At 38.2% G+C, this 144,179-nt stretch overlaps 5 protein-coding genes, 2 non-coding genes and 1 pseudogene across 21 annotated transcripts in view; 2 read left to right on the top strand and 6 right to left on the bottom strand.

The window, feature by feature from the left end:
- Exd1 (exonuclease 3'-5' domain containing 1) overlaps window positions 1-4,243 on the bottom strand; it is a 42,393-nt gene extending 38,150 nt beyond the window's left edge. The window contains exon 1 of the mRNA XM_047540978.1: window positions 4,099-4,243. The gene's annotated coding sequence lies outside the window, so the exon portion shown is untranslated. The remainder of the gene's footprint in view (window positions 1-4,098) is intronic.
- Window positions 4,244-4,425: 182 nt separating this feature from the next.
- Chp1 (calcineurin like EF-hand protein 1) lies at window positions 4,426-47,116 on the top strand. Of its 2 annotated transcripts, XM_047540849.1 has the most exons (8): window positions 4,426-4,565; window positions 4,927-5,028; window positions 15,580-15,652; window positions 25,198-25,278; window positions 29,810-29,937; window positions 39,544-39,605; window positions 44,898-45,020; window positions 45,154-47,116. In XM_047540849.1, the coding sequence occupies exons 2-8, from the start codon at window positions 4,962-4,964 to the stop codon at window positions 45,205-45,207; spliced, it is 588 nt and encodes a 195-aa protein (XP_047396805.1). In that variant the 5' UTR covers window positions 4,426-4,565; window positions 4,927-4,961; the 3' UTR covers window positions 45,208-47,116. The 2 variants fall into 2 exon arrangements, with proteins under 2 accessions (XP_047396805.1, XP_047396804.1); XM_047540848.1 differs by lacking the exon at window positions 4,426-4,565 and having other exon boundaries at window positions 4,742-5,028.
- Window positions 19,763-19,861, bottom strand: LOC124978452 (uncharacterized; annotated as a pseudogene).
- Window positions 47,117-49,787: 2,671 nt separating the features above from the next.
- Window positions 49,788-49,894, bottom strand: LOC124978378 (U6 spliceosomal RNA). Its single transcript, XR_007107411.1, has one exon. It is a non-coding gene; the product is annotated as a U6 spliceosomal RNA (small nuclear RNA).
- A 12,844-nt stretch (window positions 49,895-62,738) lies between these two features.
- Nusap1 (nucleolar and spindle associated protein 1) lies at window positions 62,739-116,772 on the top strand. Of its 8 annotated transcripts, none has more exons than XM_047538654.1 (13): window positions 62,739-62,878; window positions 64,320-64,403; window positions 87,022-87,844; window positions 95,864-95,932; window positions 97,366-97,506; window positions 98,683-98,797; window positions 101,834-101,932; window positions 103,097-103,206; window positions 107,748-107,935; window positions 109,219-109,376; window positions 111,507-111,623; window positions 114,021-114,129; window positions 115,964-116,772. In XM_047538654.1, exons 3-13 carry the CDS (start codon window positions 87,752-87,754, stop codon window positions 116,058-116,060), a joined length of 1,296 nt encoding a protein of 431 aa, XP_047394610.1. In that variant the 5' UTR covers window positions 62,739-62,878; window positions 64,320-64,403; window positions 87,022-87,751; the 3' UTR covers window positions 116,061-116,772. The 8 variants fall into 8 exon arrangements, with proteins under 8 accessions (XP_047394610.1, XP_047394609.1, XP_047394611.1 ...); XM_047538653.1 differs by having other exon boundaries at window positions 98,641-98,797; XM_047538655.1 differs by having other exon boundaries at window positions 98,638-98,797; window positions 107,748-107,890.
- On the bottom strand, window positions 75,264-87,585 carry Oip5 (Opa interacting protein 5). Of its 4 annotated transcripts, none has more exons than XM_047538665.1 (6): window positions 87,055-87,585; window positions 86,724-86,790; window positions 84,238-84,336; window positions 83,918-83,971; window positions 81,810-81,891; window positions 75,264-76,752 (listed from the first exon to the last, which is right to left on the bottom strand). In XM_047538665.1, exons 1-6 carry the CDS (start codon window positions 87,374-87,376, stop codon window positions 76,657-76,659), a joined length of 720 nt encoding a protein of 239 aa, XP_047394621.1. In that variant the 5' UTR covers window positions 87,377-87,585; the 3' UTR covers window positions 75,264-76,656. The 4 variants fall into 4 exon arrangements, with proteins under 4 accessions (XP_047394621.1, XP_047394619.1, XP_047394623.1 ...); XM_047538663.1 differs by having other exon boundaries at window positions 84,238-84,360; window positions 87,055-87,571; XM_047538667.1 differs by lacking the exon at window positions 83,918-83,971 and having other exon boundaries at window positions 87,055-87,574.
- Window positions 116,773-117,157: 385 nt separating the features above from the next.
- Window positions 117,158-132,318, bottom strand: Ndufaf1 (NADH:ubiquinone oxidoreductase complex assembly factor 1). 4 transcript variants are annotated; one of them, XM_047538661.1, is made up of 5 exons: window positions 132,258-132,318; window positions 128,423-129,074; window positions 122,673-122,858; window positions 119,240-119,314; window positions 117,158-118,693 (listed from the first exon to the last, which is right to left on the bottom strand). In XM_047538661.1, the coding sequence occupies exons 2-5, from the start codon at window positions 128,996-128,998 to the stop codon at window positions 118,544-118,546; spliced, it is 987 nt and encodes a 328-aa protein (XP_047394617.1). In that variant the 5' UTR covers window positions 128,999-129,074; window positions 132,258-132,318; the 3' UTR covers window positions 117,158-118,543. The 4 variants fall into 4 exon arrangements, with proteins under 4 accessions (XP_047394617.1, XP_047394616.1, XP_047394615.1 ...); XM_047538660.1 differs by having other exon boundaries at window positions 132,198-132,305; XM_047538659.1 differs by having other exon boundaries at window positions 132,194-132,290.
- Window positions 132,319-138,467: 6,149 nt separating this feature from the next.
- Window positions 138,468-138,571, bottom strand: LOC124978379 (U6 spliceosomal RNA). Its single transcript, XR_007107412.1, has one exon. It is a non-coding gene; the product is annotated as a U6 spliceosomal RNA (small nuclear RNA).
- Between the last annotated feature and the right edge of the window lie 5,608 nt (window positions 138,572-144,179).

Below are 144,179 nucleotides of genomic sequence, written 5' to 3'. Positions count from 1 at the left end.
GAGATTAATGAGACCACTAGAGAACAGAAAGTCAATCAGTGCACCTGCTGCAAAGAGGAGGGTCATTGGAGAAGGGAGACATCCCTGATGCTTCCACGGGAAGCCACTTCATCAAGGAGACCCTACCTAGCTGATGGCACTAAAAGAGCTAAGAAGTTGCTCTCAAGTTCCCCAAGAGTGACCCCTATGGGAACTCAGCTGACTTTAACAGCATATAAGAACAAGGTCAATTTGACCAGCTTAATCTTAAACACCTAGCAAATAGTTATAACCAAAATAGTCATACCTGGACATTTAAAAAGAAAAACAATAATTCTTTTAATAGATCTTAGATGCACACTTGTGTCAATCCCACAGCCCTGATGCCCCCCAAATTCTGAAGTTTTTTCCTTTGCAAGACTCATAATTATCCCTGTCTACCAAAATTAGACTGACCTCTGACCTTATCTCCCTTACTCCTAAAACTGACAATTTACCTCACAACCAAAGCCTACCCATACCAATAACAGCACCCAGCAGATGTAGGAGAGCCCCCGAATTATTCCTTTACTCATAGGGCTAAAAACATCCATCAGGATTGGCACAGGAGCAGCCAGATTAGGAACCTGTGTTCACTATAAAATTGTCAGCACAGGTTATTGCAGGTATCCAATAGATCACTGATTTAATACTGACTTTTAAAAAATCAATTGAACTCCCTGGCATCTGTCATCCTGCAAAATCAAGGAAGAGTGCTCTTTCCATGTCAACCAACTGGGAGTGGTAATAGTCAAAGGTTAAACTCCAGGACCACCCAGAATATGGAAAATAGATCCGACTCAGGAGACTTTTTGGATCTGAAATGGTGATTTTCAATATAAAGTTTAAAAATGTTACCCATCTTAATATTTCCTTTCATATGGAATTCTATCTCACAGCATATGTATTAAATCCCTGTTTTATTGTCTGAACCTATTCAAGTACAATATGTCTCAAGAAATATTTGTTATGTTAAATGAGAACTGTGCTACAAAAATGTGTCAATCAAACTACATGGCAAAATTCAGGACAAACGTAGGATTCTCAAAAGACCAGTAATCACCTGACTCTTTGTAAAAGTGCTAAATGTTTTATCTGAGGGCTAATAACTGGCTTTGTTATCTCAGCTGGGATAATTTCTTCTGCATCTACATTCAGCAATTTCAAAGAATTTTACTGAGACCTGGAAAACTCAAGTACATATTGATCAGGAAAATTTAAGCAAAATTTAACTAAAAGATTCTGTTATATGGCTAGGAGAACAAGTACAAGATTTTTGATGGGATCAGAGACCTCAATGTTCTTATAACATTACCCGATTTTGTATTACTACAGTACTGCATAATGATGAGATTCAATGGCAAAGTGTATATAATCACCTAATGGGACTTAATCCTTTTCATAATGTTTCTATGGATGTATTGAAATTATAATCTCAGGTTCTGGCCATGGTTGATTCATGGGCACCTGCTTTTAACAATGAAGAGATTTGGAGCAAATTGGCTGAAAGACTCTCTTCCCTTAAACCTTTTAAATACTTTCCTATACATGTAGCTGGATTAGTACTATAACCATAGTGTTATCTCTGTTCTTGTTTTGCATAATCTGTCAAGCAGGACAGAACGATTAAAACATCAGGAAAATATGGTTCCAAGAAAAGGTTTCTTAGGGAGGTGACCTGCCAAACACAAGCTACCTCCCAGGACACATCTCCTCCCACACCCATCCCCTGACTTTTTGAAAAGGAGGACTTCACTCACGGTATTCTGGAGGACTCCTCCCACATATACCCTTCTTCAGCCTCAACCAGCAGTGTCTCCATGTTCTCTTCCCAAATTCTGAAAGGAGGAGGTCCCCCTACTTTGTCCCTTCTTAGCAGGAAGCAGCCAGATTTAATATTGACCCTGCAATTCACCCAAATCATTATCCCCTTTCAGAGTCTGGAATGAAGGATATACAGAATAACTTCAAGGACATTTTCCCTATCTGCAGCTCTTCCCCAATTGGCCTTGTTGGGGTAAAATTTAAAGCTTTTGTCATTTAAAATCCCAGGCCTCAGCCAGAGTGACCCCCCCCACCCTAATGGGTCAGTTGACCCCAATACAATAAGCCCCAGGAAATTCCCTATTCTCATTCTTGTCCCACTCTAATGGGATCAGTGGACCCCACTACAATGACCACCGGGCAATTATTATCCTCCAGTCCCACACTAACTGAAGCCTATAACCCAGACCCTTGCTTTAGCCTGCCACCATTTTTCTGCCCTGAAAATGAGCCATGCCAGGTGTTTGACCAATTGACTCCACTAATGACTACTGAATAAGCAAAAGCTTGCTGATCCGAGGTTGCTTCCCATCTCCTGCCTTCATCATGTGTTGTGCTAACAGTACCAAAAATAAATAAGTAATAATTCCAATAACAAAAACAAATAATAATAAAAGTTGCTTGTCTTTGCCACACTGGGAAAATGCAGAGAATTTTGCAATTTACTCTATAAAACAGTAATGAAATAACTAGAGCCTAGAAAGATGAATATTTACATAGCATTTGTAGTCACATAAATAATGATTTTTAGATTTTAGGGTCAAGTGCTTTCATAAGCATTATTTGATACTTGTAATAACCACAATCTAAATTACAGATGAGAAGAAAGAGGCTTAGAGATTTTAAGAAATCTGCCCAAAGTCACAAAGCTAGAAGATAACACAACCTAAAACTAAAACCAGTCCCCTACTGGAAGATATTTGTGGTCAAAAGTAAGACGAAGATCTGGGGTTGTAGCTCAGTGGCAGAGTGCTCGGCAGTACCTAGCATGTGTGAGGTACTGGGTTCAATCCTCAGCATCACATTAAAAAAAAGAAAGAAAGAAAGAAAATAAAGGTATTGTGTCCATCTACAACTAAAAAAAAAAAAAAAATTTTTTTTAAGTAAGACCAAGTGTTATGTATCCAGAAAGAGCATAAAACAAGTCATTAGAGAGCCTGAGAAAAATCATTCCTTGTTCAAGTTAACCAACAGCAAAAGAGGACTTTTTGCAAAAACAAAGGAGAAAGAGAAAACCTTGACAAGCTTTTATGGAGGCAACATTTATAGATGCAAAAGTAAATTTGTATTTTAAAAGATACCCAAGAAAGAAGTTTGTGAAATGCTTGGAAAACAAATGCTCGAGTGGGGTGTGGTGGTGCATGCCTGTGATTCCAGCTGAAGCAGGATGATTAAAAGTTCCAGGCTAATCTCAGAAAGTTAGCCAGACCCTGTGTCCCCCCCACCCCCCCCAAAAAAAAGGTCGGGATGTAGTTTAATGGCAAAATGCTCTAGGTTCAATTCCTGTACCTTCCTAACCCGAAAAGAAAGTTGAAGAAAAAAATAAAGTGTTAACACCAAGCAAAGTATGGTTTGTTTAAAGACAGCTGCAAACGGTAAGGTTCAAAAGTAGGAAGGAAAATGGTCAGGATTCAAAGGTAGGCTTCAAGGCAGAATGAGAAATGGGCATTCATGTGGCTGACATCAGTATTTTCCTAACAAACCGATATTTACAAGATAAAAAGCAGCTCCCCCCTGCCCCACCCCCGTTTTCTTTAGGTAGGTAACTAAAATATTACTGCTTGCATAATGAGAGTCAACTTCACCAGGTTCGACAAGAGCAAATCAATCATGAAAAACAACAGGGTGAGACTAGAACCTAAGCCTGTAAGGAACTTTTGGGGCCTCAGCCTAAGCCTTAGGTGAAGTTTAACCTAAGTTGATCTGGGAAAGTTTGTTAAGGTACTCATTAGGTACTAAGTGAGAGTGATCAGAATTTGATTCTTCCATATCTCAAACAGAAGTGAGGTTTTGAATAGAAGTGAGGGGGCAAGGAAGTGGAAGCCACAGGAAAATTACTCGTTCTCTTGAGGATGTATACTAAATTAATAAGTAGCTTTCAACTTTATCAAACAAGAATATGCTTTAAGAATAAAATGCAAAATTTCTCATTTTCAAGACAAAGTAAGAACTTCAAATAAACGGTGGTTTAAGCTAGGAATCCACTCCTCCATCTGTAGGTTCCCCCCTCACCGAAGAAATTTGGGAAATTCGGACCTTAATTTCAGCCAAGTGGTGAGTTCCTTGAACTTCAGTCTAGAAATAAAAGAAGGATCTCTATTAAAGAAGAAATTTCGGGGCACTTCAAGTCCCTGAGTGGCGGTTACCAAAGCACAGTCCCGAAGTAAACTATAGAAAATCTCTCAATGTCGGGCACCCAAACCGCACGGCCGACGCCCACGGGGCAGAACACCGAGGCGCGGTTTCCCGAAGAGCCAATTGACGCGCCGCCCGAGGCCGGCTCCCCAGCGCCCTCATGCGGCTGGGCGGAGAGAGAGCCTCCCGGGAAAGACGAAGTATGACTCCCAGCATGCAGTTTCCACGGGACACACCCTAGGGCTCCTCTACGTAAAATTTGTCTATTTTTATCACTTTTTTCTGCAATCTCAACACCCTGTAAGGTGAGATTCCTGGTGTTAAGAGTCTGTGAAAAACCGTTTGGCTGCACTGCCTGCCTGCCTCAGGTTAGTTTGTTGAAAAACGGTGGGTTGATGGAGTTGCCCCTTTAATTGAGGCTGCCAGCGCCTCAGTGGCATCGCCCCTTTAAGCCCGGTGGCAGCCGCGGTTCCGGGGGCGGGGTCTGTCTCTAGCCCAGCAGGAGCTGGCGCTGGGCTGATTCATTCGGGGGCTGGAACTCCGAGCGCCGACGTCGTCTCGGGTGCTGGGCGCGGCCTCGCTCTTCATTGGCTGGTCTTCCGGGCCGCCCTTCTCCGCGCACTACCCCTGGGTTCCCTCCCGGGTCCGCAGTAGAAACACTGCCCTCTCCCTTCTTGACCCCTAGCCCTTTCTTCCCTCCCACCCTCCCTTCTATTGCCTTTGCTTCAGGCGCCGCCGCTCCCGGAGGAGCTCCCGGCACAGCGATGGGGTCTCGGGCCTCCACGTTACTGCGGGACGAAGAGCTCGAGGAGATCAAGAAGGAGACCGGCTGTGAGTTCAGATTGGGGGTGGGAAGCCGGCCCCGCGCCTCCGGCCGGCCTCAAGACCGAGGGCGGTTGTCACTGAGGTCTGGATCTGGGGTGCTGTGAGTTTGGGGAGGGGGTCCTGGGCAGATTCAAGCATTGGCGCTTCGGGGGAACGAGGGCTGGAGGACCTGTTTGGCCGGCTGTAGCTTCCCGGAGTGTGGCTGTAGCTTTTGTGGGGTTGTCCTTTCCCTCAAAAGCGGGAGTCTCTATCACCCCTAGAGCGCGGACACCCCTCTTTCCTCCCTCCTTGACCATGAAAGTCCCCGAATTCCCTTCCTTTATCTTCCCTTGAATCAACCTTCCCTATAAAAAGGCATTTTGAACAGTAGCTTAGGCAAATTCAGGAACTTTGAATGGATCCTCTAGAAAACGTAATCTGTTCCTGTGACGTTTCTGAGCAAGGACCTATAGCCGCTGACATCTGTGCGGAAATCAAACAAATTCACACACCACAAATTGGAAACATAAGCTCAAAAAGCAGCACCGCATAAGGCTTTGGAAGATGTTACTTGTTGACTGTAGACTTAAAAATTGTCAGGGGTCTGAGAGCGTGAGGTGTCTTTCAATCTGAACTTTCGGAAGAAAAACATGGATGACCACCGGTTTTGTTTTGTTTTTTTTTAAACTTAAACTGAGGTTGTTTGCTGTCCTAATTTCATGTATATATTGATTCGTTTCACAGTGGCTATTGAAATTGGAAACATTCCAAATATCTCTGTGAGTTTGTACTAGGAACCGGTTTTTAAATAGTCCAGTCTCTTCTCGATTAACCTAAACAAAGGAGCAACAGGGTATAAGGAATTTAGAAGCTCTGTAAAACATCATAGTGTATTTGAATAGCTCTTGATAATGCAATTATGGTACAGTTGTATTGCTGCATATGATATTTTCTCAGTCATTCTTTATAACTCTTGTTGAGTTATAAGTTATGTAAGTTGTCTTTTTGGGATACTTGTCTTTGACGATGACTAATAAGTGATTTTGTGACCTACAGGCAGATAGTACTGAATGGTACTTGGGGAACTACAGTTACTGAGGCCTAGTAGTCTGGGGGAAATTAAAAACTGTCCTATGCTTTCTGACAAGTTCAACTTTTTAGAATCTTCAAGTTGGAAGAGGTGTTATCTAGCCTCATATCTTATCAAGTTGGTTTACTTCCTTCATCATCCTCTAACATATGGCCATTAAGCCTCTCCATAAAGATTTTTTTCTAACCATGATGACCTTACTACCTACCAAGGCAATCCTTTTCACAATTTTGAATGAATGACAGAAGTGGTTAACTATTTACAATTTGCAGTAGTTTGGCCATTTGACTTTATAGTCATTTTATGACTTATTCTCACTTCAGGAGTAGAAATGTTGGCATTTTGGATTCAGCAAGCATTTTATTACATTTTGTGGCCATGACCTCTGGCCATACTTGTAACTATAATGACTACTTTAGGTCTAGGATGACACCCAAATTAAAGCATTCGTACTTAAAAATTTTAAGTGTCACATAATAAGGAAGTGTTAACCATACTCAGTATGGGAAAAGCTATTTTTGCTGCAGAATGAAGGGAGCACTAATCCCATTCTCGTTTATTTACATTTGACCAAATGAAAAGGGCCTGGATTGCTAAAGATCTCTGGGTTATTTTACCATGTGACTTGGGGACAAACATTTAACTACCTTGGAAGAACTGTTTTCCAGTTGCTGAAGAGTGACTCAAGCATGAGGGAGATTGTCTTTTTTTTTTAACCAGGGATCGAACCCAGGGGTTCTTAACACTTAGTCACATCCTCAGCCCCCTTTTTAAAATATATCTTCAGTTGTAGATGGACACAATACCTTTTATTTCATTTTATTTATTTTTTTATGTGATGCTGAGTCTTGAACCCAGTACCTCACACCTGCTAGGCAAGTTGTTCTACCACTGAACCACAACCCTAGCCCATCCCCAGCCCTTTTTATTTCTTATTTTGAGACAGGGTCTATCTAAGTTGCTGAGTCTGGCTTTGAACTTGTGATCCTCCTGACTCAGCCTCCGAAGTTGCTGGGATTACAGGTATGCATCACCGTACCTAGCCCTAGGAGAGAGATTCTCAACCAAAATCAGTGTAATGTTGTACTAAACCAATAAACCTAGTGAAAAAATTGCTTGCTGAATTTTTGCAGTATCTGTGTTCAGTGTTATGCTAGATATTCAGAGAAAGTGGTAACAAAGACACCCACAATCTGGTAGAGGATATAAACCCCAAAAAAGATTAGCATTGTGACATAAGGAATTTGAAATTATGTGACACCCACCTTCAGAACTCAGGGAAAAGACAGTCTTTGTGAGCAGACCTTGTGGAGAATAGAAATTGGGCCTTGATGCATGCCTGAATGGATTAGATATGGATAAATTAACCTAGGGCATTTTGGGTGGCGTCCAGGAGCGATATCCACCAGCCTGTTACAAAGTAATTTCTCTACCCTATGAGGTAAGTCATCAGTTATTCTAGTTACTGCTCATCAGCAGAGTTGTTTTTTAAAACAGTAATTTTCGCATGATGCAAAGGTGTAGAATTAAAAACAACAGATACCTGGAGGGTTCAGAGGTAAAAATTTGTCCTATTTTCATCTGCCTCTTTTTTTTTTTTTTTTTTTTTTTTTTAATCAAGAATTGAACCTAGGAACTCTTAACTACTGAGCCACATCCCTAGCCCTTTTTATTTTTTATTTAGAGACAGGGTCTTGATGAGTTGCTTAGAGTCTCGCTAAATTGCTGAGACTGGCTTTGAACTCTCAATCCTTCTGCCCTAGCCTCCCAAACTGCTGGGATTACAGGCGTGCAACACTGGGCCCATCTCATCTGCCTCTTGTTGAGAGAGAATTTGGGAAACTATTAATCAGAAAAATTTATAAAGTATAAGACATTTTACTACTCCCTTTGCCAATAAGAAAATATATCATAATTTAAAAAACTGACTTTATATCTAATATGAAATCTTTGCATTGGAATTGGTTAGATTTAAACTTTTTTTTGGCAAATTTACATTGATTAGAATTCACATGACTAGTTTAGCTGGTATTTGAAATTTAGCAAGTAAATATTTGGAAAATCAATTCTAGGTAAGAATTAACCAGTGAGCAGAGAGTGGTGGCACATGCTTGTAATCCCAAGGAGGCTGAGGCAGGAAGATCTCAAGTTCAAGGCCAGTTTGGGCAATTTAGCAAGAACCCTGTCTCAAAATTTTAAAAGGGCTGGGATCATAGGTCAGGAATAAAGCTCTTATCTAACATGCATGAAGCCCCTGGGTTCAACTCCTAGTACAGATAAATAAATAAATAAATAAATAAATAAATAAATAAATAAAAAGAATTACCTATGAGCCTCATCTGCAAGATGAGAATAATAATAGTACCTGTTTTATAGGATCCATATGCTGGTAAGTGAAATAAATTAGGTAAATTATTTATAGAGTAGTCTGATGTAATAAGTGCCATTACTATAAGTGTTAGCTTTCATTATTTTGAACCCTAGATAAATTTATCTTTGGGGGAAAATATTATTTGCATATCCTATCCTCCTTGGGAGGCTAAGACAGGATTACTTGAGCCCAGGAGTTCAAGGCCAGCTTGGGCAATATAGCAAGACCCTGTCTCAAACACACATGTGCAAAAATATGTCTAGGGCTATGTAATTTTATATAATTTATAAAATATAAAAGTAACTTTATCTTTTTTGCTTATTTTAAGGGGTCATTGGATTATGGATTAAGTACAGATTTTTGCCAATTCTAAACAAGTAAAACTCAAAGAATAAAAATCTTGCTGTTTCTAACAGTTTAAGAAAAAACAAAAAATATTTTGTGTTGATAGCAAACATTTCCTAGATCATCTTTGTCCTACTACCTTCTTTCACATGTCTGTATTTTTATAAATTAAAGCTCAGTTGAGGTCTGGTATTGTGGGTCAGTGGAAGAGTGCTTACCTAGTATGTGTGAGGCACTGGGTTTGATCCTCAGCACCACATATAAATAAAAGGTCCATTGATAACAAAAAAAAAAATTTAAAGCTTAATTGAATAAAAGAAGTAATTGGAGCACAGTCTTCAGAGTTTGTATAGTCTCCACCCTTAGTTCTCTAAACTAGGAATAACCTGGTTGTGAATTACTTAAAACCTCAACTATGAGAAACAGTTTATGCCAACTTAATAGTGATGGAAGCAGATTGATTTATTTTTAGTCTGTACCTTCTGGTGTGTGTCATGTGATAATAGGGAGGGTATTGAACAGGTTTAGGAAGTAAGTTGTACAGGCTGGTGAGGTTTTGTTTGTTTGAAAGGGTGTAGTGATGATATGAAGGGTGTGGGTTTCTCTGTAGTTCAACAAAGAACACAAGTCTGGCAAAGGCAATTGCTTGAGAACAATTTCCTGAAGTTCAACTTTTGGCTGCTACTGCCTCCAAATGGAAGATCCCTCTATGGTCCTCTCCTGTCACACCATAGTGTTTAAAGGTCTTATTACTACAGAAGACCCTGATGTCTTCTGTTTTCTACTGAAATCTAAATGCATGGATAAGAAGCACCTTTTAGCTGATTTTGAATTAAGTAATTTGTAAAGCTTGTACTTTACTAGGTCTAGTTCAAAGTTTTATTCTCATTTGTTACCAGAAAGGGGTAAGAATAAACCACGTGTCGTGTTGGAAAACAGGGTTCTAATGGAGCCTCTAAACATTTTGTGGTAGGGGAAGGTGGTGCAGAACATAGAGTACTTAGAGATTTACTCATTTAGAAGACCATTGATCCCATCTGGGCACCACTTGTAATCCCAGAGATTCAGGAGACTGAGGCAGGAGGATGGCAAGTTTGAGACCAGCCTCAACCTTGTCTCACAATATAAAAAGCAATGGGGATGTAGCTTGGTGGTAAAGTGCTCCTGAATTCAGTTCCCAGTACAAAAAAAAAAAAATTTGATCCCAGCAGCTGCTACAAAGATATAAGCTGAGTTCTCTGTTTAGGAGAAGAGAAAAAAAAAAAAATCCAAAATATTATACTACAAAACAGTGATAAATACATTACATGCAGTAAACACTATTATGGAAAAGAGGGAATAGATAATTTAGGTTGTAGTGAGAAAGGAAATTTACTGTGAACTGAATTTGTAAGTTACAAGAGTTTAGTTTTCTTCCCCCAACTTTTTGTGATGAAAACTTTCACATATACAGAAAAGTTAAAAGAATACTATGCTGAACACCCATGTGCATTCCATTTGAATCAGCAGTTATTAACATTTTACTATATTTGCTTTATTTTCTTCCTTTCTTTTTTTTTTTTCTTTTTTTCCTGGGTTTGAACCTAGGGTCTCACTCATGCATACATGCGGAAACACATGCTCTACTGCTAAGCTATACTCCCAACTCCAATTTATGTTTTTAAAATATTTTTTAAGTCATCAATGAACCTTTATTTTATTTATTTATTTATATGCAGTACTGAGGATCAAACCCAGGTTATCACATAATGCCAGGCAAGCACTCTACCACTGAAACACAACCCCAACCAACCAATTTATGTTTTTTGATGAATAGTTTGAAAGTTGCAGCTATTGGAACTCTTTATCCCTTAATACTTCTGCATATCCTGAGAAAAGAGATTTTTCCAACATAACTGCAATATAATTATCACACCGAAGAAAGTTGACAACAAATTCTATAATATTATCTACCACTGAGTCCATATTCAAATATCCCCAATTATAAGAAGGTAGATTTTGTTTGTTTTATAAAATGTCTTTTAAGCCAGGCACTGTGGCACATGCCTATAATCCCAGCACCTCAGGAGGCTGAGGCAGGAGAATGGTGAGTTCAAAGCCAGCCTCAGCAAAAGCGAGGTGCTAAGCAACTCAGTGAGACTCTGACTCTAAATAAAATACAGAATAGGGCTGGGGATGTGGCTCAGTGGTTGAGTGTCCCTGAATTCAATCCCAGGTACCTGCTCCCCACCCCCACCAAAAAAAAAAAAAAAAAAAAAAAGATTTAGGATAAATGGTAAAATAATGTTTCTTATTCCCTTTTCGCTTTAATTCTTCCCTCTCCTTTCCACCTTGGTGCTTTGTACCTCTGCAAAATACTTTTCTATTCTGAGCACAAAACAGTGACAATAGAATGGTCTGTAGTCAGGAAAGTTAGCACTTTAAATAGTGATTTATACAATTTTAAATTTGGAAAGAATGTTATGATCTAGTCTAACCCTTTCAACTAACAAATAAGCCATTATACTTCTTTTATATTTAAATAATCTTTAAAATATAAAAGAATTATTTGCCTGTTGATAAAGAATACAGCTTCACTCAAAACATGCCGGTATGTAGAGACTTATATGAGAGTAACTGTCAACTCCTGAGAGGACCTTTGGGTTATCAAGAGTGGTACAGGTTTGGGGCATCTGTCTGGCTAGCTTAGCATCTGCCTTCATTTGTATAGCTACATGTGAATTGTATAGCTCCTTTAAAGTAGAATGAGGTTGTTCTGAGTTTTGCATATTGGAAGTTTTACTCTTTGTCATCAATTTAGCACCTAGATGAAAATTTTTTCTTTTTGTTAACAAGGCTCTCCCTACCCCACCAGCCCATAGTGCTGGGGATTGAGCCTAGAGTCTCAAGCATGCTAGGCAAGCACTTTACCCCAATCAACATAGCTTTCCCTTAACAATATCATGACATTAGTTCAGAAATTTAGAAGTTACTGGGGCACGATGGCACACGCCTATAATCCCAGCAGCTCAGGAGGCTGAGGCACGAGGATGGCAAGTTCAAAGCCAGCCTCAGCAAGGCACTAAGCAATTCAATGAGACCCTGCCTCTAAATAAATACAGAATAGGGCTGGGAATGTGGCTTCGTGATTGAGTGCCCCTGAGTTCAATCCACAGTACCCTCCTCCCCAAAAAAAAAAAAAAAAAAAAAAGAGAGAGAGAGAAATTGAGAAGACAGGTCCAGATATGACCATACAAGTAATGTTAGAAGTTGACTTTTGATTGTGTGTTTCTCCATTGACTTATATCCATATAACCAATTTGTCCTGGAAATAACAGCTTCATGATGCTACTTATATACATATTTATTGTGAACATGTTGGTAAATTATTATGTATTCAAGCAGCCATAAATTGATTTTTCCCCCTAAAACATGGGGTGTAATGCCACACCAGTACTTAGTAAGTAAGTTTTAAAAATTATAAGAGGCTTCTGGATCCCGTTCTATTAGATGATCTGGATTAGAAAGAAGTGTAATGGTTCCTTTGTTAGTTGAAGGGGTTGGACTAGATCATAAAATTCTTTCCAAATTTAAAATTGTATGAATCACTATATATATCTATATATCTATATAGATATATATATGGAGTTTCTAGAAGGATTCAAAAGAAGCTGGTAATCATGTTTTTCTATGGCGTAGGAGAATGGAAAACTGAGGTGTTAGGGAGATTTTCCAATGTGTATTTTTGTTCCATTTGCATTTTTTTATCATGTACATGGATTAAAGCTAGTATGAAAATTAAAATACATCTGGCACATGCCTGTGATCCCACTGACTTGAGAGGCTAATATAGGATGATTGCAAGTTTGAGACTGGCCTTATCAATTTAGTGAGGCTTTAAGCAACTTCACAGAGACCCTGTTTTAAAAAAGGCGGGGAATGAGGGTTGGAAGTGTAGGTCAGTGGTAGAATCCTCCTGGGTTCAATCCCTAGTACCAAAGAAAGGAAAGAAAAAAAAAAAAAAATTCCTTAAAGAAATCTGAGCTGGACTCTGTAATCCCATGGCTTCTGAAGCTGAGGCAGAGATGGTGAGTTCAAAGCCAGCCTCAGCAATTTAGCAAGACCCTAAGCAACTCAGTGAGACCCTATCTCTAAATAAAAGTTAAAAAAAAAAAAAAAAAAAGGGCTGGGGATGTACCTCAGTAGTTAAATGCCCCTGGGTTCAATCCCAAGTCCCCCCCCCCAAAAAAAAAAGCAATCTGAAATACATAATACTTAACACTAAAAACTGATCCAGTGGACTAAATTTTTTTTTTTTTTTTTTTTTTGTGGTACTGGGGATCAAACTCAGGGCCTTGTGCTTGCAAGGCAAGCACTCTACCAGCTGAGCTATCTCCCCAGCCCCAGTGGACTAAATATTATGCATTATTGAAAAGTACTGCATTAGTGCATGCCTGTAATCCCAGTGAGTCTGGAGGATCTAAAGTTCAAAGCCATCCTCAATAACTTAGCAAGACCCTGTCTCAAAATAAGAAATAAAAAGGGGTGGGGATGTGGCTTAGTGGTTAAGCGCCCTTGGGTTCAATCTCCAGTGTCCAAAAAAAAAAAAAAAAAAAAAAAAAAAACTCCAAAGCAATATAGAAACATTATGAATTAACTATGAAAAGTAAGCTATTACAACAAGATGAAGTATATAAAGGATAATAGAAATGAAAATAGCAATGTTGTATCTGTGAAGAAATTTTGTTTTTTCAAAAAATCTTTTGGGGAACTTAGTAATTCTTTAACTGACTTCTTTGCTAAACTAAAGGGAATTTTAGTACAAGAGCAGCCTTTGACGCCTGAGCCCAGATCAGAGTAAACAGGTCAGGTTCCTAAAGAAAAAGGTTGTGACTGGCAGAATCAGGAGGAAAGTTGAGAGTAACTAGTGCAACAATAAAAGTGTACCTTCAGGCTGGCTATGTCAGGATGGTAATGATAATAGCTAACCAGGAATGCTTACCAAGTACCAGGCACTTTGCCAAGCACTTTCTTTTCACCAGCTCACCACAGCCCCATTCACTTACCCCTTGCTGGTAAGCAGTGGTGCTATGAATGGAATCAGAATCTGTCTATCTGACCCTTAGCACTCTTCACATCTGCCTGACTGGCACAACAGTCTGCCTCTGCTTCCTAAGTGGCTGGACCCCTGCTGGCTCTACCCTGGATGGGAGTGATTCTTTCTGCTTCTCTGCTCTATTCTCCCATCATGTTAGAGTGCTAACCACGGAGCAGTGTCCCTCTTTGAGGGTGCCACCTAATTTTGAAGAAGTCACAGAGGCCCTAGTATGTCCTTTCCTCCCAGCTCTAGACCACTCACTTCCTGCTTCTCCTGTCTACCCTGTTTACTTTGTTCCATTATTCCTAATACTGCAAATCAAGTTTTGTTGCAGGAGTTGGGGGAGGAAGACAACTACCAGAACTACTTCATCCATCCCTTTAAGCCCCTGAAGGTGCAGCCTAGGACAAAGTCCGAACTCGGCACACCCTTTTTGGCTGTGATCTTTTTTCCTGTGATCACTCCATTCCCCGCTCCCTGCTGGTGCCTCTAATTTGCCAGGAGACTAATAAACTATTTCCCAGAAATGCTTGTTTACATTTTCAGAGTTTTGTGTACTTGCAGTAATTACCTAATTTTAATTGTCAACTTGTACTTGAGTTTACAGAGGTAATTCAGAATAAGGGACAAAATAACTTTCTTGCAGATGTCATCTGATGATAGCATGACCACTTTATAAATTGCCTAGTTTGTTTCTAGGAAAAAGTTCCTTTCCTGGGAACTCAGTGAAGTTCATGTAGTCACAGAAGAGGCTGACCCCAAGGTGTGATGTTCTTTTACCCATAGGTTACTCCTGAAGGAAGAGATTAGGCCTCTAATGCTTAGTGTAGTAGTAAACCAGATTTTCAAAATACAATCTGTTTGATATGCCTCCATCTTTAATTCAGCGCAGGTTTAATTCAGCAGTGCCAACCTGACACTTCAAACTGATTAGTAGATTTGAGTTTTTAATCAAAGCAAAGCGTGCATTTTCATAGCTTCTAACTCAGGGTGTTGAAATGTGAAAAATCTCAATTTCCTTTTCAATTAAATGTGGCTTTATTATGTTAAATCTTAACCATCAAATGTGTGACACATTGTATGTGAGTGTGATGCTGAGGTTCAAAACCAGGACCTTACTCATGCTAACCACACACTCTACAACTAAACTGCATTCCTAAACCCTACTTTTTTTTTTTTTTTTTTGTGGTGCTGGGGATTGAACCCAGGGCCTTGTGCATGCAAGGCAAGCACTCTACCAACTAAGCTATATCTCTAGCCCATAACATGTTTTTAATTAAACATGTTTTTAATCATTCTTGAGAGTCAATTTTGATTGTTCTTGATTTAGTTTATTTTTGAACTCCTTCCACTTTTTAGCTTTTAAACTTTCTTTGGTGGTGGTGGGGTACTGGGCATTCCTCTACCATTGAGCTACATCCCAGCCCTTTTTTACTTTTACTGAGACAGGGTCTCTTTAAGTTGCCTAGACGGGCCTAGAATTTGGGATTCTCCTACCTCAACCTCTTGAGTCCTTGGGATTACAGGCCTGTACTACTGGGCCTGACTAGATTTTGTGCTTTGACATTCTAGAGATGGCTTAGCGTTGCAACATCTCCCCATCCTACACACACAACAGAGCATTTGATGGTGGGCTATGGGTACAGTGTGAATGGGTGTCTACTTCCCGTATGGGACTAATTTTGTTCTCTTTAGTTTCCCACAGTCAGATCACTCGTCTCTACAGCCGGTTTACCAGCCTGGACAAAGGAGAGAATGGAACTCTCAGGTAGGCAGCTAGTATCTTTCTTTATTTTTTTCACAGAAAACAGAAACTCTCCTGCAGTGTCTAGATAGCCTTTATCCCAAGGGCAGACATGATAGGTGTCCAGCATGTTCAGGCAAAGAGGCATTTCATCACAGGTCTTTGAGCATCAGTCATCCGTGAGGGAATTAAATAAGCAGAACAGTGACAGTAAATTTACCACTAGGTGTTTCTTTATTCCAATTCCCCTTAGTTCAGGTGGCCATTATTTGGTCCTAGGAATATACTTTCAAGATTTCAGCCCTTATGCCTGTAATCCCAGTATTTCCAGAGGCTGAGACAGGAAGTTCACAAGTTCAAGGTCAGCTCAGTAATTAACGAGGCCCTCAGCAACTTAGTGAGACCCTGTCTCAAAATAAAAATAAAAGTACTTGGAATGTAACTCAGTGATAAAGTACTCTTGGGTTAAATTCTCAGTACCAAAAAGAAAAGAGAGAGATTTGGGTTCTTTGCTAGCATATCCCTTTTATTATTATTTTTTTGTCAATTGAGGCATTTTATTTGAATATATGTATTTCATTCTTAGAAAGAGAATTGCAGGCTCTCTGCTTTCTGGTGCAACATCTGGAGCTGCTTTCCTTCATGATATCCTTCCACCATGTTGTTTTTCCTCACCTTGAGCCAGATAATAGATTGGGCCATCTATGAACTGAGACCTCTGAAACTCTGAGCCCCAGATAAACTTTTCCTCCTCTAAAAAGAAGAGAACTGCAGAATTTTCTCTCCTTTGTGTTTTCTTCTTGCTTCTTCGTGGTCCATGATGCTATCTTAGGCTCTCAGTACAGTGAAACCAAACTAATGGGATAGGAGCAAATCATTCTCTCATTTTTCTGGGTCTTTAAGTTGTACATCAAATCTGGGGCTGAGCCAGGTGCAGTGGTACATGCCTGTAATCCCAGTGGCTCAGGAGACTGAGGCAGGAGGATTGCAAATTCAAGGTTAGCCTCAGCAATTTAGTGAGACCCTAACCAACTTGGTGAGATTCTATCTCTAAATAAAATACAAAAAAGGACTGGGGATGTGACTCAGTGGTTAAGTGCTCCTGGGTTCAATCCTCAGTACATAAATAAATCAATAAATCTGGGGCTGATCACTCCACGCTTATTTAACTTGCCTATAAGTTTCACATTTTCCCAGCCTTGTGATCATTAATAATTTAAAGTTTGACAGTGTATCCAATGCTTCATCATCACAGTTAGAAAGAAACTAGATGATGACTTTGGAGCATGACCTAATAAGAAACTGGTGCTTACCCTTTAGCATTCTTGATGCTTTTGAGGACACCAGCCAGGACATTCATGTATACAATTATGGTAGTATGGAAAGTTGTTGGAGTAAAACAGCTTTAATACTTTAATAATTCCTTTGAGTTTGGATTTATATCTTCTTCGTAAATTCAGTTTGAACTACTAAGTAAAGATAGAGAATGTACGTTAATTCCAAAACTTTTTCTTCTTTGTAGAAAATAGACAATTTGTAAATGTATGTTTTCATTATTTCCGCTGTTTTTGGGAAAACAATGGAAAAACTTTTGTAAAATGAGAAAGGGTGAAAACATTCCAGATGTTAGCTAGTGTCATGTATGCCTTGAAGTCTAGGTAAGATTTGCTGGCTGGGGATATAACCCAGTTGGTAGAGTGCTTGCCTTGCAAGCACAAGACAGTGGGTTCAATCCCCAAAACTGCAAGAAAAAAAAAAAAATTGCTGCAGCCTCCCCGGGTAGCACATGCCTGTAGTCCCACCTACTCAGAAAGCGGAAGCAGGAGGATTACCAATTCAAAGCCAGCCTCCAAGCTGCCAGGCTTGGTGGCGAGTGCCTGGAATCTGGAATCTCTGCAACTCAGGAGGCTGAGGCAGGAGGAGGATCAAAAGTTCAAGGCCAGCATGGGCAATTTAGTGAGGCCCTAAGCAACTTAGTGAGACCTTAGTCTAAAAATAAAAAACACAAAGGGTTGGGGATGTTGTTCAGTGGAAAAGTACCCCTGGGTTCAATCCCCAGTACCAAAAAAAAAAAAAAAAATTTCTTCAACCCCTGAAACACCATTTTGTACTCTGTGGGAAACTGGTGGACTCACTTTCTCATTTGTTAGGTATTTTTTAAGTACCTATAAAGGTGCTAAGCACAATTCTCAGTGCTAATTTACACAAATTCTCTGTGAGAGAATAAGTGGTAGAAAGTGTTGGGGTAATTTTTTATTTCATAGTCATCAGAATTTGATTTTTTTGTACTTAGCTTCACCAAGCTCTAGGTCTTAAACCTTTTCTTTGATCATTATTACGGTGTGGATTTAAATATGGAAGACACGCTAAACCTCCTTGAATACAAAAAGGAAATTATCCCATTATACCACATAATATGTCAAATAGTAAGTAACTAGCACATTTTACGTTAGTCATTTTGTTGAACCCACTTACTCTCAGAGACTTCATACCGTCTGAGCATCTCAACCTCTAACCATTTGGTCAGATTCTAGCCAATTCCTCTCCTACTCCCTCTAACCATCGAAATTAGCTGGTGAACCCTAAATTCTTTGGTCGTACAGAGCAAATCAGCTCTTTCCAGCCTTTACTGCCAGTTTGAACTTGATCAACTTTTTTAACTTTTCTCTTCCACCTCCATGGCATGGGCTGAGGATGAAGCTCCAGTGGTAGAGTGCTTGACTTAAATGTGTGAGGCACTGGGTTCCATCCTCAGCACCATATAGAAATAAATAAAATAAAGGTATCGTGTTCACATATGTGGCCTGAAACCAAATTCTACAGAGTGAGAAGCTATAGTGTAGATTCTTGGTATTTCACATTCCTTTGTAGTGATTATTCCCAACAGAACATAAAGTAGGATCTATAAAAGACTTTGGTTACAATAGAGCTTCTTCAAAGTGTTTTTAGATTCATTCTAAAATATGTTCTTTTATATACATATATATACACACATATATATACACACATACACACACATATATATAGATATATCTTTTTTTCATGGTTGTTAATGGACCTTTATTTTTGTTTATTCATATGTGGTGCTGAGAATTGAACCCGCCTTACACATGCTAGGCAAGAAGTCTACCACTAAGTTACCACCCCACCCCTAAAGTATGTTTTATAGAAAAATAAATTCCTTGTCTGTCAATAGGTAGTGTATTAAAAAATATGTGAGGTTTGGTAAACAAGGTTTAAAAGGCTTCTTTATGGCAATATTTCACCACACCTTTAAATATATTCACACATAATTGGAAATTTCCAAGGGGGAATATTGTAAACAGTATTTACCAGATTGATTTGCTCTTTTTTTATACAAACCATATTTTTAGGTTGGTATAATCTTACAAATCTTACTTAGATGCCATTATTTGAGTGAAATACTTCTATGATTGCTTTGGTTTTATATGCCTGGAATGGGCACTGGCAATTGTTGGCAACCAACTCATTTTTATTTTTAGGTACATAAGCAATTTTTTTACGCAAATTTTTTAGATGGGAATAGGATTTATTAGTGTACGTAAGTAAGGAGTAGGGAGCACAATGAAGCCCTCCTGAGTACAGAGCCCCCTGCCACTTGTCTGGGGAATCAAGATTGGGGATATATATATTGGTCATCTGGGATAAGCCTCTTCTTACCCACTGCATCTTCAGATTCATCCACATTAAACATGGTAAAATTTCACTTCATTGAGATGTGGATCTTCTGGTGGCCAGGGAATTTGAACTTGACTCTATGTAGGTTCTCAATCCTTGTTCTGCAGCTTGGGGCAGATGAACATTTTGGGGCTTATGTGAATACTGATCACCATCTGGGGCTTTTGTTTTCTTACCTTCTCCTTTTTCCTTCCTTCCTTCCTTCCTCCCTCCCTTCCTCCCTTCCTCCCTTCCTCCCTTCCTCCCTGTGGTTCTGGGGATAGGATCCAGGGTCTTGTCTTATGCCTTCTAGGCAAGCATTCTACCACTGAGCCCACCAATTCTTGGGTTTTTTAGAGGCATTCCACATAATTGTCTTAAACTGGGGACAGCAAAAAAAAAAAAAAAAAAACTGGGGACAGCAAAAGATCAGAGACATGAATATCCATTGGAAAGTACTGCCTCCAGGGTCCCCTGGGCAACCTGTACAAGCAGCAGGCTTCATGTACCATTTGGGAGGCTGCTGTTTGCAGCCATTGAGCCCCCTGGGCCCATTCATTAAAAGATCCTTTAATTAAATACTTTCAATACTACTTCCCTTACTTGATAACTGAGTGTGATGCCTTAGTGAGATTCTGCAGGGCAGAATTGTTCTCAACTCTGCTGTACCCTTTCTACTGAAACTTCCTTGCTATTACATCCACACATCTGCCTTCTGAATTACAGAATTTGTTAGAATTCCTTGGCTACTTAGTACATTTTTCCTACTCTGATTGTTCATACTGTGGATATATTCCCATCTATACCTTTTTACCGGCATTTCAGGAATTTCTAAAGAATGAGAGATGGTGAATGTGTATGTGTCCACCACTCTCAACCAAAAGTCAGAATGCAGCCTTGCAGATAAGCCAGTCTGACCATGAAACACTAAAATAAATTAGTAAACACTGGATAATTTAGCAAAGATTGGCTTCAATATTTATTGGCACTGTGTAGGAAAAAAATCTGCTATAACAAAATGATCTTGTCAGTTTAATTTAAAATATTGATTAAATACTTTAGAAAGTATTGTCATTTCAGTGTTAATATGTTGTACCACATAATTAATCTGTTATACTACTTGTTTTTTTCTCCTTTTCATTGGTATGATGTAATTATTCATAATAGGTAGGATTCATTATGCCATACTTTTTAAAACAACATTTTTCAGTTGTAGATGGATACAATATCTTTATTTTATTTACTTATGTTTATGTGGTACTGAGGATTGAACCCAGTGCTTCCTCACATGTGCTAGGTGAGTGCTCTACCACTGAACCACAACCAGCCCTCATTATGCCATACCTGTATAAGCATATAACATAATTTGATCAATCTCATTCCGTAATACCTTCCTTTTCCCTTCCTTTCTCCCTCCTCCTTAATTTTGTAGTGCTGGTGATTGAACCCAGGGCCTCGTGCATGTTAGGCATATGCTCCATCACTAAGCTACATCGTCAACCCTTTTTATTTTATTTTGAGGCAGGGTCTTACTAAATTCCTCAGGCTGGCCTTGAACCTGAGATCTTCCTGCCTCAGCCTCCTGAGTAGCTGTGATTATAGGTGTGTGCCACCATGCCCAACTGTTTTCTTAAATGAATGTGTGTTTAATTAAGTATCAAATTAACAGATTTTAATCTCCTTAATGTAAAATTCATGTAAATCACCAACCTCTGGGTACTTGAAATATAAATAGGTTTCTGTGAGATCAAATATGTGTGTGAAGAGAAGGGATTTTGCTAGGACTAGGGATGTAGCTTAGTTGTAGAGCACTTGCCTAATGTGTGCTAGGCCGTGGTTTGATTCCAGCACAGAAGAAAGAAACAAACAGCAACCACAAAAAGAAAAAAAGGAGAGAAAAAATAGGAGAAGGGAGAAGGAACTTACACAGTGAAAGAAATTGGTGCAAAGGCATAGCACTTCTGTTTACTCACAGTCTCTCTCAAATTGACCTTTCAGAGCATCTCTGTGCCTTTGAATGTCTGGAAAACCATTGCTCCTTAGGAAGTTGTTGACCACAAAGAATGCCATAATATGTGGTTTCATTTGTAGACTTGCCTACTAACATTTACAATGTCTTTTTCTCAAAAAAATCTTTGTTTTCCAAGATATGCTATAAGGCTAAATATAGTGTTTTTTAATGAGTTCACATTCATTGCAAATGAATTTTACACATGCATGTAGACCACTTTGGAGTATTTATTTTTTCTCTATTGGGTTTGTATTCCTTGGCCAATTCAAGAAATTAACTTTTAAAAAAAACTGCCCAATCTCTATTTTAGATGTTCTATACAATTGTGTATTGTTTAACAGTTGAAAAACTTTTTTATACACTCCTATTTTAATTTTGATGTCTTATTTATTTTTTAAATATATATTTTAGTTGTGGGTGGACACAATACCTTTATTTTTTTTAATGTGGTACTAAGGATCAAACCCAGTGCTTCACACATGCTAGGCAAGTGCTCTGCCCCTAAGCCACAACCCCAGCCTAATTTTGATGTTTTAAATAAAATTCCCTTCAATCTGGTGACTGGAACCACATTGTATATAAAAACAAAATACTAAGACAAGAACTAGATAGTATCAAAGGACATTAGGTCCTTGTTACTATTGGAAAGCCCAAATCTAGATCCCACCATTGAGACTGGGGGTTTCAGGTTAGGTTGTACACCTGCAAATTGATACCAGACCTGGTGTTTACACTGTGTCTTTTCTCAGCTAAAACTACTTATGCTTATTAGACATTAAATTTAAGTATGTGACAATTTAATTCAAATCAGCCTTAGTCAAAAGGAATTTTTGGGGGGAGGGGTACCGGAGATTGAACTCAGGGGCACTTGACCACTGAGCCACATCCCCAGCCCTATTTTGTATTTGGAGATAGGGTCTCACTGAGTTGCTAGGGCCTCGCTAAGTTGCTGAGGCTGGCTTTGAACTCGATCTTCTTCCTACCTAACCTCACAAGCCACTGGGATTACAGGTGTGCACCACTGCACCTGTCAGGGAATATTGTTTTTTAACCTCAAATAAGAGCTACATTTTAGTGATAATGTAGACTTTGTATTTCATGAGAAATTATGTAATAAAAGCTAGGTATATATTTGTTGGGTTAAATAATCAGGACTTCCGTAATTATCTTTTTTTTTTTTTTTTTTTCCAGTAATGGTTATCAAACCCATTGCCTTACACATGCTATCTTTTATCATCTTAAGAAATTCAGTTATGAATGACTTTTTTGTTACATTCATTGGTACAAAAGTTATTGCTGTACATGATCATGGAAGATTAAAGTCCAGAGTTATTGTTCTAGGGCTTTGTGCTTAGTCCAGTAGGTCAGTTTCTACTTGTCACCAGAGGTAGTAAAGATGAGCTAGTTGTTAAGAATCATGTAAATGTTAAGCCATAAAAGGAACAGAGTGTGAAGACTTCTAGATGAAACAGGAGGATTTCATGCTGTTCTGTCTTCATTAGCATTTAGTTTGAAGAAGACAGAGCAATATATTTGTCTTCTATTAGTAAATTTCTAAGAGGTAGGAATCAGATTTATTGAAGTTAATATTTTTATAACTTTTTATCTGGAAATTGTTTCAAACTTAGAGAATATTGGTATTCATTTGTACAAGAACAGTACAAAGAACTTTTGTATAACAAGGACATTCTCAGATCAAAATCAAGAAAGTCAGCATTTTGATACAGTATTAGTATGTAATATTCTATATTCAGTATGTCCATATTCTTATGATTCATGTGTCATTTTTGTCTATCTTCTAATAATGTCTGTTACAGAAATTTTTTTCTCAACTCATGTGTTGAGTTTAGTTTCTTTAGTTTCCTTTGATCTGGAACAATCTCCTGTCTTTCTCTTTTTGTTTGTTTCTGTGGTGCTGGGACTTGAACCTGGGGCCTTATGCATGTGAAGTATATGCTCTACCTCTGAGCATGTACCTCAGCCCCTCTGCCTTTCTTTGTCCTTCATGACATTGATATTCTTGTAGAGTGCAGCACAAATATATTTTGCACAACTTTGAGTTCTTGGCACAGGATATCATCTACAGAAGGTTTTTAAAAGTAACTATTGAAAACTGGAGCTGGTTGTGGTGGCATACATCTGTAATCATGGCTGTTTGGAGACTGAGACAAGATCATTGCTTGAGCCCAGGTTTGAAGGCAACCTGGGTAACATAGTAAGACTCCATCTCACAAAAAAAAAAAAAAAAAAAAAAAAAAAGTTATATAGTCTTTTTTTTTTTTTTTTTTTTTTTTGGTGGTGCTGGGGATTGAACCCAGGGCTTTGTGCTTGCAAGGCAACCACTCTACCAACTGAGCCATAGCCCCAGCCCCTATATAGTTTTAAAAAATGGTTGAACATTTTTTGAGAGAGCAACTTTCTTTTAAAAAGTTCAACATGGGAGCCAGGCATGGTAGCTCATGACTAATCTCAGCAACTCGGGAGACTGAGGCAGGAGAATCATAAGTTCAAAGGCTAACCTCAGCAACTTAATGAGACCCTGTCTCAAAACAAAAACTAAAAAGGACTGGGGGTGTGGCTCAGTGGTTAAGCACCCTGTTACTTAACCACACAAAAAAGTTTAACATGGGAAAGGAATGGACATTTTTTTTTTTTAAGTACATACTTTGACTTACAGAGTTGGATTCAAATCACATTTGTGCCACTTAATCAGTTGTGTGAAGGGAAAATTACTTTATCTCAACCGATTCAGCTTTAAAAGGGTATAAATAAAGCATTGTCATAAAGAAATAAGATATTGTATGTAAACAAAGTTAGAGCAGTACAGGATGTATGTGTGGTGAATGATAACTACGAATATTCACTGAACACAACTTTCCAGTTACATGAGGATGACTGCTCTTGTCATGTTCAGTGTTTACTTCTTTAGCTCTAGTTTATAAAAGGAAATGGAGGAAAATCTAGAAATAATGGAAATCATTTGGTTGTCACATTCTTTTCTTTGTACCGGGGATTGAACTCAGGGCACTCAACCACTGAGCCACATCCCCAACCCTATTTTTATTTTATTTAGAGACAGTGTCTCACTGAGTTGCTTAGCACCTTGCTTTTGCTGAGGCTGACTTGGAACTCGGAGATCCTCCTGCCTCAGCCTCCTAAGCTGCTGGGATTACAGGTGTGCACCACTGTGCCTGGCATTCTTTTCTTGAATGTAAATATCACCTAAGAATTCCTTGTATTTAGTAGGTGCTTGAGATTTTCTTTTAAATATTTTTCATTATAAATGGACACAATAGGGCTGGGGATATAGCTCAGTTGGTAGAGTGCTTGCCTTGCAAGCACAAGGCCCTGGGTTCAATCCCCAGCACCGCAAAAAAAAAAGAATAAATGGACACAATACCCTTATTTGTTTATTTTTTAATGTGGTGCTGAGGATCAAACCCAGTGCTTCACATGTGCTAGGCAAGCTTTCCACCACTGAGCCACAACCCCAGCCCAATGCTTGAGATCTTAACCAGGATATGGAAGCTCCTCAAAAGTTTTGCCCCCACATTTAAGTTCTAAGTACAAAATGGCAGTGTTCAAGGAATCATTTACTAAGGAACAGCTTAGTGTTTCCTTGTCAGATGGTTTGTTGACGTAACCTGAGTACTGAATTCACTGGAATGTGGCATAGTCAAATCTGGCTTCTTTCACCCCTAGTTGATGCAAGAAATACTTGGCAGCTATTAAAATGCTATTCTTTGCAGTTATTTGGTATAATTTGCCACAAAAGTAAATTCCAAGAGGTAATATTCTTATTAGGTTGCTCCCTGTTTCGGAAGAAAGGAGTTCATTCTAAGGACCAGTAATCTCTAACCCAAGGTGATTCTTTTGGCAGCCGGGAAGATTTCCAGAGGATTCCAGAACTTGCCATCAACCCACTGGGGGACCGGATCATTAATGCCTTCTTTCCAGAGGGGTGAGTTGGGGCAACTGTTGTGGCTGTCTCAAACTAAATTAATTACTAAGTTGGAATAATGATATTACTTGGGTTATATCAGACATAATCCCCTGATTATGTTGGGTATTCCTAATTTTTATCATGTCAAAATTATCTATTCTGTTCTATCCTACTTGCTCTTTTTTTTTTTGGTAATTTGGTGATGCTGAGAATTTAACTCAGGGCCACACAAATGCCATGCAAATACTCTTTTACTGAGACACATACCCAGTCCTGTCTCCTCCCTCTTTTAAACTTAAATATGTGTATGAGACTATTTTTTCAAAATTCTTAGATTACAAACTGGGAACGTGACTCAGGAGTAGAGTAGAGTACTTACCTGTCATACATTAGGTCTTGGGTTCAATCCCTAGCACCAGAAAACAATCAATCAAATTCTTATATTAATCTCTGTTTATTACTGTTATAAAACTAGACTTTAAAAATATTTTATTTGGAAATAATTTCAAATTTACAGAAAAGTTGCAAAAAATTAAAGTACTACAAACAATCAATTCCTGCATATCTTTGACCCACATGCATATATAAACTTACTATTAACATTTGGCCTCATTTGTGTGCTCTTTCTCTCAAAACTAATCTACAAAAGTACAATTTAAGGCTCATATGTAATTACATTTTTCCTTATAGCCACATTTAAAGAGGAAGAATAAATAACTTTGACAATATGTATTCGATTTAGCTTAATGAGCATACCCAAAATATTGTTATATTCAGTATGTAACCAGTATTAAAAATTACTGAAATATTATACATTTTTAATATTAAAAATTGAAATCCAGGAGCTCGTGTTATGGCTCAGTGGTAGAGCACTTAGCACATGCGGGGCCTTGGGTTTAATCCTCAGCACCACAAAAAATTAAAAATAAAGGCCTTGTGTCCACCTACAGCTAAATCCAATGTGTTATTTACATATGACATATAACAAGTCAAATTAAACATGATTTAAGTGCTCAGAGCCATATGTGACTAGTGGCTATACTTTTGGATAGTGTGACTCTTGCATTTGTTCTCTTGCCTTCCTCTGCTTCTTTCTGTTTCTTTCTTCAACTTTTACCAGGATCTTTTCCCACACACACACTTTTTCCCTCTCTCCTTCTCCCTCTTTTTCCCTTTCTCTCTGTGCACATACATACACACACACATGCACATACACATGTTTACACATATTTATACACATAAGTTCTTATATAATTTGTGTGTTCGTGTAATTGTATTTCTACATCATTTGATGTAAGTTGCGTAGTCATGACCTTTTACCTCTAAATGTTTCAGTATATGTTTGTTAATGGAGATATTCTTTTACATATTCATAGTAGTTATCCATTTCTATAAACTTAACATTGATACAGTACTTTATTACTCAGTTCATTTATTTGTTGTCTATTTTATTCTTACCTATTATTCATACTTCAATTTTGTCAATGCATCCAGTAATCTTTCTATAACTTTCCTCCCTCCATTTCAGTATCTAGTCCAGATCACTTGTGGTGTCTCTTTACCCCCCTTTAATCTGGAATATTTCCACAGCCTTTATTTTTCTCTTGTGGTATTTGTTAAGGATACAGTTCCCCCCCATCACACACACTTTTTCAAGTAGATTGCTCCTTAATTTAGGTTTGTCTAACGTAGAACCAGACTTTTGATGTTCTTTGCTACTTAATACACTGCCTTCGGGGTGCTGAGTAAATATTTATTGATTTAGTTAAGAACTTTTCATGACTAAAGTGTATCATAAAACTTGTTTTAAGTTATCTCCTAAACAGATGAGTTTTCTTGGTTCCATGTGAATTGTCCATATGACCCAAAGGTCTTCAAAATGCTGTACAGTGCCAGTTCTTAATAATGAGACTGTCAGTGGGAAAACTATCAGATAAAATGCTGGAGAGGAAATTTTAGAGCTCTCAATTGAGACTAAAAGAATTTGCTAAATGAGAGTGTGTGTTGGTCACTTAGAAAATTGGTGTGACAGAGTGGGATTGCTGGCTCTGTTGTAGTCAGAAATTGAATCGACTGAAATCTGCTCTCTTACTCATATTAAACTTGAACAATCTCATACCCTCCCTCAGTTTTTTTTTCTTTCTCCCTGAATTTCCCTGTTTACTTCAGGTGGTTTTTATGCTAAATTCTTCCATTTATCTACTTCCTCTTTTAATGCTGATAGAGCATTGAATCCTGTTCAAAGGTAATGTTCACAGATATGCCTTGTACCCCACCCTTTTCAATGTGTGTGTGTGTGTGTGTGTGTGTGTGTGTGCACATAGTGGGGATTGAACCCAGGGCCTCGCGTAGGTTAGACAAGCACTATATTGCTGAACTACATTCCCAGCCCTATACCCAAACCTTTTGCAATGAAAACCAAAACCAGTAGAGTCACTTTTGCCAGCGTTTCCCTAGAAAACCCTTTTTCCTTTAGTCAACATTGATTACTTGAAGAAACAACTTATGGGAAGCTGTTTTGTAAGGCTAAACCACATTTTCTCAGACTGTGGTTATTACCTATTGTGTTCTTTACCAGTGTACTGCTAAGGAATCTAGTCAGGGTGCAGATGAGCAAGCAATTTACTCTATGCCTACATGTCATGGTTGAGGCTCTTGGCAGGCTGCACCTTCTTCTTGCCTTTTTTTTTTTTTTTTTTTTTTTTTTAACCAAAGATTGAACTCAGAGGCACTTAACCACTGAGCCATATCCCCACCCCTTTTTTATATTTTATTTAGAGACAGGATCTCACTAGGGTCTTACTAAATTGTTGAGGGTAGCTTTGAATTGTGATCCTCCTATCTTAGCCCCCTGAGCCTCTGGGATTATAGGCATGCACTACCATGCCCTGTTGCTTCTTACTTTATTAGAAGTAGATATTTGGCTTCTGGGCTTTTATTTCTTCTGTAGTCTTATGAAGATAGAGTTTTCCTTTTTTTTATTATGATTTTTAAGATTGAGATTTGATAGTAGACCATTGGTACTTAGTTTCCTGTTAGAGACAATGCTAGGAATATATGTACTCATTAACCAGTTTGTTCTGGCATGACTCAAATCCTGTTTCATATTGCTTTATTCCTCAGAATTTGCTCACATTTTTGACCAGTTACTATTACATTAGCAATATAGCTACCATTAAGAACTAAAGGTCATTCTTTCAAGTACAGTGGGCTCTGGAGCTAGCCTTTGAACTCTATGTTAGAAGGTCTCTGAGCTGGCCTGGCACATTGGCGCTTGCTCCTACTCAGGAGGCTTGGGCAGGAGAATCATGGGTTCAGAGCCAGCCTCAGCATCTTAGTGAGACCCTGTCTTTAAATAAAATACAAAAAAGGGGACGGGGGTTGTGGCTCAATGGTTAAGCACCCCTGGATTCAACCTTTGGTACTAAAAAAATAAAAATAAGATCTTCAAACTGTCTCTATCTGACACATAAGAGACTTTATGTACTTCATCTATTCAGAGGGGTACACCAAGACTGAGATTTTTTTCAAGGTAGCTTCAGGAAATGGACCACCTGCGGTTTAAAGTACACACAATTATTATTCAGGCATTTAAAAATGTTTCAAAGTATTTATATTGATTGGAGAAATGCTTAAAATATTTTTAAAAAATACACAAAAATTACATATATGGTAGGCTCACAGTTATGCAGAAAATATAGAAAAGTTAAAAGAAAATATATTCATATCTAGACTAGGAATGTAGCTCAGTGATAGAGCATGTGCTTGGCATGTGAGGTCCTGGGTTCCATTGCAGGCACTGAGGAAGAAAAGAAGGAAGGGAGGGATGGAGGGAAGATTAGGGAAGGAGAAAAAGGGGTGGGGGGAGAGAGAAAGAAAATAGAACCATCAATTGTTAGACCCACAAGTGACATTTCTTTCTACTTTTCATTTTCCAAAATTTAAAAAAATACATTTAATTGCTTTTATAGCTAAATCAACTTTATTTTGAAAGTACTTTTCCATAATGTGCTTTAACTTTAAAATGTCCCTGGGGAGACATGAAAGCTGTTGAGTCATTGAACTGGGATACTAATTTACTGCTTGCTCCAGAGTTGAAAGCAGTGAGTTCAAGTTCTCGTTTTCCTAATTATATAGCCCTGGAACTACTCTTAATCTTTTTTCTTTCTGGGAAACTGATACAAGTAAATTCAAATGCTCATTCTGACTAGCTATGTCCCGTTACCTCTCTTAAGTCGAGTTAGGTCATTTATAAGTGGGAATAACATCTTCCTCTTAAGGTTGGTGTGAGGCTTAAATGGAGATTTTTTTAAGCCATAAAACGTAAAGTACAATATGTATGGAAAGATTTCTTGGTAAATTAACTTTCAGTGTACTGTAACTAAAGGTGTTGCCCATATATTGAGTTCATAAGAAATGATCACCCTGGGGCCAGGAATGCAGCCCAGTGGTAGAGCGCTTATGTAACACGTGTGAAGCCCTCAAAAAAACAAAAGCAAAACCCGACCTTGATTGACATGATGTTCTATTTTTTTTATTTCCCAATCAGAGAAGACCAGGTAAACTTCCGTGGATTCATGAGAACTTTGGCTCATTTCCGACCCATTGAGGACAATGAAAAGAGCAAAGATGTGAATGGACCAGAACCACTCAATAGCCGAAGCAACAAACTACACTGTAAGGAACTAGAGTCATCTGACTTAAAATATTTGCTTTGCATTTCTTCCAAATCATGTATTTACTTGTTCAGTCATTGAATAACATTTACAAGAGCAAAGCGTTTTAAATGCTTGGTCTGTGGAACTAAACTGGCTAAGTTTGAGTGCCAGCTATACCTCTTTTTGGCCTTGGAGATCTTGGGCATATATTACTTAGGATCTTTGGGCCTGTTTCCTCTTCTGTAAAGTGTGATATCATGGGATTCTATATGGATTTGTTGTAAAGATTAAGTGAGTTAATATATGTCAAGTACAAATAGTGCTTTATGTATACTAAGTAGTCCATAAGTGTTACCTTCTGTTGTTGCTGTTATTATTTGTGTTTGTGTGTGGTACTGGGATCAATCCCAGGGTTTCCCACATGCTGAGCAGGCAACCTACCACTGAGGTGTATCCCCAGTCCATCTGCTGCTGTTATTATTATTATAATTCACTGAGTGTCTACTGTGTGCCAGGCACTGGAGTAAATCCTAGACTGACAGTTGTGAGCCATGTTCTACCTGTGGGGAATAATGACAGTCCTCCACGCATCTGAGAATTTGATAAATACTGGATGTGACTTAAGGAGTAGACAGCTGGGTTAGTGCAAGATTTAATTTTTGTCCCCTTGCCTCTTGCCTCCTTTCTTTGGATACTTAACAGATTTCCCTTCTGCCCTTATTGGTTCATGTTATATTGCTCAATCCCTTGCAACACTTCTCCAAGAAGTTGAAGTTGAATTTCTCATTTCTTTCAACAGAAGTTAAAATTGAAATTGTTTGAAACTGATTGAGCTCAAGCTTCTCTTACAAAGACAACAAATATATGTAAATTATAACTATAATGTCAAATTTATATGCATTTGAAAATGGCACATGAGACTTAAAATTTAGTTTAAATTTGCAATCCTCCTGCCTTAGCCTCCTGAGCTGTTGGAATTACAGACCTGTGCCATCACACCCAACAGATATTTTCTTATAATGTTACAGACCAGGAGTTGATGAATAATTGAAAAAGTCACCTATAGAATAAATAGAAGGAAATACCAATTTTAATAGAAGCTGTAAGGAAAAGGTAGGCTATTTTTCCTTGCATATTCACATACTACTTTTCTGTGGATCCTGGGTTAAACAATATTCTCAGGCTGGGAATGCAGCTCAGTGGTGGAACACTTGCCTGTGATACAGCACCATACACACACACACACACACACACACAAGCAAGAAGAAATGATCTACAAGAACCCTTCTGTTCTTAAATAGGGAATTACTCCTTTTCCTATAGAAACTCTAACCATACATAAGCATCCCTTTTTAAAAATTCTTCCTTGGGTGCCAGGATCTATGGTGCATGCCTGTAATCCCAGTGGCATGGGAGACTGAGATAGAAGGATTCCAAGTTCAAAGCCAGTCTCAGCAATTTAGCAATGACCTAAGCAACTTGGGGGCGACCCTGTTTCCAAATAAAAAATTTAAAAAAAAAAAAAAAAAGGGCTGGGGATGCGGCTCAGTAGTTAAGCACTCCTAGTTTCAATCTCTGGTACCAAAAAATGAAAAAATTCTTCCTTTGACTAGCACAATGGTGCATGCATATAATCCCAGTGATTCAGCAGACCAAGGCAGGAGGATGGCAAATTCCAGGCCAGACTCAGCAATTTTGCAAGGCCCTAAGCAACTTTGCAAGACCCTGTCTCAAAATTAAGAAATAAAAAGGACTAGGGATGTAGTTCAGTGAGTGGTAAAACGCCCTTGGGGGGCTGGGGTTGTGGCTCAGTGTTAGAGCACTTGCCTGGCATGTGTGAGGCACTGGGTTCAATTCTCAGCACCACATATAAATAAATGAATAAAATAAAGGTCTATCAACATCTAAAAAAACATTTAAAAAAAACGCCCTTGGGTTCAATCTCCAGTACCAAAAAATAATAACAAAAATTCTGACTTTCAGTAAGGCATAGGTGCCTATAGTCACAGCTGCCACGGAGGCTATGGTAGGAGTATCGCTTGAGCCCTGCAGTTTGAGCTCTACCATTTTAGACTAGATCAGGCAACATAGCAAGCCTGATCTCAAACAAAACAAAACAATTTCCTTTTTTTGAACTGAAATGTCTCTTTGATCCTCATTGCATAAATTTTCTACATGATAAACATGTAATTGAAAATAAATCTCTAAACCCAGTATTTCTTCAGGCTTTCTGCCAGTTCTTTTAATATCTTCCTTATGGGGTAAAGGGTAGTTTTTTGGATAAAGAGTTTCAAATTTGCAAGTTGAAAAAGTTCTGAAAATTGGTTTCACAATAATGTGAATATTCTTTTTTTTTTTTTTTTTTTTTTGGGTGCTGGGGATCAAACCCAGGGCTTTGTGCTTACAAGGCAAGCACTCTACTGACTGAGCTATCTCCCCAGCCCCCGTGAATATTCTTAATATTACTGACCTATAAACTTAAAAGTGGTTGAGATGACAAATTTTATATTTATGACCACAGCAAAATAATTGTGCCTTGAAACTTCTAGTTGCTTTCTTATAAATATGCTCTAGCATTATCTCTGGGATCCAAAATAAAATATTCCCAAAATGTGTTCTCATTGGCGTACAGTTGGATTACAACTATTCTTATTCTAAGTGTTGTGTAACTGTTGCCATAACCTGATACTTTGTTGCTTTGGGGTGAGGGTAGGGGTTGTACAAGGCAGACAGGCACCATGTGTGGTGGCATCATTTTAGATTTGCCTCTAAATCTTGTTTTTATGTGTTGCTGGACCCAAGTGCAGTACTTTAAACCTCATTCATTTTGTTAGGTTTAGTCCAAACATTTCTGACTTGTCAAAATCCTTTTTGGTTCTGAGTATACGTATCTGTTTATGTATGTATATATTCATTCATTTATTTATTCCTTCATTTATTTATTCATTCATTCATTCATTCATTCATTCATTCATTTTCTTCTGGTGTTGAAGGTTGACTCCAGGGCCTCACACACCTAGGGAAGTGCTCTACCGCTAAGCCAAACCTCCAGCTCCCTGAGTATGATACTCACTATACCTGTGAGTTTCCACTCAACCAGAAACATCAACTATTTGATTATTACAACTTCAGTGAAAAGTTACAATGAAAAGAACAAGAAGAAGCAGCTGAAAGAGCCCTATATCATAATACTGGCTACTTCTTTCTTTTGTGACACAAATTCTTGTCTTTGGATTTTCCAGCCTATTGTGCCATTATATACAACAGAATAACAAGGTGGACCTTATTAAATACCTTCTCGAAATAGATTTTATTTTATTTTTATGTTTTTGGTACTGCAGATTGATCCAGAAGGGTACTTTGCCACTAAACTACATCCCCAGGCCTTTTTATTTTTTATTTTGAGATAGGATCTCTATAAGTTGTTTAGGGCCTCACTTGCTGAGGCTTACGTCAAACTTGGTGACCTTCTGCTTGAGCCTCCATGTTGCTGGGATTACAAGCATGTGCCACTGTACCTGGCCTGAAATCTATTTTATACCAACAAACCCCATAGAAGGAATATGCAAAGAGAAGCATATGAACAGATTTCTCTTTTGTTTTTCCTTTCTTTGGAGAGGGGCATAGGTCTTGTACTACCCATGCTTGTACCTCCCAACTCCTGAGCTCAAGTGATCTTCCTGCCTCAGTTTCCTTAGTAACTAGAACTACAGGCTTTCACCACCATACCTGGTAGGTTTTTAATTTTTATTTTGGAATCATTATATTCACAGGAAGTTGAAAAATATGTGTAGGAAGATTCCATATATTGTTCACCCAGGTTACCTTAGAGGTAACATCTTAACTATCATGTAACAGGAAAACTTGGACATTAACATTGATACAATCCTCAGAGCTTATTCACATTAGACCAAGGAAGTATGTGTGTATGAATGAGAGAAAGGGAGAAGTTGTATGCTGTTTTATCACCCTTATAGCTTCATATAACCACCTCTACATTTAAGACATTGCACCACAAGACTCACTTGAACTCCCTTATAGCCATACCTCCACTCTCCCTCTTCTATCCTCAATTCTTAATCCCTGGCAACCATTAATTTACCCCAACTATATAGTGTTGGGGTTTTTGGGTGACAGGGGACTAGGGATTTAAGGCAGGGGGCTCAGACCCCTGAGAGCTACATCCCTAACCCTTTTTATTTCTTTATTTTGAGATTGGGTCTCACTAAGTTGCTTAAGGCCTTGCTAAGTTGCTGAGACTGGCTTTGAACTTGCAATCCTTTTGCCTCAGCCTCTGAGTCACTGGGACTACAGGTGTGTGCCACTATACCTGGCTTCTTGCATTTTTTCAGTAATTCATTCCATTTTATTGCATTCATTTATTTCGTGGTATGGTTGCACCACAATTTGTTTAGTCACTTACATATCGAAGGGCATTTTGGTTGTTTCCAGTTTGGGATTATTACAAAAAAAGCTATTTTGAACGTTCCTGGTACAATCACTTTGAGAAAGATGGCAGTTTCTTAAAAAACTAAATATGCAACTCCTGCTACCAGAAGGTACATTCCTATGCATTTAATCCAGAGAATGAAGACTTATTATGATCATGCAAAAATCTATACATGAAAATTTATAGCAGCTTTACATATTATGCAGCCCTAAAAAGGAATGAATTGTTGATACATATAAGTATTGATACACACAATGATGACTCTCCAGAGAATTATGCTAAATTAAAAAAAAAAATCCCAAAAGGTTATATTTGTTTGTTTGATTGTATGTATTTAACATTCTCGAAATGCCAGAATTTAAAAGTAGAAGATTAGTGGTTTGCTAATTGTGATTTTTTTAAGAAAATTTCAGCCATTCTAATAGGTATGCCATGGTAGCTCATTGTGGTTTTATTTTGGATTTTCCTAATGACTATTGATGTTGAACATCCTTTTATATGTTTGTCACATGTCTAATCATGTCTTTTGCCCATGTTTTTTTTTTTTTTTTTTTTTTTTTTTTTTTTTTTTTTGCGGTACTGGGGATCGAACTCAGGGCCTTGTGCTTGTGAGGCAAGCACTCTACCAGCTGAGCTATCTCCCCAGCCCCCCATGTTGTTATTGAATTGTTTTCTATTTTAGTGTTAAGTTGAAAGTTCTTTATTCTAAATATATGTCCCTGTTGGATTTGTGGTTTGCAAATATTTTCTCTTTCCCTGTGTATAGCTTGTTTTCATTTTTTTAACATGGACTTTAGCTGAACAAGTGTTTTTTAATTTTGATGAGACCCAGTTGATTTTATTTTTTCTTTTATTGATTAATGGCACATATAAAATGAGAATTTTTTTTTCCTAAGTGCTCTATCATCCCCAACCCAAGGATGATATTTTATGAGGGCCCCATGCATGCAAGGGCAAGTGCTCTAACACTGAACTGTATGTATCCCAACCTATTTAAAACTCTTTTTTTGAATTTTGAAGCAGGGTCTTGTTTAGTTGCCCAGGCCGTCCTGGAACTTCTGATTCTCTTCTTTGACCTTTCAAGATCTGAGATTATAGGCATGTGCCACCATACCCAGTGAGGACAATATTTTTTGTGTGTGATTCTCCCCCCCCACCCCACCCCAGTGCAGGGAATAGAACCCAGGGCCTTTTGTACAGTAGGCAAGCACTCTACCACTGAGTTACAAACCCAGCTCTTACATATTTTGCCTTAAGACATTCCTATATGAATAGGAAGGCTTCGGGTGTAAAATAGCAACAATAATAAGAGTTTACATCAAATCTTTATTTCTTAGAGTTTGCTTCTTTGTAACCCTAGCCCCTGGAATTTTTTTTTTTTTTTAAGTTTCTTATAATGCTTTGAACTTGGGAAACATAATCATTGTTTTAATATCTTTTTGGGAAACTGCAATGCATGATAAAACATTAAACACTTAAAAATTGTGCAGTGAATAGCTGGACGCTGTGGTGCTTGTTTGTTATCCCAACAACTCAGGAGGCTGAGGCAGGATCACATAAACCTGAACAATATCAATTAACTTTTTTTTTTTTTTTGTATTGGGAATTGAACTCAAGGGTACTCTACCACTGAGCTACTCACTCAACCTTTCTCATCCTTTTTCCTATCTAGCTTCTACCTATAAGAAAACAAAAGACCCTTAATCTTCTGAGTTTGGCTTATTTTGCTCTCAAGTTCCATTCATTTCCTGCAAATGACATAATTTTATTTTTCTTTATGGCTGAATAAAACTCCATTTTGTGTGTGTGTGTGTGTGTGTGTGTGTGTGTGTGTATCACATTTTATTTATCCATTGATGGACACTAAGCTGGTTCCACAGTTTGGCTATTTTGAACTGTGCTGGTAGAAACATGGGTATGCTTGTATTGCTGTGCTTGCTGACTCTAATTCTTTAAGATAAATATCCAGGAGTGGTATAGCTGGGTCATATGGTAGTTCCATTCCTAGTCTTTTAAGGAACCTCCATACTGATTTCTGTAGTGGTTATACTAATTTATGATCCTACCAACAGTGTGAAAGTATTTCTTTTTTTTTCTACGTTCTCTCCAGCATTTAATATTGTTTGTATTCTTGATGACTGTCATTCTGACCAGAGTAAGATGAAATATAAGTGTAGTTTTGGTTTGCATTTCGCTAATTGTTAATGATGAACGTTTTTTCAAGTTTGTTGGTCATTTGTATTTCTTCTTCTGTTTTTTCTTTTCTTTCTTTTTTTTTTTTTTTTTGGGTGCTGGGGATTGAACCCAGGGCCTTGTGCTTACAAGGCAAGCACTCTACCGACTGAGTTATCTCCCCAGCCCCTGTATTTCTTCTTTTAAGAAGTATTTGTTTAATTCATTTGCCCACTTTTTTTTTTTTTAAACACCAGTGTTTAAACTTTTATTTCACACCATGCAAGGGTCAATTATAACACATTAAAAAGTGACAACAGGGGGCTGGGGAGATAACTCAGTTGGTAGAGTGCTTGCCTTGTAAGCACAAGGCCCTGGGTTCAATCCCCAGCACCCAAAAAAAAAAAAAAAGAAAGAAAAAGCGACAATAGCTATAAGTTGCAATTTTACATTTATACATTGGAAATGTTCATTTTCAAAAACTGAACATAATTACCATATTATCTAACAGCTAAGCTTCAATTCAACTGCTTATACAGATAACATTTACTATGAAAAACAATGATTTTGTATCTAGCCACATTCTATGATGCTAATTATTTGACTAACAGATCTTTGGGAGAACCAAATGATTCAATCTTTTTCACAGTATCTATGCCGTCCCTAACAAATCCAAATCCTTCATGCTTAAAGTCCAAATGTTCTGCTTTGTTCATTGTTATAAAAAATTGAGAATTATTAGTATTTGGGCCTTGATTGGCCATAGAGAGTAAGCCAGGACCAGTATGTTTCACATCAAAGTTCTCATCTTCAAATTTATCTCCATAAATGGACTGTCCTCCTGTTCCATCACATTTCGTGATATCTCCCCCTTGGCAAACAAAATCAGGAATTACTCTGAAAAATGGAATTCTTAAAACCAAAGCCCTTCTCTCCAGTGCACAGTGCTCTGAAGTTCTCAGCAGTTCAAGGAACAAGGTTTGAAAATAATTCAAACATTCACCATCCGCACAAACATCAAAAAATACCACAGGATTTGTCTCCTTTGATAACTCTGCTGCCAGAGATACCTCTCCTTTCTGGAGTTTCAATAAATTTTGTTGACATTCTTCAAATTTTTTCATAAAAGACTCAGCCATTTCTTTTGTTTTAAACCTCACTGCAAGTTGTTCCACTTTTGCTTCTCCATCAGCATAATCTGAAGCAGTCCAAACTAAAGCATTATTTGAAACATTTAGGGGTTTTATTCCCATTGTTTTGGTGATAACATGGTTTGCACATACTTTAAACACCTGGTCTTTTCTCATTAGGATCCAATAGTAATTCTTCATTGTTTGCTAAAGAATCTTTATATCTCCAACAGCTCGCTCCTTCCACTAACTGACGTCTCTATCTCACCTATAAAGTTTGGCTCTCTCTTTAAACAAAATTTCTTCATCTTCTTCTCTAGATTTTACTTCTACCGTTAGGACCAAAGGCAAAATCCCCAGAATTACTGGAAGCCAAATCTGCAAATGATAGTCCTCTACCACTTCCAAATCCAAATGAAACTGTTTTACTTTCCACTTGGCTTGTAGATTCTGTATAAGTCTCCTTTCTAGTAGACAAATCTACAGGTTTGTCCACAGTTCCAGAGGAAACAGCTGATGAACTAATACGTTTGGTAATAGAATCAGGTTCTTCAGATTTACAGAAAAATGTTGCAGTCACTTCAGTCCCACCTGTATACACACTGTCACTTGTGCTAGTAATTTCCTCACTTTGGGATTTCTGAGCTTCCTGAACTTCTTGAAGCTCTGACTGAAAGTCTTCCCCATTTCCATTGTCCTCATCAGTATCACTGCGGACTCCACAAAAAAATGTAGGTGGGAGCTTTATTGAATCTGGTTTTGCTTTCTCTTCAACTGTTGGCTTCTTTTCCCAAACAATAACACAATCTTTCTCATTATCTGCTAGATTTTCTTCTAATGGTCTATGTTTTTCTGAGTCATCTAGAAAGAGTTTTCCATTAAGTTTCTTGACAGCCATTTCAAAATCTTCATCTTGCGCCAGCAACCAGAACTGATGACAGCTGGAGTTCTAGCAGCGCCCACCATCCCTGATCGCCTGGGCCGAACTTTGCAGCCTGCCGCCTCGTGCTGGGCCCCAGGGGGTAGACGCCTGGGTCGCCGCAGCATTCCCTTGTAGCTGCCCGGTACCACTGAACAAGAAAAGCCAAATGCCGCGGGCGCCCCATTGGGCTTGCTCGCTTATTAATTGGGTTATTTGATTTTTTGATGTAAAGTTTTTTGTTTTTATATAGTCTAGATATTAATCCTCTTTCAGTAACTAGCAGATTTTCTCCCATTCTTTACATTCTTGTTTCCTTTGTTTTGCAGATGTTTAATTTAAACCATTCCATTTATTACTCTTGGCATTATTTCCTGAGCTTTAGAGGTCCTACTGAAAAAGTTGTTGCCTGTGCCTAAATGTTGTAATGTTGACCCTGGGTTTTCTTCTAGGTGGTGTATAGTTTCTGAACTAATTCCTAGGTCTTTGACCCATTTTGAGTTGATTTTTGTGCAGGGCCCCAGAGCAACATTTGTATCAGCTGTACCTTTGTGGCTCTTATTGTTGGTTTCCTTTGAGTGGTGCACAGTGGAATTGATGGGTTGTGTGAAGTGACCTAACTTACAGAACCACGTAAGGGTTGGTTTTTGCTTTTGGTTAGGTTTTTGTTTTGTTTTCAGTACCAGTGATCAAATGCAGGGGTGCTTAACCACTGAGCCACATTCCCATCCCTTTTTATTTTGACACAGAGTCTTGCTAAGGTACTTCAGGCCTCACTAAGTTACTCAGGCTAGTCTCAAATTTGCGAATCATCCTGCCTCGACCTCCTGAGTTGCTGAGATTACCTCGACCTCCTGAGTTGCAGGCATGCACCACTGTGCCCAGCTTTGCAGTTTACTGAGAAGAGACAAAACACTACAGAATTTCCACTAATTTCTTGCTTTTTTCAACCAGTTGCTTTTCGACTGTATGATTTGGATAAAGATGACAAGATCTCCCGTGATGAGCTGTTACAGGTATGTGGGGAAGCTGTGTGACAACTCACATGTGACAAAATACTATGACTCATATTTAAAGTGTTCAAAATTGTAGATAATGAAATACCCGGGTGGTGGTTCAGCACTGGATCTTCCATAAGGGTTATAGATCATTACCATGCTAAAGGACATTTTGAAAAGTCTGAACTACTGCATACAGAAAAGAAAATTCACCAAGACAAAAGCTGCCAGTGCTTTGCTCTCTGAACAAGGGAATGGTAAACTTGCTGACTTTGGAGTGACTGGCCAGCTGACAGATACACAAATTGAAAGAAACACCTTGTGGGAACTCCATTTTGAATGACTCCTGGGTTACTTAACTGCTGGCCTATGATTCAAAAGTTGCATTTGGTCATTGCAAATTACTGCTATTGAACTAGCCAAGGAAGAGCTACCTAATTCTGATATGCATCCAATAAAAGTTCTGTTGAAAGCAATCCTCCAACTCTTATTGAAGACAAAATCTTTTAAGGAGTTTATTGATGCATAAAATTTAAAAATTATTTTTTAAAAAGGCATTAATTAAATGTCTCCTAGGTGCTGACTGGCAGAGATGAAATATGTGACATTGTGTACATCAAATAGTTCACTTATGCTGGGTGCAGTGGCACAGGTCTATAATCTCATTCGGCTCAGGACCTAAGGCAGATGGATTGAGAATTCAAAGCCAGTCTCAGCAACTTAACAAGGCCCTAAGCAACTTAATGAGACCCTGTCTCTAAATAAAATATAAAAAAGGGCTGGGGATGTGGCTCAGTGGTTAAGCACCCCTGAGTTCAATCCCTGGTACCCAAAAAAAAAAAGATGATACCTGGGGAAATTCTGCTGATTCATTTGGTCCTTAGACTTGACATTTGGGTCACAAACTGTTACTGTGCCAGTGTACCTTGAGCTAACCATTCACTGCCCTTTGTTGCTCCCATGGACAAGTCCCTGTTCCCCTACTAGCAATGACTAGCATTTCATCCTATTAGCATTGTCATTCAATGCTTTCCCCTTATATAGTTCAGCGGGGGGGAGAAAATTACCCCTTGTTTTGAGTCTGAAAGACCATGGGCTAACACTTTCAGGGATTTCCATGGGGAAATTTGTCTGTTTCAACATACACCTAAAAAGTAAAATTGTTTCTACTCACCCTTAAAGTAAATCTGAATTCATCTATTGTCCTGAGAAGACTTCCAAGTTAATGTTTACTCAGACCAATCCACAGTATTCTTACATTTCTGCCTGAGTAGAAACCAAAACAATGAGGAGATCACGATAGTGTCCCTTGCTTTTGAAGTGGGAATATATTTTTTTGGTGAGAAGAGTTTACTTTGTTAAGTTGCTACACATTGGCTTCTGAGTTCTGAAGAGAAGAGACAGAGGGAGTTCCTCTATAATTGCACATTTTCATCCTGTGGCCCAGATCTGGTTGCAAGAAAGTGTTTTTGGAGAAATAGTTGATTTATTTTCTGTTATTGGATATGAAAGCCCATTAGCAGGGATTAGGGAGACTATGTGACCAGAGTTCCAGTCATGCTCTTGGATTGTTGAGGTGTTACAAACAACTAGGTTTTGTTTGTTTGTTTGTGGTGCTGGGGATTAGAACCCAGGGCAACTGAGCTATATCCCCAGTCCTAAACAACTAGTTTTATCCCAGCAAGAAGATGATATGAACATTTTGCTGAAGTGAAAGAAAACAAAGTTTATCTTTCTAGACATAGGGATTTCTAAAACATTTGGTAACTTGCAGTTCCTAGATACTTAATGAATATTTAAAAGTATGTAGTGAATTTATCCTAAAGAATGGCTTAACTAGTCATTTTCCTCCTCCTCTTCCTTCCTTCTTTCCTTCCTTTCTTCCTTCCTTCTTTCCTTCTTCCTTCTCTTTTCTTCCTTCTTCCTCCTTCCTCCTCTTCCTCCTCCTCCTTCTCCTCCTCATCCTCCTCCTCTTCTCCTCTTCCTTCTTCTTCCTTCTTTATTCTTTACTAGGGATGGAACCCAGGGGCACTTTATCACTGAGCTATATCCTCTCCCCTTTTTATTTTTATTTTGAGATGGGGTCTGGCTAAATCACTAAGACTGGCTTTGAACTTAAGATCCTCCTGCCTCAGCCTCCTGAGTTAGTAGAATTACAGGCATGTCCCACCATGCATTACTGGGCATGTTTTTTTGGTATGATTCTTGTAGAATGTCCTGGTTGAAATTTTGGGATCCAATTATATGTTAATTATCTTGATTTTTGGTGATGGTGTCAATGTGTATACAAAGACTCATCAGATTGCACATTTTAATTATGTACATCATATAAGAAAAAAGTTATAGCCCAAACTTTTTTATTCACTTAGATGTAAAAATTCTAAACAAAATATTAACACACTGAATCCAGCAATATATGAAAAGGATACTATATTATTATATCCAAAACAGGTTTGCACTAGAAATTCAAAGTTGATTTAATGCCAGGTGTGGTGGTGCACACCTGTAATCCCAGTGGCTCAGGATGCTGAGGCAGGAGGATCGAAAATTCAAAGCCAGCCTCAGCAAAAACCAGTGCTAAGCAATTCAGTGGGACCCTGTCTCTAAATAAAATATTAAAAAGGCTGGGGATGCGGCTCATTCATTAAGCTCCCCTAGGTTCTATCCTTAGTCCCCTGCCTCAAAAAAAAAAAAAAAAAAAAATTGATTTAAAATTAGAGGGGCTGGGGGGATAGCTCAGTCATTAGAGTGCTTGCCTTGAAGCACAAGGCCCTGGGTTTGATTCCCCAGCACCCAAAAATAAATAAATAAAATTAGAAAATCAGGGCCGGCATTGTAGTCCAGTGGTAGAACACTTGCCTAGCACATATGAGGCACTGAGTTTGATTCTCAGCACCACATATAAATAAATAAAATAAAGGTCCATTGACAACTAAAAAAATTTAAAATTAAAAATTTTAAATAAATAAATAAAATTAGAAAATCAGTTATAACCAAATTAACAGATTAAAGAAGAGAATTGAATGGCCTTCACAGAAAAAAGCATTTGATAAAATTCATCATCCATTCATGATTTTTTAAAGTCTTATAAAACCAGAAATAAAAGGAAGTTTCTTATCTGTTTTTTTCTCATCATCCCCAAACCCCCCAACCCACGGCTCAAATCCAGTACTGGGTACATGCTAGACAAGTTGTATCCCTGGGACAGGAAGTTTTCTTAAATTGATAAAAGGTATATATAAACCCTCCTCAAACATTAATAATAATATATTAATAGTAAAGTTCCCATTCACCAGTAATCTTCCCACTGGAACAATAAGTGTCAGCCTAGATAGATAAAAGGAACACTGGCCTGTGGGTCAAGCTACTTCTGAGCCTTCATATCCTTATTATTGGACCTGGCAAGGTGACCTTTAAAACACACCGCTCCTGTCCCATCTTGTCTATACATCCAACACACTGGTACATGCACAACCCAGTTCTATTATTCTAAAAGTCAAACACCTCAGAAAATAATTGAACTGAGATCTAAAATTTGAGGATGGATTAATTTGTTTGACCTCTCTCAATTGGAAAAGGTGGCAAATAGCTTGGCCCAAATAATTTTTCTAGCACTGTCTTTTTATTAATCCTTCAATTGTACATTTGTACCTAAACTGTACAACTTATAATTTTCAAGAATTAATTTGTAGCCTGGTGCAATGGAGTGCATGAATTGATGGCAGCTACTTGAGAGGCTGAGGCAAGAGAATTACTGAGCCCAGGAAGTTGAGACCAGCCTAGGCAACATAGTGAGACCCTGGCTTCAAAACAAAACAATTGATTTGAGGAAAAAAACAAAAAGTGTACTGGTGCACATAAGTATTTCAGCTTTTTTCTTTTTTGAAAATTCTGTCGTGTTTTTCTTTTTGGTACCTGGTATTGAACCCAGGGGGGCTTAACCACTGAGCCACATCCCCAGCCCTTTTTTATATTTTATTTAGAGAGAGGATCTCACTAAGTTGCTTAGGGCCTTGCTAAGTTGCTGAGGCTAGCTTTGAACTTGTGATCCTCCTGCCTCAGCCTCCCAAGCCATGGGATTACAGGCATGTGCCACTGCACCTGGTCTGTCATGCACTTTTATTGTTTTGTTTTTTTGTGGTACTGGGGATTGAACCTAGGGCCTTGTGCATGCGAGGCAAGCACACTACCAACTAAGCTATATCCCCAGACCCGTCATGCACTTTTAAAAAATCTATTTCAGGAAGGTGGAGAAGGATATAAAGGAGTAGGGGAAAGGAAGCCCTCTCAACCACTGGACTAGAGGGCCTTCTTTCCTGTGAAAAATTCAGCTTTTGCCTTTTGAACACAGAGGTGACTGATTGCTGTGATGCGAAGCTTCAGAAAAGCTCCCTGTCCCCCATTTAACATGAAGCCTCAACATTTTCATATTGTCTGAGAGTCACATAATTAAAAATTACATATTTTGTTTGAGGTATCACATTTTTAAGTATGTTCATATCCTAAAGATGTTAGAAGAATTTTGGGTAGTGGGTTTTTTGCTAAGTTTGAGATAAATTTGATGAAACAATGTAAATTATCTTTGTTTAGTTCTCATGGTCCTTTAATTATGCTTGTTGTTTTTCTAAGAAAAGAATTTAGCATGCAACTTTTAGGGGATATTTAAGTTTCTTTGGCCATACCCCAGAAGTAGCTTGCTTAATGCTTAATGCATTTCCTCAAAGAGGACTGCGTTTACATGGGATTCCAGAAAGCCCCACCAAACCAACTGACATCAGTAAGGAACTGGTTTGTCTCATGCAACAAAAACTCTGGGAATAGGTTTTCTAGGATGGTATAGTAAACCTGGCTTCTGCTATATGCTTGCTCTCACATCCATAGCACGTATGATTCATCTCACAGCTCCTTACTGTGCCACCAGACATCACATCTATATTGTGGGTAGGAAAAATGAAGATAAGCAAAATGCGAAGAACTCTCCTTTAATGAGACTTTGCTTTCCTATCCAGTGACCTTGCCAAAGAGTTCTGCTCACATCATTGTCCAGAGTGACCTAGATAGCAAGTTAGGGTTTTAGTTTTCTAGCTGTTAAATTTGAGGGTATCAAAGGAAAAGGAGGGGTGTTGGTGATTTAGCTCAGTGGCAGAGTGCTCGACTACTATGCATAAGGCCCTGAGTTTGGTCCTTGGCCCTGGTTGGGGCTGGGGGAGAAAAAGGAGAGGAGTGACTTACTGACTTTATCTTAAATCTTAGTAAAAGAATCCCTCTCACTCCTAAGTTCCCTGTAATTCCTGGCTCTTGGTCTTATAGGTGCTACGCATGATGGTTGGAGTGAATATCTCAGATGAGCAGCTGGGCAGCATTGCAGACAGGACCATCCAGGAGGCTGACCAGGATGGGGATAGTGCTATATCTTTCACAGAATTTGTTAAGGTCAGTCAATCACCTCTTCATTTGAAAATGAAATTCTGTTGTACAGGAGGGAGAAGGGAAACCATTATTTAGAAAAGTGCTTACAACTGTTACAATCTTTATAATTTTTGTTTGTTTGTTTGTTTAATCCCAGGTTTTGGAGAAGGTGGATGTAGAACAGAAAATGAGCATCCGATTTCTTCACTAAAGGACAGACCAAACTGTTCCTTGCTTTCTAGTATTTAAGAACTGGAACTTAAGAGTCCTCCTGTCCACCAACCCCACCTCCACCCCATCATTCCCCTTCTCCCAAATACTACTGCTATTGCATGACAACCCCAAATACGTTCTGTCTACGCAAACCTGCCTTTGGTGTATAAACAGGGCATTACAGAAAGGTACACCCAGTCTATTTTCTGTTCAGTATCCATCCATCAGTCCTCCATTTATAAATACCATGTTTCCCTGTTCTGCTGCTCAATGCCACACATTCATCCAGTTTGAGAAAGAGATGGAATCATGCCAAGAACCAGCCAGCAAAGCTCTCGCTGGATGTAGACTGTACCATGCTGCCTTCCCTCCAGCGAGGATTTAGCATGTTCCTGTTTCCTTCATATATGTCCTTTGCTTCTTACTTCCCTGTCACTCAGCTTACCTTGGCTTACCTTGCTTAGTCTTTCAGCCTCCCTGCTTTTTATTGAGCCTCAAAATTCTGTGTGTTCTACTTGACACCCCAAACTATGCCTGTTAAATGTATTTCTGACTTGGCGGGATAGTTCGGTGGTCTGGCAGTTTTTATCTACCTTCACTCTTAAATGGGTCCCCAGGATGTTACCTTTCCAGGAGCTTTTTGGTAGCCAACACTTCTCTTGGAAGAATGTGACCCTCTCTTGGTCCTCTGTACTACTCTGTCATCAAAGGGCTTCTAGGTGGAGATATCCTTCTCGGAAGCTGGCCTTGGTGAAAAGTGTAGAGCTACCTGAGCTGGGTGGCTTACCTGGGTTGCTCTACCTCTGCCCTCTGACTCTCATCTTATGTACCTACATGGCTTCTCCTGAGAGTGCAGTGTTGACTGCTCAGAAAATAGTCATATGCCTACAGGTCTGCTTAGCTTTGGGACACTGTCACTATCAGAATAACTGTTCTGACAGCATGCTTGTGGACCTTTTCATGACTTTTTGAACAAGATTGCTGTTTTGAAATCTGCCACATTTACACTCTGAAGCATGGTTTATGCCTCATTGTTAGTGCACTGGAATGTTTTTTTCATTTCACATTTCCAAGTAGAGAGACTAGTGTTATGGAAGTGCCTAACTTATCTGAGTCCAAAAGAATTAAAGACTGTCCTCAGTTATCAGTTTTACACAAAATTATGAATTTTACACTTGGCAAATGTTGATGCTGGAAGCCATAGTCAGCCCCTAATACAGATCCAAAGCATTGAATATATAGTGTCATTAGCTGCCTGATTACAATATCTTCCTAGCTCCTTGTATAGGCCACTGCTAATCCCTTAGAAACAAGGAGTCTGGCACTGGTAAGACAATGTAAGGTGGCATTACAGACCTTTGAGTAAGCCAGAGCAATGGCTCTGCCAAAGTCAGCTTCATTAGACTTCATTGAATCTGGCCATTACTGTCCTATGTATGTCTGTGAGTCTTCATTTAGTTGCTGCCCTTGGCTGATTTTTCTCTGACTCATTGCTTGCTTGCTTGTTTCCTTGCTTCAGAAGACTATCCAAGATGTGTGAACAAGTCTTTAGGAAGGGACTTGCTAAAAAATATCACTACAAAGGAATGGATAAAGGTGGGGAACCAGGGGAGTGACCAGGCAGGATGGCTTAAGTATAAATGAATGAGAAATTCTTTATTAAGTATCAGTTTTTGTGATCAAGTGATGTAATATAGGAATTGTATAAAAGGAAAAAATTGTCTGATACTGATCTCTATAGAGGTACTTCAGAGTCTCCTTGATGTGCGTTTTTAAAAAAGTTCTTAAGATCATGGCTTCCCCCTCCTTTGGCTGTATAGCGAACTTCTAATCCACAGTTGTGCCTTATTGTCCCATTACAGTTGTATTCTTCAATCCATCAATAAATACTTGTGGTTAAAACAAAATAACTTGATTTTGTCTGTGATTTTCAAGAATTTTCTGTCTCCTTCAAGTTTGAAACTCAGTGTGTCCCTTACTCAGGTCTGTGTCTGTACTATCAAATGCAAGTGTACTCTGCTGCTGACACATGAAGTGGAAGCATTCATCTAGGGGCTCACACTGTCTGCCTCTAGGCCCATTTTATAAAAATTTTTTTAGTTCTTGATGGATCTTTATTATTTATTTATTTATTTATTTATTTATTTATATGGTGCTGGGAATCAAACCCAGTGCCTCACACGTTAGGCAAGCGCTGTACCTCACTTGAGCTACAACCCCAGTCCATAGGCCCAGTTTTGTTAGCCTTGGCCATTTCCCCTTCATTCCTCTGAAGATTCAATTTCTTTTCTGGTCTCTCTAGATCCAAGAAGGGAAACTTATAAAGGAGGAGATTCTAAGAAAAGCCAGATACACATTCTAGTATAGATCAAATAATCATAAGCAGCCCATTAACCCTGAAGACACTGGAATGTGAGTTTATAAGACCTCAAGTCCTCAAGGTCTAAAATGTGCTGGCAATTATAGGTTTTTAGCATCAGTATAATAGAAATTTACTTAAGTGAAAATCCCCGATGATAATAACAAAAAGAAAAAATTAGTTACTGTATATAATTCAGGCTATACCCGGATCTTTGTACCACAATACTATGTGTCCTGCTTGAACTTAGTGATTCCTATTTCCTTTGTAGAAATGTCATGTTTTTCCTTATCACCTTAGAAACAGAAATTGGTGTTGTAACATGACTAAGGCTTTTAATCTGGGAATAGCCTTGTGAATGGAAGAGAAAAAACACTGTCATGATGCTGCATTTTATGAATGTTTTCTCAGAATTGTGTTCATGTCCAAAGAAAATTTTGAATTTTGGCAAAATGAATATGCTAACTTTTAAATGTACTTCGTGCTGCCTCTTCCTCGAAGATGGGGAGGTACAACCACAAACATGATGTGGCATATAATCTGTGCCCACGTGATCAGGGGCATTTCATGAAGTTTGTTATCCCTGAAAAGTCAGAGATTGGGAGATACAGAAAAAAAAAAGAAGCAGTAGCAAAGTATATGAAAGGGGAAAAGGGTAGATTTCAGAAACATTTTATGTTACATTATCCCTCAAGAGAATTTTAGAATGAATCATTTCATGGTTTGTGATGATATGGAAAAGAAATTGATAATTGAGATGCTGACTTTTTTTTTTTTCTCTCCTGGTGCTGGGGATTGAGCCCAGGGCCTTGCACTTGTGAGGCAAGCACTCTACCAGCTGAGCTATATCCCCAGCCCAAGATACTGACATTTTTTTTGTTTGGGGAGTTTGTTTAAGGTACTTGGGACCTTTCTACCGTCTGATCTCCGGCCCTGGTACCTCCCGACACACCTTTTTTTTTCCCCCCTTCAAGATAAGGTCTTGCCAAGGCTGGCCTCAAACTTGAGATCTTCCTGCTTTAGCCTCTAGAGTAATTGGGATTACAGGCATGTGCCATCATACAGGGCACAATTCTAATGTGTATTTTTTGCTTTTGGGGTTTTTTTTGGTACTGAGAATTGAACCCCAGGGATGCTTTACCACTGAGTCACATCCCCAGTCCTTTAATAAGTATGCCACATTACTCTTCCTTTCACATATTCCAAAGTCTTGTTAAATTTGTGTGTAAGATCAGTGATAAAAGCACAGTGTTACTGTCATCAGCATATTATATGACTGGGTCTGTCATAGAATTCATGAAAAAAAATGAAAGAAATTGGGTTGGATTATAGTTGATGTATTTTAAAATGATACTTGAATAATCATACACCAAGAATCTAGGAGATCAGAATAAACCATCTTGAAAAAGAGGAACAAATTTAAAGGAATCATAATCCCTCACTTTGTTTTGGTCATACCAGGAATCGAACCCAGGAGGGCTAAACTCCTGCTAGGCAAACACTCTGCCATTGGGCTACATTCCCAGCCCCCCCACCCCCGTTTTTTTTTTTGTTTTACTTTTGTTTTTGTTTTAGTACCAAGGGATTGAACCCAGGGGCACTTAACCACTGAACCCCGTGTTTTATTTTGAGACAGTGTCCCACTAAGTTGCTTAGGGCTTCATAAAGTTATTGAGGCTGGCTTTGAACTTGTGATCCTCCTCCCTCAGCCTCCCCAGTCGCTAGGATTACAGGTATGTGTCACCACACCTAGCCATTCCCAGCCTCCGACCCCCAACTCCCCCACCACCAGCCCTTTTTATTTTTTATTTTGAGATAGGTTCTTGTTATCCTAACTCAGGATGGTCTTAAATTTATGATTCTCCTGCCTCAGCCTCCCAAGTATCTGGGATTACAGGCATGCCTGGCTACATTTTCCAATTTCAAAATTTACTCACCACAAAGCTACAGTAATCAAGACAAGTATGGTCCTGGAAAAAGGATAAACATACAGATATATGGAGTAAATTATGAATTGGAAATAAAATTTCACTTTTTTTTTTTTTTTTTTTGGGTGCTGGGGATCGAACTCAGGGCCTTGTGCTTACAAGGCAAGCACTCTACCAACTGAGCTATCTCCCCAGCCCCAAAATTTCACATTTATAATCAACTGATCTTTGACAAGGGTGCAGAGCAATTCAGTGGGGGAAAGCAGAGTGTTGTTTTTGTTTTTTGTTGTGTAAAATGTGGATTGCTTCACAAATTTGAATGTTATACTTGCACAAAGGCCATGTTAATTTTCTCTGTATCATTCCAATTTTAGTATGTGTGCTGCCAAAGAAAGGACAAGCATAGTCTTGTGGTACAACAGGCAATTGGATATCCACATGCAAAAGAGTGAAATTGGGTTCCTACCCCACAGCACATATAAAATTATCTCAAAATGGATCAAACCTAAATATAAGAGCTAAAACTATAAAACTTTTAGAAAAAAGCATAGGCATGAATCTTAATAGACTTAGGTTAGGCAGTATTTTCTTAGATATCATACCCAGTACAGACAACAAAATAAAAAAATAGATAAACTGGACCTCATCAAAATTAAATACTTCCATGGTTCAAAGATATCATCGGACTGGGATTGTAGCTCAGGGGTAGAGTGCTTGCCTACCATGTGTGACATACTGGGTTCAATTCTCAGCACTGTATATAAACAAAATAAAGGTCCACTGACCACTAAAAATTAAAAAAAAAAAAGGATACAATCAAGAAAGTGAAAAGACAGCCTGCATGATGAGAAAATATTTGCACATCATATATCTGATAAATGACTTTTACCTACAATATATCAAGAACTACTACAACTCAATAATGAAGGGACAACCCAATTATAGACTCTGCAATATTTGTGGAAATGTAAGATGATGCTATGGAAAACAATATGGAGGACCCTCAAAAAATTATAAATTAGGGCTGGGGAGATAGCTCAGTTAGTAGAGTGCTTGTCTTGCAAGAACAAGGCCCTGAGTTCAATCCCCAGCAACGCAAAAAAAATATATATATATAAATTGAATTATTGTATGATTCAGCAACTGTACATCTGGGTATATACTCAAAATAATTGAAAACAAGAACTTGAAGAAATATTTGTATACCTGTGATTATAGCAGCATTATTTACAATAACCAAAGAGAATGCAGAGCTGGGGAGATAGCTCAGTTGGTAGAGTGCTTGCCTTGCAAGCACAAGGCTCTGGGTTCAATCCCAGCACTGCGGAAAAAACAAAAACAAAGAGAATGCAACCCAAATATCTATCTATAGATGCATTGGTAGACAATATGTGGTATGCATAGAAGGGAATATTATTTAGCATTAAAAGGGAATGAAATGCTGGAACATGGATGAAACTTGACATTATGCTAAGTGAAATAAGCCAGTCAGAAAAGGATAAATATAGTTTTCCCACCATGTCTGGGTTTTGTATCCATGAATTTGACCAATGGCAGATTGAAAATATTTTTTTAATAATACCTGTATTGAATGTGTACATACTTTAAAAAAAAAAACATTATTCCCTAGATAATACAATATAACAATTATTACATAGAATTTACATTGTGTCAGGTGTAAGTTATCTTTAAAAGTATGGGGAGGGGCTGGGGACATAGCTCAGTTGGTAGAATGCCTGCCTTGCAAGCACAAGGCCCTGGGTTTGATCCTTAGCACCACACACACACACACCCACGAAAGTATGGGACAAGGGAGTATAGGGGAAGCTGGGCATGGCGGTGGACGCCTGTAACCCTAGTGGCTTCAGAGACTGAGACAGGAAGATTGCAAGTTCATAAGCCAGCCTCTGCAACTTTAGGCCCTACTCAACTTAGCGAAACCCTGTCTCAAAAAATAAAAAGGGGGGCTGGGGAGATAGCTCAGTCGGTAGAATGCTTGCCTTGTAAGCACAAGGCCCTGGGTTCGATCCCCAGCACCCCAAAAATAAAATAAAATAAAATAAAAAATAAAAAGGACTGGGGATGTGGCTCAGTGGTTGAGTAGCCCTGGGTTCAATCTAATAAATAAATAAACGTATAGGAGAGAAAAAAGTTTAAAAAATAGGAACTAAGTATCAATTTAAAAACTTTTTTTAAAGCATAGGGGAAGAGTGTGTGTAGGTTATATGCAAATACTACTTCATTTTATATAAGGGACTTGAATATTCACAGACTTTGTTATCCTTGGAAGGTTCTGCAACCAACCCTCCACAGACATCAAGGGACAACTATACTGATGATTCCACTCATCTAAGGACTAGAGTAGTCAAATTCATAGATATAGAAAGTAAATGGTGTTTGCCACAGGCTGTGATGAGTTATTGCTTAATGGGTACAGTTTTCAAAGATGAAAAGAATTCTGTAGATGGACGATGGTGATGGTTGTATAACAATTGTGAATATACTTAATGCCACCAATCTGTACATTTAAATGTTAAGATGTTAAAATTTAAGTTTTATGTATTTTACCACAATTAAAAATAATTTGGGGACTCCATGGTAGAGCGCTTGCCTAGCATGTGTGAGGCACTGGGTTAAATTCTCAGCACCACAAACAAACAAATAAAATAAAGGTACATCAACAACTAAAAAAAATTATTTTAATAATTTGAGGGGCTAAGGATGTAGCTCCATAGAAGAGGGCTAGGGCTTACCTACCATGTTGAGACCTTTGGTTCAATCCCCAGCATCAAAACCTAAACCAAACCAAACAATAAAAAACTTTTTTTTTTTTTTTTTTGTGGTGCTGGGGATTGAACCCAGCCTTGTGCTTGCAAGGCAAGTGCTCTACCAACTAAGCTCTATCCCCAGCCCTTAAAAAACTTTTTGAGGAAAACCCAGTTTAAAAAAAGAGCAAGGTATCTGAATAGATAGTTCTACAAAGAAGATATACAAATGGCCAATAACCATATGAACAGATGTACAACATCATTAACCATGAGAAATGCAAATAAAAAAGTGGAAAACCAACTCATGCCCACTGGAGAACAATAATTTAAAAAAACACATAGTAAGTGTTGGTGAGCTTGTAGAGAAATTGGAACTTTTACTGCTGATGGGAAATGTAAAATGATGCAACCAATTTGGAAAACAGTTCTTTAGATGGAGTTATCATATTCTGCAATTCTATTCCTAGATGTATATACCAAAGAAAAATGAAAATATTCATTCACAACAAAACCATGTGCCAGAATATTCACAGCAGCATTATTTATGATAGTCCAAAGGTAGAAACACCTCAAATGTCCATCAAGTGATGACTGGATAAATAAAATATGGTCTCTCGACCAGGCATGGTGGTACAAACCTGTAATCCCAGCAGTTTGGGAAGCTGAGGCAGGAGGATTACAGATTCAAAGCCAGTCTCAGCAATTTAGTGAGACCCTAAGCAACTCAAGGAGACCCTGTCTCTAAATAAAATACAAAAAAGAGCTGGAGATGTAACTCAGTGGTTAAGTGCCCCTGGGTTCAATCCTTGGTACCACAAATATTTTTAAATATATACATATATGTGTATATGTGTATGTGTATATGTATATATTTTTTTAAATATGTATATGTATATGTACATATATATCTATAAATATGTATATGTACATACATATGTATATATATACATACATATATACATGGGGATGTATGAGGAGATAGAGAATCTTCATAACTTGGAATATTAGGTGGGAATAAAAATTAAATTATTAGACCCTGGAAATATGCCAAATGAAAGAAGTCACAAAGGACCAGGACCACATGTGGTATGATTCCATGTATATGAAATGTTCAAGAGGGGCAAATCTACACTTACAGAAGGTAGATTAGTGGTTGCCTAGAATTAGGGAGTAAGAGATTGTGGGGTGATAGCTGAGGAGCTGAGGGATATAGAGGGTTTTTTTTCCCCCCGACGGGATTGAACCCAGTGACACTTAACCACTGAGCCACATCCCCAGCCCTTCTTGTTTTGTTTTGTTTTTGTGGTGCTGGGGATTGAACCCAGGGTCTTGTGCATGCAAGGCATGCACTCTACCAAGCGAGCTATATTCCCAACCCTCCAGCCTTTTTTATTTTGAGACAGGGTCTCGCTAAACTGCTAAGGCTGGCTTTGAACTTGTGATCATCCTGTCTCAGGCTCCCAAATCACTGCGATTACAGGCATCCACCACCATGCCCAGCCCTGCATGAGTTTTTTTCTTTGGAATAATGAAAATGTTCTCGCAGGCCATGGTGGTGCACCCCTGTCCTAGCAGCCCTGGAAGCTGAGGCAAGGAGGATCACAAGTTCAAAGCCAGCTTCAGCAACTTAGTGAGATCACGTCTCAAAAATAAAAATGTCTGGGGATGTGGTTAGTGGTTAAGCACCCCTGGGTTCAATCCCCAGTACCAAAAAAATAAAAGAAAAAGTTTTTCTAAAATTAATTGTGTTGATGGGCACACAACTCTGTAAATATTGTAAAAGCCATTGAGTTGTATATTTTATTTATTTATTTATTTTTAGATGTTGATAGACCTTTATTTTATTCATTTATATGTGGTGCTGAGAATCAAACCCAGTGCCTCACACATGCTAGGCAAGTGCTCTACCACTGAGCCACAAACCCAGACCTATTTTATTTATTTTTGGTACTGCAGGTTGAACCCAGGAGTGATTAACCACTGAGCCATATCCTTAGACATTTTAAAAAATATTTTATTTAGGGCTGGGGGTATAGTTCAGTTGGTAGAGTGCTTCCATGCACAAGGTCCTGGTTTCATCCCCATCACCACAAAGAAAATTATTTAGAGATGGGTCTTGTTAAGTTGCTGAGGCTGGCTTTGAACTCATGATCCTCCTGCCTCAACCTTCTGAGCTCTTGACCATACTTGGCCAAGTTTGTTTTTTTGGTTTTTTTTTTTTAATTTTTATTATTATTATTATTATTTTTGGTGGTGCTGGGGATTGAACCCAGGGCCCTGTGCTTAAGCAAGCACTCTACCAACTGAGCTATATCCCCAGCCCAAGTTGTTTGTTTCAAATGGATGGAAAGTATGGATGTGAGTTATATCTCAATAAAGCTCTTTTAAGAAAAAGATCAGTGTCAGACTTAAGGAAAGCCTTCCATGACATGCCATGGCCTTCTATTCCTATTGTCCAGAAATTTTCAACATCCAAAGATGAAGGCATAAAAGTGGAGTTTATTCACTTTTTTAGGTATCATGAAGCTATAAAAGTTGGTAATATGTCCCCTCCTTAAAACAAGAGACTATCCTAATAGTTTATGTTCAGTGAAGAATGGCTAATATTTATGTGACATTTACTACATATAAGGCACTGTTGTGTATGTTTGACATGTTAACTATAATCCTCACAATCTTAGGGGATGAGTACAGTTATGATCTCTATTTTCCTAGATGTATATACCAAATACATCAAAGCTTGGAGAGATGATTTTCTTTTCTTTTCCTTTCTAGATAAGTCATAGCTAGTTTGTGACATAATCTGGATTAAAACCTGGGAACTCTGATTGCAGAGCCCATACTGTTAATCACTTCACTTTTCAAACTACCTAGACTTTGAAGAGGATAAATGTAAATTATTCTAATAGCCTAAAAAGAGATAGCAAGTAAGACACACCAGTGTATTTTAAGATATATCAAATTTCAAAGCCACAAAGTCACCACTTTTTTTTTTTTTTTTTTTTTTTTTTTTGGTGATACTGGGGATTGAATTTAGGAGTGCTCTACCACTGAGTTATATCAACAGCATTTTTTATTTTACTTTTTAAAAAAATATTCTTTAGTTGTCAATGGTCCTTTATTTTACATATTTATATGTGGTGCCGAGAATCGAACCCAGTGTCTCCACACATGCTCGTCAAGTGCTCTACCACTGAGCCATAACCCCAGCCCTCATTTTACTTTGCGACAGTGTCCGTGTTGCCCAGGCTGGCCTCATACTTGTAATTCTTCTGTTCCCATCTCCCAAGTTGCCAGGATTACAGTTGTGCATCTGTCTACTTGTTTTTGTGGTACTGAGAACAGAACCCCGGGTCTTGTTCATACTAGACAAGCATTCTACCACTGAGCTACATAGCCAGCCATTAAAATTACTTACTAAAAACAAATTTTTTTGTAGTTGTAGATGGACACAATAATCTTATTTTATTTTTATGTGGTGCTGAGGATTGAACCCAGCGCCTCACATGTACTAGAGAGGCGCTCTACCACTGAGCTACAATGCCCAGCTCCCATTACCTTTTAATTAAAGAACAAGCAGGGCATGGCAGTACATGTCTGTAATCTCAGTGGTTAAGTGCCTCTGGATTCAATATCTGGTATAAAAAAATAAAAAATAAAATAAAGAAGGACATTGGCAAAAATGTGTTTCTAAGAAGCAAAATGGTGAAGGAATTAGGGCAATTTATCTTGCACAGTGGAGGGAACCAGGACTTTAACCCTGGAAAAGCCACATTATCTATATTCAGGTTATTAAGAACCTGTTCTTGAAAGGCTCTCTTACTTTTCCTTCTTTTTTTTTGCGGGGGGGGGGGGGTGCTGGGGATTGAACCCAGGGCTTTGCACTTACAAGGCAAGAGCACTCTACCAACTGAGCTATCTCCCCAGCCAATTTTTTTTTTTTTATTAAAACCTTTTTTAGTTTTACAGACTGCATTTTGATTCATTGTACACAAATGGGGTACAACTTTTAATTTCTATGGTTGTACACAATGTAGATTCACACCATTCATGTAATCATACATATACATAGGGTAATACTGTTTCATTCTACTACCTTTCTGTCCCCCAACCCCTCCCACCACATTTTCCTCTACACCATTCAAAGTTCCTTCATTCTTCCCTTCCCCCTGACACCCCTCTGAATATATATTGTCATGCACTTATCAGATAAAACATTCGGCCTTTGGTTTTTTGGGCTTGGCCTATTTCACTTAGCATGGTATTTCCCAACTTCATCCATTTACCAGCAAATGCCATAATTTTATTCTTCATTATGACTGAGTAATATTCCATTGTGTATATATATCACAGTTTCTTTATCCATTCATCAATTGAAGGGCATCTAGGTTGGTTCCACAATCTAGTTATTGTGAATTGAGCTGCTATGAACATTGATGTGGCTGTATCTCTGTAGTATGCTGATTTTAATTCCTTTGGGTATACACTGAGGAGTTGGATAGCTGGGTCAAATGGTGAGTCCATTCCAAGTTTTCTGAGGAATCTCCATACTGCTTTCCAGAGTGGCTGCACCAATTTACAACTCCACCAGCAATGTGTAAGTGTGCCTTTTTCCCCACATCCATGCCAACAGTTATTATTGCTTGTGTTCTTGATAATAGCCACTCTAATTGGAGTTAGATGAAATCTTAGGGTGGTTTTAATTTGCATTTCTCTAATTACTAGGGATGATGAGTACTTTTTCATATATTTGTTGATCATCTGTATATCTTCTGTGAAATGTCTGCCCAGTTCCTTAGCCCATTTATTGATTGGGTTCTTTGTATTTTTGGTGTAAAGTTTTTCAAGTTCTTTATAAACTTTGGAGATGAGTGCTCTGTCCGAAGCATGTGTGGAAAAGATTTTCTCCCACTCTGTAGGCTCTCTTTTCACATTATTGATTGTTTCCTGTGCTGAGAAAAAACTTTTTAGTTTGAATCTATCCCAGTTATTGATTCTGGTTTTTATTTCTTGTGCTATGGGAGTCTTGTTAAGGAAGTCTGGTCCTAAACCAAGGTGATGGAGATTCGGACCTACTTTTTCTTCTATTTGGTGATGGGTCTAGGGCCTAATTCCTAGATTCTTGATCCATTTTGAGTGAGTTTTGTACAGGGTGATAGATAGGGGTTTAATTTCATCTTACTGCATATGGATTTCCAGTTTTCCCAGCACCATTTGTTGAAGAGGCTATCATTTCTCCATTGTAAGTTTTTGGCACCTTTGTCTAGTTTGAGATAACTGTACTTATGTGGGTATGTCTCCGTGTCCTCTATCCTGTACCACTGGTCTACCTGTCTTATTTTGGTGCCAGTTCCATGCCGTTTTTGTTACCTTTGCTCTATAGTAGAGTTTAAGGTGTGGTATTGGGGGGGGGGAGATACCTCCTGCATCACTCTTCCTGCCCAGGATTGCTTTGGCTATTCTGGGTCTTTTATTCTTCCATATGAATTTCATGATTGCCTTTTCTGTTTCTATGAGAAATGTCATAGGAATTTTAATCTGTATAATTTAATTTAAATCTGTATAGTTCCTTTGGAAGTATGGCCATTTTGATAATATTAATTCTTCCTATCCAAGAACATGGGAGATCTTTCCATCTTCTAAGGTCTTCTTCAATTTCTTTCTTGAATGTTCTGTAGTTTTCATTGTAAAGATCTTTCACCTCTTTGGTTAGATTGATTCCCAAGTATTTTATTTTTTTTTGAGGCTATTGTGAACGGAGTTGTTTTCCTCATTTCCCTTTCAGATGTGTCATCACTTGTGTATAAAAATGCTTTATAGATTTATGTGTGTTGATTTTATATCCTGACATTTTGCTGAATTCATTTATGAGGTCTAGAAGTTTTCTGGTGGAGTTTTTTGGGTCCTCTAGATATAGAATCATGTCATCAGCAAATAGTAACAGCTTGAGTTCCTCTTTTCCTATTCGTATCCCTTTAATTTCTTTAGTCTGTCTAATTGCTCTGGCTAATATTTCAAAAACAGGGTTGATTAGAAGTGGTGAAAAAGGGCATCCCTGTCTTGTTCCAGTTTTTAAAGGGAATTCTTTCAGTTTTTCTCCATTAAGAATGATGCTGGCCGTGGGTTTAGCATAAATAGCCTTTCCAATGTTGAGACATATTCCTACTATCCCTATTTTTTCTAGTGTTTTGAGCATGAAGGGGTGTTGTATTTTGTCGAATGCTTTTTCTGTGGCAATTGAAATAATCATATGATTCTCAACCTTAAGTCTATTGATGTGATGAATTACATTTATTGATTTCTGGATACTGAAACAACCTTGCATTCCCAGGATGAACCCCACTTGATTGTGGTGCACTTTTTTTTTTTTTTTAAACAGGCAGATTTACTCTTCTTTTTTTTTTTATTGTAAACAAATGGGGTACAACTTGTTTCTCTGGTTGTATATGAAGTAGAGGCATACCATTTGTGTAATCATACATTTACATAGGGTAATGGTGTTTGATTCATTGTTATTTTTTTCCTTCCCCTCCACCCCTCCCACCCCTCTTTTCCCTCTATACAGTCCCTCTTTCCTCCATTCTTGCCTCCCTCCCACCCCCCATTATGTATCATCATCCACTTATCAGTGAGATTATCGCTATCTTCTTAATATGTTTTTGGATGCCATTTGCCAGGATTTTAAAGGATTTTTGCATTTATATTCATCAAAGATATTGGTCTAAAATTTTCTTTCCTTGATGTGTCTTTCTCTGTTTTGGGTATGAGGGTGATATTAGCTTCATAGAATGATCTTCATAGAATAGTTTGGTAGGGGTTCCTCCTTTTCTATTTCCTGGAATACTTTGAGAAGTATTGGAATGAATTCTTCTTTGAAGGTCTTATAGAATTTGGCTGAGAATTTGTCTGGTCCTGGACTTTTCTTGGTTGGTAGGCTTTTGATGGCTTCTTCTATTTCATTGCTTGATATTGATCTGTTTAAATTGTGTATGGCCTCCTGGTTCAGTTTGGAAGGAACATATGTCTCTAAATTTGTCGATGGCTTTGATATTTTCTATTTTGTTGGAGTATAGATTTTCAAAGTAGCTTCTTATTATGTTATGTATTTCAGTGGTGTCTGTTGTGATAGTTCCTTTTTCATCACGAATTTTAGTAATTTGAGTTTTCTTTCTCCTTCTCTTTGTTAATGTGGCTAAGGGCTTGTCTACTTTGTTTGCTTTTTCAAAGAACCAACTTTTTGTTTTGTCAATTTTTCGAATTGCTTCTTTTGTTTCAATTTCATTGATTTCAGCTCTGATTTTAATTATTTCCTATCTTCCACTACTTTTGGTGTTGTTCTGTTCTTTTTCTAGGTCTTTGAGCTGTAGTGTTAGGTCATTTAGTTGTTGAGTTTTTACTTTTTTTTTTTTTTTTTTTTTTTTTTTTTTTTGTGGTGCTGGGGATCGAACCCAGGGCCTTGTGCTTGCAAGGCAAGCACTTTACCAACTGAGCTATCTCCCCAGCCCCGAGTTTTTACTTTTTTCTTGAAAGTGCTCCATGCAATGAATTTTTCCTCTTAGTACTGCTTTCATAGTGTCCCAGAGATTTTGATATGTTGTATCGTCGTTCTCATTTACCTCTAAGAATTTTTTTATCTCCTCCCTGATGTTTTCTGTTATCCATGCTTCATTCATTCAATAGCATATTATTTAGTCTCCAGGTGTTAGAGTGATTTTGTTTTTTATTTTGTCATTGATTTCTAATTTCAATCCATTATGATCTGATAGAACACAAGGTACTATCTCTATTTTTTTGCATTTACTAAGGGCTCCTTTGTGGCATAACATATGGTCTATTTTCGAGAAGTTTCTGTGTGCTGCTGAAAGGAAAGTATATCCACTCGTTGGTGGATAGAAGATTCTATATATGTCTGTTAAGTCTAAGTTATTGATTGTGTTATTGAGATCTATGGTTTCTTTGTTTAGTTTTTGTTTGGAAGATCTATCCAGCGGTGACAGGGGTGTGTTAAAGTCACCCAGAAATATTGTGTTGTGGTATATTTGATTCCTGGTCTCTTACTTTTCTAGAGGACAGAATAGGGTAGTTTAATGTATAATTTAGGAGTGTGTGTGGGGTCAAATCCCGGTTTAGCCACTTAAGTAGTCACATGAATTTGGCAATTCATATAACCTTCCTATATCCTTTTCCTCAACAGTAAAATAAGGGTTATAATGATGATGATAACAATACCAATCTCATGGGTTGCTGTGAGGATTAAATCAGTGCCTGCCATATGGTAAGCATTTATTATATAAAATTTAATGATGGAATGAAATTATAGACTGGCAGATTCTAGTGTGTTCTAAGGAAGATTTTCCTAATAACTAGAACTATTGGAATCAGGAACAATATCCCCCAAACTAGACCTTGGTTGCTAGAAGTGCTTAAAGAATGTCTTTTTTTTTTTTTTTTTTTTTTTTTTTTTTCAGTATTGGGAATCAAAACCAGGGTCCTGCATTTATTTGGTAGGCAAGTGTTTTTTCACTGAGCTATATCCTGAGCCCTTTTTTATTTTATTTTTGGTACTACTAGGTCACATCTCCATCTCTTTTTTATTTATTTTGAATCAGGGTCCTGCTAAGTTGCTTAGGGTCTTGCTAAATTGCTGAGGCTGACTTTGAACTTGTGATCCTGCTGCCTCAGCCTCCTAAATCACTGGGATTACAGGTGTATGTCATAACACCCAGTCCTATCTCTTTAAATTTTTATTTTGAGACAGGGTCTTGATAAATTTCCAAAAATATATTGGCTTTCTTATACTGATTTGTATGCTGGGACCATGACAAACACAAGTTTTTGGTAGGTATTTTTTGGTTTTGTGGATTTCTTATTATTAGCACAAAAAGACCCAGCAGGATGCAAACCTCACGAATCATCTCAACTGTTCATTCAGGAACAGGGGATGCAGGGATGAAATGGCATTTGGGGACCTACTTTCCTGATGGAAAATGAGCCACTAAACAAAGAAAGGGACTGGGTTTAAATAAATATTATGAGGGGTAGTCCAGTGAGCATACCAATTTTTCTTGGGCACCCAGGATTTTGGGGCCTCTTCTATCAATCAATCAGTGAAAATGTCAGTTTGAGGGCTTAGGAATTTAACCTTCTGGGTCAAGGGTCTAGAGAGGATCTATTTTTGAAGGGGATTAATGCCTTCTAGGGATTGTCACTTTAGGGGTGATAAAAATGCTTCTTCCCTGTCTGCTGGCATCTTGAAAACCTTTGTCTCTGGAGATGAAGGCTGTCAGTGCATGGCCTTCTTTTTCACTCCCCTTTTCCTAGGTCACAGTATCTTGGGGATTTTTCATTTTCCATATCTAATACTCATTATTTTCTACAAAGGATCATGCCATCTCTGAATAAAGGCAGTTTTATTTCTCCCAATTGGGATGTCTTTTGTTTCTTTGCCTTTATTTAATTATTTTTACTGGCTATACCCTCTACTACAAAGTTGAATAGAAATAGTGGGAGTCCATGTCCTTGCTTTGTTCCTGATTTTTTAAAAAATTTAATAATATGTTTTTTACTTATAGATGGACAGAATGCCCCTATTTTATTTATTTTTATGTGGTGCTAAAGGTTGAACCCAGTGCCTCACACATGGTAGAAAAATGCTCTACCACTGAACTACAGCCCCAGCCCAATGCGTTCCTTATCTTACAAAGTAAGTAAACATTTTGGCTTTTTAAGAATACAACTGGGGGGCTGGGGAGATAGCTCAGTCGGTAGAGTGTTTGCCTTGCAAGCACAAGGTCCTGGGTTCTATTCCCCAGCACCCAAAAAAAAAAAAAAAAGAATACAACTGGATCACTGGTGGCTGGGGGCGGGGGCCGCAATCCTATAATCCCACTTGGGAGGCTGATGCAGGAGAATCGTAAATTCAAAGCCTGCCTCAGCAGTTTAGCAAGGGCCTAAGCGATTTAGCGAGATCCTGTCTCAAAATAAATAAATAAAAAGGGCTGGGGATGTGGCACGGTGGTTGAGTCCCTCTGGGTTCAATCCCTGGTACAAAAAAAAAAAAAAAAAAAAAAGTATAATTGGATCAAAGTCAGACACCAACAGGAACTATTGTTTCCCTAGGTGTTGTGTAAACGCCTAGAATTAATAACCTTCCGGCCTGAGGATGAAATTATTAGTCTATAGTTTAACCTAACAGTACCTTAAAAGTCACACCTCTAGTCACACTATCTCAGTAAGATGTGACAGTCCTTCTACGCGGAAATAATTTTACATTCCTAATAAACGAATTACAAAGGCGTTTTCTCCAATTTCTTCAATCCAATGACCTAATCCATCAAAAAAAGAGATCGAATGAGGGAAGACCGCTATTGATTGACGTGCATTCTAACCAACCTGTGCCAGAAGGCGAGCGCGCGCGAGAGAGAGCAAGTCAATGTCCAATCAATACTCAGTGGGGGGTGGGACTTGTGGGAGCCGCCCGTCACAGGGTTGGCAGACGTGAGAAGAAGCGAAGATGGCGGAGTGAGGGGAGGCTCGGCCATCTGGCCGTTTGGCCTCCGGGCCGGGGGCTGGCAGGCCCCCGGGACGCCGATTGCGTCTGCTGGACCATGCGAGGTGAGCCAAGAAGGGAGACGATGAGGGGATGATGTGGCAATAAGGCGGTGGTGTGGCCAACCGTCCGGGGACAGTACGGGAGCCTGCGGGCAACTGATAGGGCCCTGCGGAACTGGAATTGCCATCCTTGCCCGCCCCAGGGCAGTCCACACCGCCTTCCCGGTGTGTCCCTCAATCTACTCTTTCATGTCCCCTCCTGGCTCCCCGCCCTTCTCTGTGCCTTGCCTTTGGCTGCCATTGTGCTTCGGTGTGTTCCTAGGGGATTTCACCCACACTGAGCTGTCGTGGCAGACACAGCTTTGGCCACCGATTTTTTTTTTTTTTTTTAATAATTTGTTTTACTGATTTATTTTCACTCCTCGGTGCCCACACTGTTGTCTAAGGCTCTAGTGTCAGTTGAGGCCTGTTGTGGCCCTGAGAATTTTTTTCTCCAACCCGTTGACCTTGAGATTTGGTGTAACAGGTTACACCTGGATTTGCATTAGAATTTGTGTATCACAGACATGCACTTGAACCTTTACTAATCAGTCACTTCTCCTCCCACCTCTCAAACTTTTATGATTGGAGAAAGCAGCTTTGTCCTTGTCCTTGAAAGTCTTATAATGGCTGTATGACGTGTTAATTTGGGCTGAAACTAGGTCGCAGTGGTATTCATTGTTGATTTCTGATCCAGAACTAAAGAAGTGAGTTACTGTGCTTTTTTAAACAAAGAGAAATAGTTTGGACAATGTTATTAGAAAGTAATTTGTGTAAGGTGGCAAGATTGCACAGTATCAGTACTGCCAGATATATGTATTCTTTTCCTTTTTAACTCTGGGATATCCGTTCCTACTTTGGAGTGTTATAACCTCTTTTGGGTCTCATTTAAATTTTGTGAGTTTTTGCTTTTGGGTTTCTGAATTGGTGAGGCCTTATTAAAACTGGTAGGTTAGTTGAGTCCAGTTCAAATGGAAATATCAATACAAATGAATGTTTTGGGTAGATTATGTGCTCTCTTCTGGCTCTGGATTTGGGAGAGGTGAAAATAGCAGTAAAAAAAAAAAAAGCACTTCTAAATAAGACCTTTTTTGTTGCTTTCATCCAAGAAAAAAAAAGATCAGGCCAGAAGAAAAGAATGTAACATTCTTACAGAGGAGAGTGTGTGCACACTAAAGCAAAGGTTTTAAGTGGAGGACTATAAACTCCTGGAAATATTATGCACAATCATACATTTTTTGGGGAGGGAGAAAGTCTCCTAGTATCATCAGAGTCTCAAAAGAGGAAAGTGTTTCATAAAAACTACTGCTCCAAGAGTTTTGAAATCTTTTGAAAGTCAGTGCCAATGCAGTAACTTTTTGCTAATTGTTTCTTCCGAATTGTTTGTATTAATGATTTTTTTATAGTAATACATATAGCACCAGCAAGTGCTATGTCCTTACCTTAATGCTATTTTTATTTTCAGAATCCTTATCACACAGGATGAACATTTTCCTGTTAGGTGCTTTTCTATTCATCTCAACAAAATTCTGAACTCAGGATGTGGCAGGTAAGTAGTGGCAGGTAAATAGTATTTCAAATACTATTGGGCTGGAGTTGTGGCTCAGTGATAAAGCACTTTCTGGCATGTGTGAGGCCCTGGGTTCAATCCTCAGCACCACATATAAATAAATAAATAAAATAAAAAGATCCTTTGACAACTAAAAAAATATTTTTAAAAAATACTATTTAAGCAGCAACAAAAGATGAACATCAAAAATCACTGCAAATTATTGATAGTTGAGTACTTTATTTACATATGTGTATCCTTGTTTTTAAAAAAGACAGGGTCTGCTCTGTTGCCCTGCTTGCCCTAAACTCATGGACTCAAATGATTTTCCTGTTTCAGTCTCCCTAGTAGCTAAGACTACACACTGCCACTACTTCTGGCATATAGTCTGTATTTTAACAAAAGCAATATAAAAAATAAAAAAGGAAAAACTTGATCAATTACCCAACCTATAATTTTCATTGGCTATAGGAAACATACAGGTTTAATTAGATGGAAGGAAATGAAATTATTAAAAATAAATATTACTAGGCAAGCTTTAGAATGTATTCACTTAAATTTTATCGTTGTTATTTTTGAAGTACTGGCCATCAAAACTAGGCTTTGCTTATGCTAGGCAAGCTCTCTACCACTGAGCTACTTCCCCAGCCCTAGGTCTTTTTTATTGTAAATGTTTATAGCTGTACATTTTCCTCCTAGCATTACTTTCACTATATACATAAGTGTGGTTTTTGCTTTTATAGTACTGGGGATTGAACCCAGAGGAGCTTTACTACTGTGCCACATCCCAGCCCTTTTCATTTTGAGACAGGATTTTGCTAAGTTGCCTCGGGCCTTGCTAAGTTTCTGAGGCTGGTCTTGAACTTGTGCTCTTCCTGTCTTAGCCTCCCAAGTTGCTGGGATTATAGGTATGTGCCAATATACTCAGCTTTGTGAATTTTTAGTATGTTATATTTTTATTTTCATTAGTCTCAAGATATTTTCTAATTTCTGATTTCTTCTTTGACTCATTGATTATTTAGGAGTTTAATTTCCATCGGCTCATTTATTTTAAATTCCAAGGACTTAGGGTTCATAGGACAAAGGCCAGTCAAATTCTTTATTATACAATAGAGTATCACTGATACATTGTTAGAGGAGACTACAAAAGGTCTTGAATATCAGGAGACAACAGTCACTTGGAACTCTTCAGAGGCAGGCTATTGTAAATGCTATATTGAATATTCCTGCTGACCCTTTTCATCTTCCTAGTAAGGTTTTTTAGTACAGACTTACTTTGTCAAATCAATAGCACCAAGGAAGTGACTTCAGAGACCCAAAAGTATCTAGTGAAGCACCAACTTTATAGGGAATTTACTTGTAGATATTTTGCATTAGAATTTATAGTTCTGATTTCTTTGCCTATATCTAGAACTTGTGTCTGTTTACATTTTTAACTATGTTGGCCAAGTGTATTTAGAGTTGAATTATAGAACTGCTTAATGGCTGGTATTAACTTTGAGTTAGCTTAAATTTCTGTAATGAAACAGGCCTGCTGCCCATAGTTTTTTTTTTTTTTTTTTTTTTTGTTAACTTTTTTTAGTTGTCTATGGAACTTTTTTTATTTACTTATATTCAGTGCTGAGAATTGAACCCAGGCAAATTCTCTACCACTGAGCCACAACCCCAGCCCCTGTCCATAGATTGTTGAGGTTGTGAATCTTCTTTCCTCTAACCTTCATTGCTGCTTTTGCAACAAATATAAATTTTACACTTTACTTCCTTCTGATTTGGTACTGAAATAATTTATATTTTTCTTTCTTAGGCTTTCATTAGAACTTTGTCTTCAGTCCTCAGAAAGAACTACTCAGGTTCAGTTTAGAGTTTTATTTTTTATTTTTTTGTTTTTTGGTTTTGGGGAGGTGTATCAGGGATTGAACCCAGGGGTGCTTAACCATTGAGCTACATCCCCAGCCCTTTTTATGTTTTATTTTGAGACAGGATCTTGTTAAGTACTTAGGGCCTTGCTAAGTAACTGAGGCTGGCCTCAAATTTATGATCCTTCTGCCTCAAGCTTCGCATGTAACTGGGATTAAACCTGCGTGTCACTATGCTCAGCTGATTTTTTTGTTTTGCTTTGTTTTTTAAGGTATTTTTAAAAATATATGCAACAAACTAAAAACAGTGCAATAGATGACTAGTTAGCCAGTAGCTTTTGACCATTTTTGTAAACTAAAATTATTTAAGGTTTTGTTATATATCTGTTTATGTCATATATACATAGCAAAATTTATTATTTTAACTATTTTAAGTATATAGTGATGTTAAGTATATCCCATGTTATCCCATAACAAGTGTCTATTTCTGAAATGTTTATATCACCCCAAATTCTACCCATTAACCAATAACTCCCCATCTTTCTTGCCCACTCAAACCCAAATCATCCCTATTCTACTTTCTTTCTCTATGGATTTGCTTACTTAGGTATCTCATGTAAGCAAAATTGTACAGTACTTATTATTTTGTTTCTGAATTATTTTTGTAAATTCAACAGGTTAGCAGCAATGAACTGGATTTATTTAGTTTTTACATACTTGCATTTGGTGACCAAATATTGTATATTGTCATATGGTTATATTTTTACAAAGTTTTTATTGTTTACTGTTGTTCTTATACAGTTGAAAGTAATTAAAAGTAAGATGAGCCAGGCTTATTGGCGCATGCCTGTAATCTGAGCATTTGAAGAGGCTGAGGCAGGAGGATCACAAATTTAAAACCAGCCTCAGCAACTTAGTAAGACCCTGTCTCAGAATAAAAAATGAAAAGGACTGGCAGTGTAATTCAGTGGTTAAGTGCTTCTTGGTTCAGTCCCCAGTTCAAAAAAAAAAAAAACCAATCTTGAATTTAGTGTGATGTTGGACCTTTTCTTATAAAGTGTAATCCAAAATACTGTTTTCTTTGTGTATGTTTTAAATATTGCTTTAAAAAGTAAGTTTATGTAGAAGTACCTACCCTAATCTTCCCGTTTTTAATTTATTTTGTATTTCTAGGTATTTCTATGTTGTCTTCTAGAGCGGGTAGTCCTGCTTCTTTTATCCAGCCACTTTCCCTACTGAAATATGGATACCTTTCTACACATTACCTCCATGATTTGGAATGGAAAAAACTGCTTTTCTTTTGTTCCACCTTTCATATTATTCAACACAGAAGGAAGACCTTAGGGTGCAGTTACCCTGCTGACTTCTCCAGGAAGAAAAAAGCAAGTGATATGGGTCTTCTGCAACTTGCTTAATTGTCAAAAAATTATTTTACAAGCTGAAGGCTGATGTGTAATTTGAAACAGGTGCTTAGGTTGTGGTATTCTTTGCCTTTTACTCGAAACAAGAAGACTAATAAATGGCAAGTGTGGATGACTTCAGGGTTTTTAAAAAATGTCTTCCAGTTTCGGCCACTATTATGATAAGCACATTTGAGACTGCAGCAGTAAATTCCAAATATTTGTTGTAATTTGAAAAGAAGGAGATGTTAAAAAGTGACATACATCTCTAAATCCTGGTTCATCTTGTGACATAGATTTGCTGGACAGAAACAAGGATCCAGTTTTGCAGCTAACCCTTTGATGTGATAAAGGAGCATAAAGACAAGGTATCAAGATTGATTGATTTCATATCTGATATACCTAGAGTCTGTACAAATACATATTTTTACATGTGTATATCCACATTTTTTGGATGAAAGGAGGGATTTTTCTCCTGGAGAAAGAAGCTGTTGTTGACTTTTTCAAAGGTCTTGGAACATTTGCTATTTTTAAATTTTTTCATTCTTCAGAAGGACCAGATGGTGTAGCAGCTAATTCTGTGAATGCATGCTTACATTTAGTTGAAAGAATGGTAAAAGCAAACAACCCAGTTTGAGTCCATGATGGAAACCTGTTCACCTAAGATGAGAGGCTGCTGTATTACAATTTTATTCATCCTGTTTTTGTGGAGTCAGATAGCAGAGTAGAGTTAATTTTCATTGTGGCCAAAGCTGGAAGAAAAGTAGCACGAGTAGGTTTTTAGTTAAGAAGGTGTGATGGACCCTATAGTATGACCTGCCTTCAACTTTGGACATAGAGAAATAGAAGAAGAAAAAAAATGAGAAGTTTTCATATAATTCCTTTTTTCCTGAGAAAAAAACAAAAATGTCGTACGTAGCACCATTCGACGTTTGGGGAATTTTACATTACATTGTCCCATTTTTTTGCAAAGTCATAAGTAATTCTTTTTCTTCAACCCAGATGGGTACTTGGATTTATTTTTCTAGGTGGTAGGTGTATTGTTAAACTGAAAAGGCTGGGACTCAGGTAAATTTCTGCAGTTGGAATTGGACTTTCTCATCAGTAAATGGGTCTATCTCAGAAACAATGTTCCCAATCCTGTGGTTGTTTCCTTGTAGATTTAGAACAAATTCTGGATCTGGAAAAAACCTCAATAAGAAAAATAGTTCCAATAAGAAATGTGGATCTTGTGTTTGTTCATCATAGATTGAGAAGAAATTCAGGGTTTGAAAAAACTCAAGAAATATGAATCTTCTTTTTTTTCCCCTTTAACAGTTATATGATGAAGACTATAGTGAAAAACTGTCCTTGCTTCCAAACAAACAGAACCATTGTATGATGTCAAATCTTTCATAAGAAGCATGAAAAACTTTATTAGTAGAGAAAGAATTTTAAACTTATTTGATGAAATTAAGAATAGGTAGTACTATTGGATCATCTGTTTTCTGGAATGGTTGCTAAGGGCCAGGGGTGCTGTGATGCTGGGAACATAGAGCAGATTTACCAAAAATTGAGAGTGATAGAAATTGCCAAAAATGGGAAATGTTGAGCATTGTTATGATTGGATTGGTCAACCAATTTGATTCTAATGTAATTGCTTTTTCACAAAATAGTATAGATAAAATGTATAATTAAAAAAAATTTTTAATAGCATTTACTGAGTGGGAAATCATAATAGAAATAATTTGGTTAAAGGTAACTTAGAGCTGGACGTGGTGGTGCATGCCTGTAATCCCAGCAGCTCGGGAGGCTGAGGCAGGAGGATCTCGAGTTCAAAGCCAGCCTCAGCAAAAGCGAGGTGCTAAGCAACTCAGTGAGACCCTGTCTCTAAATAAAATACAAAAATAGGGCTGGGATGTGGCTCAGTGGTCTAGTGCCCCTGAGTTCAATCCCCAGTACCCGCTCCTCAAAAAAAAAAAAAACTTAGATTTTTCTTTAAGTAACCCCACAAGTATTTTGGAATTGTTAAAGACAGAAAGCCTATATATATAGGTCCCACTGGTATGTTGGGAATGTCATCATTGATAGGTGTACCTTCCAGGCGTTTTATCTATCTTCCCCTTGTCTTGGCAACTTTTTGGGCAAGGGATGTGAGCACCAGTGAAACCAGCTCTGAACCACTTGTTTGAACAGGTATCAGGCTCCTTCCAGATATTTTTCAGTTTATAGCTGAGAACCAGTGTTAACGTTCTTTTTCAAAGGAATTGTTCCCACATCTTACATGATTAACATTAGATGGCATTTAACAACATGGGCGAATTCCAGTTGTAGTTGCCCAGTATTTACTTAATACATTTGCATTTTTCTCTGGTCTGTGTTGGTCCCATTCTTGATGGCAAAAACTAATTTTAGAAATGCTTCAATCTGCATTTGTGCTTCCTTTCTTTTGCTCATCCATGTTAGCTGGCAGTTTTTTCTTGTGAAAAGTCAAACAAAAACGGGATATGTGCAATAGAAATATATATATGTATATTTTAATACTTGTGGACAAATGTTACAAGTTGTTTAAGAACAACAAAATCACCAATGTCTTCCATTTTGAGATGTGTATAGTTTTGTAAGCATTAGTGCTTGGTAGCATATTGTAGTGCCATGTTAGGGGTTAGTGCATGAGCCCAGTAATAATTTTAAACTTCAGGATGAGTTATTGATAATAACCAATAGTGTAAAAAGAATGGAAACTCTAGACTTTTTTTTTCATCCCATAAATACCTGAATCTGTGATATTCTCCCTGGGGAAAGGAGATTAAGGCCAAAAACAATTGTTTATGCATAGAAATTTGGGCTCACCATTTGAAACATTCGAGGATATAAAAACTTTCCATGAGTTAGCTAGAAACAGCTACCTTTGTATCTTATGAAACTTCAAGTCAAAATGAGGCCCCATTTTCATGATTTTGTGTTGCTTTTAATTTGAGGTCAGCTTGTTCTTTTACTGCATATTATGTCTTGGGTTTGTTTTTCCTACTCTTTGCATCTACAAATAGCTTTACATTCTGCATGTCCTACTGAGATGCTGTAATTGCTTCATAGAGTGCTTATATAATCTGTAGACCATTTACTTCTGTCAGCAGCATGTATGTTAATGCAAGAATAATACCAATAGTTTGGGAGTGTCCTAGATTGTTTCAGGCTCTTCCTATTTCTGAATCTGCTGAATTGTGTACTGATGGGATTCCAGACCTTTTCATGAGCATTGGAAACTTAGCTAAATGAAACCTACCTACATTGCCGTATAATAATAAGTGGACTCTTGCCCTCGGTTATAGTAAGCCTCAGATAACTTTCCCTTTTTTCTACTTTCCTTCTTTTAGAAATAAAACTGTCATTTTGTTTTGAAAGCAGAAGAGTTTTCTGTAAAAAGAAATTCCTACCTCTAATCATTGTCTTGAGAACTGGGAAGTATTAGTTTTCTTGAGTGTTTTTCAAATCTCAGTACTAAGAGTCCAGGATTTATTAGCACAGATTCTACATTAGTATGCAAAAATGCATATTTTTGCATTAGAAATGCAAAAATGTTCTAATGTGGTGCATCTCATGAACAAGCAATCTAGAATAGATAGATTATAGTAGTAGATTTCCAGGGACCCAAGTTTAGATCCTAGTGTACTTAAAGTAGCTGTACTTTGACTCAAATAGTTTTGTGCCTGGGAAAATCCATTTCTGAAGAATTTAAATTTTAAAAGTCTGGAAAAGGTAATGAATATAAAACAGCACAGTGTATAGGAAAGGAAATATCCTGTTGCAAAAAAAAAAAAAAAAAAAAAAAAAAGCCATAAAATGAACTAATAGTTTTCAAGAGGTAGACTTTTAGCAGCAATAACAGTTTTGCATGTATAATACACTGCATTTGCTGTACAGTAGATTAAGTGATTACTACTTGGGTTTGTAGGGCTCTGCAATCAACAGTTAACAAAATGAAAAAGATGTTCTAGGTACAGAGCCTATAAAAGTTACTTTCTTTTAAAACAGTATGAATGTATGAATATATCTGTATGAGAAGTAACTTGTGTATGTTTCAAGGTTTAAGACCCTATTTGTTTCTCAAAGCAGAGGTTTAGAGTTGTTGAAGTCAAATGTTTCTAGTGGTTAATATGGAGGCAAGTGCACTCCTAGAGCCCCAGTGAAGTCAAGGTGGGGTTTTTACTTTTGATGTTCCATGTTACAATAGGCATTTACTATATAGAAAGGCATTTTCTTCTGCTTTGTCACCTTTCTCTATTGGCTTCCTGGATACATTTTTAGAGAGGAAGTTGTGTGTGTGTGTGTACACGTGCGCATGATAAGAATTTAAGAAAGAAAAAAGCCAAGAACTTGGTTAGCTTGCTTTTCCTCATGTTTATGGTTAAGGAAGTTAGGATTTAAAGCTAAGAAGTAAGAGGACTGGGGAATAGCCAAAGACTATTGGTTTTGTGATACCTTGTTTAATGCAGTTGTGACAATGCCTGTGGCCTTTCACTGCTTATTTTAAGGAGAACCTATCAAACAAGTTTCTTGAGGAACTGCACAGCTCACATCAGGAAATAACAGTGGAACTAGGGTGACTTCTTACTTACTTTACCTCATGTCCAAGCTTGGCCATTTAGCACCTTGAAGGTCCCTGAAAAGATTGGGTCTGTGTACCTTTGTTTTCCTGGGGTGGGGGCAGCGGGGATTAAAGGATAAGCATTGTAGATCTCAGAATCACTTGACTCATTCTTATATGGCAACTCCAATGGACATGGAAGGGCTATATTGATAGTAGCTTCTCTTTAAATGTCCTATGTTGTCAGTCCATGTTAGACATTGGAATAGTCAAGCAATATTCAGACATTGCATGATTATGAGGATATGGCTACAAATTACAATGTTGTCAACAGTTCAGTTATTTCAGACAGTTAAATATTACCCTTAACAGCCATGTTAATAGTTCTAAATGCTAAAGTATGCTACAAGTTTTTGTAGTCTGAACGTATGTGGTTAAATGCTTTTCAGAGTTATCGTAGTCTCATGTTTACTCTTTATGTACCTGTCATATGCAAAATATGAAGAGACCCTTGGCCTTCAGGAGTTTACATTCTCATGGTGCTGTTGGTGCAAGCAAATTGCTTCTAGTTTATTCAGAACATTGCTTGGCTATTAATTATACAATTTGGAAGAATCCCGTGGCCAACAGTTTTTAAAAGCAGAGGGCTATGCTAAATTTCAGGGCACTGATGCTTGAGTTTACATTGTATTAGCTCTGCTCTTCAACTCCCCAGGGAGCTGTACAGGTAATGTTCATTAATGTGAATCAAAAAAGAAACTATTCTGCCCAAGAGCTTCTTGACCATCCCATATATTACCTATGCTTTTCTATGATACAGCTGTCAATAAATGGCCAAAAAAAACTCATTGCTCCATAAGACTGTGCATCTCTCAATTCTCTCTCTTTATCCAAGATTTTTACATGGTTCTTTATCCACAAGGGCCAGGATTTACATATAAGCCTTTTATAACTGAAGTGGTCCTAATTTTAACCTTCTTGTGTATTGCTTATACTTCTGTTCTAAAGCAGCATTGTGATAGATGTGGAGCACCTGCCTGCATTTCTAAGCAATTACTTTATTAACTTTTCAGTTGAAATTTTGCATGTCTGTTATTTTCCATAATTCTTCTGAATCAAAGAGGTTTTTTTTTTTTTTTTTTACTCTGCATGTTTATTAATGCTGGGTCTGATTGAAAGTATAAGCAATAGTGGTGGGTCCATAACTGATTTTAGAGTACTAATATTCTGATGCATGATTGAAATTTTTCAGTGTTATGTGATTACTAGTGATTTTATATATGCATTTAATAATGAAGCAATAGATACTTAAACCAATAGCTTGAACTTATTGTTTGAATTGTTAGTTTTAATTTTCTGATTAAAGATTATCTTACTTCCATTGAAAATGGGAAGTCAAAGATAAACAGGGGCACCCACAAGACATTCAAACCGTCAAGAATAGGGCATAACATTGCTCACCCTCTAACGTCTTTCCTAGCTTCAGTAGTCCCCCAAGCATGTTTGAAAACAAGACACAAATAAGCATGTTGAATGAGCTGCGGTGGCTATAATAATCAGAAAGGTGCAGAGTTTCAGAAAGGATAGGAAAGTAGGGAATTCCAGTATGCAGTATGTAAATTAACTATGTATGGAGTTTGTCTGATAAGGTTTACATAGACTTAAGTTTGGGGTTTCTTAAAACTACTATTTTGAACCCTGCATGGTGGTATACACCTGTAATTCCACGGCTCAGGAGACTGAGGCAGGAGGTTCACAAGTTCATTTCCAGCCTCAGCAATTTAAGGAGACCCTGTCTCAAAGAAATAAAAAGGACTGGGGATGTGGCTCAGTGGTAAAGTGCCTCTGGGTTCAACCTCTAGTACCTACCCCTCCTGGGGGGAAAAAAAAAATAGTATCTTGAGCGAGTTATTGTGGCATATGCCTGTACTCCCAGCTACTTAGGAGACAAAGGGAGGAAATTGCTTGAGCTCAGGATTTTGAAGCCTGTATGGGCAGCATAATGAAATCCCATCACCAAAAATAATATACACATATTTCAGGTGTTTTAGGCAACTGTTCTGGATGATATGGATACTGATCAGCTATAAAGGATCCTGCAAGAGAGACTTCTATTCATAAAATTATGAAATTACTGATAGATTTGTGGTTTATTTCTCTTGTTCCTGTATTATATTCAAAACTTTTTTTAGTAACCAGAGTTTCATGCCTGACGATTAAGTCAGAATGCAGTTTCTTCCCTAGAATCTTTTTATCCCAGGTAAACAGGTGAAAAGTTTTCTCTTTAAAAAGCAAGAATAACCTTGTCATTTATTTCATGAAAAGGTATCAGTTTATTGTAGCATAAGGGCTGAGGGTGTAGCACAGTAGTGGGGTGATTGACTAACTTGCAAGGACCCTGGGTTGCAACACAACCCAGTAACACAAGTGATTGCAAGAAATAATGTGCAAAGGGAATTCATGATGTCTGCAAAAAACCTAAATAGAGAATTCAGGGTAAGACTACATGATTTTCACTAGACTTTTCCAGGTTTCTTGTTCTACAGATTGAAATTAACTTTGTTTGCTTCAGGACTTTGCTACATCAACCTTTGGGAATGTATTAAATGGAATGGTAACTTCGGTGGTTCAGAATTTACTTAGGTTTGTCATTAAGATGTTTGCTTTCCACAGAAATATAGGAAGATGTATCCAATATGTAAATGTTCTTTGCCACTTATTGATAACATGTCTGCCAATCAATAAAGATTTAAGGTCAGTTCTTCTAGACTCTCCTTGTTATTCTACTAAGGCATATTTAAGTAATTTGGAAAACCAAACAGGAAATTTCTCCAGGAACTAAAAACTTATTCCTTTAAAGTCAGAATAGCAGAATAGTTGGCTTATGGTTAATTTTCAAAATGTTTTTTGCCCTTGGCATGGCATGTCATCAATTAAAATACATTTTGGGGCTGGGGATACAGCTTAGCTGGTAAGAGTGCTTGCCTTGCAAGCACAAGGTCCTGGGTTCAATCCCCAGCACCGCAAAAAAAAAAAAAAAAAAAAAAAAAATTGGGGCGCCGGGGTATAGCTCAATGGTAGATCACTTGCCTAGCATGCCTGAATAGCTGGGTCCAATCCCCAGGGCCTCCAAAAAAAATTTATTTTTTTTCTTCATCCCAAGGGTAAGGAAGATATTCTGGCAATGATATCAAAATTTAAACAACAGTATTAGTAGCATTAATCTTGGCATTTATCTTAAAACTACACTCATCTTTGTAATTAAAGTTTCAGGATATTAGTGTGCCCTTCTGAATAGTTTATTTACTGTCCCCTAAATACAGGAGTCGATCACTGTGTTTACTTGCTATTCTATGTATTCCATTGTACCATTGGTCTATAAGATGTTAAAGGATTTTATTATGTTTGAAGTATTACAAAAGGCAGCTTGCTTTTTAATCTATGCATCTTTGGGAGCTTTGAAGAAGAAATTTTATTCCTTGTTGTAAAAAGGAACTGTTTTAAGAGTTGGAAACTCTGCACCTGTGTATATGTATATTTTTTAGCAATAAAGCAGCATGGGCTGAGAATGCACTGAAATTTCATTGTGTTATCTGTTATTTGAAATGGTAATTTTCATCTAATGCTGAAAATTGTGATGGTAAAAGGAGACTTTCCTAGGCCTATTCTGACATTGGCCTGTACTGTCAAAGGACAAACAATCTGCATACTTGTGGCAGTTTCTGGTATGTGTTCTCCAGTGGAACAGACAGCCATCAGTACTTTGATGTTTTCGATCATTATTATCATTAAGCTTAGTTTACAACAATAAAGAGATAACTACATTATGCAATTTGTTAAATATTACCTATAGAATATTATTTATCTGCATTTAACATAAAAAATGCTTCATCAGTATTCATATAACAGTTGCTCCATGTAGGAATACCAGTAGTCAACATTAAAGTCTAGTTGTATTTTCAAATCAACTGTGCATCTTTATCTCAGGACATGTGGGATATTATATCTTAATACCTACATTTGGAGTGTAAGATGTTTTTGAACATAAGTATTATGAAATCAGTTCTTAAGGATACAGCTATGAAACCTGGACAAAAGACTCCTTAATTTCTCATCTAAGAACAACTTCAAAACTAATTTGGAAAATTGGCCTAGAGGTAAACATAATAAATCACATTTTCCAGTCTCAATCTCCACCCCCATCCCATTAAAAAAAAAAAAAAAAGTTTACGATGGACACAATACCTTCATTTTTTAAATTTTTATGTGGTGCTGTGGATCAAACCCAGTGCTTAACACATGGTAGGCAAGAGCTCTACCACTGAGCTACAATCCCAGTCCCCATCCTGTTCTTGAAGACTTTTTTTAAAGAAATGACTGAACAGTCTGTTGATAGCAAAAAAGTCTGAAGCTGAAATTCAAGGCTTGGTTCAGTTTTCTGGCTTGGACTGGTTGGGAGTCACTTCATTCAGAATCTTCATTAATGAATTTAAGTGAGTATGCGTTAACATTATCTTCTCTTTCAGCTGGGAAGAAAAAATACAGAGATGTCAGGGTATCTTACCCTTAACACTCAACTTATTAGTTGCGATGCTACAGTATGTCACAATTGGAAGATAGTAATATCTCAACATACGTCAGGAATACATTTGTTTTATTCTAGTGAGTGCAGTAGTTAGGATTGAACCTAGGGATGCTCTACTACTGAGCTACAACTCCAGTTTTTTTTTAATGATTGATTGAAGCCAAGGATTGAATTAGGGATGCTTAACCACAGAGCAATATCCCCATCCCTTTTTGCTTTTTATTTCGAGACAGGATCTCACTAAATTGCTGAGGCTGGCCTCAAACTTTCAATTCTCCTGCCTCACTCTCCTGAGCCCCTTGGGATTATAGTCATACACCACCACACATGGCTAATTTTTTATTTTGAGATAATGGTTTTGCTAAATTGCAGTCTGGCTTCAAACTTGTGATCCTCTTGTCTCAGCCTCTTGTAATCCCAAGTAGCTGGGATTACAGGTGTGTGCCACAGCACTTGGCCATTTGTTCTATTTCTGAGAGAATTTTATGTGAGAAACCTGTATACAGGAAGATCATCAGGTGTAAAGTTTCATTTGAAAATGAACATTGCTGAGCATCACTGCTTCTATGAAGACCAGAACAAAGTGGGGTCTAGAGTTTGGTTGAGATAGAAGTACCAGGGTTTCCCTTCCTTTTTTATTTATTTATTTTTGCTGGGATTATAAGTGTGTGCCACCACACCTGGCTTCAACATGTACTTTGATTCATAAAGTTTTCATGAAATATAGAATTATGAAAAACTTAGTCTCCTATTGAAATTTAGGTTAACAAAAAAAATCTCATTTGTACAATTTTTAGATACATATTTCTGGTTTAGTTTTCATAGTACACTAAATCTACGTTTTACAGCTAACTCTAGAGCCTGTTATTCTTACTATGGTACTCTGGTAACTGGAAATCATTTTTCTTCTGTTTCGAATATATTTTCTCTTAATCTTTTTTTCCCTAATATTTTTAGTTGTAGATGAACACAATACCTTTTATTTATCTTTTTATTTATTTTTATGTGGTGCTGAAGATCAAACCCAGTGCCTCACATATGGCAGGCAAGTGCTCTACCACTGAGCTGCAACCCCAGCCCCTTCTCTCAATCTTTCAACATTTTTTCTATGTGTCTGGGTGTAGATCTTTCTACATTTACTCTACCTGAGTTTCCTGAATATGTGGATTAATTTTTAAAATTGAATTTGAGAAGTTTATAGTCCTTAATTTTTTTCTGTTTCTTTTTGTCTCCCATCTCCGTTTGTGTGTGTGTTGGGAGGGCAGTGTACTGGGGATTGAACAAAGGCCTTCACATACTTAAATGCTCTACCCTGAGTTACATCCCCTGCTTGGAGATTGGGTCTCACTCAATTGCAGAGGCTGGCCTTGAATTTATAATCCTCCTTGCTCAGTCTCCTTAGTAACTGGGATTACAAGTGTGTGCCATTGCACCTGCCTCCCCTCTCCTTTGGTACTTATATTACTAAAGCATATTTAAGTATGCTTGATCGTTTCAACTGGACTCTTAGGCTTATTCATTTTTCTTCATTCTTTTTTCTCCAGATTGCACAATTTTAAACTATCTTCAAGTCTGATGATTCTTTCACTTGCCATTTAAATCTGCTGTTGAGCACTTCTAGTGATTTTTTTTTTTTCTTGGGTGCTGGGGATCTACCGACTGAGCTATCTCCCCAGCCCCTCTAGTGAATTTTTCATTTCAATTATCATACTTTTCAACTCAGGAATTTCCATCTGGTTTTTAAAAATCATTTTTATCATTTTTATTGATACCTGCTATTTGTAAGACATTATCATACCTTCCTTATGAATGGTTTCCTTTTCTTTAGGGAAAAAAATTTTTTTTTCCTTTTTGGTACCAGAGATTGACCCGAGGAGCATTTAACCACTAAGTTCCACCCCATCCCTTTTAAATTTTTTAAAATTTTGAGACAGGATCTTGTTAAATTTCTTAGTGCCTCACTAAATTGCTGAGGTTTGCTTTGAACTTGTAATACTCCTGCCTTAGCCTCCTGAGCTGTTTGGAATTACAGGCATGCGCTACTGCACATAGCTTCTTGGAAATATTTTTATCAGATTTTTGAAGCTTTGTCTGCTAAACCCAACATCTCGACCTTTTCAAAAGCAGTTTCTAATGCCTGCTTTTTAACCTGTGTTTGGGCCACCTTTTATTTCTTTGTACGTTTCATAACTTTTTAAAATAAAAACTGAATATTTTAGATAATATACTGAAGCAAATCTGGATACTAATTTATACTCCTCGACCAGGTTTCTTGTTTGTTTGTTTAAATAGCTAGACTGTTTTAGTGATGCCTATCCTCCCATCCTCCAACCCCAGTTATTAGCATCTGATGTGTCACTCACTCCCTGAGGGCAGAGTCTTCAGTATGTGCACTTGCCTGCCATGTGTGAGACCATGTGCACGGTCAACCTGGGAAGTCAGTGGTTTTAACAGGGATCCCTGTGTTCAGGTATTTGCCTCTACTGGCATCACAACCAGCTGTCAGTATCTATTGTTGACTAAATTGCTCCATTGTTTATGACAGTGCCCTGAGGCAAAAATTATCCCATAGTCTTCTCTAATTTTATCTAGACTCCTGCTGCACTTCATAGGCCTGTAATGTCAGCAACTAAGGAAGTAGAGGCAGGAGGATTACAAGCTCGAGGCCAGCTTCAGCAAGTCAGCAAGACCCTGTCAAAAAATAAAAGGGCTACAAATGTAGCTTAATTGTAAATAAACAATTCAGACTCCTTTGCAGATATAGTCTTTAACAGTCATTCTTGGGAGTTTCCGAACCAACCCTAAGAGGGTTCTATTTAGCTATTTCCTTAATTCTCTCTGGTAAATCTAGTCTGTGGTTTAACTTGTTGCTTTCATGGAACTACCAGCTTCCTCTTAGTTGCTTTCACCAAATCTTCATTGTTTTAAATGGCACCCTTTGCCTTGAACTCCCTAAGCGTTACAATTATTTCCCTTGGGAAGAGCTTCAGAATTCTGTTTTTACAATCTGCCTCTCATTCTGAGCAAAATCCTTGTGCCAAAGCTTCCAAACTGAAGGGTGGGAACAGTGTATTAGTATGACATTCTTCTTTATAACAGGGTACTAGGCAAGGGCAGTAGCTTCTGATCATCTCAGCTTTAGTCTCAGCATGAACTTTCTGCTCCACAAGCAATCTGTGCAATGGTGAATGAGTTTCCAGTATTCCTGGCCTACTGTGCCTACAGTAGATCTATTATGCAACAAATGGCATTCGTTTAGAATCCAGCTTCTGTAACATTGGGGAGGGGAGGTGGTTGACAAATGCCATTGGCCCATACCTACTGGGAGGACATTGTAGCCCTCAACTGTGGGGTGGGGGAAAAGATCCCTATGTTCTTGGCTGCATCTGCCCAGATGGAGCCTCTCCCCTCGAAGTTGGAGGGTGGGAGAGAGTCCGTTGTGGCTCAAATACTGTAGGCTCTCACTGTTATTACTAAAGTTTAGTAGGTTTTCTCCATTTGCTGAATGCCTGGCGGAAAATTTCCACAGACTTATGATGATTGTTCTTTTCTTTTTTTGGTTCAGGGAACTTTTTGGCACTCAGGAGTGCTTTACCACTGAGCTACATCCCCAGCCCTTTTTATTTTGTGACAGGGTCTTAACAAGTTGCTCAGGCTGGTCTCACCTCCGGTCTCAGCCTCTTGAATTGCAGTTACAGGCGTGTGCCACCACACCCAACTCGATGGTTGTTTTTCTGTAATTTTTTTTTTCAGCTGCACAGGGAACGGTTATTTCTCACATTGTCAAATTCTGCTATCATCTCCCATAACTTTTTTTTTTTTTTTTCAGTACTAGGGATTGAAACCAGCGAAGCTCTACCACTAATACCACCAGCCCCCTTTTAATTTATTCATTGAGACAGGGTCTCACTAAGTTGCCCAGGCAAGCCTCAAACTTGTGATGTTCCTGCCTCAGCCTCCCAAGTGCTGGAGTAAGTGGTAGTAATAGTAGTAGTAGGTGCAGATCACCTTGCCCAGCTCTATGGGTGCTTTTGCAATAGAATTGCAGAGTGGTATAAATTAACCTCCATAATCTTAAAATATTTATCAGCTAACTAATCCTTAATAGAAAAAGCTTGCCATCCCCTGGCTTAGAACATGATCCATGAACTTAGTACTTAGATAGCTTTGGTGGGTGGGGGGATCACTGTTCTCCTGTCCTAACATTATTCCTAATATTAAACTTTGAAAAATAAATGGCATTGGTCACTAAATGTGTAATTTCCAAAGAATAAACTATTATATGCTACTAAAATTAAACCAATAGTAAATTTTTATGTTTTAAAAAAATTTTTAGTTGTAGATGGACACAATACCTTTATTTTATTTGGTACTGAGGATTGAACCCAATGCCTCACATGTGCTAGGCAAGTGCTCTACCACTGAGTCACAACCCCAGCCCCCCAATAGTAAATTCCTAGGTTGTTCTTCTAAGGGTAGTAAAGGTATAGCCAAAATTTCACTCATAATGAGCCAGCAAGTTACCAAAACTTTGTATTCTTCAACTTAAAGCTATCATCTCCTCCATAAATTCCATTTAAATAAGAATTCTTAGGCTGGGGATGTAGGTCAGTGGTAGACTTGAGTACAAGACCTTGGGTTTGGTCCCCAACACCAAACCAACAGACAAACAGCTTAATAATTTTTTACCACTCTTTCCTCTGAGACATAAGCATAAGGCACTTTCAAAGAGGACAGGTCTATGCAAGATGAACACGGCCATTTCCAGCATAAAGGAGAATATAGGAAAATAATATTTGAGTAGTATCCCCCCCAAGCAGACCTTATAGTATGGCTTTAATATTTTGTTTTGTGTTACAAATTCAAAAATAGACCACCAAATCTTGCACAGCGGATTATTGGAGTATCATACCATTTTACCATACCAAAGTTCACTGGTACAAATTATCAAGAATTGTCTATAATTAAGGGAACCACCCAGCCATCATGAAATTTTACCTCTGCAATCTTTTCTGATAGAGGCACATTGTGAATATCCATTTCAGATGCACTTACTATAGCTCTTGTTTTTAAGAGATAGCTAGATGGAAAATATAGAGAGAAAATATTAGTACCATACTACAGTAAGATTATCAATGAAGCAAACTTCTCTTCTGAAACGTATCTGTCAAGCAAAGCCTGCCTTCTTACTAAATTCCATTTTAAGACTGGTGATATATTTTGTTGGAAAAACAATTTCTCAGTAAACAAAGAGAGACTCTTTCATCTTATTCTTTCCCAGTGACAAAATTATCCCAATACAAACTGAAGACACACAAAAAAAGGACATATAAAAATCATGATGCACATGAGTTTCATGTCCTATAAGTAGATCCTGTAGCACATACATTTCAAAGGAAAAATAATCAATTGTAACAAAATTGTGTTGGTTGCTTAGCTAGTGGCCATTCCTCATTTTTTTCCCTAACTAACAGAATCCAGATTTTGTCATATGTTCAATCTTAGAAGTTGAATCAAAAGTGTTCTAAGCTATCTGTGGCAAGTCTGTTGACACATTTGCTTTCCCAGTAGGGTGATCATGTGACATAGTTCTAGCTAATGGGAATAAGGAAATTTCTGCCCATAAAAGTTCCTCTGTGTTCCCATAACCCCATACACTTTTCCTTCCTGTTGAGGATGCCATCAATAGATGTTAATGCTGTACTTAAGAGAAAAAAGCCAAGAGAAACACAGAAATGCTGACCCAGATCCCTAATCATGGTTGAATCACCAGAAGGCTCTGAGTTCAAAGCCAACCTCAGCAACCGCCAAGTGCTAAGCAACTCAGTGACACCTTGTCTCTAAATGAAATATAAAATAGACTGGGGATGTGGCTCAGTGGTTGAGTGCCCCTGAGTTCAACCCCTGGCACCAAAAATAAATAAATAAAATCTTATTTTTCTAGCAAAAAATCAATTATAGTTCTTCTGGAACATCTACTTGTATCTATTTCTAAAAATGATTTGAGGTTACTTATAGCTCATATTGAGAGATACTTCTTTTCCTCATTCAACTTAATTTTAGGGCTAGGGTTGTAACTCGGTGGTAAAGCACTTGCCTAGCACACACGAGACACTGGATTCAATTTTCAGCAACACATAAAAAAAAAAAATAAAAATAAAGGTATTGTGTCCATCTAAAACTAAATTTTTTTTTTTAAAAAAACTTCATTTAAAATATAAATTGCTTAAAAAATGAGAAATTAAAAGTAAAATATAATTGCATCGCAAGTATACATCCTGTTGGAAATCTGTAATGAAGAACAAACAGTACACCTAATGCACATTAAACAGCTTCATGGTAATGAATGAGATTTACTCATAAATTTTATTGTTTTGTCAAACATAATTCAGCTAGAAACAACAATCTGAAAATAAGCTCAGTGGCACCAGTCTGTAATCATAGCCATTTAAGAGGCTGAAGCAGGAGGATTCCAAGTTCCAGGTAAGGACTGGCAAAATAGCAAGATCCTGTCTCATGAATAAAAACAAAACAAAACAAAAACCAAAAAAACTGATAAGCATAATGCCTGGCAGAAACCAGTGGCTATTTGTTGTTGTTTAGTGGTCAAGAAAAGACTCTGATGTATATTTCAGTTTCTTGTAATAAACAAAAAAGCTTAATTAAAAAGTTCAATTTACCAAGAAGATAAAGAAATACCCAATGTTACGTATGAGAAATAAAAGCAAATAAGTACTTTTTCTGATCCTAGGAGACCCCTTGATCACTACTTTTACTTTTCTTTGTGCATCTGATTCATTATTCTTTTTCAACAGGTAAGACTTCTCTCCATCTACATGTATAATGTAGAAAATACCCATCATAACTTAAGAGCTTTCACTTTTCAACTTCAGCACCATCTACAAGTGACAAGAGCCCATATTTCAAATTCCTAGTGTAGAAAATATGATTGGTTTATCTTGGGTCAGGTAAAAATTCTTGACCCCATACATGGGAGAGGTGTCATAAATGAGACAAATGGTGATAAGGTCCCACTCTATGGGAGGGAGATGGGCAAGGGCACAAACCCAAAAGGTATCTATTGCAAAATAACTGCAAAAGCTTACCTTCTTGGATTTTGTTTAATGAAAGAATATCTTCTGAATAATTCCATGGTACCACTATGAAGACATGGTATGATTAGAAGACATCTAAAATCATCATAATGTTATGATTCTACACTTTTTTTATGAGAGTACCTGGCTTTAGTATCTTCTTGAGTACAGTGACTGTCTTTTCCAAAAGATCTTTTAAAATTTATCTGAAGGCAACTCCTATTGAGTCTCCTCTTTCCCTACAGAATAAATTCACTTGATATTCTACTCTTTTTGCTCAAAAATAAATATATAATTTTTTTAAAAAATGAACAATGTCTACATCTACTCACCACACCATTTTATCACTGGAAAGGCAGAAGTGACCTCTCAAGGCAGCCAAAGCAGCATGGGTGGAGTACAGATGAAATCCAATGGGAATCTCACAGGAACTACAGAATAAAAGGTTGTAAGTGCTAGAAGGGAAAACACAAAATAGGATAAGAAGGAAATCGCAGAACAAATGAAAAATAAATAGTCTCTGAACTATTTGTAAATAAATAGAAAAATAAATAAATAAATAAAGTCTATCACCTAAGACACAGGAGAAAATTATGCTATAATAGGAATGAGCCTGAATGTCACATTCAAGAAAGGGTAACTCAGATTTTAGTATAATTATACCCTAAATTACAGAAACCTTCATGGATTCTGGTTATAAAAGCAATCAATGATATATAACTCTGAGAAAAGTAATTTACCAAAAAAAAAAAAAAAAAAAAAAAAACAGAAAAAGAGCTAACTAATCAGATTGAAACATTCTATTATTATTATTTTTTTTTAATTTTTAATTTTTTTCTTTTCTTGCAGAACTGGGTTTCTCTTGCTCTATCACTAAACCTCCAGCCCCCAAAGGAGTTGATCAACTGCCTAATTTTTTTTCCACATTTTTTAATGGGTGCATTATAACAGTACATATTGATGAATTCTCTGATGTGTTTTAAAACACTCCCGAGGCTGGGCCTGGTAGTACACTGTAGTAATTCCAGTCACTGGGGAGACTGAGAAAGAGGGGAGGCCAGGCTCAGTAATTTAGTAAGACCCTGTCTCAAAATAAATAAATAAAAAGTACTAAGGATTTAGCTTAATGGCAAATCAACTCTGTGTTCAATCTCTAGTATCAAATAAATAAATAAATAAACTCTCCAAGACACATAAAACTTAAGAATATAGATGAAATAAAATTGTCAAAATATTGGTAATTGTTGAAACTGGGTAATGGGTACATGTGAATTATTACAGTGTTTGAGATATTTTAAAATTTGTCCATAATAATGAACCCAACTACTATATATAACCATAAAGCTCTATTAAAAAAAAAAGAGTAAAGAGAAAGAGTAAAGAGAAAATGCTCACTTATTTGAAAAATTTTTTTCTCCATAATAAAAAATTTTAACAAGAATCAATCTACAAACATTAATGAATGCCTATTTTAACTTATTCTAAAAAGTAGTTTACCAGTAATATACTCTTCTGGGAACTGGATTATATCTTTAAAAACGAAAAAGATTACTATCTTATAAAGATTCTCACAAATATTTAGGAATGGAATGATTTCAGGTATGTAATTAAAAACATTAAAGGGGGTAGGTATGATTATAGATAAAACATGATTGGCCATGAATTGGTAACTGTCCTCATTTAGTGACTGATGTACATGGGCTCATTATTCTGTTCAAATGTGTTTAAATTTGACAAAACAATTTAAAAAGAAGTATTTTATTTATAATCAATATAAGCAAAATTCCATTAAAGTAAACATTCTGTTGAGCGTAACAAAAGTTAAGCATTGGGCTGGGGTTGTGGCTCAGTGGTAGAGCACTTACCCACCACGTGTGAGGCACTGGGTTCGATTCTCAGCACCACAAATAAACAAATGAATAAAATAAAGGTCTATCGACATCTAAAATTTAAAAAAAAAAAAAAAAAGTTAAGCATAACAATGCTATTTTTAAGTGCCAACACACTGTAATACAATAATTTTTGAAATTAGTTACTCTAAATCTTCCACCAGGAACAGAAGAATAAAATCTGGTAGAAAAAAAAAATTGGTAGAGAAATAACCTTTGGGAATCAGGTGCAGTAGCCCACCCTGTAATCTCAGCTACCCAGAAGACTGAGGCAAGATGGTAAGTTAGTTCCAGGTCAGCCTGGACAGCTTAGCTAGACCCTATTTCAAAACAAAACAAAACTAAACTAAACAAAAAAAATGGCTGGGGATGTGGCCTAGTGGTAGAGCGCCTCTGCAAAAAAATAAAAAGAATGAATTGTCTTACTGTTAAAGACAAACTTTGGAGCCTTATTTTAATAATAAATTCACTGAGTACTTGACAGTCACTTTTAAGTCAGACAGCATTCAAGTACTTAATATACTCCTTGTTTTTTATTTTCCCCTAATTTCTGAAATTACTGAGTCCTGCCATGATTTATTACAAATTCCACTTTAAATACAAACAAGTCTTGGTAACCTCAAAGGATTGTAGTTTATAAGTTATTCTCTTTTTTCCATTACTAAACACACTTTTTTTAAGCCTCACTTCACTTGTACATGTGGAAGATGTGGACCTCAGAAAAAGTCTTAAAAACTACACAAAAATCTTTTTTCATTTCATAATACGTCAAATTCGTACGGAGACAAACATGTAAAAGAAACATTCTGCCGTTTGATTATACCGTATGGACGGAATAAACTTTTGTCACAGGAACAAACTATTTACTCCTACACCTCAGTCTCTTTACGTCAGAAGCTAGAAACCCATCAGAAGTTCTCAGTACACACCTGCATTTGAGCGAACCTTCAATGCCAACCAGGAAGGGCGCTTCCAAAACGACGTTATTTGTGACTCCTAAGACGACAAACACGGGTCACAACATGCACTTGTGAGGGCCTTGAAAAGGAAAATCTCCCTCCAGACCAAACGAGAAAGGGGTGTGGCTCGGTTTTAGAGCGTTTGCCTAACCAGTGAGAGGCCCTGTTTTCCAGCCCCTGCACCCGGGCGGGAAAAAAGAAAAACACCCCCATCCCCGTCCCAAGGGACTAATTTCTTTCCAAATCTATATTCTGTTTTCTTTCCCAGCGAGTTTTCTCCAGAAGCCGCCCTCCAACTCACTAGAGAAGACCACGGCCCCGAGGGAACGCGACAGGTCCCAGGCGAGGTGCACCGAATCCGCGAGCACAGAGTGGCACTGCGCGCACTGGAACACCGCGCATCTCTCGGGCTGCAGCCACGACGGCAGCAGCGGGCTGGTTGGGGGTTCCTTCGCCACATGTCCCGTCGGACCAAGTGGCGAGGACCCCTCCACCACCTGCGTGTCCCACTCCATGGAGGTGGTAAGAGAGGTTTCGTCGATCACTTCCTTAGCGCCGTCACAAAAGTCATCTCGGGACAACTTTGCACAACGTGGCCGAGGCCGCCGCGGCCGAGCCGCCATCTTCCTGCTGCGGTCTCCTGTTTTAAACTCGCCCGCAACTCAGCCCCAAGCGCGGCCCTGGTGTCCTAAGTGGACAACGTAGGCCGTGCGCTCTGCCGTAGCAGCTGGGACAAGACCCACACGCCTTCCCTGCGTATTGGTGAGGTGTAGGGTAGAGCTCGAGCCTGCTGGGCTGGAAAATCAGTTTTTCTATTGGGCCGCGTTAGAAACCCCGCCTTCGAGGCATTTTCAACCAATGGAAGTGCAGCGTTCTTGTTTAAACTGATTATAAAGTTCTACTGGGCCAACGCCGAGAGTGGCGCCAGAGCTTTGAACGGCGTTGTTTACGTGAGCGGACTGATTCTCTGCGGGTCTCCTGCTGGTTTATAGAACGCGATGACCGTCCCTTCTGCGGAGGAGCTGGAGTCCTTCAAGTACAGTGACCTGCAGAACTTAGCCAAGAGTCTGGGCCTCCGGGCTAACCTGAGGGTAAGGGGTTTGCGGTGCTGGCCGTTGGACAGGCGGGGTAGGAGTAGGAGCCTGGGAGAGAAGGCACAGAGGAATTAAACGGGAGCCTCAGGGATGAGGCAGAATCCTTTCCCTGAAGCACGAGATTTGATTCACGGTGCTTAAAACTCTGTGAAGTGAAAAAGGGGCCATAGTTGTCACTTTATTCATAGCTGATTTTTCTAAGGACTCACGTGGGCCTTTGCTCCAAAGGGCTGGTTTGGATTGGTTTGGTTTTATTGAAAATATTCTGATATTTTCCAGGGTATCCCGAAACACACCCAGAAAGTGTAAAGGTTGTTTTTAATGCCAGTTGAAGGATATTAGATTTGCTTCTGAAAAACTCCACAGTAGTACTTATGTAAATTGTGATAGTGCCCATAATCTTTTGATAATTTATTGGAGGACCTGGCAGAAAGAATGACTTTTAGAGGACCACTCCTGTGGGTAATTATCTATTGTGGCACTGGAAATTGAATCTAGGGGCGCTTAATTACCGACGTACGCCCTCATTCCTTTTTATGTTTTTTGAGAAAAGTTCCTGAAGCTGGCCTCTAATTTGTGATCCTCCTGCTTCAGCCTTCCAAATCGCTGTGACAAGCATGCGACACCATGCTCAGCTTGTGCATAAAATTGTATCGCTCCACAGATCACTATTGTCAGTGGTGTTCTTTTCTCAAAACCGATGGTTTTTAATTCCAAGTCTGGGGCTGGGGATATAGCTCAGTTGGTAGAGTGCTTGCCTTGCAAGCACAAAGCCCTGGGTCTGCAAGGTTTGGGGGGGAGAATATATGGGGATTCAGTTTGGGACTGGAATTTGATATTTTATAATTGAGATTTACCACATAATGCTAACACTCCAGAGATTTGTACTGTAAGCTGCCAATATTTAAAACTGGATGAATGTCTAAACCAATCATCACAAATGTTTTAAACAGAACAATCATGGCTCAGGTACCTCTTGGGTCTATCTCATGATAAAGGAGTGTCTCTGGGAATGTTCTGGGCTTAATTGCTCCCCAATATTTCATGAATAAGACCTTAATTCCTTAAGGAATTAATTCCTAAGCCTAAATCTAGTAAGCTTTTTGCTCTCCAGCTGGAATCTTTTTGTGGTGCTGGGGATCGAACCCAGGGCCTGTGCTTGCTAGGCATGCAGTCTACCAACTGAGCTATATCCCCAGCCCCTGGCTGGAATCATTTTTATCCAAGGCTGTAACCCTAAACACTTGGCACCCTTGCCCATCTTTGTGCAGTTTCTTATTTTGACCCTTTGATCTCAGATTCCATTTTCTCCTCTCCTTCATCTGCATGAATGCTTTGCAGTTGCCTTTCACAGTTTAACAGAAATATTATCCCTGATGTGGCTCCCGGTCCCCCCTTCTTCATTTCCTTGGCCATAGGCCCACCACTCGAACAATCATGGGAACACTCTGCTTTTAAAACAGTTTATTTTCAAATGCTGTCTTTGAAGATTTGCTGAACTCCACCTTACCTTCTGGTTATTTGTTCATATGTGTTATTTTTTCTTTTAAAAGTTAAGTTGCTTGAACAGTGATTTCATCTATCCACCTTAGAAGTCCATACAGTACTAAGTGCAGTACATTTTATGTAGGAGATGCTGGATAATTATTCAAAACTAATTTACAGAGCTGGGATTGTAGCTCAGTGTAGCTTGCCTTGCACTGGGTTTGATCCTCAGCACCACATAAATGAAATAAAGATATTGTGTCCATCTACAACTAAAAACAAATTTTTTTAAAAAGCTAATTTACAACTGCTTATTGGCAGTACTAGAATAATATACAAGAAGATAATTTGTTTGAAAAGAATTTTGTGGAGGCTTCTCACCTGAGTTCAGACCTCTGGCTAACATTTAAGGCCCCATTAACTATTGAATATCTGAAGATCTAGATCTTTTTCTGAAAGTTCTAACATCATTGTCTCTTCAGGCACCTGATCTGGGGTAGCCAATTAGTTGCTGTTTTTTAAACTTAGGGTTATTTCTTGTCAATGTAGATCCCATTCCTTTCCTAGCACACAATTTCTGGCACATTGTAGGTATTGATAAATATTTGTTGGAATGTCCTATTTCATGGACAAATCTGATCATACAAAGCTTTATTATACTCAACTGTAAGAAATTGAGACCCTTAAGGAAAATTAAATTGTGCTAGGTATTAAATTATATTATCATATTTATTTTGTTCAATATGATAATGGTCCAATGGTTATGTTTCCTTTTTAAAAACAAAACAGAAACCTATCTCTTAGTAATACTTACCAAGTAAAGTCTTTTTCTTTTTTGATACCAGGGATTGAACCCAGGGGTGCCTAACCACTAAATTGCTTAGGATCTCGCCAAGTTTCTGAGACTGACTTTGAACTTGTGATCCTCCTGTATCTGAGCCAATGGGATTATAGGCGTGGGCAAATGTGCCCAGCCCGAGTATTTCCATTTGAAATGTTATGAAGCCTCTAAAATACTCCAGGAAAAAGGGGAACTAGGTGAAGTAATAACAGAATGTTGATAATTATTGAAACTAGTAACAGATACATGGGTGTTCATTACACTGTTCTTTCTACTTTTTATATGTTTGAATATTCCATAAGTTGTTTTAAATTATTTACTGTTGGTCGAGCCTAGGAGCTCATTGAATCAATTGCCTTTTAAAATTCCAAATAGATAGCAGGAAAAGATTAATAAGTTGCTTAAGAAATAATGTAGATTTGATTAAAACTTGCCAGGCACGGTGATGCACTCCTGTAATCCCAGCACCTCAGGAGTCTGAGGCAGGAGGATTTCAAGTTCAAAGACAGCCTCATCAACTTAGACCCTGTCTCAAAATCAAAAAAGATAAAGAAAAACAAAGACTAAGAATGTGACTCAGTGGTAAAGTGCCCCAGGGTTGGATCCCTGGTGCCTCTCCGCACCAAAAAAAAAAAATAAATTCTACCAGTATGAATTTAATTTAGAAAATATTGGCTCTTTTTTTTTTATTTTTTTTTATTTTATTTTATTTTTTTAGTTTTAGATGGACACAGTACTTATATTTATTTATTTGTATGTGGTGTTGAGCTACAACTCCAGCCCCTGGCTCTTTCTTTGAAAATGCTTTGCTTAATGGTAAAGCAGTAGAAAGGAGTCAGTTACTAATATTGTGTGGCCATGGTCCTTTTCTCACTCATGTTCTCTTCCCTTCTTGTAAGCTTAAATTACATAGAAGAGCACTATTTCTACTTCTTTAGACTGCCCAGTACTCACTCATCTGGCAAAACCCAAGCCTAATTCAACTCAGCTCTGTGTTTTTAATCTGCCTCTACTCATGCAGCTGACCCTGGTTAGAGAAAAAAATTCACTTTGTCAACAACTTATTTTATGACTTTAAATCTTTTCTATTTTTCTTTTGGTAATGAGCATTGACCCCGGGGGGCTTAACCACTGAGCCACATCCCTAACCCTTTTTGTATGTTATTTAGAGACAGGGTCTCACTGAGTTGCTTAGGCCTCACTAAATTGCTAAGGCTTTGAACTCGCAGTACACCTGTATGCTTCTGAATCTTAAGATGGGCATTTGATCCTCCTGTACATTTTTTCTTATTAACTCTGTGTGTGTGTGTGTGTGTGTGTGTGTTGTTGGGGATTGAACCCAGGGCCTTGTGCTTGCAAGGCGGGCACTCTACCAGCTGAGCTATATCCCTAGCCCTTCGTTTTGTTTTGTTTTGTTTTGTTTTGTTTTGTTTTGTTTTGTTTTGAATGCAGTGCCTCACAGGTGCTAGGCAAACGCTCTGCTGCTGAGCTACAGCCCCAGCCCCTCCTGTACATCCTTAGTACTCATTAACTTTCACTTTTTTTTTTTTTTTTTTTTTTTTTCTTTTTTGAGGTTCTGGGAAACCATCTCACTTTTGAGGAGAATTATTAACAATTTTCCCTCCTCAAATTAGCTCCCTTTCTTCCCTCGATGATTTTTCCTCTTCTGGCCTGGGGAAATGGATGCAGTCATCAGAGAATTACCCAGCACCAAACCCTCTAGTCAGCCTGCACCTGTACACACCGCCTATGATCCCCTCCTCCTCATTCTAGTGAAAGGCTATACCTGTGGGCAACCTATCTGCTTAAGCTTCCAGGGACCTTTTGGCCTCCTCCAGGACTACACTCTTACAATTAGATCCTCCCTACTGCTTTGCTTTTTCCAATCCTGCTGGCTCAGTGCCATACTGCATAGGATCATTCTTAGCATCACCCATCATCATTTTTTTCCCCACCCATCTTAAAAAAAAAAGAAAAATCCTTCCTTAATCCCAACTCCTCCTCCCATCTACAAAACTTGTGGTCCATCTTTGTGCTCACCCCTGCCTACCAACAGCATTTGGCATGGTTGAACACTCCACTCTGCGACAAACCAATTTTTTTTTTCTAGACTTTGATTTTTTTTTTTTTTTTTTCTCTTTTACTTCTTTCTAGTTTCCTTGGCTCTTTTTCCTCTGTCTGATACCTAAATATAGGGTGCCCCAGAGTTCTCTCATTTGGTGATCTTCTCCCACAATTTTAAATTCATCTAGAAGCAAATGCATCTTACATATCCAGGAGGACCTCTCCCCTAAGCTACGAACTCACATATGTAAGTGCATCTTCCACAGCACAGTCAGTTCTCAAAATTGATGATTTTCCTATCTCAGTACATGTTTCAGGCCCACTTAGACCACCCTTAATTCCTCCCTTAACTGCCCACACCCATTATCCTTCTCTGCATTCTCTCTCAACTACACCTAAAATCAGACCTTTGTGCACAGTCCTGGGTCACAGCACTCTTGTCTGACAACCAGGGCCTAAGTTTTCCTATTAGGTTTTTCCTGCCTCTTCTCTCACCTCACAGTAGTATTTTCTTTGTAGTCAGAATGGTATTTGAAACTGAACATGTCATTTTTCTGCTCAGTGACTTCTAGTTCCCTCACATATAAAATAAAATCCAAAATCTGCCAAATGTAACGCAAGAAATTTGGTTTCATCCTGATTTGAAGGTTTTTTTTTTAAACAACTAAAATTGGAGACAATGAAATTCATAATGAACTATACATTAGATGACATTACGAAAACATTTTCTCTGGTCACCTCTTTGATTTCTTTTCCCTCCACTCACCCCAGTGGTTCATCTTAGAATGCTTCATTTGCAATCTCTTCATTCACATCTCAGCTGACTGCCACCTCAGAGAGGACTTTTCTGACTATCCTGAGTCAGGCCACATCATCACCCTATCCCAGTTACCCAGTATATTGGTTTCGCTTCATAGCACCCGATGACTTATCATTTATTTCTTTTCTTTTCTTTTCTTTTTTTTTTTTTTTTTTTTTTTTTTTTTGCGGTGCTGGGGATTGAACCCAGGGCCTTGTGCTTGCAAGGCAAGCACTCTACCATCTGAGCTAAATCCCCAGCCTCCATCATTTATTTCTAGCTTACTTGGTTTATAGGCCATTTACTAGTTTACTGCTGGAATCTCCTGGATGTCACAGACCTTATCTGTTTTGTTCACCAGTGTCTCTAGTGCCTAAAATAGTGTCCATTACAATAATGCTGTTGAAGGAAAGCGTGAGTAAATGCTGATAACTAACATCTCTACTTCCATCACAGATCTTGAACATTACCCCATACCATTTAACCTGCTAGGTATCCTCACTTGGCTCTGCTGTAAGCACCTAACTTCATCAATGTTGCACGTTTGGTGAGATTTTCATGGTATGTTAAGAATGTGTTAGAGGGCTGGGGTTGTACCTCAGTGGTATAGTGCTTGCCTCGCACATGTGAAGTACTGGGTTTAATCCTCAGCACCACATAAAATAAACAAAGGTCTAAAAAATTAAAGTGTTAGAATCACAGAAGCATGAATACCTAAATTCTGCACTGCCAATCACCCGCTTCCCAGAGAAAATTAAGGTACTATTTTATTACTAGTTGGGATGGTGTCTGCTATCTCAATGCCCAGCATATGGGTACTGGGGAGTTGAAGGATGTGGCTTAGACTCATGCCCTAAGCAAAAACTCTCCTGCACCCCAAAGCCCAAACCAAATTTCAGGATTTCTCCCATGTTTTTTTTTTATGCACATGTGGGTGATTTTAAATGGTGTTAAAAGAATTGAAGCCAAGTGTCGGTATGCACAACTGTAATTTCAGTTATTTGGAAAGCTGAATCGGGAGAATTTCAAATTAAGACCAACCTGGGCAATTTAATGAGACCCTGTTTCAAAATAAAAAGGGGCTGGGGATATACACTTGCCTAGCATACATGAAGCCCTGGGTTCAGTCCCCCGTACTGCAAAAACAAAAACAGGCATTGTGGCTCATGCCTATAATCTCAGCTACTCAGGAAGCTGAGGCAGGAGAATGGCAAATTCAAGAGCAGCCTGGGCAACTTAGCTAAACCCTGTCTCAAAAAACAAAAAGGGCTCAGGGTATAACTCAGTGGTAAAGCACCTTTGAATTCAATCCCCAGTACTGCTGGAAAGGATAAAAGAAAAGAGCCCAGCCCAGTGTCTGGGTCCACCTTAAAAAGCAAGTCTGTAGCCCTCAACTGCCTGGTTTGTATGGAAGAGGTTGTGGGGGATAGACAAAAAAAAAAATCCAACCAATACATTTGATCTTTTAAAGCATGGAAAAAGTATCCACTCAGATTAATATTCCTCTTTCAGAAAGAACAAGGGAATATTTCCTAGAATGAAGAGAAACAACTAGGGGTTCCCTCTCCCCTAGATACCTGAACCTATCCTCTAAGACTGGTACCTTTTGCACTTTCTATTTTAGGGGCCCCCCCCATCTGGGCACGATAAAATTTGCCTGTTCTTTGACCCATGTTTGTACTGATTTTACTTCCTAAGAGGTTTTTGCATACATCCCTACTGCTATTTAGCCCTGCTTTAGTTCAGGCCATTCACCTCTGGTTTCTTCAGTCTCCTAGCCTTGTTTCCATCTTCAGTTGTATCCCCATCAAATGAATCCTGCACATTGTGTGGCCAAAGTGATCATTCTGAATGATGTAAAATTGGTCACCCACTGTTACCAGCACTCTAGGTCACAGCCTGGTGTGGTTGCAAAGGACTGGATTCAGTTAAAAGAAAAAAAAAAAAAGAGAGAGAGAGAAAACAATATAAAAAGGAAAAATGAATTTAATTGCAATTTGACCAAAACTGGGAAGGTAGCTTACTTCATCTGCCTGATAGTAACAGTTTTAATTTATAGAAATGAAAGCCAGCAAATATACATATGTAGATTTAGCTAGGTTGTGCAAGGGGCTCTGTTTCAACACTGCCCTGCTTCTAGTACTTCAGAGACTGCTCTTTGCCTCAAGGGTAAAGTTCACACTCTTTCCTTGTTTGTTTGTTTGTTGGTTTTTGTTTTGTTTCGTTTTCTTTATGTTTTTATTTTGTTTGCACTGGAGATTAATCCAAAGCCTTACATGTGTTAAGCAAATTCTCTACTATATCCCAGCCCCTAAAGTTCACATTTTAAGTCTTAAAAGGCAGGCCTAGAGAGATCAAGCCCTTGCCCACTTTCCCAACTTTCTCTTCATCCTCTCCAAGAGTATGCTCCACCCACACTGAACTTAGTTCTTCAAACTCCACCCTTGTTGCCTTCCCATGCTATTTCTCTACTGGTTTCTCTATATCCAATTCTCTCCTACTGATCTCAACAGCCTGAACCAGCACATTTTGATCTTAGAACTGGTGTGCCCAGTTACCTGCTGAAGTTTTCCCTGGCATGCCAAATTTTGATGGCTGAGCCCACTTTTATTCTTTTGGGCATTTACCTCTCTCTATTGCAGTTACCTTTTTCTTTGATCCCACCAGGATGTGAAGTCTTTGAGGGCAGGGGCTAATTCTATCCAGGTCATAGTCTTCCAGCCTAATCAGAGTATATTAAGTGAAAAAAGAAGAGCAAAAAAAAATGTTCAGCAAATCTTTCTTGCTCATTTGACTTTTCACTCTAATGATAAGGATTTTTCTTCAGGCAGACAAGTTGTTAAAAGCCTTGAGAGCCCATCTTAAATATGAAGAAAGAAAAGAAAATAAGAATCAGGTAAGTATTGTTTTTCACCACCACCTATTAGCTTGCAAAACTATCATGTTTAGTTAATGAGCAATTAACACTAATCACTAATTAGTGATGATTTAAGATAAGCTCTTTATTACAAGAGATCACTTTTGGCAATTGTGCCAATGACTGAATTTTTTCATAATTATTTGTTAAAACAATAAACTCTCTTGGGCAGGCATGCAATCTGTCAAATAAAATGTCCCTATACAAATGCAAAAGTTAATTACTACTTGCCAAATGTTATGAAAGGTAGCATGGTATAAGTAGGAAAGGAACCAAATTTAAAATGAGAAAGACCCAGCTTAAGTCGCAGTTCTCCTTTCTTGAAAAACTCAAATTCCTCTTGTGTGCTGCTAAATTTAGTACTGCAAGAAGCAAATGAAGTAGGTACTGTGAAAGTGACTTATAACATAAAACGCTGCTGATGGGAGAGCTGTCATGGTTCCTTCATTCCTACATGAAGACTTGATACAGCATAACACCTAAATAGATCATTGGCCAGGATTCGCAATTTGAAATTGAAAGAAATTTTAAAAACAAAGAAAAAAGTGAAATTGAAGAAAATGTTGCAAGACTTTAATTTGGGGCCTTGGAGAGATCAATTGTATATCTGAAAATTAAGGTAAATATAAACCTGCACAAAATATGGAACTTTCTCCTCTGTCTTTACAATCTCTGCAAGTCTATATTCCAATTTATAAACATTTGAAAACATTTGGAAGGTTTGAAAACATTTGAAATTTATAAACATTTGGGGGTGTAGCCAAGTGATACAGCTTTTGACTACCATGGACAGGTCCTTAGGTTCCATTCCCAGCGCTGCAAAATAAAAAAAAGAAAGTGAACTTTAAAAAGTTTTTGTATCAATTAAAATTATTATCCATTGGACGTGGTGGCACATGCTTATAATCCCAGCAACTTGGGAGGTTGAGGCAGGAGGATTGTAAGATCAAGACAGCCTCAGCAACTAGTGAGGCCATAAGCAACTTTGTGAGACTTCGTCTCAAAATAAATTAAATGGGCTTGGGATGTGGCTCAGTGGTTAAGTGCCCCTGGGTTCAATTCCTGGTACCAAAAAAAAAAAAAAAAAAAAAAAAAAAATTATTATTCACCTCCATCCTCCTGTAATGGTTAAGAATATATAAGTATATTGCCTCTGAAATCAAGATTTTGCTTGGGGGTAGTAATTGATAGACCAAAGTTAAAATGATCTGTTATTTCAAATTCAGCATCTTGGGCCATTCCATTTTGAGCAGGGTGAAAGTCAAAATTCAGTTTGATATCAGATCCTAAGGAATGAATCTGTTAATAATGACCTTAGGTGGGTGAAAAGACTTGATATGGACAGTCCTTGGGTAAATCAGAGTTTATAACTCTATATATAGAACATAGTAGATTAATGTCTCTCTTTTCAGGATGAACGTCAAACTTCTGCATCCTCCAAGGATGAAACTATTATACAGATTCACAGTCATGAACAAGACAAGAGGGAGCGAATTGACAATGTCACTAAAAGGAGAAGGTGCAAGACAGTTCATGGGGACCCTGACTCCCAGGTGAACAGAAGTGTGCAACTTGAACAGAAGCCACATGTGCCAAAACTGGCATTCTTAGCTTTCCTTTTAAATTCCCTTATGAGGTCAGATGGTTGGAAATGCACCATGTGCTGCAACAGCTCCTCAAAAAGACAGACCTGTGTCTGGGCTGCTCATCATTACACCCCAAACCCTGGTATTTAGGAAGCAATTACGAAGTATTACATGTAAATTAAGTATTTGTTGAATAAATATGAATGTTCATTAAATGTCCACTTAAATGAGGTGTTGTAAATATGAAGGAAAGAGAAACCAACATGGAGTATAGTTTTAAATTCTCTTTCCTAGCTTGCCCTCTCCCTACCCACTGATCACACTATACGTAGTCTTTCAACAGTGTGTTTATGTGGCTAATGAGAGGCTTCCCTCTCTAAACAAAACTCGAATTTTACTTTTTTTTTTTTTTTTGGTACTGGGGATTGAATCTAGGGGTGCTATAACACTGAGCCTCAAGCCCAGCCCTTTTTATTTTGACAGAGGATCTCCTTAAATTGCTTAGGGCCTTGATAAAATTTCTAAGACTGGCTTTGACCTTGTGATCCTCCTGTCTCAGGCTCCCAAGTAGTTGGGATTGCAGGCATGTTCTACCACACCCCAGCTATACTGTCTTATCTTTTCATTCAAATGTAATGTTTACCAGACAGTCCTAATTTCTTATTTTCTGCCTTCACATAGTCCCTTGATCAGTAGAGTACCTAGGTCTCTTACATTAGTTTATCATCTATAAAAGAACTTAATCTTCACATTCTTTCCAATGGTCCCTAATTCCTATCCCCAAATTGACATCCTCGTGTCACTGGATAAGGCAGAAAACCAAATCTACCGCTCAGAAGTCTTATTCTTGGGGCTGTGGTTGTAGCTCAGTGGTGGAGCACTTGCCTAGGACATGTAAGACATTGGGTTCGATCCTCAGCACCACATAAAAATAAAGGAATAAAATAAAGGTATAAAAAATACATTAACATTTTAAAAAAACCTTATTCTCCTTTGCTCCTTTTAACCCCCCTTTCCCCCTCATTATGGCAACTATCTTTAGAAGGCAGCAATTACTTTTTATTTAAAAGTGAAATTATTTCCTTTTAAAATTTATAGCAGGATCATTCTGAGGTAAACATAAATGATGATACTGAATTCCAGAATCGAGAAAAGCAGGAAAACCAGGATCTTGGAACTACTGCAAAAGTTCCCTCTCTGCTGGACCAGAGTCAAGGAAATGATAATGTTATTTCCTCAGGAAAAAGTGAGACAAATGGTATGACAAATGACTTTTTTTTTTTTTTTTTTTTTTTTTTTTGAGGTGCTGGGGATTGAACTCAGGGCCTTGTGCTTGCAAGGCAAGCACTCTACCGACTGAGCTATCTCCCCAGCCCGACAAATGACTTTTTTTTAAAAGGAAATTTCTAGGGGTAGTTGTGCATTAATTTCCTAGGACTGCAGTAATAAGCTGAGAGGCTTAGAACAACAGAAATGGATATTCTCACAGTTCTGAGAGCTTCAAGTCCAAAATCAAGGTATCAGCAGAGCCCTGTTCTTCTGGAACAATGGCTATTTTTCTTGCCTTTTCCTACCTTGTGGTGACTGTTGATGCCTGGTATTCCCTGGCCTACTGCTGTGTTTCTCTTGTCTCTACCTTTATCAACCTGGCATTCTCTCTCTCTTTCTTCTTTAAAGGACATCAGTCATACTGGGTTAGGATCCACCCAAACAACCTCAACTTGATTACATTTGTAAAGACCCCATTGTTTTAGAAGTCATTTAGAAATAGGTAGTAGGTACCAGAGGTTAGGACTTAACATATCTTTTGGGGGTCTGTAGTTCAACCCATAGCACCATGTTATAGAATTTCCAAATGTACTGTAATTAAGCAAAAGTCAGAACCAAATACAGATTTATCAGGTCATCTTTACCTTTTTTTCCCTCCCAACACTAAGAATCAATCCCAGGGATACAAAATGGTAGGCAAGCATTCTATCACTCAACTGTACTACCCAGCTCTAACTATTTAGAAACCAGAATAAGAGTGGTAGCTGGAAAATTGAGGGAAGTTAATGTCTCCTTGGTGACAGGAGAGCCCTCCTTTAGTCTCATTACCTCCTCTAGCCAAGCACAGAGACCAATACATAGACGTCTTTTGCCTCCTCAACCAGTGGGATGGTTACAGGGAGCTGTGAAGCTTACCTTCTGAGTGGTATAGCTATTTTTACTATGATAAATTAATATGTTCCTGAGTCTAACTTCCTGAAAACCTTTTCCCTAAATTTTTTCAGCTAACAGTTTGTTTCAGTAAAACTACAACACTCAGTTCCTCTATCCCTACCAGCACTTGGTGCTCTCTGTCATTCCTCAGGAAGGCTGCCACTGGCCATGGAGCATCTCAACATTAGGTTCATCTTGGTAAACCTGCCTGGATCTGAGCCTTGCCAGAGAAGGGGAGGAGGGATTGAGAGAGATGATTTCCATTCCATTGTCCATCAGCCACCTAAATGCACATCTAATCCTCAGCCTTCTTATTTTCCCCCAAATTTTGAAGGTGAACTAAACCTAGAAAATTGTAGGAAGAATGGTTCTGATTCAATGGATCTGATATGAGCCTAGGAATTTACTGGTTTGTTTTTGTTTTTGGTACAAGGGATTGAAACTAGGGGCACTTAATCAGTGAACCACATTATCCCCTAATTATCTTTTAATAAGGGGATATAACTTTATTACACCCTTATTATCTTTTATTGTGAGACAGGGTCTCACTAACAACTACTAAGACTGGCTTTGAACCTGCTCTCCTCCTGCCTTGGCTTCTTGAGCCTCTGGGATTACAGGCATGTGCCAATGTGCCCAGCTGTTTGGTTTGGTTTGGTTTGGTTTGGTGGAGGGCTGGTTTACTAGGGATTGAACCTAGGGCTCTCATAAATGCTAAGCATGCACTCGGCCATTGAGCAACATGTCCAGCCCAATTTTTAACAAGCCTCCCCAGATCATTTTGATGCATTTACCTTATAACCCATTTAAAAATCATGATATAAAGCAAGATGTAAAGAAATGACAGAGTGGCAGTGAGAGTCTCTAGGATCTGGTTTTGGTGGCCTGGAAAAAAATGAAGGGTGGAGTACAGTGACACAAACTTATAATGCCAGCTACTTGGGAGGCTGAGGCAGGAGTGTCACAATTTCTAGACCAGCCTTTCTGAAGATCCCTTTGAATCTTCATTGTCTAAATCCAAAGAAACAGAACTAATGAAGGACTTTTTTTCCCCATTAATCTCTGTTGATTTAGCAAGACCCTGTCTCAAAATATAAAAATAAGGGACCTTGGGTTATAGCTCAGTAGGTAGACTGCTTGCCTAGCATGCATGAGGGTCTGGGTTCAATAACCAGTCCTACCAAAATAAAATAATATAATTAATTTTTTAAAAATGGGCTAATGATATAGCTCAGTGGTAGAGTACCCCAGGCTTCAGTCCCTAGTTTTTGGCAGGTGGGGGAAACAAAATGAAGATGGGCAGTAAGCGGTAAGATAGGTTCCTCTGCAAAGACACAGGTAGTTTGAAGGAGTAAAAGCTATCATGGAGGTTCTGGGGAGAGGAAATTATTTCAACTTTTTAATTTTGTTATTTCATTTTTAGATAAAACTTGCAAGAATAGTATTAAGTTCCTGTATTCACTCAAATGTTTAACGTTTTACCACATTTGCCTTATCCTTTTCTGTATACACACATACACACACACACGCACATTGCATGTGACTTTTTTCCTGAATTGAGTAAATTGCATATATCTGCCCCTTTATTCCAAAATGTGTTTCTTAAACCATAAGAACTTTCTTGCACAAATGTACAAAGAACAAAAAGTTCATTGGTATAGCTTCATATTCCACATTGTAACCTTTAAGAAATTATCACTTACCAAGTTCCGGTATAATATCAAAGAAAAATATCCATAATTATCAGAACAGGCTATTAAATACTCTCTCCTTTTCAACCATACATCTCTGTGAGGCAAGATATTTTTCATATATGCCTCAGCCAAAATGACATATCACAGCATGTCGTATGCAGAAACAGACAAAAGAATCTGCCCTTTTTTTTTTTTTTTTTTTTTTTTAATTGTGGTGCTGGGAATGGAACCCAAGTCCTGCACATGCTAGGCAAGTGCTCTACCACTGAGCCACATCACTAGATCCATACATGTTTTTTAGTGAGTTTAAAAAAAAAAAAAAAAAAAACTCATGATTCCAGTCAACAGAGATTAATGGGGAAAAAAGTTCTTCATTAGTTCTGTATCTTTGGATTTAGACAATGAAGATTCAAAGGGACCTTCAGAAAGAAATTCTCACTACACAGATGGGTTTTCCAAACTTGGAAACAATAAAAGAACTGCAGTCAATACTCCAAGTAAGTTTGTACACAATGAAACATAAGGTAATGAGTGGTTGGCCCAGTTCAGACTAATATTAGAGGCAGTGGATGGTAGCAGCTAAAAGCTCATATGCTGAAATGATGGTTTACGTTCTGCCACTCTTACTTTCTAGCTTTGAGATCTCGGGGAATTTACCCTCAATAAACCAACTTACTTGGTATAAAGTAGAAATGACTATACTTTCTGTTACATCAGGTTTATATATAGATTGAAAATACCATTTCTGTTAGTGATTACCTAGTACAAGAAATAGCATATTGCAGGGATTCAATAAATATCTGATGAATGAATACTTCTTCAAGGTACTTGGCACAATGTCCACTGTGTACTAACTTTCTAATAAATATGAGGGACTCTGTTTTTAGACATGTAATTCTTTATCTTGTATTGCTGGAACATTGCTTAGTACATAAAATGTGGACTGAGTGTTGTATATTTATAGTTGTTAGAGTACTGCTCAGCATATACCAGAAGTTCAACAAAGATTTATAGCATAGTTAGGATAGCATAGGACAGGGGTTAACAGACTACTGTCTGCTTGCCTCAGGCAGACAGGACAGTCTTTTATCTCAAGCTAAGAATGTTTTCACATTTATAAAGGGTTTAAAAGAAGATGAGATAGAGATCATACTGTATTTGACCACAAAGCCTAAAATACTATCTGTCCCTTAACAGAAAAATCTTGTCGGTCCTTGGCATAGGACTTTCCAAGTATTATAAAATAAAAATTTGAGGGCTGGGAATTAGTGATACAGTATGTACTTACTATGCACAAGGCCCTGGGTTCAATCCCCAGCACCAAAGGAAGAAAAAAAAAAATATATCAAATTTGTGGTGATTAAATAAAGGTCATTTGACTAATTAGTGAGGGAGAAGACAAATCTGTTACCCTTCTTTAGACTAAACCAAGATGTCAGGAATGTGAACAATAGGAAGATGGTGAATGTTTGATAGTTTATGTAATGAATAGGCTTTGCTCTGAGTTTCAAAACATGTTTTAAAATTTAAAATTTAGCAAAAATGATATTGAAGTTGAATGTCAGGGATGCAAGGAAAATAATTGTTAACACCAAAAGCAAAAGGAAGGTGAATAAACGGAATTTGTCTTATTAATTTTCATATTTGGGGGGGCATTCTAGACTTTAAGAAACTTCATGAAGCTCGTTTTAAGGAAATGGAGTCCATTGATGAATATATTAAGAGAAAAAAGAAACATTTTGAAGAACACAACTCCTTTAATGAACTGAAGGTATGGAGATAAAATTCACAGTTTTAATGGGACTAAACTATTTGGTTTTATTTTAAAAGCATGTAACACCATAGTTAGTACATCCAACTTTGTATTATTATGCCTGTGGAATGGATTTGTTTGGGTTTAACATATCTTTATCTCGTTATTTTGTTTTCTTTTTTGTGCATGGGGATTGAACCCAGGGCCTTGCAAATATTAGGAAAGTGCTCTATCATTGAGCTATATCCCCAGTTCTTTTTTTTATTTTATTTGGAAACAGGGTCTCACTGAGTTGCCAAGGCTGGTCTTGAATTTCCAGTCCTTCTGTCAGCCTCCCAGGTACCTGGGATTACAGTCATGTACCACCACACACAGTTTAATATATCTTCATCTTAATATTGCTTTCTTCCACTCCTGAGCATTTTCAAAACCCTCCAGATGAAATGGTGCATCCTCACTGTGAGGAACTTCTAAAGTAGCAATGAGTTCCTCCATATTCATTCATGGGTTTTGCCTCCCTTTCATTGAGGGTGAACTGGAGCTACCTTCTTTTGCTTGTCTCTCACCTAAAGGAAAATGGGATACTGCATAGTGGCTAACCTTTGCTGACAGCTCCTTCAGGGGTCTTCAGTCAAGGCCCTACTGGATTCAGTGGAACCCTCAAGTAAGAGAAGGTGATGCAGCCAACCCTGAGGTTGAAACGTTGAAAGAATAGTGAATTGATACTGTCCTAGGAATTCAATGTTATTGGTAGCTGGGGTTAAGGAGGTGCTATAGAGGACTAAGAAACATTTATGATTTAATAATAAATAATAACCTGCCTATTTCTCAAAAGGAATTTAAAGCAGTTTGTGGTATTACACATACTAGTAAACAGTATAGTCAATTTAAAAGGGCTGGGCACGTGGCTTCACTAGTAGAGTGCTTGTCTAGTTTGTACAAAGCCCTCTACTACTGCTTCAACCAGCATTGTAAAAGAGGTGGGGTAGGGGGACAGAAAATGAGCACTGTTAGCAAGAACAGTGTCTACTGCTATTAGTCACTGCTAAGTTTTGAGTTTCCTGGCAACCAGAGCCAAAAGAGACACACTGGGTGATAAGCTTCTGGTGAAAAGCTTAGTGAAAAAACAATATTTATTTCAACAGTATTTATAAAATACTGCCAGGCATGGTGGCATACACCTGTAATCCCAGCAACTACCAGTGACTCAGGAGGCTGAGGCAGGAGGATCACAAGTTTGAGACCAGCCTGGTTAATTTAACAAGACCTTGTCTCAAATACAAAGGACTGGGAAATGTAGCTTGGTGGTAGAGCACCCCTGGGTTCAATCCCTAGACCACCAAAACAAAAAAAAAAATAGCTATTACTTGTTTATCAGTCTTTAAACAGAAAACACAGGAGAGATAGTATGTTCATAATTACCTTGCTTATTAGCAAGAGCTAAGTATCACTTTGTCCACAGTTAAATACTGGGACATGAAACTCATTCTGCATAGGTGTAAATAGGCTGCAAAACTGCCTGGAAGAAGGGTCACAAATATTCCTTTACCATGAAACTCGATCTGTTAAATCCTTGATTGACAGTAGAACTTTCTATTTTATGTAATAGAGATGAGTTAACATTCCAGGCAAAAGTTAGGGTTGGAACAACTGCCTTGGAAATGTGTTTAATAAATTGAGTAGCTTATCCTATTTTTCAGTTTAACTCCCATCTGGATGAGTATAGTTCTAAATTTCCACCCTCCATCTCCATTGTTGAGGGAATTGGTCTATTGGATTTGGTATGATCTATGTGAAGACTGGAGAATAAAAAATCAATTACATTGACTTCACCACAGTTGAGATGAAGTTGCTCTTGACAGTGAACATGTTTGGGAATTGGTCTTTGGATAGTGATGGATATTAAGTAAGCATAGATAATCAACCTGGTTATGACAACATTTCCTTCAAGTCCATAAGAAAAACAAGCTGTCTTTCATTTAATTGTCAAATAGCCCTCTAAAAATAACAGAAAACTTGTGTATCAAGGTGCTTATTTTGCCAATAGACAGCATTAATTTTTTACTGTTAAACTAGGAATTGAATTCACTGAGCCATATCCCCAGCCATTTTTTATTTTGAGCCAGGGTCTCACCAAGTTGCTGAGACTGGCCTCCAACTTGCCATCCTCCTCACTCAGCCTCCAAAATCACTGGGATTATATATGCCACCATGCCCAGTTTCTGAAATATCATTTCTTTAGTTATATTGATGTTACATGTTATTTATATTTATGATTGGCTTTTTTTTTTTTTTTTTTTTTTTTTTTTTTTTTTTTTTGAGTGCTGGGGATTGAACCTAAGGCTTTATGCTTGCTTGCAAGGCAAGCACTCTACCAACTGCGCCATATCTCCAGCCCCTATAATTGGCTTTTTTCTGTAGATTTGTTTTTTCTTTTGTCCATTCTTATTTATTTGTATTAATGGTAGATATTATATGTTACAAATAGTTTTCCACAATTTATCTTTTACTATATTAGTAGTATCTTACCTCAAGGAAGGTTTTTGTTTATTTTTAAACTATATTCATCTTTCCTTTTTAGGACTCTGAGGTTTATTTTGTGTTTTGTTTTGGGGGGTTTTTGTTTGGGGTTTTTTTGTTTTGTTTTGTTTTGGCGGGGGGGTTGTAGCAGGGATTGAACCCAGGGGCACTGAGCCGCACTGAGTCCTGGAACTTTTTTTAAATTTCTTTATTTTGAGAGAGAGTCTCACTGAATTGCTGAGACTGCCTCTTGCCTCAGCCTACCGAGCTGCTTAGATTACAGGCATGTGCCACTGTGCCTGGCAGGCTCTGATTTTTTTGGCATGCTTAGAAAAGTCTTCCCTGTCCCAAGATCATAAAAATATGCTCCTATACTTATGTCCATTTTTATTCTCTGTGCTTGTTCCTTAAGATACGTGTTTTTTTGGTTGTTCTTTTGTATATATCAATTTCAGTTGACCTGTCTCTGTCGTCAGGTGTAAAGTTACATTTTATTTTATTTTATTTATTTATTTTTTTTTTTTTCTTTAATTTTTTTTTCTTTGCGGTGCTGGTGATTATATCCCCAGCCCAAGTTACATTTTCTTGCAGCAAATCTTAGAACAAATGGTAGTAAAATACTCAGGTTTTTTTTTTTTTTTTTTTTTTTTTTTTTCCTTTTCTTTTCTTGTGGTACTGGGGATTGAACCCAGGATCTCAAACGTGCTAGGTAAGCTCTCAGCCACTGAGCTATATATCACACGGTTATCTTGAGATGGGTCTTGCTAAGTTACCCAGGCTGGTCTTGAACTTGCCATCCTTCTGCCTCTGCCTCCTGAGTAGCTGCCTACCCAACTCATTTACCTTTTTTTTTTTTGAACCACCAGGGATTGAACTCAGGGGCACTGAGCCATATCCACAGCCCTGTTTTGTATTTTATTTAGCAATAGGGTCTCACTGAATTGCTTAGCACCTCAATAAGTTGCTGAGGCTGGCTTTGAACTCTCGGTCCTCCTACCTCAGCCTCCTGAGCCACTGGGATTATAGGCGTGCGCCACTGCATCATTTTACTTTTTGTACCTTCACAGTATCTAAAAAAGGTAACCTGAGTGGAGCCCATTGCAGCAGTTTCAAAATGATCATTTCTTTCTATTACTCCTTTCTTTGTTTTTTTAAAGAACTTTAAAATGGGGAAAGGTGGAATTGGTGGAATTATTTATAGATCCCACATGCTAAATATACAGTAGGTTATTCTTTTAGTTTGTATTTAGTAAATAGTATATCATGCTCTCATAGGTGACATTTCTTCTGGCTATATAGGACTATGTATGTAAGACTTTCTTACAACATATTATAACAACCAGAAGTTGCTTTGTAACCTCAGAATCACCACAGCAACACAGTGGCAGGTAACTGTGCAGTATCCAGAAGGATAGAACAAGGTAGTGGGAGCCAAGCCTAATGGTACATGCCTGTAATCCCAGCTACTCAGGAGGCTGGGGCAAGAGAATTGTAAGTTTGAGAGAGAGCCTTAGCAAGACCCTGTCTCAAATTTTAAAAGGACTGGGGCTTGGCATATAGCTCACTTTGTAGAGTGCTTGCCTCACATGCACAAGGTCCTGGGTTCAATCCACAGCACCACAAAAAAAGGACTGGGAAGCCAGGTACGGTGGTGCATGTCTATAATCACAGCAGGTTGGGAGGCTGGGCAGGAGGATCATGAGTTCAAAGCCAGCCTCAGTGAAAACAAGGTGCTAAGCAACTCAGTGAGACCTTGTGTCTAATAAATACAAGAAAGGGCTGGAGATGTGACTCAGTGGCCAAGTGCCCCTGAGTTCAATCCCCAGTACCCAAAAAGGAAAGGACTGGAAATGTAGCTCAGTAGCAGAGATAACCTAGCATATGCAGGTCCTAGTACCACAAAAAATATATTTTTTTAATGAGGTAATGGGGAAGGAAACATCAGGTTGAGTTACAGGTGGGCATGAAACGTAAGTGGGAGCACTCTTTTGCTCTTTGAGAGACCAAATTTTCAATGTAGTGCATTTTTTCTTCTTCAGAAGCAGCCTGGCAATAAGGGAGGGGTAATAACTCCAGTTCCTCCAAAAGGAAGACTCTCTGTGGCTTGTACACCCATCAGCCAGCGACGCTCGAAAGGCCAATCACATGGCCCTGCAAGTCGGAGCACTATGTGTCTGAAGGGGTCAGTTAAGCACTCTGCTCTCTCAGCAGCTAAAATGAGTGTCAGGTAAAAAGGTTGTTCCAAAATGTAATCGGGAGTAAGATTTCATTTGGACTTTATCCAGTATGTCCTAATATTGATTAAAAGAAAGGAGAAAGAGGACCAGGGACAGAGAAAGATTAGCAGTTTTTATAAGTTCTAATCTTTGTCTTATAATTGGTTCAGTTTTGATAAGTAAAGATAAAGCCAGGCACGGGGGCACACACATGTAATCCCAGTGGCTTGGGAAGCTGAGGCAGAAGGATCACAAGTTCAAAGCCAGTCTCAGCAACTTAGCAAGACCCTATCTCTAAATTGAAAAGAAAGTTAAAAAGGGGTGGGGATGTGGCTGTCATTAAGCACCCCTGGGTTCAATCCCTCCTACCAAAAAAAAAAGTAAAGATAAAATATGAGGTATATGAGAATCTTTATTTTATTAGCTTGCTATATGCCATCAAAGATGTCTAGAGATGCATGTATGATTACATGACCTGTTTAACTCTACATCGTGTACAACCAGATGAATGAGAAGTTATACTTCATGTATGTATGAAGTGTCAAAATGCATTCTACTGTCATGTACAACTAATTAGAACAATTTTTAAAACTATATTAAAAAAAAAAGATGTCTAGAGAGAAATTTTTCTTTTGACTTAAATGTGAAAGTGAAAGTAGGAGCTCCAGTTGTGCAATCGGTTAGCACACAGAACTAATATCTAATAGAGTTGTTGCATGTGATTCTTTCCCAACATGCGTGATTATCTAACACAGTTTTGGGTTTGTTTTGCCCTTCTAGAGATAGAACATAGGGCCCATGCATGATATATACGTATGTTATTATTGGATTTTCAGTGAATCTAAGACACCATTAATTGACCATTATTTTATAAACCATGAAGAAAAATCACTGCCAGTTAACTATTGACATGTTAACAATTATAAAGCACATCCCAATTTCAGAGATGTTAAAATGTAGGAAAAAATCTGTATCAGAGAATCACTGAAATGCACTTATGGCAATTTGCCATGAGTATAGAATGAATTTATTTATGTACAATTCCAGTGACATTTTTATAGGAAGCTGTTATCTCTCCTTTGGCAGAGCAATCATCTGTCTGACATGTTGTCTTCAGGGATAGGATGAGAAAGGAAGCCTCAGATTGCCTCATATTTTGTCTAAAAGAAATTCATTCTTACAAGAGTATAATGAGGCCCTTTAGCTGCCTGGCAATAGAAAAGTGGTTTTATTTATAAGCCTGACATAAGTTACACTTGCCACAAGCATTCAGGTCTTGCACTCCACTGTTTAGGTTTTCAGCTGCTACTAAAGATAATGAGCATAAGCATTCAGTGACCAAGACTCCAGCTAGAAAGTCTCCACATGTGACAACATCTGGGAAAACCTCAGAAGGCCATGCTGTGCTTGGGACACCCAACTTAAAGTCCAACAGAGGGAATTCTGCTGCAGGTAAAAATCAAAAACAAAAGCAAACTTCTTTAATGGTTCATCTTTAAGCCATTAACTCCCTAAAATTAAGTCTCAAAATAAAAAATAAAAGGGCTGGGGATATGGGTTAGTGGTTAAGCACCCCTGGGTTCAATTTCTGGTATTAAGAAAAAAAAAAAAAAAAAAAAGATTCAACAGGGAAAACAATTTCAGTGGTTTTGACTCTATGACAGTTTATGTATTTTACTGCTCAAAGACATGGTTATTTCCAGCTTTAGTTATTATGTATAGCACAGCTAAGAAAACTCTTGAGCAGGTTTCCTATACATGTTCCAGTGTTTCTTCTAGACTGGGAACAGGACTGCTGAGTTCCAGAATATACATACTTTTTCTGTTCTCGCTGAATTGTACCCATCCATGCTCCCACAGGCAGTATATGACAACTTCCATTGTCCCACTTCTTGCTTGTGCTGGATATTTACACAATGGGATAGCTTAAACACAGTGGTTTTGATCTTTTTTATTTTAAGTAGGTGTTCCTAGATCCTATTGCTCCTTCACAAATACAGGCAAGTGTTAACATTTGGCAATGACCTGGATACAACTAAGTGGTTTCCCCTGTGAGGGGAAGCAATTATAAAATGTGCCAGATGTTTGGTGCCTAACTATGACAAACAGGCTTACTAAATCACATCATTCTGATATATTTTTAACTTTATGGTACCAAAATTCACATTCTTAAGTGATAATAGGCTTTATTAATAACCAGAATCATGCTGTGGCACACACCTGTAATCCTAGCAATTCAGAAGGCTGAAGTAGGAGGATCGCAAGTTCGAGACCAGCCTCAGCAACTTAGTGAGACCCTGTCTCAAAATAAAATATAAAAAGAACTGTGAATGTAGATCAGTGGTACAGCACCCCTGGGTTTGATCCCCAGAAACACACACACACACAAACAGCCATGAATTTTTCATCCATATGTGATTTTATATATTAGATTTCTTTATATCTGAGTTAATGATACTATTCGTGTTAATAATATGTAATCTTTACAAAGAATATCTGCTATCAGGAAAAAAGACTGAAAAATATACCCCAGTTATTTCTTGTTTGAGGAACTGGAGATTGAACCCAGGGGCACTTAACCACGAGCCACATCCCAACCCCTTTTCAGTTTTTATTTTGAGGCAGAATCTTACTAAGTTGCAGTCCTCTTGCCTCAGCTCCCAAGTTGCTAGGATTATAGGCCTGTGCCACCATGCCTGACTAACCCAGCTATTTCTTGAAATGGGATTCTAGATTCCTAGCTGATCCCTCAAAATGTCATAATATTCAGAATATTTGGAGAGCTACTAACAGGAAACAAATCTTAGTGGTTAGATTTTCTCCATTATTTTATCCCCTTTCTCCTTTTTGACCCTTTATGTATTTCACATAGTTCATGTAGATAGTCTTAGCTTGTTCAGACTACTATAACAAGCCACCAAAGACTGACTGGCTTATAAACAAAAAAAAAATTATTTCTCATAATTCTAGAGATTAGACCAGGGTGCCTACAGGGTCAAGTTCTGGCGAAAGCCCCACTTTCAGGTAGCATACTGACTTCTCATTGTATTCCCAGGTGGTAGAAAGATTGGAGCTTTGTGAAGTCTCTTTATATGGCATTAATCCCATTTATGACCTAGTTATCTCCCAAAGGCCATACATCATAATACCAATCATGCACGCTGGGAATGATAGAGCATTTGCCTAGCATAAGCAGGGTTCTGAGTTAAAGCCCTAGCTCCATGAGAGAAAAAGGTAATAATGCTGGCAATTTAGGATTTCGGTATATGAACTGGGGGGTAGGGAGAAACAAATATTCAACCCATTAACATACATTATATTTATAAGACTGAGAAGTGATAATTTGGGGCTAGGGTTGTAGCTCAGTGATAGAGGGCTTGCCCAGCATGTGTGAGGCACTGGGTTTGATCCTTAGCACCACATAAAAATAAATAAATAATTATATAAAACAAAGATATAGTGTCCATTCTACAACTAAAAAAAAAACAACAAACTTTTTTAAAGTGATAATTTGATGACAACTATAACAGGTCTTTTTCTTTTTTTCTAATTATCTTTTTGGTGTTTTTTGATGGTTTTTAGTTATTACACCATTCAAGTTGACAACTGTGGCAGTGCAGACTCCAGTCTCCAATAAGAAACCAGTATTTGATCTCAAAGCAAGTTTGTCTCGTCCACTCAACTATGAGCCACACAAAGGTATGTGGGGGTATTTTGGGGCACAGGGGCTGTAAAAAACTTAAGACTAAACAATTTTGGCAGGCATGCTATTACATATTTGTAATTCTAGCTCCTCTGGAGGCTGAGGTAGGAGGATCAAAAGTTTGAGACCAGCCTCAAGCAATTTACTACTGAGACCCTGTCTCAAAATAAAAAAGGACTAGGGATATAGCTCAGCAATAAAGCACTCCTGAGTTCAATCCCAAGTACTGCAAAAATAATCAATGTACATCTGAGTTTTTTTTTTTTTTTTAATTGTACATATTTCTTTGCAGTGAGAGCACTTTAAGTCTACTTCAAGAATATAATACACCAAGCCCAAAAAACCAAAGGCTGAATGTTTTCTCTGATAAGTGGACGACGATATATAACTAGGGGAGGGGTGGTGGGAAGTGGGGGGGGAGGGAAGAATGAAGGAACTGTGGATGGTGTAGAGGAAAAGGGGGTAGGGGTCAGAAAGATAGAATGAAACAGTATTACCCTATGTATATGTATGATTACATGAATGGTGTGAATTTACATTGTGTACAACCATAGAAATGAAAAGTTGTACCCCATTTATGTATACTGAATCAAAATGCAGACTGCAAAAATTTTTTAAATTTTTTAATTAAAAAAAAAAAAAATATATATATATATAATAATACAGTTGGGTGCAGTAGGGCACTCCTAGAATCCCAGCAGCTCAGGAGGTTGAGGCTTGAGGCAGGAGGATCACAAGTTCAAAGCCAACCTTAGCAATTTAGCAAGGCACTAAGCAACTCAGTGAAACCCTGTCTCTAAATAAAATACAAAAAAGGGCTAGGGATGTGGCTTAGTGTTTAAGTGCCCCTGGGTTCAATCACGGGTACCAAAAAAAAAAAAAACATTGTTGACCATAGTTATCAAGTTGTGTAACAAGTGTCTTTGAATTATTTCTCCTAACTGAAATTTTGTGTCCTTTACCCAACATCTCCCCAAGCCCCCTTTAATCACCATTCTATTCTCTGCTTCTATGAGTTCAGTTGTTTTAGATTCCACACTTAAGTGAGAACATGCAGTATTTATCTTTATCTGACATATTTCACTTAGCATAATGTTCTCCAGTTCCACTCACGTTGTTGCAAATAAGATTTTCTTCTTTGTTAGAGCTGAATAGTATTTCATTATGTATATATACTTTTTTTTTTTTTTTTTTTTTTTTGTAACAGGGATTGAACCCAAGGGCACTTAACCACTGAGACATATCCCCAGCTCTTTTTATTTTTATTTTGAGACAGGTTCCCATTAGGTTGCTTACAACCTAAGTTGCTGAGACTGGCTTTGAACCTATAATCCTCCTATCTCAGCTTCCCAATCCACTGGGATTATGGGCATGTGCCACCACACCTGGCTACACTACATTTTCCTTATCCATTCATCTATTGATGGACACTTAGATTGATTCTATAACTTGGCTACTGTGAACAGTGCTCTGGTGAACATGGAAATGTAGATATCTCTAAATAGAATGATTTCAAATCTTTTGGGTACCTAGAAATGGGAATTGCTGAATCTGGTCTCAGTTCTATTGCCAACAAAATATTCCCATTCTATTCTGAATATATTTTAATAAGTAATGATTATGACAAACTACGTAGGTTAAAATGAATTAATATTAAACATAATACCTATGCAATCTTGGGATAAGATACTTACCCACTAAAAGAAATGGTTTCTTTTAATGTGCTAGATAATTAGATTTGGCATTAAGGGAATTTTTTTGTACTAAGAATTTTTTCAGTCTGAGCATGTAGCTCAATGGTACAGTGCTTGTCTAGCATGCAGGAAAACTCTGGCCTTCATCCTCAGCACAGAAAAATGAAAAATAAAATTGACTTTCTAAGGATTATAAAAATATGACTTTTTTTTTTTTTTTTTTTTTAGTTGTAGATGGACATTCCACCATTATTTTATTTATGTTATGTGGTGCTAAGCATTGAACCCAATGCCTCACATGTGCTAGACAAGTGCTGTACTACTGAGCTACAACCCCAGCCCCTCACATTTGTGTTTTGTTGTTGTTTGAGTCTTGGGTCTTATTGTGTTACTCAGGCTGGTCTTGAGATCATGGTCTAAAAGCCTATCCTCCTGCCTCAGATTCCCAAGTAACTGGAAACTATAGGCATGTGACACTGTGCCCAGCACATATTTTTATTTTTAGAGGAAAAACATGATTTGTATCTGTGGAGTGTGAAATTAGAATAAGTAACTAAATACACTGCCAGAACATACTGGCAAATGTCTATAAAGCAAAGTATAAATAGTGATAGGAAACACCTAATTACAAATGAAGAAAATAAAGTTGGGAATATAAATAAAAGAATCTCAAAACTGTTTTTGTCCTTAACTAACTAGGCAAGCTAAAACCATGGGGGAAATCTAAAGAAAATAATTCTCTGAATGAACATGTCAATAGAGTTACCTTCCACAAGAAAACCTATAAACAACCTTGTCTCCAGACCAGGTGAGTACATAATTATCATGATTATCCACTTTCATAATTTTTCTAATTACAAAAAGAACATTGTGTGTGTGTGTGTGTGTGTGTGTGTGTGTGTGTGTACACACAGCTGTGCATAGTGGTGCTTGCCTATAATCCCAGCTTCATAGAAGGCTGAGACAGGAGAATTGCCAAGTTTGAGTCTGACCTGGACAAATTAGCAAGACCCTGTCTCAAAACATTAAAATAGGACTGGGGATTTAACTCAGTGATAGAGCATTTACCTAGCATGTACAAGGCCCTGAATTCAACTCCAAGTGCTGCAAAAACAAAAGAACAAACAAAAACAGTATGCAAAACTCCTCTGAGGGATACTATCAGTAATAGTTTAAGAAGGTTAGAAGTGGAATGGTTGGTTTAAGAAGATTAGAAGTGGAATGTCTTAGTCCATTTTGTTGGTGTAACAATACTCCTGAGACCAGATACTTTATAAAGAAATAGGTTTATTTTGGCTCACAGTTTTGGAAGTTCACTGTTGGATGCTGGCAAAGGTCTCATACTGTGTCAGCAGGGTAGAAGCATGAGTATAGCTGGGTGAGTCCAGATCTCTTGCCTGGAACCTTCCTGATACATTACTCTTGACTATATCCAGCTTCCACCAAGGCTTTTACTAACTGTATTTGTTGAGTGTATTAGAGAGTAGGAAGCAGCAGGTGAAGAATTAAAATACATGGGTGGTCTCGCCTTATAAAAACCCACTACTTCAAGGCCTAACCCATCCCACTCCCAGGAGATGTGCATTAATCCCTTCCAAAGGTGTACCCCCAAGACCTACTTCTTAAAGTCATGTCACCTCCTAATACCATTATACTGGGGACAAAAATTCCAGCGGATGATCCTTTGTGGAAGACACTATCCATATGTTAGCATGCAATCTAAAGTACCTGGGCTGGTGTCCAGCATAGCAGATTTCAAATCCAAAGATTTGGGATGAGACCCAAATATCTGCATTGTTTTCAAGGCTCTACAAGTGATTCAGAAGAGGTAGATTCAAAGAACTACTCTTGTATAACCTATCTTCCCAAGCAATGCATATAACTATCCCTGTAGACACCAATGCTTATGCACCCAGGGCACCTGCATATGCAGGTAGGTGTAAATTTCTCACTCCCAAGGATCCCAGGTTTATGAGATGTGAAGGTCTTCCTCAGAGGAAAAACCCAGTATAGTCAGTGGCTTCCTTGAGTATGAAACCAGTTTAAAGCTGGAGCTCTTGCTGGGATGTAGCTGGATGAGTCCAGATCCCTTGCCTGGAACCTTCCCGATACATTACTCTTGACTATATACGGCTTTCACCAAGGCTTTTACTAACTGTATTTGTTATTAAGATAGTTAACATAATCCCTGGGCTTTTTTCTTTCTCTTTACCTTATCCTCTTCAGAAAAAAAATTTTAAAAAACAACAAAAATTAGTAGCTTAAATCAATAAGCCCTGCTTCAAGTTCTAGCACTTTCACAGGACACTTGTGACCCTGACATCTAATCTAGGAGTCAAAATTTCTCATTTCAAACCAATGTTAAGATATAGGAGTTGAATTCAGTCACCAATGCACCTTCTAATTCTAGTTCTATGCATATTAAAATGCTGAGTTAACATTAAAAGGGAAATACCAATTTTAACCCTTTAGAACAATAATTAACATGTTAGAACTAGTAAGTAGAGAAATACCCTGTAGGAATCTGTTTTGCATAAATATGTTAGATATCATTTACATTTGATATTAGTCCAACAATAGTTGCTCTGAAGTGTCTCTTGTGGGGCTTCACTAGAACCTAATGTGTAATCTGTCCCTCATAGGGAAGAGCAACGGAAGAAACATGAGCAAGAACGAAAGGAGAAGAAAGCAAAAGTTTTAGAAGCTCGAAGGGGCTTGGTTATGGTTAAAGGTGAATAATTTGTTAATGTCCTATAAATGTTCCTTTATTCTGAACTTGTTTTCTGAAATTATGTAAATATTTTTATACTATCTTTCCCACTTTAGTTAGATCTTTCTCTGTTAACTTTTATTCATAATCTGTGTAGCATCTTATGTGTTGTGAATGACATTATTATCTTTGGAATGGTTTTTATCTAAGTCCTTGTACAGCCCAGTTTTCTCATGAGACCCACCTTAGAGCTTAACCTAGATCTTTAATCAAGGTCCTTCTGTTTCTAATATTAACAGTCCTGCAGTCCTCAATGCAATAGCATTTACCGGATGACAGCTAGTTATACCACAAGCTTCAGTAGAATCTGAACAATAAAAAGTTAAGAATAGGGAAAACTTGGACCAAAAGGCCACCTCTTTTCCTCTAATGTAAAATTCTGTATCTTATTCTAGCCTTGCTTATTTAAAAATAAAAGCTATCGATTTGAGACAGATGGGGGTATAGCTTAGTACTACAGTACCTGTCTAGCATATACCAGGCCCCAGCACCTAAAAAAATAAAATAATATTACTGCTTTTAGGATCAAAATTCTGTCACTATCAGATTTGTATCTTAAAAATTTTATGGAAAAGACCAGAGTTGCTTGGCATTATATTCTTGTTATTTGTACTAATTATGTAGAGCTTTCAAGTTGTATACTGTTCAAGAATTTCATAAATAAAAAGTTTTTTTCATTGTGATGGATTAATTCTTTGTAAGTCATCCACAATTTGGATGATCAGCTAAGATCATAAGAGCTTATATTATCCTTCATACATCCTTTCCTGACTATCCACTTCTATCCCAAGAAGAAATAGCATATTCTTCCTTTGTATTTATTTACACAGCACCTCTCAGGTTTTATTATACTTATTAGTTGGCATATATGTTCAGAATATGGCACATGCCTGAATACTTGAAAAAAATCAGATTTTCCATCAAGACTCTAAAGATCAAGAAACTCCTGGAACAAATATACTTCTTCTGAGAATGCAAAATGGTACAAGCCCTTTGGAAAAAATTTGCTTGTTCTTTAAAAAGTTTTATGTCTATCTACCATGTGATTCAGCCATGGCACTTCTTGTTACTCAAGAAAAACTAAAATCATATGTTCCTTTATTATGAGTAAAAGATGCTTTTTTTTTTTTTTTCCTGCAGTGCTGGGGATTGAACCCAGGGCCTTGTTCTTGCAAGGCAAGCACTCTGCCAACTGAGCTATCTCCCCAGCCCCTATTATGAGTAAAAGAAACCAGACCAAAAAATAAGTATGTTCTATACAATCCCATTTCTAGAAAATTTTAGGAAGTCCAACTACAGTGGTAGAAAGCATGATGGCCTAGAGATGAGTCTGGCGGGATTACAGTCATTATACTGATTGTGATGATGATTTCATGGGTATACGCATTCCAAATTATTAAGTATGTACAACTTAATCAACTATCCCTCAGTAAAGATAGTTAAATAAAGCTGGGCATGGTGGCACAACTTGGGAGGCGGAGAGGAGGATTGCAAATTCAAAGTTGGCCTCAGCAACTTGCCTCAAAAAATAAAAAGGGCTGGGGATGTGGCTAAGTGGTTAAGTGCTCCTGGGTTCAATTCCTGGTACCAAAAAATAAAATAAAATAAAGCTGTTAACTTTGTATGTTTCATTTATTTGTAATTTTGGTTCTCCTTCGGTACTCAGGCTATATAACTGTGTCCTACCTTCTCTCAAAATACTGACAAACATTGATCAAAGTGTGATAATTAGGGCCTTATTTTTAGCATATCCAATCTCTGTAATACTTAACTTGGCAAGCTTTAGAGACAGAAGTCTAGTATCTTTAGTTTCTCCAGTGATTATATCAGCAGTCACCATAAAGGAAGAGCTAGTAAGGTTCATGTATCTTTGGAAGACAAGCTCATGTAGGAAATGTTCCTAATAGGAACCATTCTGATAAAAACATTATGTGGAGTACCCTTACATCAGTACTTGTATTCTGTGAGCCAAAGAACAGCTAGAACTTGGTTTCATACTGTGTTCCTCTTAGGAATAGCATTTAGCCCTGTCTAAAAGATTTTATACCACCATTCATTGAATACCATTAGCAAATGTTTTATTTTGTGCTGGGGATGTAGCTCTGTGGTAGAGTACTTGCCTAGAAATGTGTGAAGCGCCCAGATCTCCAGCATCACTACTATCCTTAATTTAGTCATATAAAACTGCCACATGTTCTTTTTTTCTTTCTTTAATATTTTTTTAATTGTCAATGGACTTTTTTTTTTTTTGTTTCCTGTGGTGTTGGGGATTGAACCCAGGGCCTTGTGCATGCTAGGCAAGCACTCTACCAACTGAGCTATATCCCCAGCCTGAACCTTTTTTAAAAAATTTATATACAGTACTGAGAATGGAACCTAGTCCCTTGCACATGCTAGGCAAGCACTCTTATCACTGAGCTACCACACCAGCCCCCACACCACATGTTCTTATCTATTTAAAAAGTCTTGGGTTAAGATCTGGAGAATTTTCATAAGCAAATTCTTCTGTGTGGGCTGGATCAGAAAACACTCCAATAAAATCTATTTCCAGGAAGAATGGACCATCCACTTTATCAGCCAAGGTGAATCCTATAGTGGAGATCTAAACATAAAATAAGAGAAATTGATTAAAATCTCATATGCTGACATACTGATGTCATTCCTGGAGTTTTTTAATCCATGAGCTAATTACTATAACTGGGTCTTTTATATCATCATTAGCCCTTAGCAAATATACAATAGTTCTCAAATGCTGTGGCAAATTATAAGAGAAAATACAAGACTGCATTTCTGTCCACACTTTTCCTCCTCCTGGTAGATGGTTCTACATAAGACTAAGAGCAACATGGATGCCCAGTGGAAATTCCTTGAAATTCTCCTGAACTTGTATTTAAAACTTAAGATAAAATATAGACATACTAAAAAAAAAAAAAAAGAAAAAAATATATATATCATACTAACATTCCTCCAAATAGGGAGTGAGCTCACAGGATAGGTCTGAGTAAGTATCCATGTGGGCATAACAGGTGCCCTTGAGTAGGAATTTTCATCTTTCACCTGCCAACCTTCCAAAATGGACTGAACTTATTGTCACAGGAGTTCTATTTCATTAAACATATTCTGAGTGAAAAGTATAGGAAAATGTTACCTTGTCAAGCAAAAGCTGATATTGGGCATCCCGGATTCTTCCTTGATTAGAGAAGAAAAATTTGGAAAAAGGGATCTGAAAGAAGAAACCACTTATTTCATAAATGGAACATAAATAATCATTTGAACCCATAAAAGGGACTAGTGAAACAGATTAGCAGCATGAGATTCAATGGTAGGGAGATTCTCCATTCCTGGCTTTGAAGAGTTGGGAGCAGTTCCCATTTGACAGCAAGAAAAACCTTCATTTCTTACAATCATAAAGAACTGAAGTTGGCTAAGAACCAGAATGATCTAGGAAGTGCATTCTGCCCAGAAACTACAGAAAGGAACTCAGCCTTGTTCACATCTTCATTTCAGCTTTATAAGAACTAAGCAGGTGGGCTGGGCGCTAAGCAGTCAGTAGAGCGCTTGCCTTGCAAGCACAAGGCCCTGGGTTTGGTCCCCAGCACCACAAAAAAAAAAAAAAAAAAAAAAAAGAACTAAGCAGGACCAGATGTGGTGGCACAGGCCTGTAATCTCAGCAACTCACAAGGTTGAGGCAGGAGGATATCAAGTTGAAGGCCAGCCTGAGCAACTTAGTAAGACCCTGTCTCAAAATAAAAAATATAGGGATGGGGATATAGTTCAGTGATACAGTACCCTGGGTTCAACCCCATTTTTTTTTTTTTTTTTTTTTTTTTTTTTTTTTTTTTTTGCAGTACTGGGGGGATTGAACCCAGGGCGTTGAGCTTGCAAGGTAAGCACTCTACCAACGGAACTATCTCCCCAGCCCACAACCCCATTTTTGAAAAAAAGAAAAACAAATAGAACTAAGAATGCAACATAGTCACACCATATCCCAATTTATGACCTACTGAACTATAAATGAATAGTATGTGTTTTTTGTTTGTTTTTCTGGTACCAGGGATTGAACTCAGGGGCACTTGACCACTGAGCCACATCCCTAGCCCTATTTTGGATTTTATTTAAAGACAGCATCTCACTGAGTTGCTTAGCACCTTGCTTTTGCTGAGGCTGGTTTTGAACTCACAATCCTGCCTCAGCCTCTGGAGCTGCTGGGATTACAGGCATGTGCCACCACACCTGGCTTGTTGTTTTAAGCTTCTACATTTATAATTTGTTATGCAGTGATAGAACACAAATTCAGTGATATCAAGCAATTTTGAAATGCCATAACTTTGCCATACCAACTTCAGTGTTAGGAATTTGTATTATAAATAAGCTCTGTGAAATACATAAAGGTATAGTTTTTTTTCTAATATTAGAAAAAACAGCTAAATTATGGTACATCCATATAACTACTGAAAAAATGAAGTAGATCTATATAGGATATAAATATATCTATATAGGATATAATTGCTTCACTGCAATATGAAGACCTTTGTCATGTCTTATTAGTAACAAACCAAGATACAGACAAAATCTGAATTCAGTAATAGAACACCTGCTTAGCAGCATGAGGACCTGGGTTCAAATTGCAACACGAAAGAAAAGAAAAGAAAGAGAGAGAGAGAGAAAAGAGAGAAAGAAAGAAAAGAAAGAAAGGGACAAAATCTACACTATAAGTTTGGTATATTTTTTAAAAGCCTTATGAGACAGGGTTGTGGCTCAGTGGTTGTGCATATGCCTATTATATGTGAAATTCTGGGTTCAATCCCAGCACCACAAAAAAAAAAATTTTTTTTTAAAGACCTCACTATAAATAAATATTGAGATCTAAAGACCAGCATGCTATAATGTTTAGGGATAAGATATACTGGTATTGACAAATTACTTTAAAATGAGTCCAAAAAAAAAAAGTATTGAGAGATGAATAGTAGGAAAAACAAGTGAATAAATTAGGTGATGAAACAAACTCAACAAAATACTTCTTGAGAAATCTAGGTGGTATGTGGTTAGCTATCTGCATAGTCAATGCAATTTTTTTTATGTATGTTTGAATATTGTCATAAAAATGTTAAGGAAAGTTACAAAATTATTCATGTACAAATATGTGTGTGTGTGTGTGTGTGTGTGTGTGTGTGTGTGTGTGTTTTAAGTGATGGTACACCTCCAGTCCTTTTTATTTTATTTGTTTTTTTTTAATTTTTGAGACAGGGTCTAAGTTGCCCAGGCTGGTCTCAAACTTGGCAATCCTCCTGCCTCAGCCTCCAGAGTAGCTGGGATTAAAGGCACGTGCTACCATGCTCAGCTTGTTGATCTTTTGTGTTTTTTGTTTGTTTTTGGACTGGGGATTGAGCCTAGATGTAGCTTTACCACTGAGCTACATCCCCTGTCCTTTTTATTTTTTGAGACAGGGTGTCACTAAGTTACAAAGGATCCTACTAAATTACTGAGGCTGGCTTTGAACTTGTGATCCTCCTACCTCAGGCTCCAGAACTGCTAGCATTTACATGCATGTGCTGCTACCACACTGACCAGCTTGTTCTTATATATTTAAAGAAATGACTAAAAGGATATACCACAAACCATTCTTATTTCTGGAAAGAAGCCATGGGAGTTTGAGGCAAAGAGACTTTTTTTTTTTTTTTTTAAGTTGCTTATATCACAGACAAAAAGCTAATCTGAATGTTTAAAGAATTCCTAGAGGGGGTGGGAGGGGTTAGTGTTAGGGTTAGAGTTAGGTTTAGGGAGGGGGGCAAGAATGGAGGAAGGAAGGACTGTATAGAGGGAAAAGAGGGGTGGGAGGGGTGGGAGGGGTGGGGGGAAGGGAAAAAAAATAACAGAATGAATCAAACAACATTACCCTATGTAAATTTATGATTACACAAATGGTATGCCTTTACGCCATGTACAAACAGAGAAACAACATGTATCCCATTTGTTTGCAATAAAAAAAAAAAAGATGAAAAAATAAATAAATAAATAAATAAATAAATAAATAAATAAATAAAAAGAATTCCTAGAAATTGATTGAGGGCTGGGGAGATAGCTCAGTCAGTAGAGTGCTTGCCTTGTAAGTACAAGGCCCTGGGTTCGATCCCCAGCACCCAAAAATAACAAAAACAAAAACAAAAAAAGAGTTCCTAGAAATTAAAAAGAAAAAAGACCACCCAGAAGAAAAGACATGAACATGCCAGGCAAGGTGGCATATCTGCTTGTAATTTCAAGCAGTTTGGGATGCTGAGGTAGGGAGATCACAAGTTTGAGGCCAGCCTCAGCAACTTAGCAAGACCCTGTGTCAAAATAAAAATAAAAAGGGCTGGGATGTAGCTCTGTGGTAAAGCAACCTTGGGTTCAATACAGTACAAAAAAAAAAAAAAAAAAAATCTGCTACCATTTATATTAATGAAATAAAGAGTGATTTATGTAAGTCTATCTCCTCTTCCTTCTACCCACTTCATCCAAACTTCCCAGGAAGGATTAGCTACAATATAACCACAATCTCAAAAGACCTAATTTTCATAAACAGTAAAGATTTATGCTGTTACCTTGACTTCCTGCCAGTAGGGCCCCCCACGGGTGAACATGAAGTAACTGTACATCTGATTCTTCCTTTGGATAAAGTCTGTGTCCTCTTTGATATTCACCATCCAAGGTCGGCCATCCCCACGGACACGGAGATACAGAGTGTTGAACTGGGACCAGTCATGAGATTTTTTCTTCTCAAAAGCACCCTAAAAGTACAGAAGATAGGTTAACTTGACCTCATTCTCCACTATTAGCAAACTGAACCATCACCAAGTCAGTAACACCAAAAGGATTCACTAACCATTTTTTAATCTTTTTAGACTCCACCACAAAGAGACAGATTAACCTGGCGATTATTATTTTAGCACAAAATATTGACATAGTTGTATGTTTCTAAGGTAATGATGTTCAAGACATGATTGGCCTATAATTGTTTCTGTGGCAAAGGCATTTACTTTGTGTTTGCTGAATGGAAATGAATGTACATTTTTTCCCTGGTCCCATGGAGCAATGGCTTGAGTGACATATTTTATGACAACTGCCTTGCCCTATGTCAGAAAACTATGGAAAACAGCTCAAGCTTTAAAGGTGATACTTAATAATAAAAAAATAACCACCAGCCACTGAATAGTTAAACACGTGCATATGCTCATTTAAGTCTTCACAAGAGCCCTGAGATAGGTATTATGATCTTCCCAATATCATAGATAAATTGAGCACTAAGCTAATAAGCAGTATGTCCAGCACACACTTCCAAATCTGCATGCTTAACAACCATCTATACTATCTTCAAAAGTGGAATTCAGGGGGCTGGGGTTGTGGCTTAGTAGTAGAGCACCTGCCTAGCATGTGTGAGGCACTGGGTTTGATTCTCAGCACCACATACAAAAAAAAAATCAATAAAATAAAAGTCCATCAACATCTAAAAAGAAAAAGTATTCAGTATTAATTTCCAAATGCATTTACTTAGAGCAATCTCAAGGATATTCTGAGTTTAAAAATATCAATGCTCAGATATGAATTAATACTTACTAGCTATGTAACTTTTGACAAGTTACTAAATCTCCCTGAGCTTCAGTTTCCTCATCCACAAAACTGGGGTGATCTTATATCACAGGATTGTTGTGAGGAATAATGGGATAATGAGCATAAAGTGCTTAACACAAAGACTCACAAATAGGCAAGGACTGTCAAGATACATTAATAAATGTTATCACCTATTTTCCTTACTTCAATCTGTCCATGGAATTATTTCCTGCTCTGGAATGACAAAAAATATTCTCTGGATTTTCAAGGACAGAACCAATAAACAGTCATGTATCATCTGTTGCATTTGAAAGAGCAAGAGTTCTTTTTCATTATTATATGGAGAGAAGGAACATAACACTACCACTGATATTTGTCTATTTTCTTAAAGCACAATATCCAAGCAAATATCCAGGGGCTATGGCTAGGCTCAGGTATTAGGAGCCTGTCAGTGCAGTCCTGAAACAAACAAATTAGTCACGTTTCACAAAAAAGCCAGATGTAGTGGCTCAACCCTTGAGTCCACAAGTTCAAGACCAGTTTGAGCAATAATGAGACGTATTCCCCCCCTCAAAAAAAAATTCTGAAACTGCTTTACATGTATACTGGGGGGTTGAATCAATAGCTAATAAAGGTGGAACAGTATACACGAGTTAGTGTATGTATGTATATACAGTCATTTGTTGCTTAACAACAGGAACATTTTGAGAAATGTGTTACAGTCATTGTACAAACATCACAGAGTATGCTTACACAAATACAGATGACAGGCCAGGCAGTGGCACACGCCTATAATCCCAGGGACTCTGGAGGCTGAGGCAGGAGGATCATGAGTTCAAAGCCAGCCTTAGCAACTTAGTGATGCCCTAAGCAACACAGCGAGACCCTTTCTCTAAATAAAACATAAAAAAGGGCTGGAACTGGGGCAATCCCAAGTACAGAGGGAAAAAAAAAAAAAAAGAGTATACATATACCTGTAATGAAGTAATTTATTATCATTATTAAGTATTAAGAATTGCTAAGAATTGCACAGCTGGGGAGATAGCTCAGTCGGTAGAGTGCTTACCTTGTAAGCACAAAGCCCTGGGTTCGAAAAAAAAAAAATAGAATTGCACAGAATGTTAAGAACTATACTTTTATTGAGTTGGTAGCACAAAAGGTTTGTTCACACCAGCACCACCACAAATGTGAGTAAATCAGTACACTACAGTGTATTAACAGGTGATAGGAATATTTTAGCTCCATTGTAAGTTTATGGGAATACCACTGTATATATAGTCCATTATTAACTAAAACATAATTTCAGCACTAAGAGAGTCTAGAAGTAGAGACAAACCAGTAGCCATGAACACACTCAGCACACAAATCTTGGCACACAACACCATTATTCCAAATTGTGATAAGGGCTCTTTAAGCAATGATTAATTCTCAGATTGGGACAGAAAAAATAATAGGTAAGCTTAGAGCATTTTGTAGCCCCAAAAAGTCCTCAAAAAATAAAAGGAGGGCTGGGGTTGTGGCTCAGTGGTAGGGCACTTGCCTGGCATATGTGAGGCACTGGGTTCAATTCTCAGCACCACATATAAATAAAATAAAGGTTCATAAACAACTAAAAAAATAAAAAGATAAAAGGATAAAAGCATATCAAGCCAGGCATGGAGTACAGACCTGTAATCTCAGGGGATTGGGAGGCTGAGGCAGGAGGTTCTGAAGTTCAAAGCCAGCCTCAGCAATTTAGCAAGGCACTAAGCAACTCAGTGGGGTTCAATTCCTGATACCAAAAACAAGCATATCAAAAAGACAGGAGTCAACCTGAAAGAGCATTCCCAAAGCTGGGACTATTTGAGCAACAGAGTAATAGCATAGCATTAGATTTCAACCCAAAATGTGGTTCCCTGCTAAATGACTGAAGGAATAAAGTGAGAGGAGGAAAAGAATCAAATTTTCCTTACTGAAGAATTCCAAATAATTTCTGAAGACACTACCCTCTCCAAGAGGTTAATCCCTTCTACCACCCCCACAGGTATGGAATGCACTTAGCAAAAGAAAAAGAAGCAACATTACAGGAGAGTACCTGCAAACACTACAGGGGGTGCAAACAGGGAGGGGTTTACTGAGGTTGGAACTTGGGTAATTTACCACAGTTATATCCTCAGCCCTTTTTATTTTTTTTAATTTAATGTTTTGTTGTTGTTGATTTATTTATTTATATGTGGTACTGAAAATCAACCCAGTGACTCACACATGCTAGGCACATGCTCTACCATTGAGCCCTATTTTTTTTTTCATTTTTAGACAGGGTCTCACTAAGTTGCTTAGAGCCTTACAAAATTGCTGAGGCTGGCCTTGAACTTTTTTGGGGGTTGGGGTACTGGGGATTGAACCCAGGGCCTCTTAACTCACTGAACCACATCCTCAGCTATTTTTTGTATTTTATTTAGAGATAGGGTCTTACTGAGTTGCTTAGGGTCTCACTAAATTGCTGAGCCTGGCCTTGAACTTTTGATCCTATTGTCTCCACCTCCTGAACCACTGGGATTACAGGCATGTGCCACCACACCCAGCTAACTCTGTGGTATTCTTTTTTTCTTTTTAATATTGTTTAGTTGTCAATGGATCTTTTTAAATTTTTATTTATTTATATGTGGTGCTGAGTATTGAACCCAGGGCCTCATGCATGCCAGGCAAGTGCTTTACCACTGAGCCACAACTCCAGCACAACTCTGTGGTATTCCTTTTTTTTTTTTTTTTTTTTTTTTTTTTTTTTTTTGGTGTTGGGGATCGAACCCAGGGCCTTGTGCTTACAAGGCAAGCACTCTACCGAATGACCTATCTCCCCAGCCCCTGTGTGGTATTCTTAAAAACCCAGAACCCCAGTCTAACCAGGAGGAAAATCATCAGAAAATACTAAATTGAGGGTAACTCCACAAAAACATCTGACCAGTTACAAGTATTATTTTCCTCATGAAAAATAGTACCTCTGTAGTCTCAGCTACTCAGGAAGCTATAGTGGGAATCACTTGAGCCTAGGAGCTCAGTCAGCCTGGGTAATATAGTGAAACCTCATCTCAAAAAAAATCCCAAAGGGCTGGAGGTGTAACTCAGTGGTACAGCACCTGCCTAGATGCCTAGAATCAATGCACAAGGCCCTGGTTCAATCCCCAGCACCACAGGAAAAAAAAAAAAGAGAGAATACGTGAAAACTCATATAATGTACTATTCTGGTATAGATAAAGGATATTATAGGAAAAGGCAGTGAAATCCAAAAAAATTCTGGAAGTTAGCTGGTAAAATAACAATGTTAGTTTCTTATTCATGACAAATGTAGTATAGTAAGATGATAATAGGAGAAGTTGGATAAGGAGTAGATGGGAACTCTGTGTACTATCTGCAACTGCAGTTTTTCTTTAAGCCTACTATTTTAAAATAAAAGTCTACTAAAACGGGGCACAGTGGCGCACACCTGTAATCCCAGTGACTCAGGAGACTGATGCAAGAGGATGACAAGTTTGAGGCTAGCCTCAAAAATTCAGTGATACCCAAGCAACTTAGTGAGACCCTGTCCCAAAATAAAATATAAAAAGGGCTGGGGATGTGGCTCAGTGGTAAAGCACCTCTGGGTTCAATTCTTAGTACCAAAAAAAAAGAAGAAAATGACTGGGATTGTGGCTCAGTGGTGGAGTACTTGCCTAGCACATGTGAGGCACTGGGTTTAATCCTCAGCACCACATAAAAATAAATAAAGTTATAAAAAAGAAAAATGTTAAAAAAAATACTAAAAAAAAAAGGATGAGAGGCCTGTGGTTGTAGCTCAGTGGTATAACATTTGCCTCGCACACATGAGACACTGGGTTTGATCCCCAGCACCACATAAATAAATAAAATAAAGGTATTGTATCCATCTGCAACTAAAAATTTTAAAATTTTTTAAAAAAAGAATGGGAGCAGGAGAGGAAGGGGGAAGTGTTGGGGAGTGACACTGGTCAAATTATGTTGTTATATTGTGTGCATGTATGAAAACTTATCAACAAATACCATCATTATGTACAACTATAATGCACCAATTAAAAAAAACAAATGGTCAGGCATGATGGTACACACTTGTAATTCTAGCAACTCAGGAGGCTGAGGCAGGAGGATTTCAAGTTTGAGGTCTGCCTCAGCAGGAAGACCTGGATTGGAGACATAGCTCAGTGACAGAGCACTTACCTAGCATGCATGAAGCCCTGGGTTCAATCCCCAGCACCACAAAAACAAAACAAATAAACTTGTCAAGACCCTGTCTCAAAATTAAAAAAAAAAAAAAAAAAAAGGGCTGAGCATGTAGCTCAATGGTAGAGTGCCCCTTGGTTCAATCCCCAGTACTGCAAAAAAAAAAAAAAAAAAAGCCATAGGCTGAACTTATGTCCATTCTAAGCAATCTGGCCACTAGAGAAGCTATGATCCAAGTCAGAGGAGACAGAAACCTCCCCAGATATCTCTCAAACATCTAACATCTCAGTATTCCTCAAACATAGCAATTTTCTTCCCTGGCCCAAAACAATGCCAAGAAATAAGAAACTATTCCTCAGGAGTACTTCCTCCTTGTGCCAAGTACTTATTTATCTCCATATATAAATGAGATGCCCATATATAACATGTCAGATATGTTCATTTACAAAAAAAAAAATGTCTGTTACAGGTCATGCTACAATAAAGTTCACCCCAGCTCACTAGAAAACTCTGGCTTCCAAGTCTCACCTACCCTTGGAATCCTGGAGATCATTGCACAGTACCCACTTTGGCTACTCTCTCCATCCTGAGGTGGCTCAGAGCTCAGAGTTCCATAGAGCAGTGCACTTTGGTTATTCTTGCCCATTTTCAAGAACACTTCACTTCTGCCTCCAATCATCTTATCAGAAGTAACTATCCACTTATCCAAATCTTCTTTTCCACGGAACTTCCAGACAACCTTGGCTTGTTCTAGCAAGACCTCATGCAATGGACGACCTTCTGGTCCCACCCAATGATTCACAATTTCATCCTTCAAACGCCTAAAATGGTCCTTTAATTCATCTTTAATTGCTTTATCAAAATTCATTTCAAACTTCTCTTCAGGAGAAGTTATATCCAAAGCAACTTCTTTCTGGTGATGTCCTTGCAAATGCTCTTCAGTCTTCCTCTGCTGGGAGGCTCTGCCAGAAGTTGCCACTGGTTTCTGAAGACTATTGGAACAATAGTTTGCAAAGTAAGTACCCAGAAATGGATGCAAGGCAGCACTTGGGTTCAGGTATTTTCTGAGAGTATACGTGCCATTCTGCAATTTGTGAACCAAAGCCATGGTAAGAAAAAGTCAAAATGTAAATTTCTCCCTAGGTTATAAGAGAAAGAAGGTCCAGCAAATAGCCCAATTCCACCTATAATACAAGAAACAATGACGAGTTATCAGCGTAGCAAATGAAAGCATCACAAGTTCAAATGCAACAGAGATTATTATAAAATGCATAAGCTTAATTTCTAATTCTATAAACATTCACTCAGTGCCTATTATGGCGCAACACTGTTAAACATTCCAAAAAATACCAAGAAGACTAAAAATATAGGTCCCAACTTCATGGAGTTAATGATTACCACAAAAATAATTCAAGTATATAACAAAAGCTACCTCAAAATATAGTGTCAACTTTAAGGCAAATTTTTACAGACTCAAAAAAGTAAAATATTCAAGTAATTAACTCTAGGACTTGAGTCAATTGACTTTAGAAGTGAGCACCTGATCTACAAAAAGAAAGCCTATAGTGAGCATTATATGTGGAAACAGAAAACATCTACTTGACACCTGGCTCTGCCTACTTATTAGGGTGCAAATATTTGATGAATATTTGAATTTCAATTTCATAGAATTAAAACTAATACGATCTTTTGAGGCCTCTCCTTAGGAGTAAGGTTCCTATCTACTTTGTGAAGTTCTTCTGAGGTGAAAAACACTGTTATGTGTGCATTGCAGAAAAATACCAAGATAAAAAAAATTGAAGCTGATGATCACCACCAAATGATAGTTTTAAGAAGTTCTCTGATTCAGTAAGTCTGATGCCATCCCCACAAACTCTTAGTCCAAGGTAATCAGGCAAGTCTATTAGTCACTATTTGAGCTCCTTAAAGATAAAACCAAAACAACAGTAGCGATAATACTATCACATTTAAATGCCACTCAATATTTTCAATATAGGCATGTATTATCCTATTTAATCCACATAAGAAGCCTGTAAGACAAGTCACTTAGATAGTCCCTTTCTTTAGGGAAGAGACACAAAGTGAAATAACTTACCTAAAGTCATAATACTTAACAGAATTGAAGTTGGAACTAGAACCCTGGCTTTTAAATCCATGCACAAGGGCTGGGGTTGTGGCTCAGCGGTAGAGAGCTTGCCTGGCATGTGTGAGGCACTGGGTTCGATTCTCAGCACCACATGTAAATAAATAAATAAAATAAAGGCCTATTGACATCTAAAATTTTTTTTAATAAATAAATAAAATAAAAATCAATAAATCCATGTACAAGACTCTGGGTTTGATCCTCAGCACAGAAAAAGTTAAAAAAGAAAAATCAAATATTCTACTTTTCAGGTTAATATGAGTGACTACTATATCTCGACCAACATGGCATTAGTCTCACTTCTAGTTTTCTCTCCCAATTATAAAATTATCTCCACCTCCTGACAGTACCCTCCCTAATATTAAGGTTAAATCCAGAAAATCCCTTCTGACACCCTGTTACTGAGGTGCCCCATGTTTCCCCAGGGTGTGTATTCCCCCCTCTCACAAGAGGTAATAAACTCAACTACAGGCATGTTCCTGGTGGTCACTGATTGGACACTACCCTTTCTTCATATTCTCACAAGAACCCATGCATACCTCTCATAGATTTCACATAGCATTAGAATCTTGTTTTTGTTTAACTAGCCTGAGCCGCTTAACTTTAGAGACTCTGGCTGGAACACAACCAATGTTCAGTAATGTTTGTGGAATAAATGAAAACCATACACAGAATTTTTTCACATAAATTAAAAGAATAAGGAAACCAGTGAAAATAAAAACAATTGATCTGAGGTCCTGAAATAATGGGTAATAAAATTCCTTCACTGGTTGTATATACATGATTTTACCTTATTCAGAAATTTATAAAAACAAATGATAAGCCTATAAAATGGAATTTTGTACAATCAGAAAAATGATTCTTTTAAATTGGGTGTGGTGGCACCTGTAGTTCCAGGGACTCAGGAAACTGAGGCAAGAGGATCATAAGCCTGAGGTCAGCCTGGGAAACTTAGATCCTGTCTCAAAATAAAAAAATAAGAGCTTGGTGTGGTGGTGCATACCAGTAATACCAGGGGCTTAGGAGGCCGAGGTAGGAGAATCCCGAGCTGAAAGCCAGCATCAGCAACTTAGTGAGCCCCTAAGCAACTCAGGAAGACCCTGTCTCTAAATAAAATATAAAAAATAAAAATAAAAAGGGCTGAAGATGGAGCTTAGTGGTACAGTGCCCCGGGTTCAATCTCCAGTACAATAATTATTATAAACCCCATGCTTAGGCTACAATACTGTTGCAAATTAAAAGGAACCAAAATTTCATATATGCTAATATTACATATATAAAAACGCACAGGGCTGGGGATATAGCTTAGTTGGTAGAGTACCTGCCTCGTAAGCACAAAGTTCTGGGTTCAATCCCCAGCACCACAAAAAAGGAAAAAAAAAAAAATTGCACAGACAAGAAATATTTGGGAAGAAGACTTAGAACAGTGTGTAGGATGATGGAATTATTAGTAACATTATTTACCCTGTTTTCCAAACCCTCAGTAGTTACTTCTCCAATAATAGTATAAATTGAGTTACAAATGTTTTGTGGGGATCTTGTCAGCACGGGAAATTGAACCCAGTGGCGCTCTACCACTGAGATACATTCCCAGTCCTTCGTATTTTCTGATATACAGGCTAGCTAAAGTGCTGGTCTCGAACTTGCAATCCTCCTGCATCAGCCTCCCCAGTAGCTGGGATTACACGCTTAGCTCTTGTTTTTAAGGAGTCTTGCTAAGTCGCGCAGACTGATTTCAAAGTACTGGGCGCAAGTGATCCTTCCACTCCACTCTCCCAAGTAGCAGCAATTACAGGCGAATGCCACCGTGCCCGGCAATGCTTCATGTTTTCATATATAAAGTCAAACCTAGGTGAGGTTAACGGTGAGTTCTGACAACGGAATCCACACTGCTATAAATTAATGTCAGTAAAGACTGTAAACTCAGAGCTCACTAACTTCCAGACACTGTCCTGTTCTTTCATTCACTCTTCACAACTCTGGGAGGTACTACTGTTATTCCAATTATAGAGACGAGGAAATGGAGGTTCCAAGACTAAATTACCCACGGTCACACTAACTTTGAAGCCCAGGCGTTTAGCTCCCGACCCGGGCCGGATGTAGCCCAGCTACCGAAAGATGCAAGCTTGCAATATTGCAACAGCCTCCCTCAACCCTCACCTACAAGGGGTGCGTCGCAGTCCTACGCCTCGGACGTTCCAACTACTGTTCAAGGACCGCTCACCTTCCAGTAAACTAAGCAAGGTTTCCGCCCGGGTCCTCCACTTTTTCCTGCCGGGTTCTCCACTATTCCTGTGTAGGTCCATCTACTTTTTCCTTCCGGAGTTAAACGAGGTGTTTAAACACTAGAGTTCCAGCCAGGCTTTTGAAGATTTGGAACCTGACGACCTGAAGTCCTGTTGTACTCCAGTCCCCTGAGGGCCTCGCTTTCAATCTTCCTGATCTTTTCTGCCCTTTGTAAGAAAGGGGATAAGTTATAGAAGTTTTTTGCCTTCCCTTCCTGCCTCCTGCCCTCAGACTGCCAACTCCCTCTGTATCTTTCAAATAGGAGCCAATTATTGTTCATGCCCGTTCACTCCTCCGGTGCCTAGGTTCCCTAGTGCGTCATCTTCCCTCGGTCTCCTTAGAACTGCTTGTGACCTCAGAAAGGTATTTCTGTTGGATCTGCCCCTTAGAGACCACCCCTCACCTGCACAGCAACCCTTCGCCAATCTCCCAGTCAGTGGGGTCACCACTCAGCCGAACTTCCATACTTTCACTTATATATAATGATATATATATACACATATATATATAGTCTTTCATTTATATATATTACCAGGGATTGAAACCAGGGATGCTTAACCACTGAGCTACATTCCCAAAGTTGATGAGGCTGACTTTGAACTTGCGATCCTCCTGTCGCAAATCGCTCCCAAATCGCTGAGATTACAGGCTTGTGTCACCATGCCTGGCCTATATCTTCTTTTCCAGCTTCAAATAAGAGTTATCTGCAGACAATTTAATAAAATTGTTTTCTAAACCCCACTGTTGTAGCAGTTCCAGGTGTGGGATACACTACCAGCATCTCAAATATGTCTAAAGCTGAATGCACCATATTTTTGCATATTAACTCCTCCCTTTATCTTCCATATTTCTATAAATGTCCACGTGCTTCCAGGCTGGAAATCCTTGGCTAATATTAACTCCTGTCAAAACCTCCTCTCACACACCCCAAAGCCTATTGAGTCCTTTTTCCTTTCTTTGGTCTTTTTTTTTTTTTTTTTTTTTTTTTTTTTCCTTACGGGGATTTGAACTCAGGGGCACTCGAACACTGAGCCACAACCGCAGCCCTCCCAGCCCTATTTGTGTTTTATGTAGAGACAGGGTTTCACTGGGTTGCTTAGCACCTTGCTTTTGCTGAGACTGGCTTTGAACTTTCCATCTTCCTGCCTCAACCTCGATAGTCTCCATCTTCCTGCCTCAACCTCGATAGTCACTGAGATTATAAGCGTGCACAACTATGCCAGCAATACCTTTATTTTTATTTATTTTTATGTGGTGCTGAGGATCAAACCCAGTGCCTCACATGTGCCAAGCAAGTGCTCAACCACTGAGCTTCAATCCCAGCCCTCTCTTTGATCTTTGATCTCTGGGTCCTTCCTTTCAAACCCAGTGAAATCCAATAGTCATTGCCTTTACACAAACTACAGTCTACAGATTGTCCTAATCAGAACATGTGGACATGTCTTTTTCTTTTTTTTTAATGTCACACCCAACCAGATGCAGTGGCACACAACTGTAATCCCAGTGACTCAGGAGATTGAGGCAGGAGGATCACAAGTTCAATGCCAGCCTCAGCAACTTAGTGAGACCCTATGCAGTTAAGCAAGACCCTGTCTCAAAATAAAAAATAAAAAGGGTTGGGGATGTAACTCAGTGGTAAAGCACCCCTGGGTTCAATCATCAGCACCACAAAATAAATAAAATAAAATGTGACATCCAAAGCTAAATACCATATTCCTTTTGGCCTCCAGATGTGCCACTGCATAAATCCTAAACCTTCCATAATCTCCTACTCCATCTCTACTATTCGTACTTATCTTTCTTGTACCAACTATCTGCCTAAACCACACTCATTACTCCTCATAATGAAGTAAGGTTTTCTCTGCTCATCTTCCTTCCTCTGCTCAGCTTTACTTCTCTTCCCCATTCGAACCATTTGGTCTCCTGTGTTTACATGATCTTCCATGTCTCATCTGATTGATTCAGTGGTAGGCACCTGATCTGCCCTGAGCCAATCTAGTTGTTCTCAAGAATTTGCTGAACTAAAAGTGAAAAAATGTCCTTTTGACCCTGGTGGCTCCTACTGAGCTCCTGAACTACCTGCTAATTTTGTGAAGGAATTTGGTTTGCAGCAGGAGAAAATAAAATCTAGATGCTGATAAAGGCAGATTGCAAAGAATTAATAAAAGTTCCAGTTAGTATTCATGTTGCCTATTGAGTTGTTCCTGAGGTTTGGTTATATTTATACTCCTTACATGGCTCAGCTATTTTATCTTTCCTTAACTTCTAAACACCAGTAGATTTCTTTTACTTAAATTTGTGATTTAGATTTTTACCATTTACAACCAATAGTTAGACTGAGATATATTATTAAGGATTAGGGTCACCTGTGGATGACAAGATGCATTTAGAAGCAGCATGTATAAACAGGATGTGGTGGTACATAGCTGTACTCCCAATGACTCTGGAGACTGAGGTAGGAGGATTACAAGTTCCAGGTCAGCCTCAGCAATTTAGTGAGGCCCTAAGTGACTTAGCAAGATTCTATTTCAAAATAAAAGATAAAAAGGACTAGGATGTAACTCAGTGGAAAAGCATGCCTGAGTACAAAAAAAACAAAAAAGTGTAAAAAATGTCACTTGAGGGGTCTTTGTGATTTTATAAAATTTTTAGGATTGTCTTTTCTATTTTTATGAAATATTAGAATTTGGAGATTGCTTTGAATCTGTAGATAGGCTTGGGTAGTATGGGCTTTTTATTTGTAACTGAAATATAATAATTTTACATATGTATGGGATAAGGTGTGATACTTTGATACATTTTAACAATATCAATTCTTCTAATCCTTGAATATGAGATTTCTTTACATTTATTTGTGTCTTCTTGAATTTCTTTCATTAGTGTTTTGTTGTTGTTGTTTTTTGTTTTTGTTTTTTTTTTGTTTTTTTTTTTTTGATACCAGGGGATTGAATCCAGGGCTGTTTAACCATCGAGTCATTATCCCCACACCTTTTTATTTTTTTATTTTGAGACTGGGCCTCATTAAATTGCTTAGGACATCATTAAATTACTGAGGCTGACTTTGAACTTGGGATCCTCCTATCTCATTCTCCATAGAGGCTGGGATAACAAGCATGGGCCATCACATGATGGCTCAATAGTATTTTATAATTTCCAATATACAGATCTTTCTTTTGTCTTCTTGCTTAAGTTTATTCCTAAATTGTTTTGTTTTTGTTTTTCTAAGTCTCTGCTTTTATTTCTTTTGGGTGTGTGTCCAGAAGTGGGATGGGTGAATCACAAGGTAACTTTTTAAAATTTTTTAGTAATTTCTCAGTGACTGTACAATCTTACAATTCTGTCAACAGTGCATTAAATTTCAAATTTTTCCACATCATCACCGATGTTTCTTTTGTTTCTTTTTTTATTTTGTAATAGTCATTCAAATGGGTGTGAAGTGGTGCCTCATTGTGGCTTTGATTTGCATTTCCCTATCATTAGTTGTTAGGTTTTTTTTTTTTTTTCCTTATGTATAGGAAACTCCTCAAATATTTATCAGTAGTGTGGAAAGGGAGACCTGAAGGGAAGAAACTTATTCAAACCAAGAAGAATGTGCCTGGCACGGTGACCCAGGCCTGTAATCCCAGTTAGTGGCTCTGTAATCCCAGTGGCTAATGGAGGCTGAGACAGGAGGATCGCAAATTCAAAACCAACCTCAGCAACAGCGAGGTGCTAGGCAATTCAGTGAGACCCTGTCTCTAAATAAAATACAAAATAGGGCTGGGGATGTGGCTCAATGGTTGAGTGCCCCTGAGTTGAATACCTGATACCATAAAAAAAAAAAGAAGAAAAGAGGAGGAGAAGGAGAAGGAGAAGGAGGAAGAGGAAGAGGAAGAGGAAGAAAGAAAGAATGTGTTGGATGCCGTAGTGCCTGTAATTCCAACTGTTTCAGAGGCCAAGGCAGGAGGTTCGAAAGTTCAAGGCTCACCTGGGACATTTAGTGAGACCTTTTCTCAAACTAAAAAACAAAAAGGGCTAATATATGGCTCAGTGGTTAAAGTGCCTTTGGGTTCAATCTCTGGTACCAAACAACAACAACAAAAACCTACCAGGGCTGAGCCGAGCTCCCCTACTTGCTTCTGGAGACCTCCTTGGACCTGATCCAATAACAGCTTGGGGTAGAGTTTCTCCAGTAGAAAATAGATGCTGACCAATAAAAGTTACTGACAGTGGCCTGAGCTGTAGCTTATTTGGGTTAAAAAGGAAATTTTGTTTACATTATAAATGATATAGAGTTGAATGGTAAGCCTAGGATGTAGCTCAGTTATAGAGTGTGTACTTAGCATGCACAAGGCCCTGGGTTCAATCCCCAGCATCACACACAAAAAAATTGTATGATAATGAAAGTAACGCATGTCATAATTGGTGGAGTTGTAACAGTGGTCAAGTTTATGCTTTGAATATAACCCTTGCTTGTCTGTCACTGCAACTGATTTTTAAAATGAACATGTATTTTTTCTTCCTCTCTCCCTGCTCCTCCCTAATCTCTCCCCATCCCTAATCTCAGAGGAAATAGGATTACCTTTTTTCCCCATCCTAGCAGAGTTATCTGTCCCTGAGTACACACTCATCATAGGAATGAAGTCATCCAGACTTTGGAGATGGTACCAGAAGATCTCAGAAATGACTATGTTCCAAATTAACAAGTGAATTACAACTCCAGACAGAGGATATGGAATGTATCCTTTGAGTCACCTCTTTAAAAGCCCCTATTCCTGCTGGTGGACCTTTGGGACAGGAGTCCCCTGTGTTCCTCCTTTGCTAGAAAAGCATAAACCTTTTTCCTTTTGCTCAAGACTGTGTCCTTGTTATTGAATTGGCATCAGGGACAAGGACTGAGTTTTTGGCAACAGAATAAGGGAAGCCCATGATGGCAACAAAACCCTTTCTAGATTCAATCCATAGTACCATCAACAATAACAAAAAAAGATAGCATCTTAATGTAGTTTCCAACCAATATTAAATGGGATAGTAGGTATAAATGTTTAGCATAATCTGTGGGGTTTTTTTTTTTAGCTCTGGGAATTGAACCCAGGGTTTTGCACATGCTGGGCAAGTGAGTTTTACCCACAACCCTTTTAGAATTTTTTATAAATATTCAAAAAAGCTAATGATTATTGCTAAACTCTGAGACAGTGCTCAGTGAACACAGAGTCTAGTACAAGGAAGGTCGTCAAGCAAATTATTGCAGCAATGTGAAAAGAACTATAGAAGAGGGAGGTAGTACGTATAGGAGAGGTTCAATGAATGGTGTCATTAGCACTTACAGGTCAGTTACTGGTCTTACACTCTTCAGGAATTTTTTTTCTTTTTTGAAAATTTTTTTAAAATATTTGTTTAGTTGTCAATGGACCTTTATTTTACTTATTTATATGCAGTGCTGAGAATCAAACCCAGTACCTCAGCCAAACCAGTCAAGCACTCTACCATTGAGCCACAAACCCAGCCTGGGCATTTTCTTTTAATCTTCACAACAATGCCATGAAGTGGGTGCCAATATGACACCAACTTTCCAGCTTAGGAAATAGAATCTTAGAAACAGTTGTTAAGTAACTTTCTGGTCCCAAGTTTGATGAAGCTGGTGAAGTGGTAGAGCTGGAATTCAAACCATGTGTGCTCCTCTCTACAGGATACATGCTCATTGTCCACTGCTTTGTACTTCATCTGCTTATCTGAATCAGGAAGCATTTCCTAGAGAAAGAGAAGGTGAGCATTGAAGGACAAGAGGAAAGGCAATCCAGGTGAGGAATCATGTGTGTACAAAGGCATGGAGTTATGAAAGGCATTGTGTCTGCAGAAATGGAAGAATTCTGGTTGGCATAATTCCTTACTGAATCACACACAGTTGTCTTTGACTTAGGTACCAGGCTGCTGCTGCTGCTGCTGCTGCTTCCCCCCCGCCTTGGTAAAGGGGATTGAACCCAGGGCCACTTAACCACTGAATCACATCTCCAGCCCTTTTTTGTATTTTATTTAGAGACAGGGTCTCCCTGAGTTGCTTAGGGCTTTGCTGAGTTACTGAAGCTGGCTTTGAACTAGGAGTCCTCCTGCCTCAGGCTCCAGAGCTGCTGGGATTACAGGTGTATACTACCATACCTGCCCATGCTTCATCTTGATGCAACACTTCACAAATTTGCATGTCATCCTTACACAAGGGCCATGCTAATCTCTGTTTTATTCCAATTTCATTAAATGTGCTGTCAAAGCAAGCACAATTTTTCCTCCTCCTCCTCCTCCTCTTCTTTTTGTGGTATGGGGGATTGAACCCAGGGGTGCTCTACAACTGGGCCACAGCCCTTTTTATTCTTTTTTAAAATATTTTTTTAGTTGTCAATGGATTTTTTATTTTATTTATTTATATGTGGTGCTGAGTATCGAACCCAGGGCCTCACACATGCCAGGCAAGCACTCTACCTGTGAGCCACAACTCCAACCCCTTTTTTAATCTTTAAGACAGGATTTGTGTGTGTGTGTGATGTGCCCCTTTTCTTTTTTTTTACATGACAGTATGTTTTGAAATATTACACATATATAGAATAAGTATAACTTGTTCCAATTAAGATCCCATTATTGCGGTTGTGCATGATGTAGAGTTAACACTGGTTATATATTTATATATGAGGATAGGAAACATGTCCAATTCATCCTACTGTCTTTCCTATTACCGTCCTCCCTTCCTTTCCTTCCCCTTTGTCTTGTCCAATGAACTTCTAATCTTCCCCTCCCTTGTTGGGTGTTAGCATCCAAGACAAGATCTTGCTAAATTGATGAGGCTGTCTTTTTTTTTTTTTTTTTTTTTTTTTTTTTTTTTTTTTTTTTTTGCGGTACTGGGGATCGAACCCAGGGCCTTGTGCTTGCAAGGCAAGCACTCTACAACTGAGCTATCTCCCCAGCCCGATGAGGCTGTCTTTTAACCTATCATTATAACCCACGTCAGAGGAAGTACCTACAGCAAAGCTACTAGGAATATATAGCTCAGACGCGTGAACTCCAAGATGAGTGATTTTTAAAGAACTAAAAGCAAGTAAGGGGGAGGATTGAGACTCAGAGTCAGAGAAGTAGAAAGTACAAAGCATTGTTTATTATAAGTGAGATTAGACCAGCTGTGTTTGTTGGCTGGCAATTATCAAAGTTAGAATTCTGTCTTCTCATGGAGTCTTGGAGACTGAGGTCTTATTCTTTTAATGGTTACATTCCTGAGAATGACTCTCAAGTCCTTGAGAGATGCTTCTAAGCTATGAAGGATACATATTTACAATTGTACACCTTTTTTTTTGTAAATGCCCAGCAAATGATTATGACCCATGGTTTTAGACTCTCAGAAGCATGACTCTTGCAGTGAGACTCCATGAATCCATTATTAATTGCTAAGTAGCATTCCCTCTCCTGGTAGCAGAGTGACCCAAATATTGTTAGGGAAACTATTCCTCCACTCTTGGCCACATGATTTGACTCTGAATATAGACCCCAATGTTGTCCTAACTAGTTGTATCCAATCAGCATTCTTCAGCCCTCTTGCCCCAGGAACTGGTTCAGAGATTGACAATTTAGTCAGTGACAGGAAGTAAGACCTTCCGAAGAACCAGCAATTTTCTCTCTTGGAGACTACTAGAAAAGACCCTAGCAAATGTGGAAATGTGGTGGGAGGATGTGAACATTTTCCCCCCAAAATTTGGCAACATGCCAATGGACTATCTGTGATTCATTCTTTGAAAATCAATGATCTTACATTTTTATCTCATTGTCTTAAATGTGTCTCCTATCTTGGTAACCTGGATTTGATTGCTTGTAACCCTCTGGGAGTTCTTTTTCAAAGTTAAGTGCAGGCAGGACAGTAATGTGAATCCCTTTTCCTCAGTTTTTCCTGATCTTGGCCCTTGGTGTCTTACCATTTCTAGTATGCAAAAGAGATTTCGGAAATTCAGTCCCTGGTCAGTCAACTCCATTGCTCTGGGCCTGAGATGAGGTAGAATATCATGGAGGGAGAGCATGGCAGAGGAAAGTTATTCAGCTCATGGTAACCAGGAAGCAGAAACAGCGATATGAACCATTTTTGCAACAATGAGGAGAGAACCTAGAGTTGCCTGGATGTGGGTAGGGTGAGATAACAAAGATTAAGTGGGAGACTGGGTTATAGTTCAATGGTAGAGTGCTTGCCTAGCATGTGTGAGGTACTGGATTTGATTTTCAGGACCACATATAAATAAATAAATATCCATCACCAACTAAATAATATTTTTTTAATTAAAAGATTAAGGCAAAGCTAAAAACAGAAGGAAGGTTGACTCCTCCTGACAGTGTTTGAGCCACTGAATCAGGCCTTTCCTAGGCCAGACCTACTTCTGGACTTTTCGGTCACATAAGTCAATAGATTTGTGGATGTGTGTGTGTGTGTGTGTGTGTGTGTGTGTGTGTGTGACAAGACTGAATCCAGAGCCTTATGTGGGAGCTATACCCCAACCCCATCAATACATTATTTTGTTTAAGCCAGAAGTATTCTGTTTTCTATTACTGGCAGCCAAAAATATCCTGTTAGAGTTGTGAAGAACGAGAATGGAACATAATATTTTGCAGGGAGGGTATCAGGGATTGAACTCAGGGGCACTTGACCACTGAGCCACATCCTCAGCCCTATTTTGTATTTTATTTAGAGACAGGGTCTCACTGAGTTGCCTAGCACCTAGCTTTTGCTGAGGCTGGCTTTGAACTTGCGATCCTCCTGCCTTAGCCTCCGAGAGATTGAAACATAATTATGACAAAAAGAGTCAAAAATGAAAGAAGTTTTCACTTTTCAGACAAAGGAAATGGACTACAAGGAGTCAACAGAGAGACTAAAGATGCAGAAAATAAAAGCGATAATCACTAGAAATACCTAATCACTAGAAGTACCTAAAGACATAGAACTATCTGAATATAGGATACAGGAGGAGATTTAGACAAAAGGGATGTCCACCAGTACCTGGGACAAAGTAAGCAATAATCAAATATTTGTCCAATGAGTAAGTCAATGATTTGGTATTTTCTGAAAACTCCTATATAATGGCACATAACATGTTTATCAAGGCTGCATTTTCTTCATCTTTAATCTTCCCGTGTCATTCTCAGAGGCTATCTTGAGCTCATCTTTTGGAATAGTTTTTTTTGGTGGTACTGGGGATTGAACCAAGTACAGTGCCCAAGTAAGACAAATACTCTACCACTGAAAATGAGCTACATCACCAACTTAGACTTGCATTTTAACAAGTTTGTAGGTGCTTTTCACTCACATTCAAGAATTACTAAATCTGGTTGTAAAAGTAATATCTTGTTCACCTTCATTTCTGCAGAACCTCATTCAGAAGCTTCAGAGTATCCATGTCACAGATTGACATTGTAATCAGGTCCACACTTCACCTCAGTTTCTCAGTTTCCTTCCACGGTTGTTAATCCCAGGGTACTCTTTAATAAACATTCAATTTGCTAATCTCCATCTGAGTCTACATATTTTTTCTGATATTGACAATTGCGCTCTACTTCTACCACTGAGTTACATCCCCAGCCCTTTTTATTTTTTTTCTTTTGAGGCAGGATCTCCCTAAATTGCCCAGTCTGGGCTTGAACTTGCAATTCTTCCTCCTTAGCCTCCTGAGTAGGTTGGATTATAGGCATGTACCACTGCATGGCCTGAGTCTGCTTCTTGAGAACCCAATCAGCAACAGTGTCACCAGGAATAATCTGAGAAAACAGGCAATGAAATGAAGTTTAGGAGGTAGGCCATTCAAAGATCTACAAGATGGTTGCACAATTATTAACTATTTCATTGTTGATGAATAGGGTACATAGTATGCCAATGGAAGGAAAAGTACTAGTTGGTGGATATCAGACTTATGAAAAAACGTGGGGGGTGTATAGTAATGATAAAGATAGTGGAATTGGGTGGCTGTTACTGAAAGTTAGGTGTAAAAACCTGGGCCTTCTTAGTCACATATAAAGAGACTTTCAATACCTACAATCTGAGAGCTAGGAAAGTGGAGGTCCAGGATAATCATCAGAGTAGCCTGAGCTCCAATAAGGTTGAACTCCCAAGCAAGGCAGATCTGTTAAATAAAGTCCAGGGCATTATGTGGGAAATAATGGCACCTGGGATAGGAATAGTTGGTTAATGCTCCTGAAGAGGTTTGTCTCCCCTTCCCCCAAACCCACCACCAGTACTAGGAAATGAACAAATGCTTAGGCAAACGTTCTACAAGTGACCTATATCCTCAGGTCCCCCTTTTTTTCTTTCTGTTGTCCTAGGAATGGAATACAGGTTCTTACACATGCTAGGAAAGCATTCTATCACCGAGTTATATCCCCAGATGTTTTTTTAATTTAGAAAAGGGTCTGGAAAAGTTGCTCAGGCTGGCATCAAACTTGTAATCCTCTTGCCTCAGTCTCCAGTGTAGCTGGGATTACAGCTGTGGGTCACCACACCTGGTGCCTGTCTTTCTTCTTTTTTTTTTTGCGGTACTGGGGATTGAACTCAGGGCCTTCTGCTTGTGAGGCAAGCACTCTACCAGCTGAACTATCTCCCCAGCCCGTGCCTGTCTTTCTTGTGGACAGGACTCTCTCCTATAAATTGCATGTACACCCCCCAAACACAGCAAATCTGCCTTTACCCTCTGCTTTGGCCACTATGCTTATACCTAGGGTTGTTAGTACACAACCCAGTGGGGGCCTGATAAAGGAGGAAAGAGACTATACCCAAAACAACTGCAAGAACTAGTCAAGCAGTAATGGTAGGAGTTGGAAGAAAAACAAGGAGGGTGTTTATCAAGACAACCACATTTTTTAGCTGGGCACAGTGGTGCATACCTGTAATACCAGTGACTCAGGCAGCTGAGGCAGGAGGATTGAGAGTTTAAAGCCAGCCTCAGCAATTTAGCAAGGCCCTAAGCAACTTAGTGAGATCCTATCTCTAAATAATATATATGTATAATATGTATATGTGTAAAAATATATGTGTAGATAGATAGATAGATAGATAGATACTTGGGGAATGTGGCTTAATGGTTAAGTACCCCTGGGTTTAATCCCCGCCCCCCCCCCCCAAAAAAAAAAAAAAAAAAAACCCTGGATAAGGGAGAATTTATTGATTGGGCAGCACTTTTTTTTTTTTAATAGATGGACATGATCCCTTTATTTGATTTGTTTATTTTTTTATGTGGTGCTGAGGATCAAACCCAGTGCCTCACACATTCTAGGCAAACACTCACTGCTGGACCATAACCCTAACCCAGGGAGCACTTATTCTTGAGATACAACATTTATCACCTTGCCAAGGATCCCAGATTTGCAGAATTGCTACTACAGTGACTCTTAAAAGCATGGAGAATGCTATAGCCTGTGTGGTGTAGGATCAGAAAGCTCAGAGAAATGGATTTAAGTGAAAAATATAAGGCTAGAAAATCCACCAAATGATTGTTTCATGGACATATCTAGAAGATACACCATTATCAAGGTCCTAAGGAAAACATGTTGGTAAAAGGTGCACCAGCATCACTAGGGGTCTGGTAGTTTTTCTACCATGTGGGTCAAAACTAACTATAGGAGAGGTTGTTACAAAGCTAGGCTCACTCATAAAAATGGGGTGACCAGGTCTTGAAATAAGAGGCCAGGTGGCAGTACTTACTGCCAGAAACTAGGTAGATGCAATAATTATAATTGAAAGGTTAAAGTGACAGTCAAGGAGTCCTGACCCTCAGGGAATTGTGGAGAATGTTAGTAGAACAAGGACAGGAGATAGGTCAGAAAATTGACAGCAATTGCATCCAGTAAAAAGTTAGCATTTGGGGCTGGTGAT

This window comes from Sciurus carolinensis, chromosome 2 (assembly GCF_902686445.1).
Source record: "Sciurus carolinensis chromosome 2, mSciCar1.2, whole genome shotgun sequence".
NCBI classification, from domain to species: Eukaryota; Metazoa; Chordata; class Mammalia; order Rodentia; family Sciuridae; genus Sciurus; species Sciurus carolinensis.
Note: the sequence above shows the minus strand (reverse complement) of the source record. Positions and strands in the feature narration are given on the sequence as shown.

What these genes read in the sequence shown, in the direction of transcription:
- Chp1 (XM_047540849.1), top strand. Translation starts at nt 4,962, where the DNA reads ATGGGGTCTCGGGCCTCCACGTTACTGCGGGACGAAGAGCTCGAGGAG. An exon ending in GATCAAGAAGGAGACCGGCT is followed by an intron (nt 5,029 to 15,579) that starts GTGAGTTCAGAT and finishes TGTTCTCTTTAG; the next exon opens with TTTCCCACAGTCAGATCACT. An exon ending in CCGAAGCAACAAACTACACT is followed by an intron (nt 29,938 to 39,543) that starts GTAAGGAACTAG and finishes TTTTTCAACCAG; the next exon opens with TTGCTTTTCGACTGTATGAT.
- Oip5 (XM_047538663.1), bottom strand. Translation starts at nt 87,376, where the DNA reads ATGGCGGCTCGGCCGCGGCGGCCTCGGCCACGTTGTGCAAAGTTGTCC. An exon ending in TCCAGTGATAAAATGGTGTG is followed by an intron (nt 83,972 to 84,237) that starts GTGAGTAGATGT and finishes ATGTCTTCATAG; the next exon opens with TGGTACCATGGAATTATTCA. An exon ending in TATCAGAAAAGATTGCAGAG is followed by an intron (nt 76,753 to 81,809) that starts GTAAAATTTCAT and finishes TTTTCTTCCCAG; the next exon opens with CTGAAAGAGAAGATAATGTT.
- Nusap1 (XM_047538651.1), top strand. Translation starts at nt 87,752, where the DNA reads ATGACCGTCCCTTCTGCGGAGGAGCTGGAGTCCTTCAAGTACAGTGAC. An exon ending in GCCTCCGGGCTAACCTGAGG is followed by an intron (nt 87,845 to 95,863) that starts GTAAGGGGTTTG and finishes ATTTTTCTTCAG; the next exon opens with GCAGACAAGTTGTTAAAAGC. An exon ending in CAACTATGAGCCACACAAAG is followed by an intron (nt 111,624 to 114,020) that starts GTATGTGGGGGT and finishes TTAACTAACTAG; the next exon opens with GCAAGCTAAAACCATGGGGG.
- Ndufaf1 (XM_047538661.1), bottom strand. Translation starts at nt 128,998, where the DNA reads ATGGCTTTGGTTCACAAATTGCAGAATGGCACGTATACTCTCAGAAAA. An exon ending in CCTACTGGCAGGAAGTCAAG is followed by an intron (nt 119,315 to 122,672) that starts GTAACAGCATAA and finishes TTCTTCTTTCAG; the next exon opens with ATCCCTTTTTCCAAATTTTT. An exon ending in ATCAGCTTTTGCTTGACAAG is followed by an intron (nt 118,694 to 119,239) that starts GTAACATTTTCC and finishes TTTTATGTTTAG; the next exon opens with ATCTCCACTATAGGATTCAC.